Raw genomic sequence first — 144,179 nt, 5'->3', positions numbered from 1 at the left:
ACTCTGTTCTTATGAACTTAATACTCTAGATGCATGCTGGATAGAGGTCGATGTGTGGAGTAATAGTAGTAGATGCAGGCAGGAGTCGGTCTACTTGTCTCGGACGTGATGCCTATATACATGATCATACCTAGATATTCTCATAACTATGCTCAATTCTGTCAATTGCTCAACAGTAATTTGTTCACCCACCGTAATACTTATGCTCTCGAGAGAAGCCACTAGTGAAACCTGTGGCCCCGGGTCAATTTTCCATCATATTAATCTCCCGTCAACAAGCTATTTCTGGCGCCGTTTATTTTGTTTTCTTTACTTTTAGTCTTTATTAGAAAAATACCAAAAATATTATCTTATCATATCTATCAGATCTCACTCTCGTAAGTGACCATGAAGGGATTGACAACCCCTTTATTGAGTTGGTTGCGAGGATTTATTTGTTTGTGTAGGTGCGATGGACTCGTGCGTGGCCTCCTACTGGATTGATACCTTGGTTCTCAAAAACTGAGGGAAATACTTACGCTACTTTGCTGCATCACCCTTTCCTCTTCAAGGGAAAACCAACGCAGTGCTCAAGAGGTAGCAAGAAGGATTTTTGGCGCCGTTGCCGGGGAGTCTACGCAAAAGTCAACATACCAAGTACCCATCACAAACCCTTATCTCCCGCATTACATTATTTGCCATTTGCCTCTCGTTTTCCTCTCCCCCACTTCTCCCTTGCCGTTTTATCCGCCCCTTCTTCCCGTATGCCTTTCTGTTTGTGTTTCCACGTGCCTTCTATTTGCTTGCATCTTTGCTTGCTAAAAATCTATTGATATGGATCCACTTAAAGTGTTCTACTTGGATCATCTTCGATCCTTATGTGCTCATGCCGAAACCCCAACTAGCCTAGTTGATGGGAAATCTTTAGATGAGCATGCTCATTTTGTGCGTCACCGTTTGTCTGAAAAAGGGAAACTCTTATGGAATCAAATAAACAGATTGCTATGTTATGCTTGGAATCTTTGTGAAATTTGTGATTTTACTTGTTCCTCTAAGAACCCTAAAAAACACCTTCCCTACCTATGTGAGTTTAATGACAATGAAATCTTATCTTCTTATGCTAAGGGTGTTTATAGTTACTATGATATCGAACAAATTGAAGAATTTGTTGCTTTTAAGGGTGCTTATGAAGTTGCTTCTTTGATTGAAAAGTATGATATTACTCTCTATGAATCTGAAATTTTTGACATACTTAAATATTGCTATGAAAACTATGCTCATAATGTCTATGTCAAAGAATTTATTGAGAGAATGACCGTTGCTTTGGAAGAAAATAATGATACGTATGAATCTATAGATAATTATGATTCTGATGATTTGATTGAAATATCCCTTGATGAAGATGATGCTTGCTATTCTTGTGGCCATGATGCCAATATTTATGAAGATGAATTTGCTATAGTTCCTTATGTCAAACATGAGATCGTTGCTATTGCACCCATACTTGATAGTTCCTTTGATGAAAAGCATGATTGCAATGATTTTACTATAAATTCTCTTGAGGTCAATTGTGCTAATAATATGAAAAACCCTAAGCTTGGGGATGCTAATTTTGCTATGTCTACTACTTGTTGCAATGATCATGATTGGGGTGATTCTTCTTTTGATCTTGAAAATTTATTTAAGCCCCATGATGAATATGAGATTGATAATAATGTTTGCGATAGTATTGAAAGTGGGTTTGGAAGAGTGTCAACTTTAGATCCCACATATTTGGAGTATGTTCAATCTTATGATATTTGTGATAAAAGTGGGTTTGGAGAGGTCATGACTTTAGTTAATGATATTCCCACTATTTTGGAAGAGTGTCAACTTCGCATGCATGTGGATCATGTAGAAAAAAAATTATGTGATAGATATATTGTTGAATTTGCTTATGATCCCACATATAATTATTATGAGAGAGGAAAATATGGTTGTAGAAATTTTCATGTCACTAAATTTCCTCTCGTTATGTTGAGATTGCTATTGTTTCTTTCCTCTCCCTTGCATATGCTAGTTTTTGCTTGCTATGATAATTTGTTTGCCTATAAGATGCCTATGCATAGGAAGTATGTTAGACTTAGATGTGTTTTTCACATGCTTTGTGATGCTCTCTTTGTGCTTCAATTCTTGTCTTTCATGTGAGCATCATCGAAATTATCAATGCCTAGCTAGGGGCGTTAAACGATAGCCCTTGATGGGAGGCAACCCAATTTTATTTTTTAGTTTTTTGCTTTTTGCTTCTGTTTAGAAATAAATATTTGATCTAGCCTCTGGTTAGATGTGTTTTTATTTTTTAATTAGTGTTTGTGCCAAGTTAAACCTATAGGATCTTCTTGGATGATAGTTATTTGATCTTGCAGAAAATTCCAGAACTTTTCTGTTCACGAAAATAATTGTTAAAAATCACCAGAACGTGATAAAATATTGATTCCAATTTCTGCTGATCAATAAACAAATTATCTAGGTCGTGCTATTTTTGCTGAATTTTTGGAGTTACAGAAGTCTGCGTTAGTTACAGATTACTACAGACTGTTCTGTTTTTGACAGATTCTGTTTTTCGTGTGTTGTTTGCTTATTTTGATGAATCTATGGCTAGTAAAATGGTTTATAAACCATAGAGAAGTTGGAATACAGTAGGTTTAACACCAATATAAATAAAGAATGAGTTCATTACAGTACCTTGAAGTGGTGTTTTGTTTTCTTTCGCTAACGGAGCTCACGAGATTTTCTGTTAAGTTTTGTGTGGTGAAGTTTTCAAGTTTTGGGTAAAAGATTTGATGGATTGTGGAACAAGGAGTGGCAAGAGCCTAAGCTTGGGGACGCCCATGGCACCCCAAGATAATCTAAGGACACCAAAAATCCAAAGCTTGGGGATGCCCCGGAAGGCATCCCCTCTTTCGTCTACTTCCATCGGTAAATTTACTTGGAGCTATATTTTTATTCACCACATGATATGTGTTTTGCTTGGAGCGTCTTGTATGATTTGAGTCTTTGTTTGTTAGTTTACCACAATCATCTTTGCTGTACACACCTTTTTGAGAGAGACACACATGATTCGGAATTTATTAGAATACTCTATGTGCTTCACTTATATCTTTTGAGCTATATAGTTTTTGCTCTAGTGCTTCACTTATATCTTTTAGAGAACGGCGGTGGTTTTGTTTTATAGAAACTATTATTCTCTCATGCTTCACTTAGATTATTTTGAGAGTCTTAAACAGCATGGTAATTTGCTTAAATTGGGAAATTGATCCTAATATGTTAAGTATTCAAGACTAGTAAAAAACTTTCTTATGAGTGTGTTTGAATACTAAGAGAAGTTTGATGCTTGATGATTGTTTTGAGATATGGAGGTAGTGATATTAAAGTTGTGCTAGTTGAGTAGTTGTGAATTTGAGAAATACTTGTGTTGAAGTTTGCAAGTCCCGTAGCATGCACGTATGGTAAACGTTATGTAACAAATTTGAAACATGAGGTGTTCTTTGATTGTCCTCCTTATGAGCGGCGGTCGGGGACGAGCGATGGTATTTTCCTACCAATCTATCCCCCTAGGAGCATGCGCGTAATGCTTGGTTTTTGATGACTTGTAGATTTTTGCAATAAGTATGTGAGTTCTTTATGACTAATGTTGAGTCCATGGATTATACGCACTCTTACCCTTCCATCATTGCTAGCCTCTTCGGTACCGTGCATTGCCCTTTCTCACATTTAGAGTTGGTGCAAACTTCGCCGGTGCATCCAAATCCCGTGATATGATACGCTCTTTCACACATAAACCTCCTTATATCTTCCTCAAAACAGCCACCATACCTACCTATTATGGCATTTCCATAGCCATTCTGAGATATATTGCCATGCAACTTTCCACCGTTCCGTTTATCATGACACGTTCATTATTGTCATATTTCTTTGCATGATCATGTAGTTGACATCGTATTTGTGGCAAAGCCACCGTTCATAATTTTTTCATACATGTCACTCTTGATTCATTGCTATCCCGGTATACCGCCGGAGGCATTCATATAGAGTCATACTTTGTTCTAGTATCGAGTTGTAATCATTGAGTTGTAAATAAATAGAAGTGTGATGATCATCATTCATAGAGCATTGTCCCAAAAAAAAGAGAAAAAGAGAAAGGCCAAATAAAAAAGAAAAGGCCCAAAAAATAAAAAAAAATAAAAAAGGGGACAATGCTACTATCCTTTTTCCACACTTGTGCTTCAAAGTAGCACCATGGTCTTCATGATAGAGAGTCTCTTGTTTTGTCACTTTCATATACTAGTGGGAATTTTTCATTATAGAACTTGGCTTGTATATTCCAACGATGGGCTTCCTCAAATGCCCTAGGTCTTCGTGAGCAAGCAAGTTGGATGCACACCCACTTAGTTTCTTTTGTTGAGCTTTCATACATTTATAGCTCTAGTGCATCCGTTGCATGGCAATCCCTACTCCTTGCATTAACATCAATCAATGGGCATCTCCATAGCTCATTGATTAGCCCCGTTGATGTGAGACTTTCCCCTTTTTTGTCTTCTCCACATAACCCCCATCATTATATTCTATTCCACCCATAGTGCTATATCCATGGCTCACGCTCATGTATTGCGTGAAGGTTGAAATTTTTTGAGATTACTAAAGTATGAAACAATTGCTTGGCTTGTCATCGGGGTTGTGCATGATGAGAGCATTCTTGTATGACGAAAATGGAGCATGACTAAACTATATGATTTTGTAGGGATGAACTTTCTTTGGCCATGTTATTTTGAGAAGACATAATTGCTTAGTTAGTATGCTTGAAGTATTATTACTTTTATGTCAATATTAAACCTTTATCTTGAATCTTTCGGATCTGAATATTCATACCACAATTAAGAGAATTACATTGAAATTATGCCAAGTAGCATTCCACATCAAAAATTCTGTTTTTTATCATTTACCTACTCGAGGACGAGCAGGAATTAAGCTTGGGGATGCTTGATACGTCTCCAACGTGTCTATAATTTTTGATTGCTTCATGCTATATTATATTCTGTTTTGCACATTATTGGGATTTATTATACACTTTTATATTATTTTTGGGACTAACCTATTAACAGGAGGCCCGGCCCAGAATTGCTGTTTTTTTGCCTATTTCAGAGTTACGTAGAAAAAGAATATCAAACGGAGTCCAAACGGAATGAAACCTTCGGGAACGTGATTTTTGGAACGAACGTGATCCAGAGGACTTGGACCCTACGTCAAGACATCAACCAGGAAGGCACGAGGTAGGGGGCGCGCCCTCCACCCTCGTGGGCCCCATGTTGCTCCACCGACGTACTTCTTCCTCCTATATATACCCACGTACCCCCAAACTACCAGATACGGAGCAAAAAACCTAATTCCACCGCCGCAACCTTCTGTACCCGTGAGATCCCATCTTGGGGCCTTTTCCGGAGCTCCGCCGGAGGGGGCATCGATCACGGAGGGCTTCTAAATCAACACCGTAGCCTCTCTGATGATGTGTGAGTAGTTTACCTCAGACCTTCGGGTCCATAGTTATTAGCTAGATGGCTTCTTCTCTCTTTTTGGATCTCAATACAATGTTCTCCCCCTCTCTTGTGGAGATCTATTCGATGTAATCTTCTTTTGCGGTGTGTTTGTTGAGACCGATGAATTGTGGGTTTATGATCAAGTTTATCTATGAACAATATTTGAATCTTCTCTGAATTCTTTTATGTATGATTGCTTATCTTTACAAGTCTCTTCGAATTATCAGTTTGGTTTGGCCTACTAGATTGATCTTTCTTGCAATGGGAGAAGTGATTAGCTTTGGGTTCAATCTTGCGGTGTCCTTTCCCAGTGACAGTAGGGGCAGCAAGGAACGTATTGTATTGTTGTCGTCGAGGATAACAAGATGGGGTTTATATCATATTGCATGAATTTATCCCTCTACATCATGTCATCTTTCTTAAAGCGTTACTCTGTTCTTATGAACTTAATACTGTAGATGCATGCTGGATAGCGGTCGATGTGTGGAGTAATAGTAGTAGATGCAGGCAGGAGTCGGTCTACTTGTCTCGGACGTGATGCCTATATACATGATCATACCAAGATATTCTCATAACTATGCTCAATTCTGTCAATTGCTCAACAGTAATTTGTTCACCCACCGTAATACTTATGCTCTCGAGAGAAGCCACTAGTGAAACCTATGGCCCCCGGGTCAATTTTCCATCATATTAATCTCCCGTCAACAAGCTATTTCTGGCGCCGTTTATTTTGTTTTCTTCACTTTTAGTCTTTATTATTAAAATACCAAAAATATTATCTTATCATATCTATCAGATCTCACTCTCATAAGTGACCGTGAAGGGATTGACAACCCCTTTATTGCGTTGGTTGCGAGGATTTATTTGTTTGTGTAGGTGCGACGGACTCGTGCGTGGCCTCCTACTGGATTGATACCTTGGTTCTCAAAAACTGAGGGAAATACTTACGTTACTTTGCTGCATCACCCTTTCCTCTTCAAGGGAAAACCAACGCAATGCTCAAGAGGTAGCAATATACAGCATACGGTTCACTCGGATGAACTGTTTGTGATTAGGCAACACAAAAGAAATGGTCGGCCAGATCAAGGTATGTGCGATATACGGCATGCGGTTCACTCGGATGAACTGTTTGCATTGAGACAAGAGAACAGAAACGGTTCAATATAACAAGATGTGTGTGATACGCGGCAAACAGGTCTGTAATCTGAAATGTGTGCGAAGACCGATAATAACACAGATGATTGCTGCTAATAAGACGTGTGTGTTGTGCGATGGGATTGCATACAGAACAACAACATATATATACAAACTTATAAGGACATGGTTGCATAACCAAATTAAACATCCAATTACATAGGTGGCTATTATAACCATGGCATTTGCACACACCAAAGTAAACTATTACATTCATAATTACATAGGTGGCTACTACACACATGACATTTCTACAAACCAAAGTAAACTATATATTACATGCATGATTAACTAGGATAAACGATCATCTAATCATCATCTACTTCTTGTGACACTTGCTCTGCTTGTGGCTCGATCCGTCCTCGTCGATTTGGGTAACAAGGCACTTCCTCATGTCAACGATCCGCCTGTGCATCTCGTAGCATGTGTACACGCTCTTGGCTGTGAACCTGAGGTGAGGTTCATCCAGTTGCCGCATCCAGGCCCCGTGCCAGGATACGGGACGTGTTCTGTTGGCATCCTGCTTCATCTTTTCATAGTATGGGTCGATGATGGCCGAGGCGAGTTCAACCAGGGAGTCCTTCATGCTGCCCCAGACCCTGTAGTGCTCACGGATTTCGATAAGGTTCTTGTAGGCCAAGCCCGTAACCCTGAGCGCTTTTACATCGTCGGTGGTTTCCACCGTAGCGAACTTGTAGTCGGTGCTGTTGACAAACCTGGCGAAACGGTTGGAAGGCTCTGTGGCCATGCAGTAGTGGTAGATGAGGACATGATGGCACACGCACAACTGGGTGACGGCAACCTTCTGATTTATGTTGGGACGACCGGCGGTGTACTGGAGGTCGATGTCGACCACCTTGTACTTGTCTCGAGCAAGCAACTGCTCAATGGTGTTGATGTAGTCATCCACCACGGCCGGGTCGATGGTGTACACCACCGAGAGATCCTCTCCCTCGCGTGGGTCTCCACTCTATGCTTGCCAAACTCCATTGGAGCGCCGCTAGACATTCCCTCACTTCAGGAATCAGGAACTTTGCCGTCAGCTGCTTCTTTGCCATCAGTTTTCTTTAACCTGATGGCAAAGACCCTCTTTGCCATCAGCTAGCTGACGGCAAAGTTCCTGATTCCAGTAGTGCCTCTCTATGTGTTGTCGTGGGCGTGCTTGTTGTGTTGTGGGGCGCGATCGAAAGGTTGAAGAGACTAAGGTTATAATGGCCGCGGGGATTAAAGGGGAAGCCGGACGGCCTGGAATATCGGCACGCCCTGATGGCAGTGTAATTTGCAGCGCGTAACTCCATTCTGCCGCATGTAACTTCATCGCGTGGCGACGCGCGCGGCGCAACCGCATGCATATGGGGCCCCGATGTGATCATGCACAGGCCCAACCACTGGCAGAGCGCGCGCGGAGGGACACGAGCAGAGCGCTTTGCGGTCGTCTCAATGGCGAGCAACCATATATATGCATATAGCAGTTGAACACGCAAGGAAAAGCTGTCCACAAGCCGAGCGCGCCGACGAACGCGAGCAGAGCGCGCCGCGGCGCCTGACAGCGAGCAGAGCTTGCTGAGGGATGCGAGTAGAGGCCGGCACAGTGATAAGTGGGAAATAAGACGAACTGTGTGAGCGATGGCGGAGACATCAAGCACGAATCAGATTAGAGTTGCATGTGCGATACGTGGCATACAGTTGATCCATCCGAGCTGTTTGTGATGGAATAAGACGTGTGTGTTGTGGGGAAACGCTTGCTGGTATATAACCTTAAATTTAACCAACAAAATGTTAATGCATGTTACAAAAATTATATAACTGGAAACTATGTTCAAATACGAATCCAATGATATAATCTTTGGCGACATGCATTCGTATTTTATTAGTTAAATCCTACTTATAAACCAGGACGGGGGTATAGTAGGTAATTAAATCGCAAACATTTTTTTATTAACCGTATGTGTACGTGTCCTTTTGTCCTCCTCTCGCATGTCTTGTCACCCCGCTGCCGAAGACGGCTTCGAGCGCAAGCTTGAGCAGCGCGCGGGGGTGTTCTTTTGGCCAAACGGTGGTGAGTCTGTTCCCACGCAACTGCGCATTTTCCCGCGCAAGGTTCCTGCCCGACTCGGTGAAATCCCCCAAAATCCCAATGCTTACCAGCCTACTATATAAACCCTCACGGCCGGCGAGTCCTGCGTCGCATTTTCCCCTCCCTCCCTGTAGCTTATCTTGTCTGCTTCTCCCACGGATCCCACTCCGCCGGCATCAGAGGACAGCTCCAACTCGAAAGCTACACCGCGGCGGTGGTGTAGTCCCCGGCGTAGTGTAGTGCGTGTGGCGTCCCTGTTGGGTGTGCGTGGAACACCCACCACACGCTCCGCCGCCGCTTCCTGTTGGCAGCTGTTGTCGGCCGCCGTTGCCGCCACACCACCATCGAAAGCCAATGCCATCGCCCGCTCCGCCGCCGCGGCCCGAAGGCGGGAGGTCGCCGTCGTGGCCGCCACCCCACTGCTGGCCACCATTGCCATAACCCGCTCCGCCACTGCAGCCCGAAGGCGGGAGGTGGTGGTCATGGCCGCCACCCCATCATCGGCCGCCGTGGCCGCCAGCCCACCGTCGACCGCCGGGATCATCACCCGCTCCGCCACCGCCACCCGAAGGAGGGAGGTGGAGGTGGAGCCCGCACGTGCGTCAGCGACCTTGCGCGCTACATCAAGTTCCTGTGGGAGGAGGAGGACCGCCTGGTCTAGCACGCAAAGAGCCTTACCGCAGCCGTGGCCGTAGCACACGCCGACGCAGAGCCGAGGAATCAGGAGATCTACGAGCAGTCCAGCCGCTTCGAGAGGGGTCGCCTGGAGCGGCAGAGGGCGTTCGAGGTGAGCGTCGCTGATGATGCAGCAGCGGCAGGCACCGCATTGTAGTTGTCCAGCTCGTCGGTAGGCTCCTCCTCCTCTTCCTCTGACTGACACTACAAAAAATACACTTCCGTGATGATACGTGTTTGTCACAGTAGGTCACGTTTTCTATCATGCATGTACATCCATGACAAATTTATGACAGAATTAAGATAGTCATACATGTGCTGTCGTAGAAGTGTTCCATGACATTACCAAAATTATCATCACGGAAGTGTCCACTTCCATGACGATAAATCGAGCGTCACAGAAGTGCTTTTGTCAAGGGTGACCGACACGTGGCATCCACCGTAACGAAACGCCGTTAAGCTATCGGGTCCGGTTTTGGATCCGATAACCCGTTAACAGCCCGGACCAATGGGGATTTTCCACATGTAAAATCATCATTGGCCGGAGGAAACATGTGTTGCCTCACCGTTGGGACAGATGTCATCCACTCATTGGACAGGAGGCGCCTATGATAGGTCGACACGTGGCACGGCCCAACAGTGGCCCATTCCAGTGAAAAAGGCCGGCCCAGTAAAAAATAGAAGGCCGGCCCATATAAGGCCTACTTTTGTCAGGTCCATTTAAGCCCACGGCCCATAGGAGATGTGCCAATTTGGCCCGTCAACGGCCCATTAAAGATTTGACACCATTGCAGCCCATCATCAGTTCGAGCCCGTTAACAGCCCGCTATATATTTGGGCTCAATATCGGCCCGATGAGATTTCGGCCTGTTAATGGCCCATTCAGTGGATGGGCCAATTTTCAAGATGTACATCTTTCGGCCTTTTAGCGACCCATTTAAATATTGGGCTAATTTCCGGCCCGGTGTGTCTTTCAGCCTGTTGACGGCCCATAAATCAGTTTGGCCATTTGTAGTCGGACCTGAGTTTCGGCCTTTTAGTGACCCATTTAAGTGTTGGGCCAATTTCCGGCCCGGTGTGTCTTTCAGCCTGGTGACGGCCCATATATCTGTTGGGACATTTGTAGTCGGACCTGAGTTTTGGCCTTTTAGCGACCCATTTAAGTTTGGGCCAATTCCCGGCCCTATGTGCCTTTCAGCCTGTTAACGGACCATAAATGAATTGGGCCATTTGTAGTCGGACCTGAGTTTTGGCCTTTTAACGGCCCATGCCCTTCATGGTCCAATACCAGCCCAGTTTCTCTTTCGGCCTGCTAAAGGCCCACAACACAGTTGGGCCATTTACAATACGACCTGACTATCGGCCTCTTAGCGGCCCATGCTCTTCATGGTCCAGTAGAAGCCCGCTGTCTCTTTCGGCCTGCTAAAGGCCCACAGTATAGTTGGGCCATATGTAGCCCGAACTTAGTAACGGCCTGTTAATGGCCCATGAAATCAATTGGGCCCACCTATTGCCCGCTTTGATGTCAGCCTGTTAACGACCCGGGAGTTAAGAGGGCCGACCATTAACTTTCGACCTGGTAATGTCCCATTAACTTAATGGGCCCACTAAAGTTCGTACATGTCTTTAGGCCAAATTAGATAATTTGAGCCCATTACGACGAGCAATTATGCACAGGACCAAAACCGATCAAGCAAAGGTACGGCATACAGGGAAAAACGTTGCACATCCAGCATATATTACAGGAAATTACATCCACTGGGCAATCAAAAGATTGATGCCAGTGCAAATAAATGAACAGAACCTAACGATCTACAACGTCACAATCTACAACCTCAGCACGGATGACGCCCATAAGCATGTGGGCAAGTTCTTGCTGCTTTGCTACACTGTCTCTGAAAACATTGACCAGTTGTTGTGTCACACGACTCTGCACTTCTGATTCCTCCACCATTTCCATCATTCCTTCAGCCATTAATTGGTTCACAAACATACATTTTTTCCGTTGCATTCGAGACAGAGGATACTGAACAGATTCAGATGGCGATTTTGGCAGGCTTGTATTATTGATAGTGGAGAGTGTCTCGACCACTGCATCATAACATAAATTAGGAGGGGAACCAAACAGATTAATCATGAGTTATTGGCATATTACCTGGCCTAGATTTATTGGAAAGAAACAATGGGGTTGCCTTGCTGTTTTCAGAGTTTTTCTTCTTATCTTCAGCAGCCTGCACCAAATTAAGACACTAGCATCGCTATCATTGGCCAAGTCAGATAATTGGAAAGCAACATTGGCACAACAAACGTTTGGGCAACTAGCCAACACCAAATTAACACAATATGGCATAGCTATCATCAGCCAGGTAAGGTAATACAAAAGCAACATTGACACAATGAATGAATGGGCAACCAGAGCAGCACTACAATTCAGTAATGTGCATGATAAGAGATAGTACACTCATGCAGCTCAGTATGCAAAACTACCAGGCAGTTTTGTTTACAAAAATCAACATTGGCGCCTTTAACATTTTGCTACAACTAATTTTAGATCAGACAAAGGTTGGATTCACGCCGATTAACAAAATACATGCTGATGTAAAAATATAGTGATATACAACAGGTACTTACATCAGCATTGGAGCACAGAGAATTCCCGCAAGATATTTTCCTCGAATACAATGCCAATGAAGGAAATCTTCTATCATTTAACCTTATTTTCTAAAAGAGAGATGGGTAAGAAACATGTAGAAAATATGATCAGAATGCTATAAAATTTCATGATGCAAGGATATGCACACGCTTCTTAGAATGGAGTTGACATTCTTTTGCTGGACTGGAGCGGACTAGTTCTTTGGCCACTGGAATCTGCTTATTATCAGTGGGAGTTGGGTTTCTCTGTGCTGGAGCAGTATCTATGAAAAATGGAGTTGGTTTATTATCTCCTGGCGTTTGGATCTTTTGCAAAGACCTGGTTTGTAACCCTTCAGATTCTAACATAGCCGTCTTCCCCTTGCATGCCTTATATAGAAGAATGGTGCTTCAGTTATAAAACATGCTACAGTAGAGATGGAATAGGTACTGAAGAATAGAAAGGCATGACATATTGACATGTATTCCCTCCATCCGGAAATAAATGGATGGGTCTAGGCGTATTTCAGTTCTAGATACATCCAGTTTTATCCATTTCTGCGACATGTAATCCAGACGGAGGGAGTATGATGTAAGAGCTAGGGATACGACAGGACAACACAGTAAAAAAAACACTGAAAACCCACTGCAGAACCAAAGTAATCAAACCCACTGATATGAGATAGTACACTCATGCAGCTCAGGATGCAAAACTACCAGGCAGTTTTCCTTACAAAAATCAACATTGTGGCCTTTAATCATACATTTTTCTACAACTAAATTTAGATCAGATAAAGATTGGATTCACGCCAATTAACAAAATACATGCTGATGTAAAAATATAGTGATATACAACAGGTACTTACATCTGCATTGGAGTACAGAGAATTCCTGCAAGAATCTTTCCTCACAGATGATACCAGTGCAGAAATTCTTCTATCTGTTAAGCTTATTGTCTAAAAGAGAGATGGGTAAGAAACATGTAGAAAATATGATCAGCATGCTATAAAATTTCATGATGCAAGGATACGCACACGCTTCTTAGAATGGAGTTGACATATTTTTGCTGGACTAGAGCGGACTAGTTCTTTGGCCACTTGAATCTACTTATTATCAGTAGGAGTTGGGTTTCTCTGTGCTGGAGCAGTATCTATAAAAACTGGAGTTGGTTTATTATCTCCTGGCGTTTGGATCTTTTGCAAAGACCTGGTTTGTAACCCTTCAGATTGTAACATAGTCGTCTTCCCCTTGCATGCCTTGTATAGAAGAATGGTGCTTCAATTATAAAACATGCTACAGCAGAGAGATGGAATAGGTACTGAAGAATAGAAAGGCATGACATATTGACATGTATTCCCTCCATCCGGAAAAAAATGGATGGGTCTAGGCATATTTCAGTTCTAGAGACATCCTTTTTTATCCATTTCGGCAACATGTAATCCGGACGGAGGGAGTATGGTGTAAGAGCTAGGGATACGACAGGACAACACAGTAAAAAAACACTAGTTGAATGTAAAACTGTATGCTAGCGGAATACGTACAGAAAAAACTAAGGCAACATACACGTGTATGATTGGGAAACTAAGATGGCAGTGCAACAGAGCACTAGAACAACACTTCAATGTAAAAAAACATGGTATGGTAGACAGATGAAGTACATACTGATGAATAACAATGCATAAGATATTCAGAAGCATGATGTCCAAATTAAGCAGATGGCATCGTGATAGAGTAGAATGACAGTACTTGAATTTGAAAACATGTTATCATGAATGGAATAGGTACTGAAAAACAGGAAGGCATGACATATTTACATGCATGATCAGCATGCTAAGCACATGGCATTGCAACAGAGTAGATACACTCCAGGACATTATATGCATGTTGTACCCATATCACGGGCCAAGTTAGAGCAAGGACCTTGTGGGGTGAAGAGGATTCAACATCTTTCTGCAAGTCTTCTGAAGAACTTCCTTTACATGTTCCATCATATTGGGTATCATTGACATCAAGTTTATTGGCCTTTACATTGCTCCGTGAGGTTCTTGTGGATATATCAGTGTGTGCAATTATATCTGACATGCATGGAAGACAACTAGTAGTTAGATTTATGTAATGAGTGCCTGTAGGAGACGACATAAACAGTAGGACTGGGGTTAACTAGCAGCAACGGGTCTCAAAAACTAAAGGGAGAACACAGATGAAAGCTACAGAATATGTATCATTTGTACTCGAGATTAACTAGATGGCACACAAAAGTATTAAAGAACAACATAGGTAATACTAGAAGTGGTATAATACTATAATCACCAGCCTGTGGGATAGCATTGGCTGATGGATGATAACTATGGAACAGCGTTACCTAAAGAACAAGCATCTTAGCTGAACTATGGAACAGCGTTAACTCCTGAACAAGACCCGTAAGAGATCAACATGAATATACAGTGAATTAATCTATTTTCCATGCTTAGATGAATAACAAAGCCATAAATGTTGCACACAAGTAAGATGAGGGTACAACCTATCTGGCCGCCATCCATAGGAGTGAGCATCGTGTGCTGACTTGTCGATGGCCCTGCAGTTGTTGTGGCTGTCCATGTCGGGCACGCGTATTCGATGCAGGGAACTGTTGAGTGGGGACTATAGCTCCCTTCTGGTGTATGCTTCCCTTATTGGAGCAGCTGCGGTGAGTCGGAAGACGGTGTGGCTGAAGATGCAGATAAGGCATAATGTTAAGAATGACACATCTCTTTGATCTGAAGAAATACACTAAGAGATCAACAGCAAGGTACGAGAGTGGTCACACGTCTGTTGACTGAGACTAAATTGGGGTAACATGATTTTATTTTATTTTGGTACTGTCCGATCTACGCCGGATGGCTTGATGGCCGTCTTGTGCCTCCCGGCTGACACTGTTAGGAATCTTCCCCGAAGAGCCAGCGACCAACGGCAGAGCAGCTTGCCTCCGCCGTCCGTGGCCCCGGCCAAAACCCCGCTCCCCGCCCCACCGCACTGCCGTGGTTGCGCCGCCCCCGGGCCAATCCACAAAGGCTCCCCGTCATCCAGATCCGGTGGCGGCAGTACCTTGAACCCACGCAGCTCTAAGATAGCCATCTAAGCGCTGCTACCGTGGCGAACTTGCGGCCCCGCACCCTTACGTTAGACGCCAGCCAACCGGCAGCCTAGGAGCTCCGCCGCCTCGAGGGGTGCTGCTTCCCATTGGGAATCGATTGGCCCAGAATAAAAATTCAGCAACTGACACCTAAATAAAGTGATTTGAGATGAGGGTGCGACCTATCTAGCGGCATGGTGAAGTAGGCAGGTCCATCTACCGAGTCGGTGAGGCCGACGCGGTTGCGGTGGCCACCGGCGGCAGGGAAACAACGATGTCGCGACGGTCGATGGCTACGGGGAAGCAGCGCCGAGACTCTGGACGGATCCGAAGTTGGAGCCGCTCTGGCGCCGTGAACAACAACGAGGGTGAATCGGCTCCGGTACGGTTCACGCGGCCGCCGTCAAGGCAGCTCCAGTAGCACGGAGTAAGAGGCACACGGCCTAGTGCACGACGGAAAATGGGCAGCATCTCCGGCATTAGGGAGGAGGGCGGCTGTGAAATTGGTGAGGTGGGGGCGCCATGGAGGAGGGGCTGAGGTTTCGCGGCTCGGGAGAAGGTGATTTGGCGCCCACGAGGTATGAATGGGGGGGGGAATTGGGAGGGGAGTGGAACCATGTTTTACGGACTCATTTGTCTGAAATGTGAGGGGGAGTTACAGTTCTACCCCTGCCTTTAGGCTTCTGGGCTTGGGTCTGTGTACTGAGGGACGGGAATAGTAGAGTAACTTTGCTTCTCCCCAAATAGTGGGCGGGAGCGATTTCGGGCGAGGAGGCCGTGTTTTGAAATATAGTGGGCGTGAGCGATTTCGGGCGAGGAGAGTATGTTTTGAAATAGTGGGCGCGAGCTATTTCGGGCGAGGAGAGCGTGTTTTGCCGACCATGGTTTATGAATTATTCGGCACATGTCATTTCGGCCGAGGAGGAGGCGCGCTTGGATGAAGTTATGAACCTACCCTCGATGCACAATGGGCCAATTAATGTGTCTCCCACATAGGACGGTAATTTCGCGTCTCCCATTTATTTGCTCGGGTGAATTCCACCGAGCAGAGGATATTTAACAGTTCATTCAAAATTTGGGAGAACGAGCATCCATGTCTACCTTACCAAGTCGATTCGAATCAAATTTAGAAATATTAGCTTGCCACTTCTTTTTTAGATGGAGAGATGATGCTCGGGAGTAATGTGTTTTTACATGCTCATTGCTAGCGATTTACTATATGACAAATAGTTGACCCACTCAAAAACGGGAATCAAACCCAAAATAAAATATCTCGATTCAATGAAATAGCTCGTTCACCAGGTCAAAATAGTGAACTAAATCCAAAATTGAACACCTCAATCGAATAGCATGTTGTACAGTATTATAGTACTCCATGAACATGTTCAAAGTCAAATTAATGAACTTGTTTGATATACGCATATATCCATTCATGTGTGGATTGCAGACAACATGTTCTCCAATTTAAATATTTGAATGCAAGTTTATATCGAAACATGGTTTATATCAGTCTTTGATGCATAAAACGCGACCTCCCCCTCTCCCGGACTCCTGCTCTCTCTCGCCGACAATCTTCAATTCTGTCGCACGCATCCAACACACAAACCTTGTTGGTCCTCTCTCTTTCTCTCCATCGCTCTCTCTCTCTCTTTGTGTGTGTGCGTGGGGGGGGGGGGTCTTTCTAGTTCGCATGCCTATATACTCCATCTATAGGTCTCTCTCGCACACTATGTATGATTCTCTAGTCCAAGCTAGATATCTTGGGTGCACTCATCGTACGCACACAAATTCCTTGGCTCGTTGCCCGTAACTCTCTCACACACCACTCTGTCGTCTCGGAGCTCTTCCCCCTCTCTCTCATACTCTCCATCTACCTGGGTCACACATACACATGCATATCTCTTACGGGACGCAGCTTCATTGACTTACTGCACCTGCCTTTGGGTGTATGACACGTGGGCCCAACGGGTGGCTGGCCAACCTATCATACAGCCAAAGGCAGGTGCAGTAGAGGGGCAAGGAGTATATGGCCAACACGCACATGAATCCAACATAGTCTGCACTTCTCATATAAAGGCTCCTGCCAGTCCAATCTACGAAATCCTACTCACCTACGCACCCAAGGGCAAGAGTGATCACTCCAATCGCAAGATCAGTTGACTAGAAGCTAGACCCATGGAGGCGATGAGCGCGAGCATCAGCTGGCTGTGCCAGATGGTCCACGACGCCGGCCTGCGGCCCGGCACCGAGGAACGTCTCAGGTAGTAGTGAGGCCGCCAGGGTGAGGGGCCGCTTGGACGACAGCTTCGTCTCCTTGTTCGACGAGGTCCTCGTCGGCTTCCTCGACAAGTTCACCATCGTCAAGAAGCTCGTGGACGACCTTGACGTACGCCTCCAGCCCACGCGCCCAGGCTCTATGATGCCTGCCACCCTCAACGGCCTCTATGGTGACAACCTCTTCGACGCACTGGTGGCCCTGCGACTGCCCGCCGTCGCGCCGGAGAATGTCCACCTCGAGGTCGCGCTTGCCGCGCAGCACCTGGCGCAGGAAGACACCATCGACATAATCACCCACGTCTACACGCAAATCGTCCACAAGGACTACTACATGCAAGAGGAGGATGATAGGACGCTGGCCTTCTTGGACCGCAGGGCAACCTTGGACGGCATTGTTCAGAAGCACATTGAGCTTGCCGCCAACGCCGCTGCTCCTCACACGTCGGTTGGTGACCCGGTGCACTAGGGCGTGAGGATGTCGTTGATGGATCCGTATGTATCTTTATCTTTCCGTCAAATCCATGTAGTAGTATATGGTACTACTAGTAATTATCTTACCTTTCGCATCAACTCCATAATTTTCCTACGTACTCCATGCATGAACCGCGCCAGAACCAAACTTCTCATTACTCTAGGGAAAATCGTTATTTCTATCTATCGGTCGCGCCATGGAGCAGAACCAAATTTTACAAGTTACAAGTTCAAAAGAAAAGCTTGCCGTGTTCGCATCGCACCCCCACACGGTTGGTCCGGCACGCCGCTCAAGGGGGAATGCGTGTTGTGTTACATTTTCACTTACAAGTGGGACCGCAGTTGAGAAAACCGACTATCGGCAAACCCCCACCCCGCCCACCGCGCGATGGCTGAGAAAACAGGAGGGAGAAGAGATGGCTGTAGCACGGACTCCAAGAAAATTGGTGTCGGATGGGACTCGTGTGGGTGGCGTGTGCCGTACTGCTAGACATGAATGCTAGTTATGGCCCATGCCACCCCACTATATCGAGGTGCTGGTTACGTAGAACAAATTTCCTGGAGTCTGTGCTCAGCCCTCCTCTATCTCTCTTCTCAGCCAGCCAGCAGATGCGCGGAGCCCATCGTCTGTTTGCTCATATGCGGTCCCACATGTCAGTGAAAACACAAGAGGACCCACTGAACCTGCACATCTTTCACCTTGACGTGCTGGTGATGAAAAACAAATCCAATAAAGATCTTCGGTGGCCGCTTTTGGAGTTACTCAAGAGTAGTAAGATTCTATTTACAGTTTAACCCAAGATGCACATCACGTGGCTTCAACTACCACTCTATTTTCTTGCATGACACGACTTGGATGCTGGATGTCCCACGTGTCGGCAAAAGGAGGAAGAACTCGACCAAATCTTCGGTTGTGCTCTCAAATTAGACTAGTTGTGCTAACTTAAAATTTTATTGTGTAGAATGGATGCAAGTTTTGGTATTGGGAAGAAGAGTACAACGATATATTGATAGAGGGCAATTTAGTAGATGTTCTAGCACTTTTAGCTAGCATAGAGGCTAGAGATGAGACAAGTGCACTTGTTGATAGAATAGAGGCTAGACACGTCTACTTCTTTACACTCGAAGAAGAAAGAAGCACTCAGGATCGAGCCTCCGCAGATCAACAATGAATGTATCGAGAAGGCACTAATCCAACTTACAGGAGCAGTTATGGAAGTTGGATATCTTCTAAAATGTATTCTTGTGGTTCTTGTTTTTCTTGTCAAAATTTTGGTGATGTATTTCCATGTACCAAAAAATCAATGATGAAAAAAAGATATGTGTTTGCAAAGAAAAATGTACGCGGCCGGGATGCGTCCACGCGTTCGGCGCACGGCCACCGCAGCCGAGAAATGGCCCGGACACGACCCCATTGTCTTACCCAAACGAACAGAATCCGGGCAAAACGGAGGTCCGTTTGGGGTCGTGCGTTGGAGTTGCCTTACAAGTGGGACCGCAGTTGAGGAAACCGACTATCGGCAAACCCCCACCTCGCCCGCCGCGCGATGGCTGAGTTAGAGAAACGACGAGGTTAAAGAGATTGTTGTAGCATGGACTCCAACAAATATGGTGTCAGATGGAAGTCGTGCTGGTGGCGTGTGCCGTACTCCTGGACGTGAATGCTTGTTCTGGCCCATGCCACCCTACTACTCCTACTACTTATAGTAGTAGTATCGAGGATTCGAGGTGCTGGTTACGTACATCGAACACATTAACATATGGCCCACCTCACACCGTGGCCAAATTTCCTGGAGTCTGTGTTAGGTTAAAAAGTGTTCTTTGTGAGGATGGGTGGCTGGTCTCAAGTTTAAAACTTGTTGTATTACGTACGTAGACATAGAGATAGTGCAGCATGTGAAGCTAGTACAAATAGTGTACTATTGTTGATTGGCCTCATTTGATAACCTGTTGCAATGCACGTACAATTATGTATTCGGACAATATTTTTTTGCCTTGTCGCAGCACCCACTCAGAGAAGCGACTCGAAAGCCATTCATAAATTTAGTAAGTTTATCATAGGCATATCATTTTATTACCTACAACAGGTCATCAACCCACAATGACAACGAGGATACATTATAAATACTAAAGTTTTCATCACACAACAAATAACAAGCAATGAAATGAACTTTAACTCAACCAATCCTCGGCGTTGGAAATGCTTGCTTTGAACCACAAGTGATTCTCTAGGAAGGGCCAGCTACTGTCAATCTCGAGACCAACGCAGGACTGATCATCCAGGCTGAAGCGGCCTACTATATCACGACCAGGGTAGGGAACCACCGCAATGTCCGATGTATAGATACAGTTGTTCTCATAAATGGTAGTAATGTTGTGTCAATAGCAGTTGGATCTCCTTTCACCATCATTGGATAGTTTTGTCCAAGGAAGAACGAGTTTGCTCCAAGACTATCAATACTGTACCAGGGAGATGGTGTTGGCGCTAGCACACTAGTATCCATCCCGAATACCATGCAACGAGTGTTGGAATAGGTCCGGAGAGTGCGACCATGGGAGACAACACCTGCTCCCTCAGTAGTAACATCAGCAGTGGGATGTATACAGACAAGAAGTGGTGATCCATTGGAATTAGTTGCCAGCCGCCAGTAATTCCAAGAGCGGTTGGGAACTTGAGAAATTGCTATCTTCCATAGACGACAGTCACCATGATCATATTTGAACGTACGTAGATCATATGTGTGCTCAACCTCAGGGCACTCGGAGATTTTTGGAAGTGGAATCCGCTGACGAGTGTACACATTCACAAGTTCCCACTCACAATTGTACCCAATATAAACAACCCAATCTCCATTTGCGCCTGCCCAAGCCTTGCCCTCAAGCGATGGCATCTTAACATCATACGTATCATTATCAAGCGGCATCAACTTGCACAAGGCAAGGCTTCCCTCGTCCCCGCGCCAATTAGAAGGGTCACGGCAAAGAAGATAGGGGAGATCAAACCGCTCCTGGACCCTTGGGTTCCTTGTAATGATGTTATTAGTTGAGTCGAGAATGTTCTTGAACGAACCTGCCATGCTAGCCGAGGTGATGACGTCGCACCAATCAATGAGTTCCCCCACCACATCATCTTTCAGATCGGGGCAAGAATAACGAGGTCGTTTCCGGCTTGTTCCCTCCATGGAGAAGACGATCGAACAATGGCAGAAGGAAGGGTGAAGGCAAATGGAGGAGGGAGGAAGAGCGTGCGACAGCAGTTCCAAATCGAGAGGGAAAGGCGAAGAGTCAGTGGACGGTTGTCAGTTTGCCACGGTACACGAAGAGGCGCCCCGGCCTACACGTCCTTTCGGAAATTGTACAAAAGGACTCGCCATCATCTCACTGACATGTTGGAATGGGACCACAAGTCAACGAAACATGGTGTGTAATTTCTCGTGCAAAATGCGATCTGGCCGCGTTGGCCCGAGGTGCCGCATTAGTTATCGACCTTTATTTTTTAACATACAATCTGAGTGGATAGCTCCTCTGGTCATCACACGTGAGCGGATATATAGGTGGGCTAGGTGGGCAGGCGGCAACAATCTAAGTGCTAAAAGAGTTGATCTCAAAAAAAGAGTTGATCCAATGCTTGGTTTTGTTTGGATTTTCCAACTATGACCATTGGATAGAGTGAATCAATGGCTTACGTTCAAAGTTATTCTCATACTATAGAATGGTATAGGAACGTGGAGAGATTTGGTTGATTTTATATCGCTGAATAATATAAAATATTATGAGTGCAGACGCTCCACCCCGAGGTTTGTAGCTCCTTCTCGGTCGTCGGGAATCTATGTTCTTCCACTCTTTCATTTAAGACATGAGCTTTGTTCATCCTGTTGCCGGCACGCGGGACATCTATATGCCTCCATTTTACAAAATCATACTATATGCGTCCATGACACGCAGGACATCTAGCATCAAGGTGGCGTGTCATCCAAGAAAATGGAGATATGCAGTGCGTAAGTGAGCCGTGCACTTCGATGGCACCTAGTACTACGCAATATTTTTTCTCCTCGATGGCGCGTGAATAGTGCACGTACTCAATGACAGAGAACGGGATGGTAGCCCTTTCTGAAGAGAGTACTAATAAATACGTAACTTTGATGTGTCCCGTCAACTTGCAGAACGATGAGAAGCTTGCTTACTACGCCTTCTCCCTCGCCAACGCATGCGCGGTGGCTCGCAGTACGAGGAGAAACTTTTGCTTACAAGCGGTGGACGTGCAGCAGTTCATTTGGTGTCAGATTGCCAGAAGTAGTACCATCATTATTGTTCGACTTCCGGAAGAGGAGAAGAGCCAAGTGCAAGGTCACCTACTAACCTAGTACAGTACTACTATAGCCAAAGCTGGTCCACCTTTTTAGAGCATGGTTAATTAATATAGGCGGCTCTTGCAGTGGCACATCATTTAGAGCAAGTACTCTCTTCGTAGGATCAAAGGAAGTGAAACAAAAGTTGGAGTGGATGCTAGATTGCCAATTTAAAACATGATTACATAGGAAAAAAATCCTATAGCATTCTATCCTATGAATCAAACGACCAATGTAGGAAAATTATGAGGGGGGTCTCTCCAACAGTGTTCCTCGGCTCGCACCTAGCATCACGGTGGTCGAACTTGGAGTCATTCATTTGGTACACGTGGCATCTCAGATCTGGTACTCCAATATTAGGTTGGCTCTATGTGATGTGGCAACTTCATATACTAACCGGATGCTGCCTATACTACTACGATACTCACACTCCAAGAAGTGGCTCGAAAACCATTCATAAATTGAGTCTATGACACGCATTTGCAAATGTACCATTCATTACATACAAAAAGTCATCAACGCACAACGACAACGATGATACATGTTGGATTATAGATTATTTCCAACAAAACATTCTAGTAAATACTGAAGTTTTCATCACACAACAAATAACAAGCAATGAAATGAATTTCAACTCAACCAATCCTTGGCGTTGGAAACGTTGCTTTGAACCATAGGTGCTCTGGGAAGGGCCAGCTATTGTCAATATGGAGAGCAACGCAGGACTGATCATCCAGGCTGAAGCGGCATATATCAGGAGCAGGGTAGGGAACCACCGCAATGTCCGAGGTATAGATACAGTTGCTTCTCATAAATGGTAGTAACGTTGTGTCAACAGCAGCTAGATCGCCTTTAACCATCATTGGATAGTTTGGTCCAAGGAAGAGCGAGTTTGCTCCAAGACTATCAATACTGTACCAGGGAGAAGGTGTTGGCGCTAGCACACCAGTATCCATCCCGAATACCCTGCAACGGGTGTTGGAATAGGTCTAGAGAGGGCGACCATGGGAGACAACACGTGCTCCCTCAGTAGTAACAATCTCAGTGCACTGTATACAGACAAGAAGAGGTGATCCATCGGAATTAGTTGATAGCCGCCACTGAGTATATACGTCCTGCTCATACTCATGATCGTGATCATCTCCCCCTTGGTTATAAAAAATTTCAAGTATAGGTGGTGGAATGTTCACAGGACCTTGGAAACACAAGAAGAAGGTTAATCAGTAAAGGGAAACTTGCTAACCCGCATGCATGTGGATGAAACAATTATAATTACGATGGAAGACAAATGTACCGAAACAACGAGGATCCCATGCAAAAACAATGCCACGAGTGGTGGAAGCAAACACAAGATCCTCGTATTTAATTGCATCTAGTACACATCATCCGTGTACAGAAACTGATTTTTGAGCAATATCCATGGACAAACCGTGGAATCAGTAACGACGGCAACAAGCTTGTCAAATATAGCAACAACTTCATAGTTCTCGTAATTCCAAGAGCGGTTGGGAACTCGACAAATTGCTATCTTCCGTAGACGACAGCCACCATGATCGTATTTGAACGTACGTAGATCATCTGTGTGCTCAACCTCAGGGCACTCTGAGATTTTTGGAAGTGGAATCCGTTGATGAGTGTACACATTCACAAGTTCCCACTCGCAATTGTATCCAATATAAACAACCCAATCTCCATTTGCGCCAGCCCAGGCCTTACCCTTAAGTGATGGCATCTTGACATCACACGTATCATTATCAAGTGGCATCAACTTGCACAAGGCGAGGCCTCCATCGTCCGCGCCCATGCGAACAGGCTTATAGGAAGAAGATAAGGGAGATCAAACCGCTCCTGGACCCTTGGGTTCCTTGTAATGATGTTATTAGTTGAGTCGAGAATGTTCTTGAACGAACCTGACATGCTAGCCGAGGTGATGACGTCGCACCGATCAATGAGTTCCCCCACCATGTCATCTTTCAGATCGGGGCAAGAATAACGGGGTCGTTTCCGGCTTGTTCCCTCCATGGAGAAGACGATCGAACAATGGCAGAAGGAAGGGTGAAGGCAAATGGAGGACGGAGGAAGAGCGTGTGACAGCAGTTCCAAATCAAGAGGGAAAGGCGAAGAGTCGGTGGACGGTTGCCAGTTTGCCACGGTACACGAAGAGGCGCCCCGGCCTACACGTCCTTTCGGAAATTGTACAAAAGGACTCGCCGTCGCCTCACTGACATGTTGGAACGGGACCACATGTCAACGAAACATGGTGTGTAATTTCTCGTGCAAAATGCGATCTGGCCGTGTTGGCCCGAAGTGCCGTATTATTTCTCGACTTTATTTTTTTAATGGCGTGCCGTTCAGTTTTGAAGCACGACTAACTGGTACTGTTTGCAAAGAAAATATAAACTACTCTACCACTACTCCACCTCTAGTGCTAGTAGTATAAAAAAGATATATAGGCTGGAGCTTCAGAGCTTTCTTGCTAAGGGCTGCCCACTTGCTTCTCACACTATCACCCTCTCTCCAGATCTAAAAAGACGGCCTCTCTCTCCCTCCTCACCGGTGGTCACAGATCCGTCGGGGAAGAAAAGGACGTGCAGCGTTGACGCACTCATCGTCGGCGAGCGAGGTCACGCACTGACGACAAGGCCGTCCTCTCAGACCTAGCGCCCGCGCGAGATGGCCTCCGTCCCCAAGCTCGCTGCCGTAGTGCGTGCGGAGGACGACAACCACGAGCGAAGCCACTTCTCGCCGACCCTCAGGTATGCTACCTCTTTTCGAACCATACCCTTGTTCTATTGCCCCATCTGCCACGTCGTTGCATGTGGATCTTTTTCCACTCCACCATCTTCCCAATTTGCTATCCTCTGCTCTGCTGGTCACGCAGACGAAAACCTTAATTTGCACTATTAAAGGAAACCCCACTTCATGCAGACTAATCCATGTTTGGGTTGAATAAGGAAAGGAAGGGAGACTGTATTGTCCAAGAGAGTAGGCATCGAACCCGCATCTAGGTTGAAAAGGGGAAAATCAGTAGCTAAGGAACGATTCTCGTGTCTCTTGGTTGAAGAAGGGTAGAAAGGCATGACAATGCAATAGAGAATGACCAGGTCGATCGGTTTGTTGTCCTCACATAGGAAAAAGGTGGCTAAACATAACAAAAATGGGACGTAATCCACATATGCTGCCTGGATATTTGTTGCTCTGGGCAACCATACCTCCCTCACCACTCTATGCGTCCGTGGAGGTACATCGTACTGGTGCGCCCATTGTCCCAATCGGCCTCCCATGCTTTTATTGTCACTTTTTTTATGTTAGTATAACGCCGGCAGTCAAGTCAAGCAATGCTACTGCTAAAGTGATGCCACATCCTATATACCTAAGAAGTTCACCCCCACTATCTGATTTATCTGAACATGCAAGCTGTCCACGTCAGCAATCAGTTTCCAAACAGCAACCAGTCGGTCTTTTTTTTCGTGCGACATGCATTATTCTTCTGGCATACGAGAAGGCCCATGTGCCAATGGCGTATGTCTTCCAGCCCTTCACGATTCCCATCTTCTCCCCTTCAACGAAACATGTTGGAATGGGACCACAAGTCAACGAAACATGGTGTGTAATTTCTCGTGCAAGTTGAATCCCCTGACTCATCTCCTTCATGGATCACGTGGGTTGGATGAGACAAATCTGGAACCATGGCTGCCACCACCGCGCCACCCGCAGACGCTGCTAGCAAATCTGAATCCCTCTACTGGTACGCCTTCGTCCCTTACGAGCTTCTCACTGTTGTATCCTGAATCAGGTTCCTGATGGTGTGTTTATTAATCCCTAATCCATGGATTTTTGCTTCTTATCCGTTCAGTTTCTTCATGTACCAGATTCAAGGTATTTAGATTTAATTGGGGGAAGTGGTCAGTGTCTTCTCGTCTGCAATTAATTGGCTACACCGGCATATATATGACAGATTATTTATTTTGTGAAACATACTATAAGCTATCGGATGCTTTGCTGCTAATCTTCACTGAGCCTGTCATCTAATCTTGATCTGCAACCTCTTTATTCTCAGTCAGGTTTGTTGTAGATATAGTAGATTAGATGTATGTAAAATTGTACTCTTTGTCATGTGTTTTTTTCTTTTTGTGGGAATGGCATTGCTACAGATGAAACCAAATTAATTTACCATGTATGTTGTCCACATATTCCTCGAATAGTTTATATCGTCTGGGGCTGGAGCATAGCATTGATTTACTTTTGTTCGATCATATATATGCTTATGATGAGGTTAGTTTGTTTGCAAACAGGCATGACTAGCGGACATATAGTTGAATAAAGATACTACTACGCTTTTTAATGGAAATGAACTTGATCTGTAATAGTATATTCCACTTACCTAATCTACATGATGCAAATGGAAATTGAATATAGTCCATATGTTCCTTTATTTATTATTACATGATTTTCTAGATTTTTTTATGTCTAAGCAGTGATGACTTCGCTCAAAATTTCTCACTATCTTTGCCCTTTTTGTGGTCACTCACACATGTAATCTCAAATTACTGGATTGACACCAACACAAGTTTGTTCCATCATATTAGCCTTCTAACGGTTTTCACTACAGAATATATAGTGTAGCATCCCTTTGTTAGATTATATCGGTGCTTGCAGTTGCACACAGAACGTGAGAACCAAACAATTGTGGCACATTTCCTTGCCATTTATTTTGCAAATTAAGTTAGGCTTTTACGTTGTTGATTATTATTCCTGCTGACATCCATGATCATGAGCCATCCATTTCGATACTATATAGCCATGTGTTATTTTTTTAGTGAATACATAGCTATAGTTCCCACAGCAACGCGTCGGGTATCATCTAGTTTAACTAATGCCGCACTCAGTCTAATGCCACCGATAAATTTAAGCAATGTCATTTAATGTCACTGGATTATTTCAGGGTTAGCTGTTGATTGTGGATGTATTAAAGATTTTTCAGCTAAGGCATTCTAATGCTGTTGCACAGCCAGTATACCAACGATGAAACTTGTTACTACCTTCAGATTTTTGCACTGTTAATGCTTATAGATTACATACCTCACTTTCATGAGATAAGTTAATTTTGTTGTACAGTGTCACCAAAATGACAAGGCGCTGATGTCATTTTATTTTGGTTAAACTGCACAAAAAATTATGAAGACAAGAGGAAAGGTCAAGAGTGGGCACCTCCTCCTCCGCCTGTTCTCTTGATTCGTTCGATCAAGTTTTTATGTTTGATCGATTATCAAGATTGGGATAGCAACTTTTAAGGTCCCCCGGAGTTCGAAATGATATTTACCTTGGAGGTACATGGTTTGCAATTTTTTTATACTATCATTAGTTACTAATGCTAGTTACCTTCAGACTTTTGTATTTGGTTTAATGCTCATGCACAGCTAGTATATCAATGCTGAAACGTGTTACCTTTACATTTTGTATTGTTAATTCTTATAGAAATCTTCCAGTGCCAGAGTTTATTGAAATCTGTTCAGTAAAACCATTGTACTGTACCCTGTAATAAAATAACTACTCTACTGTTGCACTAGCCACTGGATTAGTGTATATTTGTAGTATTCGAAATTTCGAATGGTGTTGCATTAGCGTATGAACATAAATAAAGTATGGCAAGCTTTCCCAGATATGTGCTCAAGAAAACTACTACCTGTTTTTCTAAATACTAGACGTTTGGGTACTTTAAACTGAACCACGAAAACGTCTTATATTAAGGAACAGAGGGTGTAGAGTTCACTCAAATTATCCCGGTAAAGCTAGTCAATTAATGTTCATTATGTTATCGGAGGAGGTCTGTAAGTTTGTCTCTAATGCCTGTCGACTACATACCTGCCATCATGATGTAATGTTAAGTCATTTCCTTTTGTACAGTGTCACTGAATTGTCAAGGCGTTGATGGCATTTTATTTTAGTTGAAGTGCACAAAATATGCTTAAAAGAAGAGGAAAGGTCAGGAATCGATCATTCTTTCAGAAAGAACTATATATGCCTTTCTGACATCAGCCGTTGTTGCCTTATTTATTCCTTCAAACAGGTGGTTAGAAACAGTCTTGCTACCTTTTCCCATTAAGAAATTGGAATGCTTATATTTGTGAGTCTATGCTTCAATTAGTGCCACTTTTATAGTAACCACACTTTCAATATCTATGCAAACAGGGATGCTCGATTTTAGTGGAACTGCACAAAAAGTCCAACTGGTTCAACATTAGGAGCATGTTTTCTTCCAAACCTTTATATCCAATTGGTGGCACTATGAGCTGTTCATTAAGAAGGTACATGGTTTGCTACTATCTTGCTACTCTTTTTGTACTGTCATTAGATAATAATACTAGTGGTTTGCATGTGAATTTATTGGCAGGGTGGAATTACATTGGAGGTGCAGGACAGGATTCAATGATTGGATGCTCAATTTCGGTTGTATCGATTTCACCTCTTCCATCATTGTGAACATGGATATCCTTGGTCTGATGAAGAATAGGCTCTATATTTCTGCTCTGAACAAGCAAATCAATTCAGTATGAAATTGTCCAGGGCAAAACATGACTGTATCAAATTGTCCAGTGCAAAACATGACAGATGCTAAGCGGGAGAGACATGTTTAAACCGAAAATACAAGGTGGGGTATATGTTTACTAGCTGCTTGATATTTGTGCAGACAGAGATGTCTGCCCCTTGCTATTTGGCAAACACACAAAGTGACCGCAATTTTGGTTGAACTGCATAAGAGAATAGTATAGTCACTGCATGCAGTGCCATTTGAAAATAGACATAGAAAGATTGGATAGTCACTTCATGGACTGCAGAAAAGTAGTACTGTACTATTTATTGGCCAACACTAGGTGCTTCATTGCTTTGGTCTGATTATACAATGGGCATCATTTTGCCTAAGTTAAAGTTTGTATTCCGAAAATTGTCTCACCGTGTGATCGAGAGAAGACCAAATCATATTGCAGTGGATGTTCCTCCATCATGTGTGGTTCATTCTCATGGTTCCAGCTGTTGGTGAAACCACTTACATTTGCAAGAGGAATTGTAGACTTCACAAACAAATTTGTCTTTCAGTCTGTACGGAATGTTGGCCAAGAGAAGCATCCATGTTAGTAGGAAGAACATATATTTTTTCTAGATCTTTGTTTTTGGAGCTACATATTTGGATATGATCTGTGAATCATTGAGATGCATTAACATGTTGATCTTATGTATGGGAATCGTACTAGTTGGTTTTAGTTGTGGCTGATCTTTGCTTTTGGAGCTACATATTTGTATATGATCTGTGAATCATTGAGATGCATTAAAAGTTCCTTATATCTGTTCGCTCAATGTTTACAAGTTACTGATCGATCACTAGCTCGCCTACTAATGCGCTCCTGGCAGTTTTAGTTGTGACGCAAGATCCGAAGTGACAGTTTTTTGAATAAAAATGCCTACCTCTGAAGAAACCGACAAGCTGCTCTGAAGAAAATGCCATGCGAATCTGAAGAAACTGCCAGCGAAAACGTTCGCAAATGCCTTATCTCCCAGCTAAAGTTCATCAACTAATGCCCTCGGTTGCGACTCATTGCATGCTGCTCCGCGTACTGGCTGCGAGCAATTTTGAGTGCCTGCATGCAGCCAGCCATAATTAAGGCAGCTAACTGATGCGAAAAAAGATGCGCTTTAATTGTTGCGGGTCTTTTAAATCCGTGGAATCATTATTGACAAGGAGGGAGATGATTCGAGTGCACTCGTTTGACCGTCATGCCGGCGTGCGACCTAGCACGGACGGGACGGGACGACACAGTCACAATTTCAGTTTCTCTAGTTTTCCACAGCAAGCTGGCGCACTAAGCCATGCCCTGCTTAATTATGCATTGAATTTCGATGACCGTCGCGCTACCTTCCGCCTATAAGTACTGTTTCCCGGCCTTCTATGGTGGCACCGTGACCCAACTCGCCCTATCCTCATAAGCCCCCACCGGCCCGACGTCGCTCGCCACTTATCCTCGCTCTCGCCACGTCCGCCATGCCCCCGCCCATCCGCGATAGGCGAGGCCGGAGGCGGTCACCGCCGGAACTAGTGTTCGGTTTTTCATCGGAAGGCAGATAGAGGGAGGAGGCATTCTATCGGTCTTTAGATGGCAATGCGGAGATCGAGGACTTGTTGGAGCGCGACCGCCTGCCGGAGGAGCAGGAGTTGTTGGAGCGCGACCGCTTGGCGGAGGAGCAGCGTATCGCCGATTTGCGCCGCCAGCGGGACATGGAGCAGCAGCGCACCGACGCTCTGAGTCACGAGCGGAGCGCCCGCAACTGGGCCGACTACATGGAGGCCGGCGCCCGGCAAATAGCCCTGGAGGCTGTCCGGCACGCACGCGTTCACGACGCCGATTTTTACTACCAGCTCGTCATGTGGGTTTCCCGCTTAGAAGCCGAAGCTTCGGTGGACCACGCCGGCATGGAAACGGCCAACGCGCGCGAGCAACGCACCCTATCGCACCTCTGGCAAGTCTGAGGCGAGGTGGAGGACGCCGGTGCCGGCGTTTAGCGTGGACCGCAGATGGCGGCCGACATCGTCTAGTTAGCTAAGAGTAAGTTAGTACTTGTACGCTACTATGTATTAGTAGGAGTAGATAGTTAACTTGGTTATGATGGTTGTCAACATGGAAGTTCAGTACTCTATATGTGGATTAGACCTGTTACTTTGCTCTGAATGTTGAACTTTCAGTTTGAACGTATGGAATGGGTTGTTATTTTTTTAAATGGGTTGTATTTGTCCTCCACGGGTTTAGAGGCTGACTTGTGGGCCTACCAAGTTGACGCGTACACAATCAGGAGATGATTGTACCTGGAGAGGATGATAGCAGGAACCCGCCAAGGTCATGGCAGTACGCAAGCAAGTGTCTCCTTATTTCAAGCCAATAAAATAATGGCTCCTCCTAATGGATTTCTGACATCTGGGTCCCATGCCATTGTCAACGTAGTCAATAAACGAGAGAATTGCACAACGAGCGGCTGACACCAGGGACCCAGCAGCTCGCCCAGTTATTTTTGTTTTGGGTTAATTTGATAAATGCCACTCCAAATCTGGTGTTTCTGAGAAATGTCACTGCAATTTCCAAACTTTGAAAAATGCCATTTCATGCCATTTCCAGTGGCATTTTTCGAAGTCTGGAGTGGCGTTTTCAAAGTTTGCAAATTGCAGTGGCGTTTTCCAAAGTTTGCAAAAAATGCATTGGCATTTTCCAAAGTTTGGAAATTGCAGTGGCATTTTTAAGAATCTCCATAATTGGAGTGGCATTTCTCTAATTTGTTTTTGAGACGGAAGCAGGGTGTCAACTGGGCTGTGCGGGGAACTCTGGCCTGTCTAGACAGCCTTCTCTTTTATGTTTACCACAGACCAGCCCAATAGTTTTTTTTCTTTCTGAAAATGGCTAGCCTAGTTTTTTTGTGATTTGCCAAGTAAGTCGCTTTGTCAGGCCTGTTGGGCTGCAAATCTTTCAAGACGAGGAGAGCTTCATTCGGCTGGACGAGAAAATGGCCTATTAGTAATGAGAAATGGGCTGTACATTTTTAAAACACATCAAACTGGCAATTAGTTTCAAATTTCTTTTTTTTATTTTGAGATTTTAAATTGCATCAATTTTTATGCGTTGACAATTTGTTGGATTTTATATTGATATACATTTATTTTTATAATTAGTTTGAATGAGACTCAAAATTTCGGGATTAAAAACAGTTCGGACCGCACCGAGATATGCAAAATTTTGTATAATTTTTTAACCGTGGCCACAATATGGGCTCCAAAAAAAACTTAAGAATTAGCAAATGGGCTATAAATTATTAGAAATAATGGCAGATGGCATGTATGCTGTTTTCCACAGATTTGAGGCTTTTCTAAAAAAAAGGTTGACGCACAAGCAGTGACTGTTGGATGTCCATCCAATGGCCGTCGTGCTTCTTCAATCTCTGCTCTTCCTGCTCCAGCCGCTCAAACAAGCGCCGGCGGGACTGCTCCCTCCTCCCCGCGGCAGGCTGTGCTGCCGCACAGGCCTCACCGCCCCACCGTACTCCCATCGCTGGCTTAGCCATCCCTCTACTCACCCACACTTGCTGTTATTCTCCGGCGAACCAGTAAACCCTCGTATAGTTGTACTCCCCTCCGCGTGGGAAACAACTGTCGAGTCATCCCTGCCTCCGTGTCGTTCCCTTCCTAGGCCTGGCCGTCGTCCACCGCCCTGGTGCTCTCGGTGCGGCCTGGTCAACATGGTCAACGACCGACATGCATCTGAAGTGGACTGTACGTGGAGAGGCTGACAGCTGGGTCCACGGCCGGATGCAAGGAAATGCCTCCGTATTATGCGCAAAATAATGATTCCTCCACCTGACATCTGGGACCCACCGAAAGGGCCTCTGTATTTCGCGAAAAAAAATGTTACCGCCGCTGACAACTCGGACCCACCAGCTATATCTTCGCACACAAGGAAGTGCGTCCTTATTACGCACAAAAAAATGAATACTCCCCCTGCTAGCTAGGACCCAGTATAGTGGCAGGCTGACTTGTGGGCCTATTAAGTTGACGGGGACGGAGGGCTTTGTCAACTTAGTCAATATGCACGTTTCTAGCTCCAGTGACCGTACGATGTCCATCCAACGGCCGTACGTAGTGCTTCTTCAACCTCTGGTCTTCTTGCTCCAGCCGCCCAAACCAGTGCCGGTCGTGCCTCGTGCTCCTGCCTCCCGTGGCCGGCTGCGATGCGGCGGAGGCCTCACTGCCCCCTACTACTCCCACCGCTGGCCAGGCCATCCCTCTACTCACCCACACCCCCTGTTATTCTGCGGCGACGGCAGCCTCACACCGCAGCGAACCAGTGAACCCTCATACTCCTCTACGCATGGGCATCCACTGTCGCGTCTTCCCCGGCTCTGCGTCGTCCCCTTCCTAGGCCTCGCCGTCGTCCACCGCCCTGGTGCTCTCGGCACGGCGTAATCAACGTGGTCAAGGAACGACTTCCATCGGAAGAGTACTGTACGTGGAGAGCTGACAGCTGGGTCCACGGCAGCCGCAAGGAAGTGCCTCCTTATTACGCGAAAAATAATTATTCCTCCACCTGACAGCAGGGACCCACCGGACGGGCCACCGTATTTGGCGAAAAACATTTCCCCCTGACTGTTGGGACCCACCAGACGGGCCACCGTATTTCGCGAAAAAAACATTCGCCCCGCTGTCAGCTCGGACCCACCGGAAGTGTCGTCTTATTACGCACAAAAAAATGAACTCCCCCTGCTAGTTGGGACCCACCTTGGTGGGTGGCTGACTTGTGGGCCTACTAAGTTGATGGGGACGGAGTGCTTTCTCAACTTAGTCAATATGAACGATTCTAGCTCCAGTGACCGTACGATGTCCATCCAACGGCCGTAGTGCTTCTTCAACCTCTGGTCTTCTAGCTCCAGCCGCCCAAAGGAGCGCCGGTCGTGCCGCATGCTCCTGCCTCCCGTGGCCGGCTGTGCTGCCATGGAGGCCTCACCCCCCTACTATTCCCACCGCTGGCCAGGCCCTGCGGCGACGGCAGCCTCACACTGCAGCCGAACCAGTGAACCCTCGTACTCCTCTCCGCACGGGCTTCCACTGCCGCGTCTTCCCCTGCTCAGCGTCGTCCCCTTCCTAGGCCTCGCCGTCGTCCACCGCCCTGGTGCTCTCGGCGCGGCGTGGTCAACATGGTCAAGGAACGGCTTCCATCGGAAGAGTACTATACGTGGAGAGGCTGACAGCTGGGTCCACGGCCGCAGCAAGGAAGTGCCTCCTTATTACGCGCAAAATAATTATTCCTCCACCTGACAGCGGGGACCCACCGGATGGGCCACCGTATTTCGCAAAAAAAACGTTTCCCCCTAACTGCTGGACCCACCAGCTACATCTTCGCACGCAAGGAAGTGCGTCCGGCAAAAAAACGATTCGTCCCCCTGACTGCTGGGACCCACCAGCTACATCTTCGCACGCAAGGAAGTGCCTGACAGTTGAGACCCACCTGGTCGAAGCGTACGTAGCGTTGTCATTCTGGTCGCGAACGTGTACGTACATACTGGTCGATGTAGAGGCGCGCACGTGTCGTAGTAGAGGCGCGCACGTAGCATGTACACGTACGTATAGCGGCCAGGGTGCAAGAAAGTAAATACGACCACGTACGTACATACGGGCGGGGTCTTGAACGCCTATCCGCGCGTACGTACGGCCAGGGCTCGTGTACATGGCTGGGTCGGAATGGAGAAACTGCGTCGTCGTCGTGTTCATGGGGAGGCAACGGAATGCGTCGTGTTCATCGGGAGGCAACGGAACGCGTGGGAGCCAACTGGCTTGGACGGAACAGCCGATGGAAACGAGGCCTGGCGTACCGCAGAACGGAGGAAATGGCCTTGTGTTCGACCGGCCACGTTCGAAACGGGATCCTGTTCATCGGGAGGGGTCTGGCGTACCGCAAAATGGAGGAAACTGACCTCCTACGGTCAAAACGGGGGTCCTGCTGATCGGGAGGGGTGTGGCGTACCGCAAAACAGAGGAAACGGACTTGTGTTGGAGCGCTACGGTTGAAACTGGGGTCCTGTTCATTGGGAAGGGTGTGGCGTACCATAAAACGGGACTCCACGGGATACTGTTCATCTCCACCGTCGACCCCCTCCAGCCTCCACGGGCTACTGTTCATCCACCGTCGACCTCCTCCAGCCTCCACCTGCGACTGTTCATCCACGGGCTCCTGTTCATCTAGCCTCCACCGCGCGCTACTCCACCGGCTACTGTTCAACCAGCCCTCTCCACGGGCTCCTGTTCAACCAACCCTCCACGGGCTACTGTTCATCCAGCCCTCCACCGTCTACTGTTCATCCAGCCCTCCACGGGGTGGTCCTGTTCATCCTGCCCTCCACGGGGTCTTGTTCATCCAGCCCCAACCGGCTCGATCGATCGAGGTCCTGTTCATCCAGAGGCAACACCACAGGGTCCTGTTCATCCACCCCCACCAGAAACTGTTCATCCAAACCCCCCCAGCAACGCTCACTGTTCATCCAGAGGCAGCATCGATCGGCTTCAGTTAGCAGCAGTAGCGAAGGAATCGTTCGATCGGGTTCAGTTAACAGCCATCGATCGATCGCTCAGGTTCAGTAACGCGTAGCCTGCAGTGCAATCGCTCGGGTTCAGTTAGAGCCCAACGCCTCGCTCGGGTTCAGTTAGAGCCCAACGCCTCGCACCCACGCGCGTGCGTGTATGAGAGAAACGCGCATCTCTCGGCCCCGACCACCCACCGTAACCGGGAACACCCCGATATTTTCCTCGCCCTTGCTTCTACCACGGTTTTTTCCGTCATGGACGACCCAAAGAATGTCATGCAGCTGCGTCTCCGGCCCGCCCAGGACGAAAAGCCCATTTTCTGTCATGATTTTTTGTCATAGAAGTAGGACCCCACCACATCTATGATGATATCGGGTTTTGTCACAATTATCGTCATAGAAGTGTCATAAGTATGACAGAAAAAAAAATTCGTTCGGCCCAAAATGTCACGGATGTGTCTTTTTTTGTAGTGTGAGCGCGCTCGGCAGAGGAGAGGCTGTCGGAAGTAGTACAAAGCCCCTCCGTAGTAGTAGTATTTAGGGCTATTTTGTTCAGTTCATCTCACTATAGATGTGGTGGAACAGTACAACGTACTTAAAATGAGCTAGTATATATAGTTGAACTAGCTATTTCAGTACGTGGTTGGCAACAATTGAGGAAAAGTTTGGTCGGTTCAGCTGTTGAGTTGAACTTTGTATAAATTAAGAACGACTGCTTAATATATGAATGAAATCTATGCTTAATTACTGAATTTTAGTTGCAAAAATTAGATAGTGCTAGTGATTTTTAGCTGCATATTTTGACAAATCGCAGTGTTACAAGGATTGACAAATGCAATGTTACTAGATCAACAAATGTCAATCTTTCCAGTTTGACAAATGGCAATATACCCAATATGACAGATGCAAATCTTACCAAATTGTCTGTACGTGGTTGCACATGGGTCATCCGAAAAAACCGTTTGGGTTGAAGGGAGGTACAAATCCTGGTTGCCAAATTTTCTCTTCGCTTAGCGCCGAAGTCTCGCTTTGCATACCTTATTCAATCTGAACTATTTGCGTTGAAGAGATGCACAAATCCTGCACGGCGAATTTTCTCTTGGCTTACTGCGGAAGACCATAGCTCTCACTTTCCATACAGGTGTTCTATCTAAAACGTTTGCGATGTAGAGCTGCACAAATCCTGCTCGGCACATTTTCCCTTGGCTTACTGGGGAAGCTGTCAGTTTACATACGGGTGTTCTATCTAAAACGTTTGCGATATTACAATGGCAGCTATTTGTTTCAAAATGCCTTTGTTGGCTGTTATTCGAGTGCGCCTTCTCTCAAAACGGACACGGAAAATACCATAGCATATCAGGTGCCATTCCATGATAGCATGCCAAGTTTCATGAATTTCAGACGAGTTTTGGATTTACTAGAATTAAAAAATATATATATCTCAACATTTTGCCGGCAATCAACACTGCCCTGGTGTTTGAAATTCATTCCCATTTCTTGCATGGGACCTAAGCATGCACCCAAGGACACAGATTTGATTTTTCAACCAATTTATATGCATTGGAGCATGTGCATGTAGTTCAAATTTGAATTATGCACATAAAATACCTAGAAAACCCATTTAATGTATAAAAATGTCCAAACGAACCCCGAAAAATTCCAAAATTTAACGCAACACTCCTGTTGTTCTATGTTGACACTAGAAAAAAATTGAAAGCAATAAGAGGGAACGGATATCGTTTGATCCCCAAAGGTGGCACGTTCCCTACCGAAACCATCAGGCTTCTTGTGAGAAGCTCTGATTTGTGAGAAGCTTGTACCCAAACCTGCCCCAAATGGGATAAAAAATTTACCACAGCATGTTGATGCCGCTCCATGATAGCATGCCCAGTTTCATGAATTTCAGACGAGTTTTGGATTTGCTAAAATTTAAAAACCATGTATATCAATGTTTGCGGCCGAGTGACGGTGGCAGGGTGTTTGACATTCATTCCCATTTCTTGCATGGGACCTAAGCATGCAACCAAGGACACAGATTTGAATTTTCAACCAATTTATATGCATTAGAGCATGTGCATGTAGTTCAAATTTGAATTATGCACATAAATGCATTAAAAACTCAATTAATGTATAGAATGTCCAAACGAACCCCAAAAAATTCCAAAATTTAACACAACACTCCTGTTGTTCAATGTTGACACTAGAGAAAAAATTGAAATCAACAAGAGGCAACGGATATCGTTTCGTCCAGAAAGGTGAAACGTTCCCTACCGTAACCATGAGGCTTGTTGCGAGCTATAGTTTGTGAGAAGCTTATACCCCAACCTACTCCAAATGGGACAATATTTTTACCACTGCATGTTGATGCCGCTCCATGATAGCATGTCAAGTTTCATGAATTTCAGACGAGTTTTCGATTTACTAGAATTTTAAAACCATGTATCTCAATGTTAGCGGGCAAGCGACGGTAGCAAAGGTGTTTAACATTCATTCCCATTTCTTGCATGGGACCTAAGATTGCAACCAAGGACACACATTTGATTTTTCAACCCGTTTATATGCACTGGAGCATGTGCATGTAGTTCAAATTTGAATTATGCACATGAATGCATAGAAAACTCAGTTAATGTATAAAAATGTCCAAGCAAACCCCGAAAAATCCCAAAAATTGACACAAAACTCCTGTTGTTCTATGTTGACACGAGAAAAAATTTGAAAGTTAGAAGAGGCAATAGATATCGTTTCGTCCCCCAAGGTGGCACGTTCCCTACCGAAATCATCAGGCTTGTTGTGAGAGAAGCTCTGGTTTGCGAGAAGCTTATACCCAAACCTGCCACAAATGGGACAATATTTTTACCACGGCATGTCGATGTCGTTCCATGATATCATGTACAGTTTCATGAATTTCAGATGAGTTTTCGATTTACTAGAATTTTAAAACCATGTATCTCAATGTTAGCGGTCGAGCAACAGTGTCAAGGTGTTTGACATTCATTCTCATTTCTTGCATGTGACCTAAGCTTGCAACCAAGGACAAACATTTGATTTTGCAACCCGTTTTTATGGACTGGAGCATGTGCATGTAGTTCAATTTTGAATTATGCACATAAATGCCTAGAAAACTTAGTTAACATATAAAAATGTCCAAACGATCCCCACAATTTAACACGACACTCCTGTTGTTCTATGTTGACACCAGGAAAAAAAATTGAAAGGACGAAGAGGCGACGAATATCGTTTTGTCCACAAAGGTAACACGTTTTCCTAACGGAACCATGAGGCTTCTTGTGAGAAGCTTATACCATAACCTGCCCCAGATGGGACAATATTTTTTACCCCAGCATGTTGATGCCATTCCATGATAGCATGCCAAGGTTCATGAATTTCAGACGGGTTTTGGATTTACTAGAATTACAAAAGCAAATACCTCAACGTTTGTCGGAGAGCCATGGTGCCGTGGTGTGCGAAATTCATCCCCATTTCTTGCATGGGACATAAGCATAAACCCATGGACACATATATGATTTTACAACCCATGTTGGTGCACCGGAGCATGTGCATGTAGTTTCATTTTGAATTGTGCACCTAAAATGGCTAGAAAACCAATTTAATGTATAAAATGTCCAAACGAACCCTGAATAATTCCAATTTTTTTATGACACACATATAGTTGCATGTTCACTACAGATAAAAGTTCTAGCAATTCAAACACCGTCCACTGCCGCTGTGACCCCATTATGTAATTCAAATCAAGGTGAAACCCCAATTTAATGTATAAAATGTCAAAATGAATCCTGAATAATTCCAATTTTTTTACGACACACATAGTTGCATGTTCACTGTAGATAAAAGTTCTAGCAATTCAAACACCGTCCATTGCCGCTGTGACCCCATTATGTAATTCAAATCAAGATGAAAAATCAAGTAGATCCCACACAGTTTATTATCACCAACCATGCGAGATGTAGTACAAAATATCCTCGAGCACCGTCGGTGTAGTATGCCTATGGCTTACGCGAGAAGGTGCGTCGGCTACAGTCCACAGCCGGTGTGTCAAGCACACTAGCTCGCTCCCCAAATATCATTTCACTATTCAATCGTCGTCGGTGAAAGATAGGGACCTGACCCGCGTCGTGAGGGCAACTTCGGCGGCCCACTCCAGTGAGAGCGCGGCCGCAGCCGCCATGCGTGTGCTAACAAGGTGCATGAGCGCGGCCGCAATCTGCGACCGGGCGGCCAAGGCAGCCCAAACGGCCGCTATTGCTTCTCAGGTGGCGGCAGCAACATCTGCCTCGGGGATAGCAACGGGCGAGAGCAGCACAGCAGCTGTCCGTTCCGCAGCGGCGGCCTTAGCCTGATGGAGGCCACCCACGACCATGTCGAGGCCGCCCAGGCCCAGCTCGTGGCGGTCACCGCACAAATCGAACGAAACTTCTCCGACAACGGTCGGCAACCCACGGTCGAAGAGTTGGCAATCGCCCAGAGCGTTCGAGCAGCCGTTCGTTCCTCCGCTGCATACCTTTCCACGAGGGAGCCCGTCCAAGCCCAAATCACGGCCGCCCACGCCCAGCTCGTGGCGGCCTTTTCCAAAGAAAAGGCGGACGCGGCTGGCCAGATGCTTGTCGAGTATGGTGCGATGGATGCCATGGAGCCCCTTCCCCAGGAGACCGTCGGGCACGAGCTGGACATGGAGGGGGCGGCGGAGATCGATGAGCACCAGCCGTAGTAGTACTCTTTGTTTTGTTTGATTAAGAGCGCCAATCTTTAATTTGTTAGAGTAATGTTTAGGTCAGCTAGCTCTGTTTAATTGCTGAACTTGCTCGATTAAGAAGTGTGGGTGTGTTGTAGTCTCCTTTGTGTACCCAAATTACGTAATGACGTGGATGACCATTGTAACCAGGGAAATACGAACCAAAATTTTTTACGTTCAAACTTATCACACGCAGGTTAAGCTATCTGAATCGTTTGTGATGTTCACATATCGTACACAGTTCTGAATAAGGGACCGCGTCTGATGACACTTTGCGCGCCAGTTTTTTCGCTGAACCGATTCAAATTTTTTGGCTTCCGCGGAAATATCTACCTCCCCGCCCCTCCCCCTCCCCCTTACCAAAAGCCACATTTTCCCTGTTTCTGCCTTCCTTTCCAAGTTGAAACCTTCACTCCTTGCTTGCAGCGTCGCCTCCTCGCCGGCGACCCTCCTTCACGCTGCTCGGCCTCGTCTATCAAGGCAGGTAATCCACACCCGACCCCCATCCTCCTCCTCCTTCCACATCCCACATGTCCCGACCGCCGGCGCGACACCTTCCACCCAAATCACCGACCCCTTCACCAAATAAGCGTTGCCCTAAGCCATGGTGCACGATGTATAGCTAGGAGCTCAAGGTGCATTTGGCAGCGGAGAAGCAAATCGCGGCCGCATGCGCGGATGAGGTCGCGATGGCTGCCATTCATGCTGACCCCCAGATCTTGGAGGAGCACCTCGCCGTCGAGGCCACCGTCGACGCCACGCGCGCCGACGCCGCGACGCGGTTGACTGCTTTAAACGACAGTTCGTGGCATTTTCTCGAGGCCACCCTCGGTGCCTTCGACGAAGACTACGAGGTATTTTCTCAGCGTGCACGTGCTTACCTCAACTCGAGAGCCAGCAGGTTGGTGCCCGGAGCGGCTCGGGCAACTCACTACTATGACAAGGGCACCCACGATGCGGAGGCCTCGCCCTCTTCCATGTCCAAGGAGCCAATCGTCATCGATATCTCCGACAATGAGGAGTAGCTTGTCTTATTAGCTCAATATAAGGACCCATGTTCAGTTTGCTAGCTACTGCCTTTCCTTAACAAATTCTAGTGAATTGTGCTATCTACTTTTACCATGCAATATGTTGCTCTAGTGTATATGTTCTATATTTCGTGCAATGTGGTGCTCACTTATTAACTGTTTGGTTAATTCGTTGTTGTGTTCAGTTAACTGTTTGGTTCAACTGCAAATGTGATGTTCAATTCTTCAGGGTGCAATTTTGTATTGTCTTCCATGTGAGAAATAAATCGAATTTTTCTTTACAAAATACATGATAAAGAAATACAATTTCTATATTTCCAAGTTGTCAAGTATGCTTGGTTTGGTTTACTGTCTAATCTTCTAGTATGTTATACATTGTGCAATGTGGTGCTCAGTTAACATTTGGTTCATTTGTTGTGGTCTTTAGTTAACTGTTTGGTTCAATTCTGCAACGCGATGTTCAATTGTTGCGGGTGCATTATGTTATTGTATACTGTTGGGGATATTACCACTGGGCGTAAACCGGCCAGGAGAGGCTGGGTTAACTTCATAAGTAGTTCATCTGTATCTGAAGCCCATGAAGACAGACGGTGACGCTTCATGGAGGCCCAGGGCCCAAAGCCGGTTTAAGGCATGTAGACACAAACCGGCATTGAGATGTAAACTTGTGTTGTAAGATATGCGTAGCAGAGATCGAGCCGGACACGATTATGAGCCGGCCTCGGAGTCTGTAAACCGACGGGCGTTAACCCATGTATATAAGGGGACGACCCGGCGGCGGTTTAGGGACGACAGACAACAACTCGAGACTCAGGCAAAGCGTATTCGCTCCCTGGTCATCGAAACCCCATCAATTCCATCACAACTAGACGTAGGCTTTTACCTTCATCGAAGGGGCCGAACTAGTATAAAACTCTCTTGCGTCCCTTATCCGCTTTAACCCCTTTAAGTTAACCCGTAGCGATGGCTCCACGACTAAGTCCTTTCTCTAGGACATCTGCCGTGACAAAACCACGACAGTTGGCGTCCACCGTGGGGCTATCGCACGATGGTTTCAAGTTCTTGGAGGCCAGCTTCGAAGGACTCAAGGGTTACGCTGTGGGCCGGATGACCAAGAGTCGTCGCGGCAAGCTCTACATCGACGTTGCAGGCTGGGGCCCCGAGGCCAGCTCAATCGAGTACGGGTACCGGGTCCCCTTTGGTGGCATACACGTTTTCATTGGCAAGATCGGTGAACCGGGCCCTGGGCCAGACATCTGCACCGACCTCGTCGAAACGGCTCAGCGTGCGAGATCTGCCCGGGTCAAGCCTGTCATGAAGTGTGCCTTCATGGGAGTTATCCATGGAGGTGAATCTGAGGATAGATCGAAATCTGGTGGTGAGACCGTCGTTTATTCCGGCGATGAGTCATCGACTGGAGAGACCGAGTCGTTATATCAGTTACAAGATGGCCGGATTGGGGGCTGTTCCGATGGCGACAGTATTCCGGACCCCTTCGATCTGCCAAATCGGGTGGCGATCTTCATGGTCGGCACGCAACCAGCGCTCCACTCTTCAACCGCAGCGGCGATGATTTCCGGATCAGCAGCGGCGGCAGCGGCTGGGGCAGGAGGCCCTGTTCGACCGCCAACTCAGGTTCTATCTGATTTGTTTGATGTGTTGGCAACGCTGATGGCGGAGGTTAACCCGGCGGATCAGGATGCACACAATGCGGAAGTCGCGAAAGTGAAAGATCAGATCACCCAGGCAAAAGCCGACTTAGCAGCTGAGGATACCAGGATAGCCGCGGAGCGGGCCGCTTTGGATGCACAAGCTTACCGGATTATGCTGGATCAGGGTGCGTCGAACGAAGTCCTGAAGAGGAGGCACCGATCTCGCCTGCCGCCGGTTTACGACGCTGGAAATCTCTTTAACACCCCAGGGGCAGGAACCAGTAATCCGTCAGTGGTAAACCGGGCAGAGGCACCCAGAGCAGGGGCGCCGGTTCAGCCACGTTTGGTGGATCCGCCTCGTCAGAACAACGTTGTGGTACCTCATGTCCCCACACCACCGGGTCATTATTCTAACCCAATGGACAACATTGTTGCTGCCGCTTCACGGCTGGCGGCCATCCTGATCGAAGGCGATTCTCCAGCAGCAGTCGAGATGCGTCGGGTCAAGGAGCTTCTTCAGACAGCCTTGATTCAACAGGAGGCTTATTCATATAGTCGCGATCGGATTCATTCCACTCCCCGTCCAAGCCGGAGTTACAGCGGGCATATGGATGAACCGGTAGTGTCAAGCAATGCGCGGAACCGTGATCCGCCCCGTGGCCATAACCCAGCGGGTGGTGCCGGTGATGCTCAGGATGTGGTGGACCGGGCTCGGGCATGCAGAGAGGCCGAGTTAGCAGCGCAGCACGAGGCCCGTCAGCTTACTCCGGTTCGTCCAACTACATCGGTGGAACCAGGAGTTACCTCTAGTTCCTTGGGAGTGCCATGTCTTGTCCCGGCGTTGCGCAATGTGCGCCTGCCCAAAGATTTCAAGGGCCCGCGCAAGGTGCCGAATTACACCGCTGATTTATCCCCTGAAACATGGGTTGAAAGCTACGAGATGGCCATGGAGATGCTGGACGTGGATGATGCGGCATGTGCGAAGTACTTCACCATGATGCTAGAAGGAACGGCCCGCACTTGGCTAAAGAGTTTACCGGCTAATTCTATCAGGTCATGGGCTGAGTTGAGAGCCCGGTTTGTTCAGAATTTCAAGGATACATGCAAGCAGCCCATGTCAATTGTGGACTTAGCTGCCTGTGTCCAGGAGGAAGGAGAGTCAACAACCCATTGGGTGCGTCGGGTTTCGGAGATTTTGCATTCATCAGACCGCATCAACGCTGACACCGCAGTTTTAACATTGGAAGGCAATTGCCGGTTTCAACCCTTGAAGTTGAAGTTGGGACGGCTCAAACGTCATTGTAATGACATGGGAACCCTCATGGCTGCACTGGTGAAGTATGCCGACTCTGATAGTACCAAGGATCCCGAGTCTGACGATGACAAGACAGGGAAGGGAAAGAAGAGCGGCAACGCCAAGGGGCAGCACCACAACCCGGCGGGTCATGGAAACGGCGGCAAGCGTAAAGCGGACCACGGTTTAGACTTTGTGGCTAACACTAATACGCACGACAAGGGCCAGCGGCGTAAGGGTAAACCGCCCCGGCGGAATGGAATGCCGAATCCTAATCCGGACCGTTTGTCGTATCTGTTGAACCAGCCCTGTCCAAAGCATGGGACGAAGGAGGAACCATCTACACACCTCTGGAAAGATTGTTATATCATGCAAGAGTTCAAAAATTCTGACTCTTTCCGGTATGATCATGGATCAGGAGGCGGTTCGGGCTCTGGCTCTCATGGGCCGGGTTATGGCGGAGGAAATTCCGGTTCGGGATTCCATGGCAATCAGGGTGGACATAACAATCAAAGTAATCAAGGTAACCAAGGTGGCTATAATCATCAGGGCAATCAGCAGCAGCAGCAGCAGTCGGGTTACCAGAGCAACCCGAAGCAGTTGAATAGCGGACAGTATCATGTCTTCACCACTAGCTTGGACAAGCGCGATCAGAAGCTTCATAAAAGGATGGTGAATGCCGTTGAACCGGCGGTGCCCCGTTATTTGCGCTGGTCCGAGCAGCCCATTGTGTGGAGTAGAGACGATCATCCACCCCGGGTTGACAATCCGGGTCATCTGGCTCTGGTGGTGGCACCTCAGGTGGGAGGTTATAAGTTCACTAAGGTACTCATGGATGGAGGGAGTAGTATCAATATCCTTTATTATGAAACTTTCCGTCGCATGGGGCTAACAGATAAAAATCTTAAACCGTCCAATACGGTGTTCCATGGTGTGGTGCCTGGTAAGTCGGCATATCCTGTTGGTAAGATAGCCCTGGAGGTGGCTTTTGGAGATGAGCATGACTCGAGATCAGAAACCTTGACCTTTGAAGTGGTGAAAATCAGAAGCCCGTATCATGCCCTATTTGGACGGCCAGCTTATGCCAAGTTTATGGCACGGCCTTGTTATGTCTATCTACAGCTCAAGATGCCGGGTCACAAGGGAACTATAACCGTGCATGGAAGCCGCAAGATTGCTCTGGAGTGTGAGGAAGGTGATGCGGCTTATGCTGAGTCGGTTTGTGCAACAGAGGAGTTGAAGTTTTACAAAGACAATGTTGATCCGGCAGATATGACTTCGTTGAAGAAACCAACTACGGAGCATGATCCGGCCCTGAAGTTTAAATCGGCTGATGAGACTAAACTTGTTGACTTCGTGCCTGGCGATTCGTCCAAGCAGTTTAGCATCAGCGCTAACTTGGATCCGAAATAGGAAAGCGCGCTCATCGAGTTCATCCGTGAGAATCGGGACATCTTTGCATGGAAGCCTTCTGACATGCCTGGTGTACCGAGAGAACTCGCTGAGCACACCCTCAATGTTGATCCTAAGTATAAACCGGTCAAGCAGTTTCTCCGCCGGTTCAATGAAGAAAGACGCAAAGCTATTGGAGAAGAAGTAGCCAGGCTCTTGGCGGCTGGATTTATCGTTGAAGTATTCCATCCTGAGTGGTTGGCTAATCCGGTGCTGGTCCTCAAGAAGAATGGCACTTGGCGTATGTGTGTGGACTACACAGATCTCAACAAAGCTTGTCCAGCAGATCCTTTTGCCCTCCCCCGTATTGATCAGATTATTGATGCTACGGCGGGTTGTGAGCGGTTAAGTTTTTTGGATGCATATTCTGGTTATCATCAGATCAAAATGGCAGTTAAGGACCAGGAGAAGACGGCCTTCATAACTCCCTTTGGAGCCTTCTGCTATGTGTCCATGCCCTTTGGGCTCAAGAGTGCACAGGCAACTTATCAACGGTGTGTGCAGAATTGTCTTCATAAACAGATCGGCCGCAATGTTCACGCCTATGTGGATGATATTGTGGTGAAATCAAGGAAAAAGGAGACATTGATTGATGACTTGAAGGAAACCTTTGATAACCTGCGGGTTTATAAAATGATGCTTAATCCGGCCAAGTGCGTCTTTGGTGTACCTGCAGGCAAGCTCTTGGGTTTTTTGGTGTCTAACAGGGGCATTGAAGCTAATCCGGAAAAGATCAAGGCCATCACCTCCTTGGCTAAACCAAAGTGTATCAATGATGTTCAACGCCTGGCAGGCCGGATTGCCGCGTTGAGCCGGTTTGTCAGTCGTCTTGGTGAGAAGGCCATTCCTTTGTATCAGATGCTGAAGAAAACGGATAACTTCGTCTGGAGTGACGCCGCTAATGAAGCATTTGAGGACTTAAAGCGGCAGCTAGCTAATCCGCCGATTCTCGCTGCTCCGGTTGATAAAGAACCGTTGCTGCTATATGTGGCAGCTAACGCTCGGGCTGTTAGTGTGGCTATTGTGGTGGAGCGCAAGGAGGCAGGAAAGGAATATCCGGTTCAGCGGCCGGTTTACTATATTAGTGAGGTACTCATTGAATCCAAGCAGAGGTACCCGCATTGGCAAAAATTGGTGTATGGGGTTTTCATGGCAAGCCGGAAGCTTAAGCAGTATTTCCAAGGTCATCCCATCACGGTGGTCAGCTCTGCTCCTTTGGGGGATATAATCCAGAATAGGGAGGCAACTGGTCGAATTGCTAAGTGGGCTATCGAGCTCGGGCCTCACGGGTTGAAATACATACCCCGAACGGCGATCAAATCTCAGGCACTTGTGGATTTCATCAATGATTGGACAGAATTACAAGCGCCAGAAGAGAAGCCGGATCACACTTATTGGACTATTCATTTTGATGGGTCCAGGCAATTGGAGGGCTCGGGGGCTGGAGTCGTGTTAACTTCCCCACGAGGTGATAAGTTTTGTTATGTTCTCCGTTTAATGTTCCCTTGCACTAATAATGCAGCTGAATATGAGGCCTTACTCCATGGTCTACGGATGGCTAAGGAGATGAATCTCAGCCGAGTTAAATGCTTCGGTGACTCGGATCTGGTGGCTCAACAAGTGTCTGGCACTTGGGATTCCAAGGACCCACTAATGGCAGCATATCGTCGTGAGGTGGATATTGTTGCAGGTCACTTCAAAGGTTATCAGGTGGATCATGTGGACCGGCGGAAGAATGAAGCGGCAGACGCTTTAAGCCGCCTGGGTTCCCAACGTAAACCGGTTCCACCTAATGTTTTCCTGGACGTTTTGCATAATCCGTCCGTCAAGCTCCCTGGTGAAGAGGATTTGGCTGTTCCTGATCCGGAGGCTCAGTTGGTGGCAGCTCTACATGTTATCCCGGATTGGACGGTTCCGTATCTGGCGTATATAAACCGGGGCGAGTTACCAGAGGATGAAACTTTGGCCAGACAGATAACCCGGCGGTCCAAGTCCATGACTATTATCAATGGAGAGTTACATCATTGCAGTGTGACAGGGGTGTTTCAACGCTGTGTATCTCCTGAGGAAGGCCGTGAAATTTTGCGTGAGATCCACGAAGGAGATTGTGGGACACCACGCCGGTTCAAAATCTTTGGTGGCCAAGGCGTTTCGTCACGGTTTTTATTGGTTGACAGCTCATGCTGATGCCGAGGACTTGGTTAAAAGATGTGATGGCTGTCAGAAATTCTCACGGCGTGCTCATGTACCAGCTCAAGAATTGAGGATGATTCCAATCACCTGGCCGTTTGCAACTTGGGGGCTGGATATGGTTGGGCCTTTCAAGAGGTCCAAGGACAAGAAGACCCACCTTTTGGTGGCGGTTGATAAGTTCACAAAATGGGTGGAGGCAGAGCCAGTTAGTAAGTGTGATGCAGCCACGGCAGTTCAATTCATCAAAAAGGTGATCTTCCGGTTTGGCTTTCCACACAGCATTATAACAGACAATGGTACCAATCTGTCAAAGGGTGCCATGAAGGAGTTCTGTCAACGTGAGCACATCCGGCTTGACGTGTCATCAGTGGCTCACCCCCAGTCCAATGGTCAAGCGGAGAGGGCCAATCAAGAGATCTTGAGAGGCATCAAACCCCGGCTTATGGTTCCTTTGCAACGGACGCCGGGTTGTTGGGTTGAGGAGTTACCTTCAGTGTTATGGAGCATCAATACCACACCCAACAGATCGACAGGCTACACGCCGTTCTTCATGGTTTATGGAGCGGAAGCGGTTCTTCCTAGTGACATCCGTCATGACTCGCCTCGTGTAGCGGCATATGTTGAAGCGGATAACGAGAAGGCACGGCAGGAAGCTCTTGACCTGTTAGATGAGGAGCGTGACATGGCGGCAGCCCGTTCGGCGATTTATCAGCAAGATCTGCGTCGTTATCATAGCCGCCGGGTTAGAACCAGAACCTTTCAAGAAGGAGATTTGGTGCTTCGACTCATCCAGGATCAGACGGATATGCACAAGCTATCCCCCCCTTGGGAAGGGCCTTTTGTGGTCAGCAAGGATTTGCACAATGGGTCGTACTACCTAATCGATGTTCGAGAGCGCAAAGACTCACGTAAATCGGAGGAGGAGACCAACCGGCCGTGGAATATTGCTCATCTTCGGCCCTACTATACTTGAGCTACAGGCTCTGCTTATGTACATATTATGACATTGTATATATTATGATCAATATAATAAACCGGAACCTCAGCTAAAGCGGGGTATCTGTTGTTTTCTTACATCACGTGTGGTTACATGGAGCTTACAAAGCGGCGTCCGGTTTACCCCTTGATTTAGCTTCTTAAAGCTTGATATCAGATCACTTGGGGGCTTGGTCGTATCCGAACCATAGCTACACCTCTTGATCGGCGCAATGCCACAGCATCACTTGGGAGCATGGTCGAACCCGAACCATGACTACGCCTCTTGATCGGCGTAAAGCCACAGAATCACTTGGGGGCTTGGTCGTATCCGAACCATAGCCACGCCTCTTGATCGGCGTAATGCCACAGCATCACTTGGGAGCATGGTCGAACCCGAACCATGACTACGCCTCTTGATCGGCGTAAAGCCACAGAATCACTTGGGGGCTTGGTCGAACCCGAACCATAGCAATGCCTTTTGATCGGCGTAATGCCACAGCATCACTTGGGGGCTTGGTCGAACCCGAACCATAGCAACACCTCTTGATCAAATTTGGGGCCTGGCAGCCCGTGAAAAGCCTCGACTACAACGGTTTTATTTGCCTTTTGCTAAGTTTCTTTTTCTTTTGCTAAGATTTGTGATGTTTTCAAACCAGTGTTTATCAACCCGGTTGGGCTGTCAACTACAAGTTGTCAGTACATGACCAAGTTATAATCCGGAGACTATCAGCCCGGTCTGGTTTTGACTCATAGTCACCAGTATGGAATAAGCCGGTGTTTATCACAACCCGGAACGGTTTTGTTGTAAACCGGCATTATATAACAGGAGATACTTTTACTCCGGATTAAGGTTATTACCTTCATTACAAGGTTGGTCAGCCAACACTATGCCTAAAGGTCGCAGGTATCATATATTTCCATACTTGGTTATCTTTTACAACCTTGGTTATAAAACTTGGTCATATATATAGTTGGGTATCATGACCCGCCCGGTGGTAAACCGCCAGGGCGCTTTTAAGCTTTTTATCTGCAGGAACAATTGGAATAAATAGCTATGGATTATGAACATCATATCTCAAAGCATGGCGGATTAACACGCATCAGTTGCAGATAAATATGCACGAAGGCATAACAGACCAAGTGTTTTAACTAGCCTATTACAAGGCGTTTCAGTACCCAAAGGAATAATTGTTTCTCAATAAACATTGCAGTATGGAAGGTTAAACCGGCCACCGGGTTATGATCACTGAGCAGCTTGACCTGACGGCTGCGGGTCATCTTGCACCGGTTCTTCTTCTTCGTCCCTACCCAGCGGCTGGAAGTCAACAGTTGTCCAGTCGATCCCAGTTAAAGCTTGGAACACAGCTTCGTCGCTTATAAGGGTGGACGGTTCAATATCAGGGGCATAAGTGTGCTTACGGATTGGAGGGATCAGGCTTTGAGTTTCAAGAGCTGGTGCAGCAACCCGCTTGTTATTGATATCATAACTCGCCTGATAATGTGAAAGATCAGCTTCTTCAGCAAGTTGACAAGCCAGTGGACGTACTTCCCGGTTTATGGCGCGGAGATCTTCAGTGCAAAATTCTGATCCGTCCTCTTTCAAGCTTGGGTAGCCTTTAGCCACGTCCGTCGGATCAAGATCAGGCACCCATGCTTTTGCCCGGGTTAGCGCGGTCAGAGCGCCAGCCCTTGCAGCAGACCTCTTCAGCTCTTCTATCCGGGCAGGCAGCATAGATAGCCTGTCTAAGGTATCCTTGATCAACGTCGGGGGTGGCTTATTGTGCGAAGCGGTGCAGATAATCCGTTGTGCGCCGGTATAAAGTTGCTCTATCAGCGTGTAGGCAGCTTTCAACTTCTTCTGCACATCTGAGCCCAGATGGCTAATGCGGGTTCCTGTATCATTACAAACATCAGTAAACCGGCAACGCATGAGAGGATATGTTGAAAGCATAAAGGAAGGATGCTTACCAAACACAGCAGAGGTCATAGCATGCACTTGCCGCTTTACACCAGTCAGCTCGTCAACCACCGGTTTAAGAGCGGCTTCTGCGTTTTCAGCCCTTTTTATCAAAGCGGCTTTTTCAGTCTCCCAATCCGCCCGCTCTTTGTTGAAGCCCTCTTTCAGTTTCTCCATAGCGCCTAGAGCGCGGGTCAACTCTTCCTTCGCTTTGGAGGCTTCAGCTTGCTGGGTTTTGATGTTCTCCTGCAGATCAGCGGTTTGGCGTTCCTTCTTGCTCAGCTCCGCCTGTAAAGAGACAGATACATAATGAGTTGACAGTACATATTTGAAGTACCAAGCACATAACAAGTTATGCCCTTAGTACTTGGGGGCTAATGCATATTTGCGTTTACTCAGAAATTTTTACAAGTCCCAAACACAATACAAGTATTAAGCTTGGCACTTGGGGGCTAATGTGTGTTTGCTCAAAAAGCTGTTGATATGGGAATTCTTCTACAGTCCCGGTTCATCTTTATAAAGTTAAACCGGCCCTTGGGGACTATACCGGCGAAAGAGCAGTATGGCAAATTATAAGGAACCGGTTCATCTTAACAAGGTAATCCGGTCCCTGGAGGCTAAATAGGCAAGGTTAAGTTATGACAAAAGTCCCGGTTTAGATTGGTATCATAAACCGTCACTTGGGAGCTACTACGAGTCGATGAACTGCAATTGGACAAAGGAGAAAAACAGTAGTTACCTCATATCGCTCCTTCATCAAGTTTACCAAACTAGCTTCATAGTCACGGCTGGTATACAGACGGTTCAAGAAGCCAGAGTGAATATCTTGAACATTGAGGTTGGCGAAGCTTGATAAATCGGCATTCCATTTGCCTTTGCCGATAGCAGAGAGATCATCCTTGGCAGTATGCTTTGACAAAGCTACAGGGTTGCCTGGAGTGGAGTGGCCAGTGCCAGTAATCATAACATCATCATCTTGTTCATCCGCAGCTCTTGCCGGAGTTGGCGGTTTATCAGTGTCCTTCGTTGGACTGACCGGTTTGTCACCAGTTCGGACAGGGCTGGTTGGCCGGTCTGCATGACTTGTAGTATCAACTTGCACTTGTTCAGCAAGGAAATCATGGTCTTGAAGCGGCGGATCGTGAAGCATGGCGTCAGCATCGGTTTCTTCCAGATCTGGAGTTGTTTCCGGTTCAGCAGCTACATTATCGTCAGCCGGTTTGTTCAACCGAGCTTTCTTGCTGGGTCTTGGCTTGGCGCTGCGAAAAGATAAGACATAAGGATCAGTACAGTATGAAAAGATAACATATCAAGAATAAAGACATGTGCATAACTCACCCAGGAACTGTTTTGAGAGGTGGAAGCTGTGTGGCCGAAGACTCGCCAGAGGATGAGTGAGAAGTACCCTGATAATTTGAATCAGACGGGTTAAGAGGCTGGCGAAAACAACCTGCTTTTGGGCATGAAGTATCAATGGGATAAGAGACCTCTGATCGGCGTTTCCGAACCGGACTGTTCGGTAAACCGGCGGAGGTAACTACCTGGCCGCTGTGCCGGGTTGTACGGCGAGCTTCGTGCTGCTGCGTCTTCAAAAGAAAGTTTGGATCCAAATAAGCAAGAGGGTGAGAAAATTTTACTTTCCGGTTTGCTTGACGGATTTTTGATGTTGGCAGAGGATCTGAATCGGAGGAAAGAATAGTTACCTCTACGTCCTCAGCGTGACTGCCTTCAGCGTCGTCCTGATAATAATCATTGTCAATGAGATGTACGAAAAATAAACCAAGAGAGTCAAGTTCTACCTCTGATTCCGGATTACGCACATTGTCATCAGCTGGTAGATCGGAGGATGCAGTGGTCCTTCTCTTGGCAGGTTTCTTGACAACCTTGGTCTTTGGACGAACTGGCTTGACCGGTTTGTCTTGCGGTTTTGCCGGTTTATCTTGTGATGGTTTCTTGTTCCAGAACGGATCATCACCCTGTCAGAAAAATAATCACACTTTCAGAGAGTATTTGGACAGAAGCAAATTCAGATACAAAGGATTATATGATTCTTACAGCTGGTGGTTTGTTGAAGGTGCAGAAAGGGAGTAGCCCAGTTTGGGCACAGACGGCCTCCGGTTTGTTCAGTATTTTCTTTACAGCCTCAGTGACTTCGTCATATGTAAGCTGAATGTCAATGTGCCGCTGAGTATCCTTCAAACTCCCCGTGTACTCACACATCAAACCGGGGCGCCGGCTTAAGGGCAGAATGCTCGAGCTTATCCAGCAACGAGCAAGATCGACTCCTGTCAAACCGTTCACCATGAAGGCTCTAAGCTTTGAAAGTTGGGGAGCATAGTTGGCCCGTTCTCTTGCTGTCAGCCTCTGAGGAAACGAGTGTGTGTTGCTTAGGCGTTCAGGGCGGTAATCCGGCAGGGGGTTTTCGTCAGATGGAGAGGTATCCATGCAGTAAAGCCAAGTTTGGTTCCACTCTTTGGGGTGACTTTGGAGTTTGGGATGGGGGAAGGTGACTTCTTTTCTCTTCTGAACCGCCATCCCGCCCAGTTCCGTATTGGGTCCATCTGAGAACTCGGTGCGACGGTTTAAATGAAAGAAATCCCTAAACAGTTCGACTGTAGGTTCCTCTTGCAGATAAGCTTCACAGAATACTTGGAAGTGGCAGATATTGGTAACAGAGTTGGGACCGATGTCTTGAGGGCGCAGCTGAAAATTGGCTAGCACATCTCGGAAATTTTTTGAACCGGGAGGGCTAAAACCTCGTCCGAGATGATCAGCAAACATGACTACTTCTCCATCCTTGGGTGTAGGAGGATTTTCCGGGCCAGGGACCCTCCAGTGGATGACATCTTTCTTGGCTAGGGCGCCCGTCTTAACAAGGTTGTTTAATTGCTCCTCGGTTACTCGATAGGGAGCCCAATTGCACTCATAAACTTGTTTAGCCATGACAAGGGAAATCTGAAACATGAGTATTACCGGTTTAAGATTTACAGTGGAAAACTATACAGCGGTATGAGGATACTAGCATATTGGTAAAGCGGAGTCTGGCAATGGAACAGTGTAATGCATTAGCGGTTCAACAGGGGACTAATGGTATCTACCGGGTCATCATTTTTTCTGTGAGGTTAAATCGGCCAATCTGGTATTCAAAGGGTGTAAGAGAAGGAAGAAACAAGTTTCACATCTTGCTATGGTAATTTCAGATCTACCGCGCATGGGAAAAACAAAATATATTCTGACCTAAATTCCAGTGTACTGAAGGTTCACCAAGATGAGATGAGTTGGATATCAAACAGGTGCTGAAACTGCTAAAGCACGAGATCTATGTGGTTTAAACTACTACCGCACGAGATCTATGTGGTTTTTGGATCTAACCCACGGATATAAACAAGGGAAAAGAAGGGTGGCGATGAACACTGATGAACGACGGAAACCCTAAGCGCAGATCTATGGTAAGAGAAAGGGGAGACTTACGTATGCTGTTGAGCAGCGGCGGCGCGCGGAGGAGCTTTGGTACGTTCAGGTCGATGCATGGGCCAAGGGTGGTGCAGCAGTCGAAGGTTGACGGCGGCGGCCGAGGTCGATGGTTCGGGCGTCGCGGGGATGAAGATGAAGCGAAAAGGCACGAGGGGGAAACTGGAAAAAACCCCTGGCCCTATTTATAAGGAGATAAACGACAGATGCGAAAATCGAGGAGCCGGATTTTTGGATATAAGGTAATGCTGTCACCTCGATTGTCGGAGGCTCGTTAATGACAGGTGACGTCACGGCAGTTTACCAAGATCCTAGAAGATGATGTCATGGCGGTTTACAAGATTGTGTGAAGATGTTTGTAACACCCTGCATGTAATTTTCCATATTTTAACTCCGACTCTTGCCATTTTCGGCTATGTGTTATGATATTCCCTCCGTGGTCGGGTTTTGTCTTTCGTTTTGCATTTTTTCCATGTCATGCATTTCATATCATGTCATCATGTGCATTGCATTTGCATACGTGTTCGTCTCATGCATCCGAGCATTTTCCCCGTTGTCCGTTTTGCAATCCGGCGCTCCTATCTCCTCCGGTGCACCCCTCTTGTTTTCTTTCGTGAGCGGGTGTCAGACTTTCTCGGAATGGACCGAGGCTTGTCAAGTGGCCTTGGTATACCACCGGTCAAGTTTCGTTCCATTTGGAGGTCGTTTGGTGCTCCAACGGTTAACCGGGCATCCGCAATGTCCATTTGTGTGTTGCAGCAAAACCCCCCTCAAAACCAGCCCAAAACCCACCAAACTCTCTTCCATGCTGTAGGTCGTTCGATCACGATTGTGTGGGCGAAAACCGCACCTCATTTGGACTCTCCTAGCTCCCTCTACCTATTTATACTCATCCCTCCCGAAAAACGACCGTAGACGAAACCGTAGAAAAATCCCTCCGCGCCGCCGGACGCGTCCGTACCCCGCCGGACATATCGCGCCGCCGCGTCCGCACCAGTGAGGAGCCGCCACGTGGCAGCCGTCCCCGCGCCGCCGCCGCGGCCCGCCAGCCCGTCCGCGGCCCTCCCGGCCCGAGGCGCCTGCCCCGAGCCCGACCGGGCCGTCTCCTCCAGCGCGCGCGCCGCCCGCCGGCCGCCGTGCTCGCCGCTGCCGTCACCGCCGCGCCGCCGCCTCCCTGGCGCGCACGCCCGCCGCCGCCTGCCCGCGTCGCCGCCCCGCGCCTCTCCTTCATCTCCTCCGACCGCCGAGCCTTCCTCTCCTTCCCCGTCGCCGGCCAACGAGCCTCGGGCTCGATCCGATCTGCAAAGCACCGTGGTTGACTTTTTCCCGAACCCTGAAATCTTTCAAGTCTTTCGTTTTTCACAATAAGTGCATTTGTTCATCATTGCATAACTCTCTGCATATAGCTCCGTTTCGCGCGTGTAATATGTCAAATTGTTCGCCTCGTGATGCTCTACATTTTGTTCAATTGCATCATGTTCATTAGAGGCCATCTTGATGCGCAAATCTCTGTTGCAAGAGGGCTAGTTGCTGTTATCTTCGGGTTCTTAGCAGAACTTGGAGATTTGTCATTTTTGTATCATTTAATCTGTGCATCTTTTGGGCATGAGCTCTACATGTGTTTTGTTGTATGCCATGCCATCTTTCCAATCGTGTATGCCATGTATTTTTGTGATCTCTGTGGTGACTAGCACAAGCATGCAAACTAGGCCCCGTAATGTTTCTGATTTCAGGGACTTGGTGATTTCTCTTAAGTTTTTGTCTGCTGTTATTTTGTTGCCATGTAAACTTGATGCTACAGAGAGATCCATGCATATTTTGGAGTTGTTCAGTAAGGATGTTTTGTAGATATTGTTGTAATTGATCCATTCCTGCCCTTGTTTGCAATTATGGAGTGCCATAGCATGACTCAATATTGCTCTACTTTTGCTATAAAATATTTCTGACAGATTCTTAACATGATATTCATTTTTGCCAAGCTTATTGTAGTTGATCCATACATGCTATGCTTTTGTTCTTACCATGGATAGCTTCATAAACTTGCCCTCTTGCTGTAGGTATGCTTGTTTTTTCATGCATTGCTCTGTAGTGAGTGCATCAAGCTCACAAAGAGGCCTTCATATTATTGTTTCTGCCATGCTCTGTTTTCTGCCAAGTCTGAAACCTGATAACGAAACTTGCTATGTTTACATGCTTGCCATGATATCTTCTGGTCCTTTTTGGCTTATGGTCAGTAAGGGACTTTTGTCATATGCATTTAGTAGAATACTTCCATGCCATGTTTTGCCATGTTAATTTCCTGTAGCATGTTTATTTCGTGCTCTGAACATTGCTACCTGATGCTGTTTTCTGCCATGTCCAGTAATTTCACCAAGTCTGTGAACCTGTAATCTTTTGCACTTTTGCCATGCTTGTTTGAGCTTGTTATGTTGTGATCTAGCCATAGCTCAGTGTTCATCTTTTGTCAAGCATCTCCTGTATATCACTGTCATATGCTTTGTTGCTATGTTGGAGTGCTGTAGCATTGTTGCTTGTTGTATTTTAAGTGCTATCATGCTGTTAATCGCAGATTCATGTCATTCTTGTTTTGCTTGCCATTTGCAAACCGTGCATCCGTTTCCGGTGATCTTTATATCGATTTCGACCGAAATCATCTCATCTTTCCAGTGGCATGCTTGGTTTGCCAAGTTACTGCCTTGTTCATCATTTTCCTTCCGGAGCACGCATATGCATCGCATATCATATCTCGCATATCATACATGTTTTGCACCATGTTGCTTGTGCATTTCTCGTGATTGATTGTGGTTCCGTTGCTTGTGTTCTTGTCTTGGGTAGAGCCGGGAAACGAGTTCGTGAACGAGGAACCCGTTGAGTACGCTTACGAGGATCAAGCTTTCGACAACTCTGAGAACCTTGCAGGCAAGATGACCACCCCTCGAAATCACTTCTATCTTTGCTTTGCTAGTTGTTCGCTCTATTACCATGCTGCGCTACCTATCACTTGCTATATCATGCCTCCCATATTGCCATGTCAGCCCCTAACCATCCTTTCCTAGCAAACCGTTGTTTGGTTATGTTACCGCTTTTGCTCAGCCCTTCTTATAGCGTTGCTAGTTGCAGGTGAAGTTGAAGTTTGTTCCATGTTGGAACATGGATATGTTGGGATATCACAATATCTCTTATTATATTAATGCATCTATGTATTTGGTACAGGGTGGAAGGCTCGGCCTTATGCCTGGTGTTTTGTTCCACTCTTGCCGCCCTAGTTTCTGTCTTACCGGGATTATGTTCCTTGAGTTTGCGTTCCTTACGCGGTCGGGTGATTTATGGGACCCCCTTGACAGTTCGCCTTGAATAAAACTCCTCCAGCAAGGCCCAATTTTGGTTTTACCATTTGCCACCTAAGCCTTTTCCCCCGGGTTTTCGCGAGCCCGAGGGTCATCTTTATTTTAACCCCCGGACCAGTGCTCCTTCGAGTGCTGGCCCAAACCGAGCGATGTCCGGCGCCCCCTGGGCAACCAGGGTCTATGCCAACCCGACGTCTGGCTCATCCATTGTGCCCTGAGAACGAGATATGTGCAGCTCCTATCGGGATTTGTCGGCACATTCGGGGGCTTTGCTGGTCTTGTTTTACCATTGTCGAAATGTCTTGTAAACCGGGATTCCGAGACTGATCGGGTCTTTCCGAGAGAAGGTTTATCCTTCGTTGACCGTGAGAGCTTATGATGGGCTAAGTTGGGACACCCCTGCAGGGTATTATCTTTCGAAAGTCGTGCCCGCGGTTATGAGGCAGATGGGAATTTGTTAATGTCCGGTTGTAGAGAACTTGTCACTTGACCCAATTAAAATACATCAACTGTGTGTGTAGCCGTGATGGTCTCTTCTCGGCGGAGTCCGGGAAGTGAACACGGTTTGAGTTATGAATGACGTAAGTAGGAGTTCAGGATCACTTCTTGGTCATTTCTAGATGACGACCGTTCCGTTGCTTCTCTTCTCGCTCTCTTTGCGTATGTTAGCCACCATATATGCTTAGTGCCTGCTGCAGCTTCCACCTCATTACACCATCCTTTCCTATAAGCTTAAATAGTCTTGATCTCGCGGGTGTGAGATTGCTGAGTCCTCGTGACTCACAGATTCTACCAAAACAGTTGCAGGTGCCGACGATGCCAGTGCAGATGATGGGATCGATCTCAAGTGGGAGTTTGATGAGGAACGTGGTCGTTACTATGTGTCTTTTCCTGATGATCAGTAGTGGAGCCCAGTTGGGACGATCGGGGATCTAGCATTTGGGGTTGTCTTATTTTCATTCGGATCTTGACCGTAGTCGGTCTATGTGTGTATTTTGGATGATGTATGGATTATATTTATGTATTGTGTGAAGTGGCGATTGTAAGCCAACTCTTTATCCCATTCTTGTTCATTACATGGGATTGTGTGAAGATGACCCTTCTTGCGACAAAACCACTATGCGGTTATGCCTCTAAGTCGTGCCTCGACACGTGGGAGATATAGCCGCATCGTGGGCGTTACAATGTTGAAGAAGAAATTTTCTCAAGTATTGAGGATTGACATGAACCAGTTCAAATCAATCTGGGGCCTAATGTTGGGGATATTACCACTGGGCGTAAATCGGTCAGGAGAGGCCGGGTTAACTTCATATGTAGTTCATCTGTATCTGAAGCCCATGAAGACAGACGGTGACGCTTCATGGAGGCCCAGGGCCCAAAGCCGGTTTAAGGCATGTAGACACAAACCGGCATTGAGATGTAAACTTGTGTTGTAAGATATGCGTAGTAGAGACCGAGCCGGACACGATTATGAGCCGGCCTCGGAGTCTGTAAACCGAGGGGCGTTAACCCATGTATATAAGGGGACGACCCGGCGGCGGTTCAGGGACGACAGACAACAACTCAAGACTCAGGCAAAGCGTATTCGCTCCCTGGTCATCGAAACCCCATCAATTCCATCACAACTAGAGGCTTTTACCTTCATCGAAGGGGCCGAACTAGTATAAAACTCTTTTGCGTCCCTTGTCCGCTTTAACCCCTTTAAGTTAACCCGTAGCGATGGCTCCACGACTAAGTCCTTTCTCTAGGACATCTGCCGTGACAAGAAATAAATCAAATTTGGTTGTACTAAATACATGAGAAACAAATAGAATTGTTATATTTCCATGTTGTTAAGCATGCTTGGTTTGGTTAATTGTCTGATCCTCTATTAGGAGTATGTTATATTGTGCAATGTGGTGCTCAGTTAATGTTTGGTTCATTTGTTGTGATGTTTAGTTAACTGCTTGGTTCAATTCTGCAATGCGATGTCCAATTGTCGTGGGTAGAATTTTGTATTGTTGTGCATGTGAGGAATAAATCGAATTTGGCTGCACTTAATACATGAGAAACATATACAATTGCTATATTTCCTAGTTCTTAATCATGCTTGGTTTGGATAAATGGGTTTTCTATGTGGCTTAAATTAATCTGATGAATCTGCAATACGCTTATTTTTTATCAACATATTTTACTAATAGCATGCAAACCCTCACTTAACCTGATCACTAACGACCTTATATGTGTTGCCGGAAAATAATGAGAAGCATTGAGGTTTACAATTGAGGTTTGCACATGCATGGTCCTTTGTCTAATAGCACATTATTGTGCAATTGCAGGAACCATTCTAATATTTAGGTTTTTAACAATTTGGTCTTGCACATGTAGGTCCTGCTGTCAGAGGTTTTGACCCACTGTTCGACCCTTTTTGCATATGGGGAAATGAGTTGTCCATGAATATCAGTCAAGTCAAGAAACTCAGAAAAATTGTTAGGATAAAGAAATTAGCGACAAAAAACAATAAGATCTTTGTCTGCACAATGAAGAAGACATCAGTTCACTACAGGATGATACTAACTATTATACCTTGCCTTTTTTATTTCTTTGCCCCATTTCCAATATAGAGAAGATATTTGTGCACATCCTTTTTTTAGGCCTTTCCAAAGCAGTTCACTGATGATTACCTCTCAAACCACCTGTATGGTCAGGAGCCGAGGAAGGTATTCATACAACACCCACGGTTCTATATTGAAGTGTTCCTGAAGAGGACGAAGGATGGACGGTCAATCATCCATAGGCACTGGCCTAAAGTTGCAAAGACCTTCAGCATCAATGAAGGCTCAATATTCGCCTTCTGCTTCAGCAGTTTTCCAGATGAGATCCATCTGTCTATGTACCGTCTATGATGCTAATTTCGAAAGGTTATAGATGTTGCATGTGAAACTTGGTGCCGGTGTAGTTGTGTAATGGGGTAGTTGAGTGCTGAAGCTATACGATGTTGTACTCTGATGTATTTCAATTATGAAATCCTGCTTCCTTAATATGAAAATGAAATATATTGTGTGCTTGATATGAAATGGCAATTGGATTAATAAATGAATTATTAATAATAGGACAATTAGCTTGCTAATTGGGTTTTTCTATTGCAAACGGTTACTGATAAAACACCGTGGGCGATGACCTCACGCAACGCACACAGTTTTTAGGAATAAACCATGTTGGATTAATGAACAATCAAACACGACATCCTCTTGAAAACTGTTTGCGTTAGGCCACCTGGCGCAAACGTTTACCACATAAAAACTGTGTGTGATTGACAGCCTTTGCCACACAGTTTCTTCTACGCACCGTGTGTGATGCATTCAATAACACAACTGATAAAATTGTTAATATCGTGTGCAATGGAAACGCTATCACAATCGATTTAATGGGAAAATTGTGTGTGATGTACCTGCGAACAGAAACGTTTTCCTTGAAGCGACTGTGTGGGATGTATATACGAACGGAAACGTTTAGCGGGGACTGACTGTGTGGGGTGAAATTATGACCGGAAACGATTTCGCCTGTATAATTGAATTTTTTTAGCACTACTGTACGTATAACCGTATTTGATCGCTCGTCGGTCGCACACGACCTCATTTTGCCGAGCGTGTGTGCCAGGAGGGCATATCCCCGATGGTTTCTGGGTCGTGTGGGAAGGACCCCCCTATCGCAGTCACTCACTAGGCGACGGTTCCAAATGCCGTCGCGAAAAGGGGTTAAAAACCGTTTGTATAGCACCTCGCTGAGCTAGTGAGAGGCCGAAACGGCCGGAACTCGAACCCTATCCGGTCTCTGGCCGCGCGTGGATAGGGTACCTAGGAGCACGCCATCTCCAGCTGTTCGGTAGGTGCACGTCCGGCCAGGGCATGAGGATGGCGTGCTCCCAAGTACTGGCACCGGTGGACGGCCACATACACGTGGCCCGACGGTCGCGCGCCGGCGGCGTCGCGATGAAGGTTGCCGTGCGGCACCGCCCTGGGGAGGAACCAACCTCGTGATCGTGCTCCGGGCGTCCACTTCCACGACAATGGTGGGCGGTGGAAATGGCTAGGTTTGACTATCGAGCAACTGGGGACACTGAGCGAATGCGCGGCACGTCCGTTTGTTGTTAGTGTGGACGCAAACCCAGCCCAAATTTAGACGGATTTGCACACACACGGACATGAAACAGACACGAAATGGGTTTGTGTCGTCACGTTGGGCCGTGATTTTTGTCCACGCGGATCCAAACGGACTTTAACGGATGAAATCCATCCCTACATTGAAGTTGTCCTTATCCATCAAAAATCCTATATACGTGGGAGCAACTAACCAACGGTTACCCTTGGGGCTTCCCTAAGGGTCATTTTTGTGGTCTCGGAGTGCGCATGTGGTGCGTCTCGCCGCCGCCATGTGTCGCATGTTAGGTGCTCCCTTTGATTTTTTTTTTTTACGCATTTTCAGGTTTTAGAATTTCTTTCGCCTTTTGTTTTTGCCTAGTTTTTTCCTAGGTTTTGGAGATTTTTGCGAAGCTCATGGAAGCGCAGATTTGCTTCGGCGTGCTTCCACGGGAAGTGCTTCTATGAGAAGAGAAACACATATTTGCTTTAGGAAGCAAAGGTATGCTTCTACTCGAAAAGGGAAAGCACAATGTATGCTTCAGCGTGGACAGCCCGTGTTTCCCAGAAAATAGGAAAAGGTACAACATGGGTTTTCAAAAAATAATTTGAAAACTGCAACAGTGCTTCTCAGGCTCCTTTTTCTTCCGTGTTTTTCAGTTGCAATTTTTCTTATTTTTTCCAGCTATTTTTCCAGTACTGATTTTGTACTGCATGATGATTATTTGGGAATCATTCTTTCATTGAGCCATATGTCCGTTGATTTGTACTGTCAGTACCTAGGATGAACTAACATTTGTTTAGTACATAGGAGTGAAACAATGTTATTTTCATACTGCAGGATGATTATTTGGCATTGTCTATGTAGTGTGATGCATGATAAGATCATCACTAGCGAGAAGAAATGATCATAAGACTGGGCCATAAATGACCAAACACCATGTTTTTGCATCTAGACAACCAAAATCCTCAAGTGCAGCCAACCAAACATCATGTATCAAACGATCTCACGATGCAATGCAGGCAGCCAAACAAAACGAGCAGCTTTAACATGCTCCCTCTTATCCCTTTTTCACATGAAACGTAAGAGTATATAATAGATCTAATCCGTTGATCTCATTAATTAACGGTCAGATGAACTCCTACCTTCTTACTTCATATGTAAAAAGAAGGGGAAGAAGGAGCATGCTAGAAATTACCACAGATGCAAAGAGGTCAAAACGGCTGGAGGCAACCAAACATGTCCATAAAGACCTGGAAAGCAACTCAACTCCTGTCACCGTACAGTGCAATGTAGACAGTCCAGCCATGCTATTCCCCAATTTACGAGTATGTATTGCACACAGTGAAAAAAATTGCGCTATAGCAATGTCTTACTAATAGTTCTGAGCAATGTCTCGGTAACTAAATCAATGTACAATGTCTTACTAATAGCAATGTTGTAACGCGACATAGCACGTTAATAACATATTTTAAGAGCCATGCTATTTTTTTCATTGATTGCACACGATGTTTTGTCGTTGAGAACTGAAACATGCACATAAATTCACACTGGAAATGACTTGAATCCTGGTGTTGAGTTACCAGGTGCATCATATCCCTCGGGAACAAACAGCACTGTTGAGAATGCGACTCATATCCGAAAGTGCTATTGTGAGCTCGAGCTCACAGGCACCCTTTGCTACAGTACAAACAAAAAATATATTTAAAAAGTTCAAAAAAATCTGAATTTTTTTGTCAAGAAACTTTGATTTTTTTTCTACATGTGTGCCATTTTTCATGATAAAATGACATTCATGCAGGTCTCGGCAAAGAAAACAAAATCGATGCTCCAAAATGCTTCCAAAAACAGTTTTTTGGAGCATGATTTTTTTTTTTTTGCCGAGACCTCCACAAATATCATTTCATCATGAAAATTGGCATGCATGTAGAAAAAACATCAAAGTTTCTTGAAAAAAATTCAGATTTTTTTGAATTTTTTTACTTTTTTTTGGATTTTACTGTTTATCCGGGATCACTGGTGCTCGGGATCGCATGCTCCATGTCCACTCATATCCAGCTTCACGTACCGTTGTTCTAAATAAGTGAGTACTGGCACTCTAGCTTTTTCCAGTACATTGCCCCTGTATAAAACCACAAGAAAGTTACTACGCAATTTGTCGAATGGCTGTACGCCTGTACCTTATCTGGACTCAACATCCGGTGCCTGCACCCTCCCTCGTGGCGTGTCACCATCTTCCCCACGCCCCATTACTGATGAAGCGGGGACATTCATATCAGAATGATGAAGCGGGCCGGGGACCGGCGACAATACCATTACCACGAGTCCCTCTCCGGCCACCCCATTTGTTAACGGCGATGAGGTTGCGCCTGTGGTGGCAACCAGCTACCTTTACAACACAAATAAATAAATAATGCAGGAAGTGGTCTCCCCGAGAAGATGAACGATGTCCGTCGGGTGCTGATCCAACGACCCTGTGTGAATGATAAATTTGGTTGAAATGCCGTTTTTCTATTGCTTTCCTCCTCTATTTATATACTAGTAATAATGTACGTGCAATGCACGTTTATATTAGGTAAGATATTAGTTGCACGTTATATTAGGTAAGATATATCAGTTGCACGTTGATATTTGGTAAGATATCAATTACTTTTTTACGGTAATGGTAGGATATTAATTACATGGCAGATTTCAGGGGATAGCGTTGAGTCAAAACGTGTTTATAACCAATGGCAGTGGTGGGTAATTAGAGTGTTAAACGTGTTTGATGCTCAACATTGGAGCGATTTGAACCGCTAGATAACATGATCTGAAGGTTGAGATGGTTTGAATCTGCCCATTTGGATTTTTTTATATTGGTATAGATATAGATGACGTTGTGCCGAGTTGTCATGCTGACGAGCAAGCTTGCCGGGTCAGCTATATACCGGAGACAGATTCAGGTCTTGTCCTTAATTCCGTCGAGAAGTTGAACCTTGAGGCACCATTTTTCTGTGCAAATGGAGGCCGAGCCAGCACGCCAGAATAGCCCAACTGAGATCACAATTGACGGCCCTGAGCCAGATCCTTCTCCTGCCACCAATCTAACAAATGGAAACAGACAGCCCCAGGATCCTCAGCCTCCTGCACAACGGGAACCAGAAGAGATCAAGAGCTACGAGCTCATGCTGGACCTGAGCAAGTACATCCTGCTGCTGGCGACGCTGGTCGCCACGGTGACATATGCCGCGGGGTTCAACCCGCCTGGGGGCGTCTGGCAGGAGACTGTCGACGCCACGGGCCAACTCGCCGGCGACTCCATTATCCGGACCACCAGCTACCACCGGTACCTGGTGTTCTACTACTGCAACGCCACCGCGTTTGCCTCGTCGCTCGTGATCATCGTCGCCATCCTCTTCCTTGCCCTCGTGGAAGAGAAAAAGAAGAACCGCGTCACCCTCCTGCCACTGCGGGCGGTCATGGTTCTGGACCTGCTAAGCATCATGGGAGCCTATGCCGCCGGGACATGCCGCGACAAGCCCACGACCATCTTCTCCTCGGTGCTGGTGGTTGCCGTCGTTGCCTACCTCGCTCTTCAGATGGGGCTAGCCTCGTTGCCAGACGACAAGCACAGCTACATCGACGCAGTGCACGAGAAACGGCTACGAAAGGTCCTGATGCTGCTCGCGACGTTCGCGGTGAGCGTGACATACGTTGCAGGGATGAGCACGCCAGGCGGCTTCTGGGACAACACTGAGAACGGCCACAGCCCTGGCGACGCAATCCTCAAGGACAGCCACGGCAAGCGCCTGACGGTGTTCTTGTGCTTCAATGCCCTGGCGTTCGTGGCGTCGTTGCTCATCGTCGTGGTGCTTCTGGACAGAAAACCTCGTGTGACTGAGGCATACTGGTTCATCGCCGTCGCGCTGATCAGCCTCATCGTCTCATACACCGCAGGCAGCTGCAGGGAGACCGACACCAACTTCTATGTGGGCAGCCTGGTTATTGCCGTCCTGGCATTCATGGCATTGCTCCAAGTTGCACGGGATACCAGGTTCTGGACCAAAATCAAAAGCTTCCATCGCTCCGTGTCAGGGAGCTTGCCAAAAGCAATAACAATAGCTCCTGGTCCGGAGACTAATGACAGCAGGTACTACGGGAGCACATCCCTTTTCTTATTCTTCTTCCTCTGAAAATCATTGGCTTTAAATGACCTCTTTTGCTCCCCAATTACATAGGATGGCAGCGGAGCAGGCTCGCTCCCTTGTACTGTTGCTAGCCACTCTTGCAGCAACCATCACTTACCAAGCCGGGCTGGACCCTCCCGGTGGCGTCTGGCCGGATAATGGGAACGGGCACATGGCTGGTGACCCGATCCTCCTCACAGTGAATGCTAAGCGGTACAAGGCCTTCTTCTACTGTAACTCCGTCGCCTTTGTAGCCTCTTTGGTGGCCATCATCCTGGTACAAAGCAAGGTTATGCTCCAGACCCATGTCCTCCAGGAAGCCATGATACTGGACTTGTTTGGCCTCATCGGAGCATATGCTGCGGGAAGCTCTCGGGACTTGACCACCTCCATTTATGCCATGGCCTTGGCAGGCGCCGTCCTGGTCTATGTAGTGATCCATGTTGTCTTCTTTACACTGAACCACACCGAAGCCACTGCTGAGGAAATTGAGTCCGTGGAGAAGAGGCGCAAGCGGTTGCTCCTTTTCGCAGTATTGGCTGCGACCATCACTTACCAAGCAGGGTTGACACCTCCGGGCAGCTTCCGGCTTCAGGATGATGGATCCAGCGGGCACCGGGCAGGGGACCCGGTCCTCTTGTACAACTTTCCCCGCCGCTACAAAGCCTTCTTCTACTGCAATACGGTGAGCTTTATGCTGTCCATCGCCCTCATTATATTGCTCGTGAACCCCCATTTATATAGGCCAGCCATACGAAGTTATGCACTCGCTGTTTGCACGGCGGCGGGCATGTTTGGTCTGATAGGGGCCTATGCTGCCGGAAGCACCCAGCATCTGAAAACATCCATCTACATCTTTGTCTTGGGGGTTGTGGTCCTCTTTGTCATAGCTGCACTGTTCCTACCGTTCTTGGATAAGAAAGATACGGTCAGTGAACTGAAGCAAGAGAATGCTGACAAAAAAGGAAAGACAGAGCATGCCAAGCGAAAATATCTGATGCTGCTAGGAATCCTTGTGGCAAGTGTCACCTACCAGGCTGGTCTAGATCCGCCTGGGGGAGCTTGGCAGCACGACAGCAGTTGGTATGATGCAGGCAACCCGATCATGCATGACAACAGGAGGCCCCGGTACCTCGCCTTCTTCTACAGCAACTCCACCTCCTTTGTGGCGTCCATTGTTGTCATCGTCATGTTGCTGCCGCAGTGGCTGGATAAGAATAAAGAATGGTCGCTTAAGGTCATGAACACGACAATTGTGCTGGATTTGCTTGCCCTGCTAGTGGCATATGCGGCTGGATCCAGCAGGGGGTGGAAGACATCTGTGTATGTCATCGCGCTGATCATCGCCGTCCTGGCCTACGTTGCAATCCATATAATGCTGGCATTGTTATGTTCTCGTTCTCATAGCGCTGTCATTCCTCGGCAAAGGACTCCAGGCGCCCAAGCAAATTCTCAATCACAGGAGCACGCGAGGAATCAGGCACAATTTGCTGCAATGTCAACACCTTGATTATCAGTGTGTTTGTGGCTCTGTTCATGCGAGGAGTGGATGCGATCTGCCTGTATATCAATTTCCCTATTGTCCCCTGATTTGATTTATTGTTTTTATGTAATACAAATAGAAAGGAGGGGATGGTGTGTGGCTTCTCTTTTATTTTTAGTTTCTCCCTATTCTTAGTTTTGGTCGTAGCTTGTCATCTCTGTTATGCCCTATCCCTCCCCATTTCTAGATTTGTAGTCTACTTGATGTTTGATGTACTGGATTATTCTAAATCACTCAAACTTAGCTAGTATGTTCGAGCATATTGGGAAAAATATATACATTTTTGCCTCGGACATATTTGAACCCGGGTTGGCTGTAAACCTGAATCCAGTGGATGTGTCAGGTTCACAGGGCTCGGAGCTACGTATGGTTGTTCTACAGTTACATGATTCGAAGACTAAGAGCAGTCTTAATCATTGTTAAGTGTTAAACACATAAAAAAGAGCACTTGCACAAACATCACAAGACAGTTTGGCAAGCAAGGATGTAAACACCTGACCGATTTGTGCTCATGTGACCTGGGTAGATGCATTAGAAATTATGCAGGCACCAGGAACCAGATCATGCAAGATGAAATGCTAAATGGAACTCAGGCTCCATGGAGCCTGAATTTTGACAATTCAAAAATCATACTTCTATGTTTCAAAAAATTCCTAAAAAAATCGAGAGATGTTTCAAAAAATTATGACTTGATGAATGACCCTTTGTAAAGGCCAGAAGCGATTATCCATAACCCTGCCGTTCCACTCACGCCAAATGCTCCAAATAATATGGTGGACCAAAGAGTTCAGAGATTTCCTCTTAGTGTCTTGAGTTCTCGATCTAGCGTCGAGCCACCGTCACGTAGAAGTAAGTTATCCTGAGGAACGACATTGGTCAAATTGGCCCAAAGAAACACCGAACTACAGATAATCCGAACGACCGTGCACCCAATGAACAGATGATGAACTGATTCTTGTGCACTATGACAGAAACAGCAAGAGTCCTGACGAGGCAAGATGCACTTGGCAAGGCGATCCACCGTCCAGACTCACCCTCTGATGACCAACCAAAGAAAAAGCTTTGTTTTTAGAGGTGCCGATGTCCGGAGCAAATTCCGCAACATCAGCGCCCTGCACCCAACAACCAGCTGTATGGCACTGACGACATCCGGAGCAAATTCCGCAACAGCAGCGCCCTGCACCCAACAATCTGTCCAGACGAAGCATCGTCGCCCATTGCCCAGTTCGACCCGAGCCGCCACATTGAATAGCTGTCTTTCATGATGCTCCAGGGGGGCTAAGCAATAATGCTCCAAGATCGGCCCCCTGCAGTATGCGCCTTCCATGCCCAGCATAACTTGAGAGGGGAGTTCATAATCTCTAGGTCCAGAATACCCAGACCCCCACACTCCTTTGGCGTGATTAGGAGGCCCAAACAGGTGGAAGATCCCCAGGTGGAACGGAAACCGACATAGAATATGATCCTAGTGCAGTTTGCATTTTCACAGAGTTTACTAAAATTTAGGAACAGACACATGAAGTTCAAGCAACACACCCAATCTGGCATCATAAGGTTCGTGGCATAACATAATATGAAGTGGGGGTCATAGAAGAGGAGGCACACCTGGAATTACGTCCGGGCATTGCAGAGAACTTCAGAGAAAGCATAGCCCCAGCTGCAGCGCCTGGCAACCTGGGTGGGAGAAAGACACGGGATGCCCCTTTCTCAGGATGGTTTCTTTCACGCATTTCGTCGAGCACCAGTCCTGCACCCGCAGGGGGTCATTTAGTCGAGCACCACCACCCGGGCATTCCGACGGGGCCATTTCGTCAAGCACCATCGGCGCGCTCTTAGAGCGGAGCTCGGCCTGCTTCACTCACCTCCCGCGGCTTCTCGCAGTCCGGCCTGCCGCCGGTTGTCTCCAATATGGTGCGTCAGCTCCGGCAGCCTTGGCGCTGCGATATGGCAAGGAACTCCGATCTTGATTCGGGCAGTAAATTAAGCCATGAGAGCGAGCAGGTCGAACGCAGGAGTCCATTTCTCACGATCGCAAGCTGCATGCAGCAGATTGGGTTCGCGATCGCGATTGCTGCGGCAACAGAAACTGTACTAGACTCTGCAAGCGGACAAGACATATGACGACACCCCTGCTCCGGTGGCCTAGTAGGGAAATACCTTTTTTTTTAGCAATATAGTAGGGAAATACCTATTTGCCGCGCGTTGCGGCATCGCACAACAGCCGCACTAGCAAAGCGACTGAGCCGGCCCATTTAACCAGTTCGTTCGCTCATGTTTACGAACGTTCTTTTACTCCAGTTTATATTTTTGTTTTTTATGTTTTCCTGTTTCTTTTTTCTTTTCTTTTCCAACTTCAAGTTTATTTTACTTTTACAAAAAATGTTTGGACATTTCAAATATTGTTTGGAATTCACAAAGTTATTTCTATTTTTTTCAATTATTGTCACAATTTTAAAAATGTTCGCTAATTTGAAAAACTAGAGAATACCACGCGCGTTGCTGCGAGAATCAATTGCAATATATTTCAGTGATTTGATTTGTATGGAGCTTCTGTTGTTGAATTAATAATATATAAAATAAAGCTAAAAATAAATACTATGTATTGTAATTGATTATTGTGTAGTTAGAAAATATTTTGAATATAATAGGCATAACGTAATGGAAAACTTTTTTTCATGCATGTTGAGTGGACCTCTTTTTGATGAGGTGGCATGTATGATGAGGTGAAAAGTGTTCATGAGATCAACTAATAATGGAAAACTTTTCCTCATGCATATAGTGGTCGGCCTTTGATGAGGTGGCATGTGTGCATGTTGAGATAAATAGGATAGTGGGGATCAACTTCTTATGTATATAGGATGCCTGCAATTCAAAAATTCTTCGTAGTTTTCGAATATTGTTCGGGTTTCACAAGAAATGTTTGAAATTTTAAAAAATGTTCCCGATTTTGAAAATATGTTCAAATTCAAAAAGTGTTCACATTTTCAAAAACTTGTTGGGGATTTAAAAAATTGTTTGGAATTTTGAAAAAAGTTCCATTTTTCATGATTTGTTCACAAATACAAAAATGGTTCCTGTTTTTAAAATTTTGTTTACAAATTCAAAAATTGTTCACATTTTTTCCCGTTTTTGATTGTCAATTTTTTTTGGTGTTTTAAAAACTGTTCCCATTTTTCAAGATTTTTTCACAAATGTTTTTAAAAATTAATTTTTTATTTTTGTTCACAAATTTATAAAAAAATCACAATTCTTAAAAACTTGTTCGTTTTTTATCAAAATTTGTCGGATTTTTTTTTAAATCTCACTTTCCAAAATTTGTTTCGGTTTTGGAATTTTGGTTACAAATTCGAAAATGGTTCACAATTTTTCACAACTCATGTGTGTTTGTCAAAAACGTTTGGAATTTTTTAAAAAGATCTTCCGGATTTTTAAGAAATGATTACAAAAAAACCGATGTGCCCATGTAGCTAGTTCTAAAGAGTTTCCGTCGCCTATTTACCAGGAACACTAATCGGACGCAGTGGTATTATAGCTGGATCATGAGTTCGAATCCTAGCTTTCGCTTCACATTTTTCTTATCACCGCTCGTCGCTCCTACGTGGGCCGGCCCAGTGGGATGATTGATTGTGCGAAGCCCCGACATTCTATCGCAGAATGCGGTAGATAGGAGGTCTCTCCTAGTAGAGTATAATAACAAAATGCTACCCATCAATAGAAAAAAATAGAAAGTAAAGCCTGTGCTTGGTTGTTGGGCATACCTGGCCACATGGGCCTTGCTTTTAAGGCCGGTCCACGGGCACGGATTTTCGGCCCGGCACGTGTCCGACACAGCACGTGAATAGAAGGGTACATGAGTGGGTAAGTACAGTACTCACATCAATAAACCATGCTCTATATTGGGGTTGAAGAGGATGACATGCATATTTTCTTCTCTTGCCCCTATGCTAAAGCAGTTGGGTTCTCTAATAGTCTAATCCCTGGTTTATTAGATCATAGTTGTTGTTACAACATCACACGTATGTGCCAGAAATTATTTAGGTCACCCGCAAAAAAAAAGAAATTATTCAGGTCATTCTAAACTCGGGGCACTCCCAAGCCTCTATGTGCACTGTCTGACTCGAGGGCTCCCTTGAGTAAGTTCGACCCGCTTATAGGGCGGGTAGCATCTAGGGGGAAACCTTAGTGCGGTCGTTTTACAACAAAGGGGAGTACGACCGTCCTTATATATAGATTTCAACCTTTCTAGTCTCCCTATGTTATGATGGGGTTATATATCTTACTGGAAGGGTTCCATAGCTTCTTTGATAAAGACCTTTCCTGATTCTTTTGGCAAGCAATGGATGGCCGATAGAAATACCATATGGTAAAGTGGGTTGACATTTGCATGCAAAAGGACTTGAGATGGTTAGGGATTCAGGCTTCCCGTCGCATGAACATGGTCCTTATGCTACAATGGGTCCGGTGGATAATTCGCAGAGATGGAGGTTTATGGTTCTAACTTATTTAAGTAAAATACCCGAGGGGCCAACCCATGTTTGCATGTGGATGTAGGGAGGGATCCCCATTTTAGAGGTCCATCTAGCAGATCAAGCATATGAGATCCGTCTGGGGTTGTCCTTCTCCAATGGCAATGGTGAGGAGACCCTATTTTGGCTTGACCCGAGGGGTGGACGAGATCTTGCTATGTATGGGGTCAAACTTGTTTGTCATCTGCACGGATCCGATGGTGTTTCTCCATGGCTGCCCACAATGGTTGGAACATCTTGTTCCCGGACATTTGGAGATCGTAGAGTGGGCAAGCTTGCGGGCAGCCCTCCCGCCATTGCTCACGGATTATCCGGACAGCGTATCCTGGCAGCTAGCCCCTTCAGGGGACTTCTCTCTCGGCTCGGCATATCATTCCTTGTGCTGACGACCGCCTATTGCCTGGCTCCTCCGCTCTAGAAAGAGCTCTTACCCCTGAAGATCAAAATCTTTGTATTGGCAATTGTTGCAGGATCACCTCTCATATGGGATGGAGGTGATCAAGCGGCACGACTCTAGGAATGGATTGTGCCCTCTTTGAGGCGTCCGAGAGCCTGGGACCCACATCCTCTTCTCTTGAATGGCGGCAAGAGTTTTTCGAAGTTTTGTCCATGAGGCTCTGGGGCCTGACTGGGAGGCCCTGGACCTAGCTCGGTCCCTTCAAACCCATGCCAACCAGACCAGAAGGAGGAGACACATCTTCTGGCTTGTATTTGCGGTGCTAGTTTGACCCCTGTGGATGATGCGTAATAAGATGGTAATTAAGTGGGTCTTTCTTAGACGGGCCTCTGACTCAATCTTCAAATTCCTTGCATTTTTGCAGCATTGGCATGCGTTGTCTAGACAGCATGATCGTGATCGGCTTGGCCTTATGATGGACACGATCACTGATGCCGCTCGCCGATTTGCCTAGTTACGGGCCTCCAGAGACTCCGTCCAGTTCGTGGTCTTTTTTCTTATTTCTTTTATGCTTTTCTGGACGTGTTTGTGTTGATGCCCTACTAGACTATTTTATTCCTATTATGCATGTAAACTTGTTGTATGGAAGTCATGGTTGCTTTATTTATAAAACAGGGTGAAAGCCTATTTTGAAGAGTCTCTATGTGCAACTTATTGTCATTTCTTTAGTGTTTATGAAAATCTAGAAATGACAAGCGCTTTGAAAGAAAACAGGAAACCCCTCGTATGTATATTTTGCTGCACAAGCACTCGTACAGGGACAAATGGCTGAAGATCACGACATGACCAACTACATGACGAGGGATAACAGATGCACCTACCGACACTTGACAATGCGCATGCGCTCCGTACTGGGAGCACCATGAGAACTGATTTACAACTAACAAGTTTCAAAGTCTTCCCTGATGCTGCCTGGAATACAAAGGCACACAAGCATGCTACATGAATTAGCGTATACATTTGCAAGAGCAACTAAATCAGAGAACAAATGTTATGATTACGGCATGATGCAAAGCTGTTAATTCTCTTCAAAAGCCAGGATTCAGCTTTTAGGTTCCCAACTTGCTTCAGCTGCTCAACTCAACCAGGACATGCTACAATCACGTACTTTTTTTTTAGAACGAAGACTCAAGTCGAGTCCGGCTTTGAATTAACAAAGCCATCAATCGGCAAAGATTACAACAACCATCGACTTACATAATCAAAACAAAGAAACAACTAAAAAAGGTACAGGGTGTTGTGCAAGCAGCTATCAGGCTTCCTACCATCTACAAGCAAGGATGAAGAATCTAAGGTACAAAAACAGCTTGAAGACGATGAAGCCCTCCACTGAGTGCAAGCCACCCCGCAAACACACCAGCAGGCCTTGAGGAGACACAACTAGCAGGTGAGAGTAACTCTGACAGCTCCATGGGCTTCGGCCGAATCGGAGACGACCTCCTACATCTCCGAAAGGGGCTCCCTGCTCCCTTGCCTGGCACAAGGCGCCAATCCATCGGACGATGCACACGCTCTCCCAAGAGCAAATGTGTACAACCAACGTCATAGCCACCCGGAAAACCATACCATTTAACCATCAACACGCATCGCCGAGCTCAACAAAGGGATACATGGGCACTGGGAGGGAACCTGGACGCGAGGAGAAGCAAATGCGCGGCGGGACTGCTGATGACAGAGCAGCAATGGAGGGAAGACACATGACATAACTTGGAGGCGGTGCCTTGACCATAGAACAGACTCCGAGCTCACACGACCCATATATGGCCGTGGCTACCGCAGAGAGGAACCCAATCCCCTGCCCAAAAGCCACATAGGAATGCTGGCCACCGACAAGGAAGTGCCCACAAGCTACCACAAAATAGGCGAACAAGGCACCACCAAGGCACCGCGAACTCCAACCACACCGCCGCCGAACGCCTACCAACTAGACCGGACTCACGACGACCCCATGCTCACCGAAGGCGGCACCTCCATGAAGGTGGCGACGCCGTGAGCATCGCTGCCGCCCAATCCAGAGGGATTTGGGTTTTCACCTCGGTACACGAGCAGGGGGGAGAGGCAAAGGGGGAAGGGATAACCTTGAAGGCGCCTACAACTCTACAAGTAGGGGACAACGCTCGCATGGATCGCCGTCGTCGTGGTCGACAGAGTCGGCCTTAGATTTCTCCGAGCTCCACGTCTTCTCCAACCCCTACCTCAGACACGGCGCCGACGACCTGGGGCAGCTTGAGACCAGATTTGACAGGGGGCGAGAGGGTTGGAGGCGGAGGCGTCAGATCTGGGACGGGCGCCCCCGAGGCCACCGCGCCCCACTGCCACCACCTGTCGCTGCCTTGCCGCCCGTGCGGCCAAGGGGGGTGCCCAGCACCAGCGACGGCCGCGGGTCGAGGTTGACGTCGCTCCATCGCCCGAGGTCGCCGCCTTGGCTCCAAACCCCCCTGCGCGCGACAGACAGACAAATCCTCACCACCACCTTCCCTGGTGGTCGCGTGGCGTTTCGGCGACCTTCTCCGGTGGTGGCGAGGGAGAGGAGAAGGGGGAGGGGTGGCCGGCGGCTAGGGTTAGCGCCGCCTGAGTTGCCCCTGCGGGAGCGACACGAGGGCCAAGCGGGCTTTCCCCGAGAAGAAGATTTTTCATGACATAAATTTCTAGCTCACAATCATGTACTCACTAGAGTCATAGCTGTTGAGGATGCTCACTCCCATCCAGGCCATTGGGAGACAAGATCTCATGTTCCAAATGTCTCCAACCTCTAGAAAGCTCACTCTCTGAATATTTACCACATCAAGAGAGACTTGAATGGTTTGGCTCACACATGTGCTAAGGAAACGTTGAAGAAACTTTTTTTTGCATGGTAATACGTGTCTCATTTATATCAAAAGGATTATAGTATAAGCCACGTACATATCGATCTGGTAAAACTGAATAAATAGCAGAACGCTAGCCTTTGCACAAAGGAACAACGCCCAAGAAGTAAAATTACAAACAAGACCGAAGAAACCTCTGAACTTGACACCAACATCCGTCACCTGCCTCTGGCACCACCACAACAGCCACAAAAGGAAAAAAAGATGACGTGTCACCTTCATACCCGAGCTCAACGCGGCTCCATCACTGATATGCAGCTTTGCGGACCTCCAAGGTGGTTCACCAAAGGCGAAACCATTACCGTTGAACGAATCAGATCGAGGCAAAATCTCGGACACGCCATCGAACTCCAGATCTGGCACCTCCACATGACTAAGACGTCGGAGGAGGAAACCATATCTGCCATCCACGTATCACGAACCCAGCACACGATCCACCATCTTCCAGATGCCGCTCATGGACTACCTCCCAAGCTCCGCGCCGGCGCTGGAGCAAACACCGTCGCAATGGCGGAGCACAAGGAGACAGGTCCACCACGAGGATGCCGCCGTCGTCACATCATCCTTGCTTGAACAGACTGGATTCCAAATCCATCCCCAACCATAGGACCAATCGCCTCATCGGAGTAAGATTTGAAGAAATTTTATTCAGCCTCGTCATCGCTGCCTTCAAAACAAAGGCGATGAACAGCCTAAAACTAAGCAACTTTGGCCTAAAACTATCCACACACACGTGGATCTGGCGACCCTCCTCACCACCGACGACTGAGGTCGTCGGCGGAGGGGAGCCATCGGAGGAACTCCCTGGCGGCGCAGGCGAGATCGCCTCTTTCTTCGATAGGAAGAAAAGAACGATAGGCAGGCGAGCCTAGTCTAACACGATCAATTGATTTGGCAGCTCGTCGAAACGTTGAAGAAACTGAATATGCTATCCCCTTCTTCCTTTTGTACAAATACTTTCCATAGGGGAATGCAATGCCCAATGTTGCTTCTTTTAAGCAACTTTTTTCTGCAAGGTTTCACGATCCTTGATGTAAAATGTGTGTGAATCCAATGTATGGCTCCTTTTTCAGATAAAACAATAGTCTCACTGTATATGCCAGTCTATACACCAATATCTTGTTTTTTTTTTGAGTCTATACACCAATATCTTGTAAACCCGTATGTCTGCTCATAAAATTATTGGCACAAATATTTGTAGCCATTGCAACGGCCCATATAACAAGCTCATTTGCATCCAAGAGTCAAAACGCCACTCCCGAACTTATTGTGGATATGTTAAGGGGCATAAGTGTGCACTGCTTACTGTACTACCTTAAGATGTTTTGTTGTGCTGCTTTATTGGGATGCTTTACCTATTGCTAGGAAATTTGATATTATGACTTAACTATGAGTTATGTCTCATGTTAATTCTTGGAATTAAAATATTTTCCCCATTTTCCGACAATCTGGAATCTTTATTCAACTTGTTGCAACTGAAATAATGGCTGGATTCCCTCAAAAAAAAAAAAGGCTGGTGCATCCGATACCATGAGACCTAAGAGTTTTGATGGAAAGAGTTTCCGTAGGTGACAAGCACGAAGGCAAAAAACAGGAATGTAAAATAGTAAGATAGTACAGATTTCAGAATATCGAAAAACTTGTTCTATTGCAAAGAGTAGCCTTACGCCAGGCCCATCTCCGCCGCATCTCCTCCCTCTCGTCCCGTCCTATTGTGAAGAAGACAAAGGAGATATTTTAAAGGTTGTCTAAAAAAAGAGATATTTTAAAACCAGTGTGGCAAATTGATTAGGACCAGAACTACACATAAACCCAAGTTTGGCTAAGTTAGAAAATTGATGTGAGTACCTCCCAAGCAGCACCCATTGCTGATGCTCGAATAAGCTCATCCGAATCTTTGCGAGGCATGTTCAGCCTCTTACCAACAAACATACCCATGGAAAATGATGGTTGCAAGTGCTCAGGGACTAAGCTAGGCCAGACGACAACTGGGTCGTCCACCGTAAATAAAACAATAGGAGACACTAATCTAGTGAAGGATTTTCCTAATTTTCAATGAACTCACACCTCAACACTATGCACAATAGCCAGCTCCTCCCTTGCAGGTGCCAGCAATAAGATGGTTTGCTGAGGCTGCTGCTGCCTGCTGGTGGCAATCCTAAGCTCGGTCAAGGAATCTTAACACCCGCATCATCCAGGAGTTGCACATACAACAACTCATGGGGAATAGTCAATGCTCGACAGCGTTGTCTAACAAACATGCACAATGCGGCTGGCTCAACTTGCAATTGCTTAGTTTACGTGACCCGCATTTTATATCATCCACTACCACTAGCTTCTGGTCACAACAAGGTTGAGTATGCGAGAAACCATCCCGAGTGGAGCTCCACGACGCGGAGTCATGCCTCACGCGTTGTCTTTTTTATTTCATCCCGCCGGAGTCACAGCGCAGTTTCCCTGCAAAGAAAGGGTCACAGTGTATACTTAGTTTTCGGTTTGTTTTGATAGGTGAGAACTGAGAGCAATAGCGTTTGATCTGAAGGCATAATTAGGCATGAGACTATAGAACATATGCCCGGTGGTACTGTACAAAAACTTGCACTCCTACCTACTATCACCAAATTTGTACTTTTTTGCGCATTTCTACAGGAATATCACATATAATTTCTACGTCATGTATGTCCCATAAGAACGGATTGCTTCTTCCGTGGACAGAGACCGTTTATCTCGAGGCAACTTCCTCAATCTTCAAATTCCGTTATCCAAGACATCGTGTAAGTGTGCGTGTCAATGTTGCGGTGTATTCTAAAAAGAAGGATTCAGGAGTAAATTCAAGTAGTATGTGGACCGAAACAACCGTCGGTTGTGACTTGTGCCACCCTTACCGGCTTTGCCTCTGCCTCTCAAGCGTTGTCGTCCACCTCTTCTACATCACTAGAGAACAACAACTAACTATAACTAGAAAAATGTACGTGCGCAGAATAAAGTACTAGTGCTCCCGCTCTGCCCAGGCAGTTTCTTCTCCATTGTCTCCCTCGTTCCGCCCACTCCGCTGTTTCGGCTACATTGCACTGCCCCTTCCGCTTGATGAACTTTGATGGCATTCTCCGGCGAGATTCCGACATGGCATCCAGTGAATAACAGTCATGATTGAGACCTTTGGCGCGTCAGCATAAACTAGAAGGTCAATCTGCCGGCACTGCCGTTTCTTCCCGGCATTTTCTCTTTTCAAATTTACGCCGTTATGCCAGGTAGTCATGCTGACGACCAAGCGTGGCTATATATATTTGAGAGAGAGAGAGAGAGATCTTCAGCAGGGAAGTCTCGGCACAACTCCCTCCGGCAGTTGGACCTTGAGACACCATTTTGCTATGGAAATGGAGACCGTGCCACCACGCGACATCAGCCAAGATGAGATCGTGGTGGACGTCCCCACGGTGGATCCTACTCCGGGTCCTGAGATCAAGAGTGCTCCGCCTCCTCCGGGTCCTGAGCCCACGGTGGATCCTCCTCGGGGTCCTGAGATCAAGAGTGCCGAGCTCATGCGGGACCTGAGCAAGTACATCCTGCTGCTCGCGACGCTGGTGGCCACGGTGACGTACGCCGCGGGGTTCAACCCGCCGGGAGGCGTCTGGCAGGACACTGATGACGCCATCGGCCGCCTCGCTGGCGACTCCATCATCCGGACTACCAGCTACCGCCGGTACCTGGTGTTCTACTACTGCAACGCCACCGCGTTCGCCTCGTCGCTGGTGGTCATCGTCCTCGTCCTCTTCCTCGCCCTCCTGCGAGACAGGAATAAGTGGATCAGCATGCGGCCGCTGCTGGCAGCCATGGTGTTGGACCTGGTGAGCGTCATGGGGGCCTACGCCGCCGGCACCTGCCGCGACAAGCTCACCACCATCTACTCCTTGGTGCTGGTGGGCCTCGTCGTCCTCTACCTTGTCGGTCAGATGGCGGTGGCCTCCTTCTGCTCAGGTCACTACTTCTACTCCCACAACGACCCCACCGCTGATAAACGGCTCCGCAAGGTCCTGATGCTACTCGCGACGTTTGCGGTGAGCGTCACCTACATAGCCGGGATGAGCACGCCAGGTGGCTTTTGGGACGACCCCGAGAGCGGCCACCGCCCCGGCGACGCGATCCTCAAGGACAGCCACGGCAAGCGCCTGACGACCTTCTTGTGCTTCAACGCCATGGCGTTCGTGGCATCGCTGCTCATCATCGTGGTGCTTCTGGACAGGAAGCCCCGCTTGAAAGAGGCCTACGGGTGTATCACCATTGCGCTGATCAGCCTCGTCGGCGCGTACACCGCCGGCAGCTGCAGGGAGACCGACACCACCATCTATGTCATCAGCCTGGTTGGTGCTGTCCTCGCCTTCATTATATTCCTCCAAGCTGTCATTTATTTCAAAGAAAAAGTGCCCGTTGTTGGGAGGTTCATAGACGACATAAGGGCTGCCTGCTTCTGGGCCAAAATCAAAGACCTCCATAAATCCGTGTCAGGAAGGTTGCAAGTACCAAGGACTCCAAGTCTGCGCACTATTAATAGCAGGTACCACGCCAGCACATACCTTCTTCTTGTTCTTCTTCCTCCTCTGCACATTCCAGCTTACAACTGACCTCTGTTTCTCTGCAACTTCTAGGAAGGCAGCGGACAAGGCTAGCTCCCTTGTGCTGCTGCTCGCCACTCTTGCAGCGGCCATCACGTACCAAGCGGGGTTGGACCCGCCGGGTGGAGTCTGGCAGGAGAACGGCCAAGGGCACATGGCCGGCGACCCGATCCTCCTGACGAGGAATCCTGGGCGGTACAAGGCCTTCTTCTACTGCAACTCCGTCGCCTTTGTGGCATCCTTGGTCGCCATCATCCTGGTCCAGAACAAGCTTCTGCTCAAGACCCACGTGCTGGAGGCAGCCATGGTATTGGACTTGTTTGGCCTCATCGGTGCATACGCCGCCGGGAGCTGCCGGGATGTAAGCACCTCCATTTACGCCATGGCCTTGGCAGGGGGCGTCCTGGTCTACGTGGTGATCCATGTCGTCTTCTTCACGCTGGACCACACCGACACCATAACCCCGCAGGAAATTGAGATGGTGGAGAAGAGGCGCAAGCGGCTGCTCCTCTTCGCGGTCTTGGCCGCAACCGTCACTTACCAAGCCGGGTTGACTCCTCCAGGCGGTTTCCGGCTCCATGACGATGAGTCTGGTGGGTTTCAAGCAGGTGACCCGGTCCTCTTAAACAACTTCCCCCGCCGCTACACCGCCTATTTCTACTGCAACTCGGTGAGCTTCATGCTGTCCATTGCCCTCATCATACTGCTGGTGAACCCACATCTATACAGGCCAGCCATACGAAGCTATGCGCTCGCTATTTGCACGGCGGTGGGCATGTTTGGCCTGATGGGGGCCTATGCTGCCGGAAGCACACAGCATCTGAAAACATCCATCTACATCTTCGCGCTGGTGGTTGTGGTCCTCTTCGTTATAGCTGCACTGTTCCTATTGTTCTTGAATAAGAACAGAAACACCAGCAGTCAACCGAAGCCAGAGAACGGTGAGGACGATAAGAAGACAACATATGCCAAGCAAAAATACCTGATGCTGCTAGGAATCCTTGTGGCAAGTGTCACCTACCAAGCCGGCCTAGATCCGCCCGGGGGAGCTTGGCAGCACAGCAGTGAATGGTACGACGCAGGCAACCCGGTCATGCATGACAACAGGAGGCCCCGGTACCTCGCCTTCTTCTACAGCAACTCTACGTCCTTCGTGGCGTCCATTGTTGTTATCATCATTTTGCTACTGGAGTGGAAGGACAAGACGAAAAGGTCCCTCACACTCAGGGTGTTGAGCACGACGATTGTGCTGGATTTGCTCGCTCTCTTGGTGGCCTACGCAGCAGGCTCCAGCAGGGGGTGGAAGACGTCTGTGTATGTCGTTGCACTGATCATTGCCGTGCTGGCCTACATTGCAATTCATGTAATCCTGGCATTCCTGTGTTCACATCCTGATGACAGTTCTCAGCACCCGGAAAATCCTCCTCCGATACAGGAGGAGGCGAACGGTGGGAATCAGGCATAGTTAGCTGCAGTATCGCCCCCTTTATTATCAGTGTGCTGTGCAGTTCTGTTCATGTGAGATAGAGAGAGTACTCGATGTGAGTACGACACACTTGCCAAAATTCAAGGTAGTTTCTCTTTTTTGTATTTTCATTTCTCACCATTTTGTGCCCCAATTTGATCTATTGCTTAACATTATGTAAGATATAGTACAACAGGGGGGGAATCTGATTAGATTCTTTTTGGGAGTGTCTATATAGCACTCTTGACTGATTTCCAATTGGCCAACTGCCTCACCCCCGCCCGTTGCCACGGCATCCGTGTAATTGCTGGCTCCAGCTCGGGCTCAACAGAATTGAAGATGGAAGAGGATATTTCTTTTTGCAAGAAAATTCTGGTCGTTGTCGAAGCGGAAGTGAATATCCGTTTTTCTCTACACCTGTTCTTAGATATCTGGTGCTCAGCTTTGTCGGGTTTCTTCTATCCTCTTCTCCCGGTACATCTGCAGTTTACTTTACTTATTAACTGGATTATTCAAAATCACTAATGCTAGTATGTTGGAGTTGACCAAAAAGGGCAACTCCTTTGCCTCATGAATATTCCGACTCGGGTGCAGACCTGAATCCAGTGGTTGTGGTAGGTTCACACGCAGTGTATTAATCCATGGTAAGTGGCCGAGCCAGGATTGGAGTAAACACCGGTCCAAAAAAAATTGGCGAGACGGATTCTTTTACCGCCTATAACTATCCCTGAAGTACCTCATAGCCACTAAAAATATACCACATGCAAAAGCAAACAATATGGCTCAATTGCACAATTAAACTAGAATTTAAACTCAATGCTTATGGATCCTTAAATCTGCGAAGCTACATGCTACATGGTATGAATTATTTTTTTGTATTAAGACAAAAAAACACCTTTTCTGTCAAGAGAAAACACACTTCACTTGAGACATAACATATTAGTAATGCTTTACCTCAAAGAAGTAGTAGGTCAGAAGTTCTGCTCGAGTGTGTTTATTTTCTTGGACGAAATGTGTTGCTGCAGCTGTTTGGCACCGTGCACAAGGTCTAGCAAACAGCTCCTGCTAAAAAAAATGAACGTGCTGAACACATCAAATCTGCTTCAATTTAAAGCGGCAGAACTAAGCACATAGTTGTGGGCACACCAGCAAATAAATCTAAATGTATGAAGAATAAATCTTCAGAAAGGCGTGGTCAATAGAACAGTTTGCTGGAACACTCTGTCGGGAGGGCGACGGGGCGGCGGGCCGTCGGGCCGGCGGCACAAGATAGGCGGCTGCTGGGGCCGGCAAGGCGCCGGCTAGGGAACACTGCCGCCATGCCACGAGTTAGGGATCGGGGTGTGGACGCAGGGGATTACGGGGGAGCGAGGAGCAGGGAGGCGGGAGGGAAGCGCCGGCCGGTGCAGGGGGAAGGTGCGGCTGTCCAGTGTCCGGGGCGCTGCCGAGCCAGTTCGCATCGCTGGTCGCACGGGCTAGGACCGGTCGCTCCTCGCGCGTGGAGACGGGAATGCTAGCTGAAGGGGAGGGCAAATTGGGCCGGCCCAGCCGCGAGAGAGGCCACAACCTCGTTTTCCTCTTCTTCTTTTACGTTTTCTTATTTAATTTTTTTGCTTTATTTTTGTACTTTTGTTTATACTTTAAAATGTTGAACAAGTATTTGAAAAATGTTGAAAAAGTATTTGGAAAATGTTGAACAAGTACTTAAAAAATTCTTAACAAGTATTTGGAAAATGTTGAACAAGTACTTGGGAAAATGTTAATCATGTATATAAAAATTTTAATCAAGCATTCGAAATAAAAATGTTGAAAAATTATTTGAAAAATGTTGAACAAGCATTTCAGAGAAAATGGTGAAGAAGTATTTGAAAAATGTTAAATGTGTATTTAAAAAATGTTGACCATATAGTAATAAAATGGTGAATTTTATAGACCTTGTATATAAAAATGTTAACCAAACATTTAAAAAAAGTTGAACAAGTATTTTAAAATGTTAATCAAGCATTTTAAAAATATTAAATGTGTATAGAAAGAATGTTGACCCTGTATTTAGGAAATGATGAATATTTTTTTATCATGTTTATACATTTTTAATGAAGCATTTTAAAAAGATATTGAACGATTATAAAAAAATGTTAAGTAAGTATTAAAACAATGTTGAACGAGTATTTGTAAAATGTTGAACAAGTATTCTAAAAAATGTTGAATAAGTATTAAAATGTTGAACAAATATTTGCAAAATGTTGAACAAATATTTGCAAAATGTTTAATCAATGTTGAACGTGTATACAAAAAATGTTGATCACTTACTAAAAATATGTTTTTGAAATATACGAAAAATTTAGAGTGAAAACGAAAACAAATATAAGAAAAAACACAAAATGTAAAAGAAAAAACAAAACCAAACAAAAAATAGAGAAGAACAAGAAAAGCAAACAAAAAATGGAGAAGAAGAAAAGAAAACCAAACAAAAAACGAAGGAAAAAGGAAGAAAACCCTGTAAAAACAAAAAGAAAAAACCCGATGAAAACGACTGCTATCGCCTCAAGTAGATCGCGCCCCGTGTTCTTACCATGAAGGGAACTTGGGTGTAATGGTTAGCGCGTCCCCCGAGTTCCCCCCTGGAGACCCCGTTTCGATCCCTGCTTCTCACGCATTTCCTTGCTCTTTCTACCCTGCACGCGCATGAATGGGCCGGCCCAATATGAGGTGAGGGAGGAAAAAGCTTCAGCGATAGAATCTACTTGTATCACTTATAAGATGATAAATAGTCGTCGAGGGAGGAGACGGAAAACCCTATATGACGTATTTTGCATCAAGAAGTCGACCTTTCGCACAGGAGGTTGCGATCGAGAGTTTAACTGGGCCAGCCCGTTAATGTGTTCCTCCTTCCTGGTTTCGCGAGGCTTCTAGGAAGTTCCAACCGGTCTTTTCCGGTTTTGGGAAGCTTCCTAAACAGAGTTCTTTAATTTTTCTTCTTGTTCTATGTTTTTCTGTCATTTTATTTTCTTTTTCCTTCTTCCTATTTCATTTTTAAATAGAATTTCATTATTTTGTTTCTTTTTTCTTTTTCTTTTTTATTATTTCTTTTTCAAGTTGAAATTTCTTTTTAATATTTTTCGAAAACTACAACTTTTGTTTAGATTTCCAAAAAAAATTCCTCTTTTCAAAATTTGTTCGCAAATTAAAAAGATGTTTGAGTTTCAAATATGTACAGGAATTTAAAAAAAATTACTTTTAATATTTAGTCAGAATTTAGAAATATGTCCAGGAATTCGAGAAAATGTTCTTCTATAAAAAATAGTTCTCAAATTGGAAAAGTGTTGCAGGTTTAAAAAATGTTCAGGATTTTGAAAAAGTTCGCGGTTTCAAAATTTGGTCAGAAATTCAAAAAATGTTCAAGAATTTCATAAAATGTTCGCGCTTTCAATTTTTTGTTCATAATTTCATGAAATACTCCAATTAAATTTTTTATTCAGCATTCAAAAAATGTCGCGGTTTCAAATTTTTGTTTGGAATATCATGAAATGTTCCATTTTTAAAATATTTTTTCACAAATTCAAAATATGTTCACGCATCCAAATTTGTTTGGAATTTCATAATTTGTTCAAAAATTCCAAAAAATTTCAAGAATTTCAAAAGGTGTTCATGCTTTCAATTTTTTTTCATAATTTCATGAAATATTCCATTTTAAGTTTTTTATTCAGAAATTAAAAAAAAATGTTCGTGGTTTCAAATTTGTGTTTGGAATATCATGAAATGTTCCATTTTTCAAATATTTGTTCACAAATTCAAAAATTGTGCACGCTTTCAAATTTGTTTAGAATTTTATAATTTGTTCACAAATTCAAAAAATGTTCGCGGTTTAAATGTTTTCCCAATTTGTTCCAAAATTCAAAAAATGGTTCATGTTTCTCAGAAACAATTTCTGCCTTTTTCAATTTTTTTTGTTCACATACTCGAAATATGTTCTGGGCTCTAATTTTTTTCATTAATTCAAAGAATGTGCGCACTTTTTAAAATATACACAATAAAAGAAATTACACTTTAAAAAATCAATGTAGCAACTAATTTCGGGTTCACTATAGTAATTGGTTTCTATTCGCTACAGTACACAAGTCAGGTTTTAGTACTTTAAGTTGTGCGTTGCTGCTCAGCCAACTAAACTAGTCTAGCATAGTGGCTACGTGTGCGCGGCCGCAAGCAGTTGGTCGCCAGTTTGAATCCCCTCCGCGCCTGCCACTTCTTTTTGCCATCTTTTTCGACCCGCGGTGCGGCTTCATGGGCGGGCCCAGTCGAGCTGCCCCTGTGCATGGTGCCGCCAATTTGACGCAGGGCTCCCGGAGGAGACGACAGCCTCGTTCGTCCATGCGTAGTGCCTGCCACAGTGCTTTATGCTCTTTTTACACTACATGCGCATGAACATGAGTGTTTTATGCTCTTTTTACACTACACGCGCATGAATGGGCTGGCCCGATATGAGGTGAGGGAGGAAAAAGCTTCAGCAATAGAAGCTGCTTGTATCGCTTAAGGCGATAAATAGTCACCGCGGGAGGAGACAGCCTCGTTGGTCCATGTGTGGCTGCCTGCTGTAGTGCTTTAGTGGGCCAGACCCTGGGCCCAACTTAAAATCCAGTCTTTTTTTAGCAAATTAAAATTTAGCTTTTTTTAGAAACAGTGTAATTTTATTCATACTTGTAACAGTTACATGTACATTGATTTGAAACTATAATCTAAGAAAATACAAAGTAACTCTTATGACTAAGAATTACAACAAAATTTCTTGGTAAGACCTTTGCGATATCAATCTTTGCCACAGTGCTTTATGCTCTTTTTACACTACACGCGCATGAACAGGAGTGCTTTATGCTCTTTTTACACTACACGCGCATGAATGGGCTGGCCCGATATGAGGTGAGGGAGGAAAAAGCTTCAGTAATAGAAGCTGCTTGTATCGCTTAAGGCGATAAATAGTCACCGCGGGAGGAGACAGCCTCGTTGGTCCATGTGTGGCTGCCTGCTGTAGTGCTTTAGTGGGCTAGACCCTGGGCCCAACTTAAAATCCAGTCTTTTTTAGCAAATTAAAATTTAGCTTTTTTTAGAAACAGTGTAATTTTATTCATACTTGTAACAGTTACATGTACATTGATTTAAAACTATAATCTAAGAAAATACAAAGTAACTCTTATGACTAAGAATTACAACAAAATTTCTTGGTAAGACCTTTGCGATATCAATCTTTGCTCGAAATTTTTTCCAAAGACTTCGGTAAAGAGACTGCAAATAGATTGGAACAACGATGTTGGCTACCGGAGTGGCTACGTGTGCGCGGCCGCATGCAGTTGGTCGCCAGTTCGAATCCCCTCCGCGCCTGCCACTTCTTTTTGCCATCTTTTTCGACCCGCGGTGCAGCTTCATGGGCCGGCCCAGTCGAGCTGCCCCCGTGCGTGGCGCCGAGCGTCAAATTGGGGCTCCCGGGGGAGCCAACCTCGTTCGTCCATGCGTAGCTGCCTGCTGCAGTGCTTTATGCTCTTTTTACACTACACGCGCATGAATGGGAGTGCTTTATGCTCTTTTTACACTACACGCGCATGAATGGGCTGGCCCAATATGAGGTGATGGAGGAAAAAGCTTCAGCAATAGAAGTTGCTTGTATCGCTTAAGGCGATAAATAGTCGCCGCGGGAGGAGATAGCCTGTCGGTCCATGTGTGGCTGCCTGCTGTAGTGCTTTAGTGGGCTAGACCCTGGGCCCAACTTAAAATCCAGTCTTTTTTCAGCAAATTAAAATTTAGCTTTTTTAGAAACAGTGTAATTTTATTCATACTCGTAACAGTTACATGTACATTGATTTGAAACTATAATTCAAGAAAATACAAAGTAACTCTTATGACTAAGAATTACAACAAAATTTCTTGGTAAGACCTTTGCGATATCAATCTTTGTTTGAATTTTTTTCGAAAGACTTCAGTAAAGAGACAGCAAATAGATTGGAACAACGATTATGTCACTCTTTCACCCACGCTGTCGGTGTATAAAACATGGGCATTTTATACCCTGGCCTATGCACGGACAAGAGGCAGTGCCCCCCTCCCCCCGCCAAATAAAGTTATAAATAAGACTCTCAAGCCAAGGGAGCCACTCCTTGAGAGATCAAGGAGTGCATCAAGAAGACCAAGATTCAAGGAACAAGACAAGCATCAAGGGCAACTCTAGAAGCAGCCCTTGCCGGCAAGGCCGAGCTGGCAAGACGAAGGCCCAACAAGCTCCTTGGCCGGCAACCTCCCGCCAGCTGCCAGCGCTACACCTCATCGAGCAGCAAGTCGCTAATCAGTGAGGTGTCGAGCCCGCAGGCAGTTAGGTGAGGCTTGTCGGACACGTGTCAGCTCGCCGGAAGGATTTTTACCTTTATTGACACCCGTCCAAATGGCGTGTCAAGCTAATAGGAGTTAGCTGAGCAAGCGGTGCAGCAACCTTGCTGAGGCTCCTCCTCCTCACGACACCTAACGGTGCATTTAATGCTTTTTGTGCTAACTACCAGAGTTTGGTATGATAGCATTGTTGCTATCTAATCATCATGTAATTATCTTTTTGCCACTGTGGTTACCCCTTTAGCTATAAAAGGAGGGACATGGCAGCGTTTACGAGAATCGATCCTCTGCACAACTACATGCGTAGCTGCCACCCTCTCGCATCCTTGTTGGGGTAGCCCTCCTTGTACTTGTGTTCCAACACATATACCCAATATAGCAAGCAGGAGTAGGACTTTACACCTCTCGGTGGCCCGAACCTGGGTAAAGATCCCTGCGTCTTCTGTTGATTTTGCTCTTTGCGTCTTGTGCATCCCCCCAGCCGAACCACAAGGGGACTTGATGACCCCATAGATGGCCGTCCACACCGACACACACGAACATTACTGATAATAGTTTTTGAAAGCGCCTTGAGTCGCCCATCCAAAAAGATGGGAAGTCTTAATCTATGAATGTACTTGGGCCGAAGATGATCCCCTAGAAGTCCACGCCGTCGAATCAGTATATCTTCATCATGGTGTCATTGAAAGATTTCACCTCCATAAAGAATAGAGCCAACAAAAAAAAGCTTGACACACGAACATAAACTCATCATATCTTAATAATCGGATCTGCGAGGACAAAAGACTCTCTAACCTCATGGCACCGTCAAAGAAACGAGAGTAATTTTATTCTTTAAACGTTGACCACACGAGGAAGGATCGAGTCCGGAATGATGATATACGAGATAGAGTGGGTAGTACCAATTGAAGAGAAGCTTATCCAACATCGTCTGAGATGGTTTGGGCATATTAAACGCAGGCCCCAGAAGCTCTAGTGCATAGCGGACGGCTAAAGCGTGCGGAGAATGTCAAGAGAGGACGGGGTAGACCGAATTTGACATGGGAGGAGTCCGTTAAGAGAGACCTGAAGGATTGGAGTATCACCAAAGAACTAGCTATGGACAGGGGTGCGTGGAAGCTTGCTATCCATGTGCCAGGGCCATGAGTTGGTCGTGAGATCTTATAGGTTTCACCTCTAGCCTACCCCAACTTGTTTGGGACTAAAGGCTTTGTTGTTGTTGTTGTTGTTGTTGTTGTTGTTGTTGTTGTTGTAAACGTTGACGAAGAACATAGAACTCTTGAAGATGCAAGGTCCTCCCACCTCTCAGCGTCATGATGGCAGCCAGAGGTGAGGGGGCCAAAAGTTCCATGGTGATGGCGACGGCAGCGGCTACAGCAGAAAACCCTCACGCGTAATTAAAATCCAGTAGTTGGGCGTATAAAAAATTTCCCACGCCCTTGGCCTGGGCCCTGGGTCCTGGGGCGTGGCTCCACCCGATGGTTGCATGATTCTAAGACTAAGATCATTCTTAGTCATTGTTTTTCTTTTGCGTGAAAAAGACCTTTAGTCATTGTTAACACTTGAAAGAACCACTTGCACAAACATCCGAGGACAATAAACCAAGGAAGGATAGAAACATCTCGCCCACCCATACTCTTGACATGAGCTGCTGCATTAGAAATTCAGGATGCACCTTTCATAGGGCTCTGCAAGATTCCTATTTTGTCCTCTACAGCATTTATTTTCTTAGTTTCTACCTTGAGAACATAATATATGACGGATTGAAAACGTGCTTCTCTGTTAATTTTGCAAAGTGCTATTTAAAGACTGAGATATCTGTACTATATCTAGTTAGTCAATCTTCAATCTTTTGACTGGCGTGTGAAAATGTGGCCAGCACTAAATAGGTTTGCCAGTTTTTTGTTGATCTGTGTTTGCTATGATCTTATGTTTGTGTTCAGCCTTATCTTGATGCAATGAGTTTTGAAGCAGCATGCTTCAACCGAGGGCCGGGTCATGGAGGGCATCAAACATGACTTACTGCTGCAGAATGCTAGGCTTTCCTGGAACATTTTCTTGGTCGATGAGGAGCCGGGTGAAGCGTCCATTATTCCTGAGGACATTTAGTCGCTTTCCATGACAAATGAAGGATGTCCAAGTTCAGCCAAGCTAGAGAACTGGTGTCGTCCCATCTCAATACCTCTCTCCAAGTAGTACACAATGCTGATGCTCGAAAATACTCATCCGAATCTTTGCGATGCATGTTCAGCCACTTACCAACAAACATGCCCATGGAAAACGATGGTTGGCAAGCAATCAAGCAAGTGCTCAGGGACTAAGCTAAGGCCGGATGACAGCTGGGTCATGTTTCATCAACCATAAATAACCAATGGGAAACACTAATCTAGTGAAGGATTTGCTTGTTTTTAATGGGCTCACTTGAACACAATGCACAGGCGGCCATCTCCGCCACTGAGGTGCCAGCAAAGATGGTTGTTGAGGCTGCTGCTGGTGGCATCCTAGCTCGGTCAAAGGATCTTAACACCTGCATCATCAAGGTGTGTGCACGATGGGGAATAGTCAATCCTCGTCTAACCCACCTGCATAATGCGGCTTTCTGAACTCGAAATTGCTTTGTTTACGTGACCCCAAGACAAGAGACTTCCACATCTTATATCATCCACTTGTGGTCACAACAAGGGCGAGCATGCGAGAGACCATCCTGAGTGGAGCTCAACGGCACAGTGTCATGCCTTACGTGTTGTTGTCTTTCTTATTCCATCTCGCCGAAGTCACAATGCACCTTCCCTGCAAAGAGAAAGGTACCATGTACAAGTACTTCATTTTCGGTTTGTTTTGGTGGGTGAGAACAAAGCCATGCATGGAATTTGAATATACATCATTTGATATGACTACAACACCCAGTGGTAACCATAATAAATTTCCAGTGGTAACCATATTAAATTTTGATACTTGCACAGCCTGTGCAGCACCTAGTTAATTGAGCAAAGGAACAAATCAAATGTACCTTCCAAAGACGGAGGAACCGAGGAAGCATGGATGCATGTTCACGGACACCAGTTGTGAACTTCTCTTCTTTTCCCATGGTTGTCGTCCAATGGAGGCCGAAGAATATAGAACGTGGAAGCCACTCGGGTCCCGTACAGTGCGCAGGTGTCCGTCCAGCCAGGCTATTCCACGATGTAGCTTCCGTCTTTCAAATATACATTGCACACCTTTGTTGTCGTTGAGAACTGAATATGCACAGGAATTCAAACTGGAGATGTCTTGAACCTTGGTGTTGAGGTGTCCGTCCATATTCCTGGGGAGCTAACATTGTTATGAGAAATATGACTCATATCCTAGTTCCCGTACAGTTGTTCAAGATACATGACTAGCATCTCTTCCAGTTTTATCCAGTAAACTGCCTACCAAACCACAAGAAAGTTACAGTGCAATTTGTCGAATGGGTGTATTTTATTTGGATTCAGCATTTGTGGCTGCACCAACGCTCTCCTTCGTGGTGTGTCGCTGTCTTCCCTATCTTGAAGGAATTTTCGCCACGCCCCATCGTATGCATTGACGGCTGACATATCAAGTAGTTCTACCTCGATACTAATGGTGAAGCGGGGACACACGATAATATCACTATGAGCCCCCATTCGACCTCCCCATCTGTTAACAACGATGAGTTTGCGCATCTGGTGGCAACCAGCCTCGGCTCCAGCTACCAGCAGTTCTCTACCTTAATACATACACGAATAAATACAGCACGAAGTGGTCTCCTTGAGAAGATGAAAGATGTCCGTCGGATGCTAATCCAACAGCGCTATCTATAATGATAAATTTGACTGCAATACTGTCTTTCTTTTGCTTTGCTCCTTTATATTACGATACGATTACGTTATGCCATGTTGTCATGCTGACGAGCAAGCTTGCCAAGTGAGCTATATATTGGGGAGAGATTCATGTTTTGTCTTAATTCCATCAAGAAATTGAACCCTGACTCCCTGAGGCACCATTTTGCTATGCAAATGGGGGCCCAACCAACACGCCACAGTAGCCTAGATGAGATCGAAGACCTGTCACAACTTCAGCCTAATGCAAATGGAAATAGCCAAGGCGAGGATCCTCAGCCTCCCGAGACGGAGAGCTATGAGCTCATGCGGGACCTCAGCAAGTACATCCTGCTGCTGGCAACGCTGGTGGCCACGGTGACATACGCCGCGGGGTTCAACCCGCCGGGGGGCGTCTGGCAGGAGACCGTCGCCGCCTCGGACCAACTCGCCGGCGACTCCATTATCCGGACCACCAGCTACGGCCGGTACCTGGTCTTCTTCTACTGCAACGCCACCGCGTTTGCCTCGTCGCTCGTGATCATCGTCCTCGTCCTCTTCCTCACGCTCCTAAAGAAGCAGCTGCTCCAACTCAAGCCGCTGCAGGCAGTCATGGTGGTGGACCTGCTGAGCGTCATGGGGGCCTACGCCGCCGGGACCTGCCGGGACAAGACCACCACCATCTACTCCTCGGTGCTGGTGGTTGTCGTCATCGCCTACCTCACTTACCAGATGGTGATGGCCTGGCGGTTGCCAGATAATGAGAACAGGAACAACGACGCACGGGCAGCAGTGGACAAGAAACGGCTCCGAAAGGTCCTGATGCTGCTCGCGACGTTCGCGGTGAGCGTGACGTACGTCGCCGGGATGAGCACGCCGGGCGGCTTCTGGGACAACACCGAGAACGGTCACCGGCCAGGCGACGCCATCCTCAAGGACAGCCACGACAAGCGCCTGACGGTGTTCTTGTGCTTCAACACCATGGCATTCGTCGCATCGCTGCTCATCATCGTGGTGCTTCTGGACAGGAAGCCCCGGGAGAATGAGGCCTACGGGTGCATCGCCGTTGCGCTGATCAGCCTCGTCGGGGCATACACCGCCGGCAGCTGCAGGGAGACCGACACCACCATCTATGTCTCCAGCCTGGTTGGTGCCGTCCTGATATTCATGGCATTGCTCCAGGGTGTTGTTTATTTGAAAGGAGATGTGGCTGCTGCTGCTGGAGGTGCCGAACAAGACAGAAGAACATCCTGCTTCAGGACCACGCTGACAAATGTCCAGGCTAAGATTGCAGGATGGTTGCAAAGTCCGGCGGAGACTGGTCAGGGCAGGTACGTACGACCATAGCACATTAATTATACCCTCTTCAGTTGTTATCTTTCCTCTGCAAATCACTGCCTTCTATTATTTCTGCTTGAAGTTGATCTCTGTTTATCTCTCTGCAATTACCTTAGGGACGCAGCGCAGCAGGCTCGCTCCCTTGTTCTATTGCTAGCCACTCTTGCTGCAACCATCACCTACCAAGCCGGCCTGGACCCTCCCGGCGGCGTCTGGCCGGATAACAAGAACGGCCACATGGCCGGTGACCCGATCCTCCTCACTGTGAATGCTGGGCGGTACAAGGCCTTCTACTACTGCAACTCCGTCGCCTTTGTAGCCTCCTTGGTGGCCATCATCCTGGTCCAAAGCAAGGTTATGCTCGAGACCCACGTGCTCGAGGCAGCCATGGTACTGGACTTGTTTGGCCTCATCGGAGCATATGCCGCAGGAAGTTCTCGGGACTTGAGCACCTCCATTTACGCCATGGCCTTGGCGGGCGCTGTCCTAGTCTATGTAGTGATCCATGTTGTCTTCTTCACACTGAACCACGGCGACCCCACCCCAGAGGAAATTAAGTCTGTGGACAAGAGGCGCAAGCGGTTGCTCCTTTTTGCAGTATTGGCAGCGACCATCACTTACCAGGCTGGGCTGACACCTCCGGGCGGCGTCCGGCTCCAGGATGATGGGTCTAGCGGGCACCAGGCAGGGGACCCGGTCCTCTTCTACAACTTTCCCCGCCGCTACACAGCCTTTTTCTACTGCAATTCGGTGAGCTTCATGCTGTCCATTGCCCTCATCATATTGCTCGTGAACCCCCATTTATACAGGCCAGCCATACGAAGCTATGCACTTGCTGTTTGCACGGGGGCAGGCATGTTTGGTCTGATGGGGGCATATGCTGCCGGAAGCACCCAGCATCTGAAAACATCCATCTACATCTTTGTCTTGGGGGCTGTGGTCCTCTTCGTCATAGCTGTACTGCTACTAGTGTTCTTGGATAACAGAAATGCAAACGTGACCAGTCAACCGAGGCCAGAGAATGATGATGACGAAGAACGAAAGACAAAACAAGCCAAGCGCAAATACCTGATGCTGCTAGGAATCCTTGTGGCGAGTGTCACCTACCAGGCCGGCCTAGATCCGCCTGGCGGAGCTTGGCAGCACAGTGGGAGTGGGTACGATGCAGGCAACCCGATCATGCATGACAACCAGAGGCACCGTTACCTCGCCTTCTTCTACAGCAACTCCACGTCCTTCGTCGCATCCATTGTTGTTATCATCATTTTGCTACTGGAGTGGAAGGACGGGAAGAGATGGTCGCTCAAGGTCATGAACACGACCATTGTGCTGGATTTGCTCGCTCTCCTAGTGGCCTACGCAGCAGGCTCCAGCAGGGGGTGGAAGACGTCTGTGTATGTCGTCGCACTAGTTATCGCCGTGCTGGCATATGTTGCAGTCCATATAGTGCTGGCAATCTCATGTTGTCATAGCCCGCGGGAAGAGAACAGTGTGGATCCTGCACGGGTAGCTCCAGCGGCACCCATTGTTTGATTATTAGTGTGCTCTGCAGCTCTGTTCATACAAGACAGTAGCAGTAAAGCCTACAATTCCTATACACCTATCAAAATGTCAAGACAGGTGATCTTTTGGTATATCTATTTGCCTTGTATCCTGATTTAATTTATTGTTTTATGTAATACAAATAGAAAGGGGGAAACCCGCATTTTTTGTGGTGTGTGGCTTCTCTTTTATTTATAGTTTATTTCTATTCTTAGTTTCTGGCGGTGGCTTGTCCAGTCTCTGCTATTGCCTATTCCTCCCCCTTTCTAGAATTGCAGTGTACTTGATGTTTGATGTAACTGGACATTTTAAATCCCTCAAACTAGCTACTCTCTCCGACCCATATTAATTGTCGGTGGTTTACATACTAAACCAGCGACAATTAATATGGATCGGAGGGAGTAGTATTGTCACGGCCCCGGCTGATTGCCGCGCAGGTTATAGTCGTGGTTGGTAGGAGGACGAGGGCGAGGCCCTCGCTTGCCTATGGTTGGAGAAGGGGGTGAGGAGGGGCGCCGTGGCGCAGGAGCAAGGAGGAGAGGTTGTAGGATATTCTCTGCTTCCGTTTATTGATCCAAGGGCTGGCTATATATAGCCAATTACAAGACCAGACTAAGACTCCTATTAGAATTGGGTGTTGGCAGGGTAACCTTCTTCGGGACTAAACCTTTCCAACTAATACCCAGACTACTAATCTAAAAAGACTATAATTAAACTAGGACATATATTTAGGCAGGTGCAGGGCCGGCCCGCGCAGGTCCCTTGCGCCTATAGGGCTGGCCCCACATGACATCTCCCCCTCCATTCTGAAACAACTCGTCCTCGAGCTGGAAGCTTGGATAACGTTCGCGGAAGGTTGTAACATCCTCCCATGAAGCAGCAGACGCCGGCTGGCCCTCCCAGTGAATGAGCACCTGCTGGATACCGCGGGCAATACGAGCACGCAATGCTTGGACAGGGGTTGGATGTACTCGACCCTGAAACAGAGGTGGAAGCATCGGCGGAACTTCCGGCGGTGGACCATGGTACTTCTTCAGGACCCCGACATGGAAAACATTGTGAATGCGGGCGCGTGGGGGCAGCTCCAAACGGTAATCAACTGTATCGATTTTAGCGAGGACTTTGAAAGGCCCATAATATTTGGGAGCCAATTTCCCTTTGGCGCCTACTCCAAGGAATGCCGCCGGCCGATGCTGAAGACGGAGCCAAACCCACTCTCCAATATCAAAAGAAAGGGTCCGATGCTTATCATCATAGTAATGCTTGTACTGTTGTGCTGCCTGAAGGAGACGCTCACGGATGTCGTGTAAGAACTGATCGCGGTCGACGATCTGCCGTTCCACCGCCTGATTGCGAATCTCGCCCGGCGTATAGTCCCGGAATGAGGGGGGATCCCGTCCATAAACCACCCTAAAAGGCGTGTCCTTCAACGCTGAGTGGTACGAAGTGTTTTAGCAGTACTCCGCCCAAGGCAACCATTGGAGCCACTGCCATGGGCGATCCCCAGTTATGCAACGAAGGTACATGGTGATGACGCGATTGACGGCCTCAGATTGCCCATCAGACTGCGGATGGAAGGCCGAACTCATGTGCAAGCGTGTCCCCGCGGCGGCAAACGGAGCCTTCCAAAAGCCCGAAGTGAAAACCACATCCCTGTCTGAAACGATGGATGTGGGAAACCCATGAAGTCGGACAATGTTGGAGAAGAAGGCTTTAGCAATAGACTCCGCAGTGTACGGATGCGCCAAGGGGATGAAATGTGCATACTTGGAGAAACGGTCCACAACAGTCAGTATCACACTTTTGCCGCCCACCTTCGGAAGTGCCTCAATGAAATCCATGGAGATGTCTTCCGAGACACAGGAGGGCACTGTCAAGGGCTGCAATAAGCTGGCTGGATGAAGCTGCTCCGTCTTGTTGCGTTGACAAACCTGACAAGCACGAATATACTGCTGAAGTGCGGCCCTTGCTTGCGGCAGATGGAAATCCCGGCGAAGACGATGAAGTGACTTCTGGATACCTTCATGGCCCGCATCATGAGCTGCAGCCAGGACCTCCCCGAGCAGCGGCGACGCGGGTGGCACATAAGCCCGCTGTTGGAAGGTAACAACACCATCAACGAGAGCCCAAGGCTGTCCTAACTCACCAGATTCTAGTTGTTCCCGAAAAGTGACAAGCGCCGGGTCCGTGTGTGCAGCCTGACGGAGAGCTTCAAACAGATCAAAAGAAGGCCCGGATATGGCGAGTGCCTAGCCGACAGGAGCATCACGGCAAGAAAGAGCATCGGCGACGATGTTTTGGCAACCCGGTTTATATTCCACCGTGAAGTCGAACCCCAACAGTTTGTCCACCCAATGATGCTATGGAATGGTAGCGAGGCGTTGGTCCAGCAAAAACTTCAGGCTGTAGTGGTCAGTTTTGACGACGAACGCACGTCCCCAAAGATAGGGCCGCCAGTGGCGCACGGCATGCACCAGACCAATGAGCTCCCGCTCATAAGCGGCGAGAGAAGCATGACGCGGAGCAATGGTTTTGCTGAAATAGGCAATGGGGCCGCCACCTTGATGCAGGACTGCCCCGAAACCAGATCCAGATGCATCACACTCCACAATGAATGAAATAGCAAAATCTGGCAGCTGAAGCACAGGGGCTGTGGTAAGAGCTTTCTTGAGGGCTTCAAAGGCAATAGTCGCTGCAGGCGTCCAAAGAAATCCGTCTTTCGTGAGGAGTGCCGTGAGGGGAGTTGCAATGGTGCCAAAATCCCGGATGAACTTGCGGTAGTATCCTGCCAGTCCTAAGAAACCACACACAGCGCGGACGGTGCGCAGAACCGGCCAGTCTACCACGGCAAGAACCTTGTCGCTGTCCATGGCAACTCCTGCAGTGGAGATGACGTGTCCCAGATAAGCCATGGTTTCCTCCCCAAAGGAACACTTGGAGCGCTTGAGAAACAGTTGATGTGTGCGCATAGCCTCCAAAACGAGCTTGACATGACGTAGGTGATCCGACCAGGACGAGCTGTAGATCAAGATATCATCGAAGAACACAAGCACAAACCAACGAAGGTAGGGACGAAGGACATCGTTCATGGGTGCTTGGAACGTCGTTGGGGCATTTGTCAAACCAAAGGCCATCACTACAAACTCAAAGAGGCCCTCATGTGTGCGGAATGTCGTCTTGTGGATATCCTCAAGGGCCATCCGAACCTGGTGGTAACCCAGTTTGGTGAAAAAGCAGGCGCCCTTGAGTTCATCCAGAAGTTCATCGACAACGGGAATTGGAAACTTGTCCTTGATGGTGACAAGGTTGAGACCACGGTAGTCGATACAGAAACGCAAGTCCCGTCGGCCTTTCTGACGAGTAGAACGGGGGATGAAAATGCAGAAGAACTAGGACGGATCAGACTGCGAGCCAGCATCTCTGAACATTGGCGCTCCAGTTCATCTTTTTGAATCGTTGGGCAGCGGTAGGGACGGACAGCAACCGGCAGTGTCCCAGGAATAAGATGAATATGATGTCATGTGCGCGCTGCGGCGGCAAGCCCTATGGGTCGGCGAAAACATCGGTGAAAGTGGCCAGCAGGCTGTCCAGAAGTTCCTTGCCTTCGCACGCGTGTAGGTGGGCAGGACGCCCGAGGGAGCCGAGGCGTGACCACTCCACATGGTGATCCGAGTGCCAAAACGACATCCACTGCGTAGTGAAATCCCAAAGAATTGGCCCAAGAGTTTTGAGGAATCGTGTACCGAGGACGATGTCGAACCCGCCCAATGAAATGGCATGCAGATCAACAACGAAACGCTCCTTGTCAATGGTGATCGCAGCCTGCTGAAGGAGTCCCCGACAGGTCACCTTATCGCCATTAGCGACCGTGACTCCCAAACAACGATTGGAGGAGAAAGGCAGCCCAACGATGGTGGCCAGCTCTTCGCGGATGAAGTTATGAGTGCTGCCTGAATCAAGCAAGGCGACCAAGTCACGGTCCCCGATGCAAAGAGTGACCTGCATTGTGTCGCTGGTGGGAATTCCGGTAACAGCCAAGAGTGAGATTTGTGCTTCCTGGAAATCCTCAAACTGCTCCTCTTCGGCGTCGGCGGATTGAATGTAGAACAGTTGTTTGCAGCGATGGCCCCGCGCGAACTTCTCGTCACAATTGAAGCAGAGACCCTTAGCGCGCCGTTCATCCATCTCGGCGGGCGTGAGTCTTTTAGAGACGAGCGCGGGCGTGGGGTTGGAGGAGTCCGGCAAGGCCGGAATAGGTGCAGCCATGGGGCGGAGTGGACGGCTGGGCCGACCCGGAGTGGTCGCGGTGCTGGTGACAGTATTGAGGTGCTCAAAGGAGATTGCTAAGTCCATAGCTGTGTCCAAAGTCGCCGGTTTCAGCATCTCGACCTGAGTTTTCATAGGCTCGCCCAAGTTGTTGGTGAAGATATCCCGCTCATCGTCGTCAGCAATGGGGCACACCCGAGAGAGATTCTCTAGAAAGCGCTTGGAGTATTCTGCCATGGTGCCGGAGCGGCGGGTGGAGATCAGCTCGCCAAAGGGGTTCTGCCAGTTCTGCCAGTTCTCATGCTCTTGATGCCTCCTCTTCTGCGTCCTTCCAACAGTGGCATCATTGACTTGGTCATATCTATGGCTCCCGCTTGTCATCGTTAGTGCGTCAGGGCCTCTTAGGGTCTGTCTCTGGAGATGTTTCTTTACATTGTGATGGTTGTAGACTTGGCAAACAGATCCAGTTACCTTATCCTACCATTGAGTCGGTATCTCAGCGTCCTTTTGACTTAGTTCACTTTGATGTTTGGGGTCATGCTCCCTTTGATTCAAAGGTGGTCATCGCTACTATGTTCTGTTTATTGATGACTTCTCTTGTTACACTTGGCTCTACTTTATGAAATCTCGTAGCGAGGTTCCCTCTATATACAAGCGATTTGCTGGCATGGTTCACACCCAGTTTTCCACGCCCATTCGTACTTTTCATGCTAACTCTGCTGGAGAGTATATCTCTAAGATGTTGTGTGGTTTTCTTGGGGAACAGGGTACTCTTGCCCAGTTCTCATGTCCTGGTGCCCATGGTCAGAATGACGTTGCGGAACGTAAGCATTGTCATCTGCTTGAGACGGCTCGTGCGCTGATGATCGCCGCCTCTCTTCCACCACACTTTTGGGTTGAGGCCGTCCGCATCCACCTATTTCATCAACATTCAGCCATGGGCTGCCTTGGAGGGTGGTATTCCTATGGAGTGTCTCACTGGTCGTTCTCCTGACTACTAAGCTCTTCGTAGTTTGAATGTGTATGCTATGTTCTTCTTGCCACGCGAGAACGCACCAAATTGACTCCAGTCGGTTGAGAGTGTTTTTCTTGGCTACAGTGATGAGCACAAGGGCTATAGATGTTGGGATCTTGTTGGTCGTCGTCTACGCATTTCACGTGATGTGACTTTCGATGAGTCTCGTTCTTACTACCCGCGCCCTTCCTCCTCGACCTTTTCTATGGACGATGTTTCTTTCCTTCTCCTTCCCGATACACCCTCCTCTATGCCTCATGTCTCCCCCCTTCCTCCAGCACGTCTCACTCTTCCTCATCCACCACCAACAGCACCTTCCCCTCCATCCTCCTCCCCACCCTCATCATCCACCTCTCCACCATCCTCTCCGGTATGTCGGCCTCTCTCTCCTCTTCCTATCCACTACACCCGCCGCCCTCGTGTTGAGGATGATTCTACTGACGCACCTTCCACTTCCGGAGCGCCTCCTTTCACGCCTCCATCGGTTCATAACCTCCGTGCTCGGCTTCGCCCCCACCTGATCGTTATTCTCCTGACCGGTACAGTCTCTCTGTTGTTGCTGAGCCCACTTCCTATCGGACTGCCATGACTCAGCCTGAATGGCAGCTTGCGATGGCCGAGGAGATTGCTTCCCTTGAGCGCTCTGGCACGTGGGATCTGGTTTCCCTTCCTTTCGATGTTCGTCCCATCACGTGCAAGTGGGTCTATAAGATTAAGACTCGCTCAGATGGTTCTCTTGAGCGTTACAAAGCTCGTCTTGTGGCTCGTGGCTTTCAGCAGGAGCAGGGTCGCGATTATGATGAAACATTCGCTCCTGTGGCCCACATGACCACTGTCCGCACTCTCCTTGTTGTGGCTTCTGTTCGTCATTAATCTGTGTCTCAGCTTGACGTTCAGAACGCCTTTCTCAATGGTGAGTTGCGTGAGGAGGTTTATATGCAGCCACCACCGGGTACTATGTTCCTGATGGTATGGTCTGCTGACATCGACGCTCCCTCTATGGTCTTAAACAGGCCCCTCGCGCCTGGTTCGAGCGGTTCGCCTCTGTGGTGATTGTCGCTGGTTTCTCGCCCAGTGATCATGATTCCGCTTTGTTTGTTCACACGTCTCCTCGTGGTCGGACTCTTCTCCTTCTATATGTCGATGACATGATCATCACCGGCGACGACTCTGCCTACATTGCCTTCGTTAAGGCCTGCCTTCGCGACCAGTTCCTCATGCCTGATCTTGGTCCACTTCGTTATTTTCTTGGGATTAAGGTTTCTTCGACCTCTTATGGCTTCTTCATCTCACAGGAAAAATATATTCAGGATTTTCTTGCTCGAGCCGCTCTTAGTGATGAGCGCACCGTTGTGACTCCTATGGAGCTCAACATTCAGCTTCATGCCTCTGACGGTGATCCTCGTCCTAATTCCACTCGATGTCGCCACCTCGTTGGGAGCCTTGTCTATCTAGCTGTTACTCGTCCTGACATATCCTATCCTGTCCACATTCTCAGACAGTTCGTTTCGGCCCCCACCTCTGCCCACTATAGCCACCTCCTCCGTGTTCTACGATATCTTCGTGGCACGATCTCTCACCACCTTTTCTTTTCCCGCTCCAGCTCTCTCCAGCTCCATGCCTACTCTGATGCTATGTGGGCTAGTGATCCCTCTGATCGACGCTCGCTGTCTGCTTACTGTGTATTTCTTGGCGGCTCTCTCATTGCCTAGAAGACAAAGAAATTGACTGCAGTTTCTCGCTCGAGTACAGAAGCTGAGTTGCGAGCGAGCTATGTTGACGGCTGAGGTGATCTGGTTACGATGGTTACTTGATGATTTTGGTGTGTCTGCTACTACACCGACTCCCTTATTGTCAGACAGTACAGGTGCTATCGGTATTGTGCATGACCCGGTGAAGCATGAGCTCACCAAGCATATCGGTGTGGATGCCTCCTTTGTGCGTGCTGCTGTGCAGGATCAAATTCTCGCTCTTCACTATGTGCCCTCTGAGTTATAGTTGGCCGACCTCTTCACGAAGGCACAGACTCGAGCGCAGCATGGGTTCTTTCTCTCCAAACTCAATGTTGTTGATCCACCATGAGTTTGAGGGGGGTGTTAGATGTGTATAGTCCCCTTTTCTGTATATCCCCATTGTATAAGGGGCTTCCTGCACTTTACCACACATGTACATGTATTGGCCCTTGGCCCCCTGTGAAAGTTAGTTGCTCATTATCCAACAAATCTCACTTGTTGAATTAAAAAATGCAGAATGTAGCCTTCAAGGTGCTCTGCAAGATACCTACACTGTCCTATACGCAATTTCATTTCTTCGTTTCTACCTCGAGGACATAAACTATAACGACTTTACGAAGTGCTTCTCTCTTGTAAAGTTATCTCCAAAGACTGCAACATTTCAACTTTAGCTAATACTTCACTTTTCAATCTTATAACGGGCATGTGAAAAATCTGGCCATGACTTACAGGTCTGCCCATTTTTTGTTGACCTAGCTTTGTTATGATCTCTTTATGTTCAGCCATATCTTTATGCAAGAAATGATCATACCAAATTTTCCTGGTACAATCACATGCAATCTGGTAATATCGAGAACCATTTGCCACTAGTTACTATATAAATTCTAACTGATCAAACTAGAACATGGAAACTGGAAAACTGTACTCTTACGTTAAATAGCAGTTTTCAAATTAGAAGTGGTTCTCAAGTCTGAACCCATTCTGTATTTATCTCTCTACATAATTTGGGTCAGCGCACTGTTAGTCTAATATTGCCACATTTGTTTTCCTCACAGAAAATGTATCTTTTTAACCACTTGTTTTAAGAAGCCATATAGAGCGGGTTTGCCATCTTATTTCAAGTACCACAAATATGTTAACACAGAGTTCACTTCTGTATCCTGATGTATCCAAGTTGCATTATTGCACGATAGAGCTGGAGGTACTACTGGGACAAAGACCGCTCATCCTTTGGACAATGGAAATTTCCACCACACACAACTTGCATTATTTTGTGCTCCAATTTTGTCCCTTGACATGACAAGTGATGAGGACCTTTAGTTTGCTCAAATTTTCTTGGCAGAATTTAAGAACAACTCCCAACGATAGAATAAAAAGAAGGCAGAGAAGCTTGTACAAGCAGCCTCATGAACCATGATGGACAGAATGACATGAGATAATTGTAAAGCCAGACAAGTACTCCCTCCGTCCTAAAATAAGTGCCTTTGATTTAGTACAACCTTAGTACAAAGTTGTACTAAATCAAAGACACTTATTTCAGGGAGGAGGGAGTACCAGGCATCGTAGTATGTGTTAGGAAATATGCAACTTATATTCCCATGAGGCCATAGGCCGATATATATACATGTACAGGTGTGGAACATATGCAGGAAACCCCTTATACAATGGGATAAATACAAAGGGGTACATGACTTATATTATAACTCTAACCCCCCCCCCCCCCCCTCAAACTCATGGTGGATGAACAATACTGAGTTTGGAGAGATAAAAGCCATGTTGTGCTCTAGTCTAGGCCTTCGTCAGGAAATCCGCCAACTGTAACTCGGAAGGCACATACTGAAGAGCAATAACCTGATCCTGCACACCAGCGCGCACATAGAAAGCATCAACACCAATATGCTTGGTGAGCTCATGCTTCACAGGATCGCGCGCAATGCTAATAGCACCTGTACTGTCAGATAAGAGCAGAGTCGGTGTAGTGACAGAAACACCAAAATCCTGAAGTAACCACCGTAACCAAGTCACCTCTGCCGTCAAAAGAGCCATGGCTCGCAACTCAGCCTCAGCACTCGAACGGGAAACTGCAATCTGTTTCTTCGTCTTCCAGGCAATGAGAGAACCGCCAAGAAAAAACAGTAAGCAGAAAGTGAACGGCGATCAGAAGGATCACTAGCCCACGTAGCATCCGAATAGGCCTGAAGCTGTAAAGAACTGGAGCTAGGAAAGAATAGACGGTGAGAGATCGTGCCCCGAAGATATCGGAGAACACGAAGGAGATGACTATAGTGAACCGATGTGGGAGCAGAGACAAACTGACTCAGAATATGAACCGGATAAGAGATGTCCGGACGAGTGACAGCTAGATAGACAAGACTGCCAATGAGATGACGATAACGCGTCGGGTCAGGGAGAGGATCACCATCAGTAGCACGGAGGTGAACATTGAGCTCCATAGGAGTCTCAACAATGCGCTCGTCAGTAAGAGCAGCACGAGCAAGAAGATCCTGGATATACTTTTCCTGGGATATAAAAAAGCCATCAGAGGTAGAAGAGACTTCAATCCCAAGAAAGTAGCGAAGAGGTCCAAGATCAGACATAAGAAACTGCTCACTAAGACGGGCCTTTACAAAGGCAATATACTCGGGGTCATCCCCAGTGATGATCATGTCATCAACATAGAGAAGAAGAAGAGTCCGACCACGAGGAGAAAGGTGAATAAACAATGCTGGATCATGAGCACTTGCTGAAAAACCAGCAGTAGTGACCACAGAGGCAAAACGCTCAAACCAGGCGCGAGGGGCTTGCTTAAGGCCATAGAGAGAGCGACGAAGACGGCATACCATGCCATCAGGAACAGAATACCCAGGTGGTGGCTGCATGTACACCTCCTCACGCAGCTCACCATTAAGAAAGGCATTCTTAACATCAAGCTGAGATATAGACCAGTGGCGTGCAGAGGCAACAACAAGAAGTGTACGAACAGTGGTCATATGGGCCAGAGGAGCAAAAGTCTCGTCATAATCACGACCATGCTCCTGCTGAAAACCACGAGCCACAAGACGAGCTTTGTGACGCTCAAGAGAACCATCGGAGCGAGTCTTAACCTTGTAGACCCACTTACAAGTGATGGGACGGACTCCGGGAGGAAGAGAAACAAGATCCCAGGTACCAGTGCGTTCAAGAGCAGCAATCTCCTCTGCCATCGCAAACTGCCATTCAGGATGAACAACAGCCTGACGATAAGAAGTCGGCTCAAGAACAGCAGCACCAGCGGTGGGAAATCCAAAGCGATCAACAGGCGGACGAGGACGAGAACGCAAGCCATAAGTAGGCTGAGAGGAAGAGGACGACTCATCCAATGAGGCATCCACAGGTCGTGAACGACGAGTGTAATGCTGAGGAAAAGATGGAACAATAGAAGGAGGAATCGCCAAGGTAGAATCGGGGGGTGGCGACGAAGAAGTCACCGGAGATGAAGGTGTAGAATCTGGTGACATGCTAGGCGAGGAGACCGGAGAAGATGGTGGCTGCAAATCGACTAGAGGTGGAGAAGCAGAGGGAGTGGAACGAATAGGCACAGGCGCGACGGGGGTGATAGGTGAGTGAGGAAAAGTGAGGAAAGAGATATCCTCCACTGAAAAATCGAGGAAGATGGGCGGGGGTAGAAGGGACGAGACTCATCAAAAGTCACGTCTCGAGAGATACGCATCCGACGACCGATAGAATCCCAACAACGATAGCCCTTATGCTCATCACTGTAGCCTAAGAAGACACACTCAACAGACTGAGCGGTCAGTTTGGTGCGTTCGCGAGGGGCAAGAAGAACATAGCAAACACAACCAAACAAGCGAAGCATCGAATAATCGGGAGAACGATCAAAAAGACGCTCAAAAGGAACGGCACCCTGCAAAGCAGCGGACGGCTGAAGGTTGATGAGATAGGCGGAAGTGGAGATAGCCTCGGCCCAAAAATGAGGCGGAAGAGAGGCGGCGATCATCATCGCACGAGCCGTCTCAAGAAGGTGACGATGCTTGCGCTCAGACACGCCATTCTGAGCATGAGCACCAGGACAAGAGAACTGGGCAAGAGTACCCTGCTCAGCAAGGACTCCACGCAACATCTTGGAGATATACTGTCCAGCAGAGTCAGCACGGAAAACACGAATAGGAGTAGAGAACTGAGTGTGAACCATGGTAGCAAAACGCTTATAGATAGATAACACCTCACTACGAGAAGACATAAAATATATCCAGGTGTATCGAGAGAAATCATCTATAAAAATAATATAGTAGCGATGACCTCCTTTCGAGGCAAATGGAGCTGGACCCCAGACATCGGAGTGAACAAGGTCAAAAGGTAACTGGACCTGTTTACCAAGCCGACAACCCTGACAGTCTAAAGACACACCACCGGAGACAGATCCAAGAAGACCACGTCGAACTAAGGATGAGATACGAGAGCCACACAAGTGACCAAGGTGATGATGCCACTGCTGAAAAGAGCTGGTAGACAAGGCAACAGAGGGGGAAAGACTGGCGGCGGTGGCAGCGGAGGGAAGGTGAAGCCAGTCAAGCTCCCAGAGACCCTGAGAGTCACGGTGTCGGGGGCCAGCACCAAGGAGAGCACCAGTGTGACGGTCCAGAACAGAACAAGAGTCAAAGTCTAGAATCACCCGACAACCGGAGTCAACAATCTGACCACCAGAAAGGAGCTGCATGGTAAGTCGAGGAACATGAGCAACATCAGGAACATGAAAAGATGAGGTGCTAAGAATTCCTCGACCATTAACCGGGAGGGAGGTACCATCAGCAGTAAGAACATGAATAGGAGAATCAGGAGCACGAATAGAAGACAAGGTGGATGAATCATGAGTCATATGAAAAGATGCTCCAGTATCAAGAATCCATGGAGATGTACCTGACTGTGTTGAAGGTGGTGTCACAATGCCAGAGGAGTCAGTAGCAGAACTAGCAGAACCCGCCGGTGAAGAACCAGAGCATGCAGCGAGCAAGCACCGAAGGCGCGTAATCTCCTGCTCAGCCAGGAGCTCAACTGAAGAGGTCGACGTAGATGCACCCGGCAATGAAGAGCCGGAGGCGGTCAGCAGACCACGAAGTCCCACAATCTCCTGCTCGGTGAAGTACATAACTGAAGTAGACGACGCAGTAGCACTGGGAGAGGAGCGGCCACCAGGCCCACTGAAAGAACATGCGGTGCCCCCATGTTTGGTTTTGGTAATTGATGACAATCTCTATGGACTAATGGTTGCCTTGAGTTATATTTGAAGGATTTGTCCATAGGCATTTCTTGAAGTTCATGTGTTGGTTTCAAGGAGTTTATGTGGTGACCAAGGTGTTATTAAGGAATTATCCAAAGGTTGGTCATGTGAGAGTTGAGCTTATTACAAGCATGTCTTGGAGAAGAAGATTGTGTGATCATTCATGTATATCTTCAAGACATCATCCAAATGAAGAGAGTTGAAAAGATTCATGGTTGATCAAGACTAAGTCAAGAGTGAATCAACTTGATCAACTCACAAAGCGTAGAAGATGTACCGAGAGGGATCAAGCGATCCCATGGTGTGGTGAGCATTGTCAATTACGCTTTGTGTACTAACCCATGATCTTCGTGAGAGTTCTTTGTGGGGTTAGGTTGCGGTGTGCAAGTTCAAGTGAAGCATCATGAAGAGATCAAATGCTTGAAGCTTGCCGTCCATTGTGGTGACAATGGACTTGTGAAGATGTTGCGGTGTGCAAGTTCAAGTGAAGCATCATGAAGAGATCAAATGCTTGAAGCTTGCCGTCCATTGTGGTGACAATGGACTTGTGAAGATGTGCGGAAGAGTGGCTCACCCATAGTGGAGCATGGGGGAGCAATCAACTAGTCTTCATCGAGCCAACGCAACCAAGAAAGGTGGTCCAACTTGAGGGAGTCAAGATCGTCATCATCTAGCTCAAGTGGACCATGTGCAAGGCAAAGGTTTGCTCTTGATAGGTTTTCTATTTTACCGGTCTCATGATGGTAGGTGGGAGACCGGGTTATAGGATCGATTGCCGTACTATCAAGGGGGGCTCTCGATGAGTAGCTTGATCGTATCGTTCATAGAGAGCTCAAACCATTGCATCCTTGCATCATCTTTATTGGTTCTTGTTTGGTTCTTCTCTTTGTGAGTTTTGGAGCTTATGGTCATCTTGATGACAAGCTCGAGTTCATCGAAAACGGAGTTCACTCGCATCTTCTATGATGTTTTCGATGTTGGAGGTTATGCCGGTTCTTCTCGGTTGGAGGTTTCACTCCTCTATTTGTTGGCATACCTCCCCTGCCTCTTCTTACTATAACCAGTCGCTGTTTTGATGCTACTCGTCTTCCTCTATCTAACAAGCTTGAGTTTGCTCAATTCGGAGCTCATATGCAGAAGTTATGGCAGTTTTGGTTTCCTAGCGGTAGTACCGCGGGCCGGAGCGGTAGTACCGCTTGGGTGCTACAAGCGGTAGTACCGCTCTAGAGCGGTAGTACCGCTCCTGAGCGGTAGTACCGCTGGTAGCCCCCAGCCGTAGTACCGCTGCGGTCTCGTGCTAGTACCGCCTCGATTCGAGGGGTCTTTTTCGTGTCGGGTTCTACGGTACTAGCCGCGGCAGTGGGGGCCGTAGTACCGCTCGTTTGCGGTAGTACCGCCCGGCCACTGCGGTAGTACCGCTCTGGGCCCAGCGGCAGTACCGCGAGGGGGAGCGGTAGTACCGCTTATAGGGGCAAGCGGTAGTACCGCTGGCCAAGCGGTAGTACCGCTCTCTGCGGGGCTGAAGTGGGGGTAACGGTTGGATTGTTCCCCCCACTATATAAGGAGGTCTTCTTCCCCAATGAAACTTATCCTTTGAGCTCGTGTTCTTCCCCCATTGTTGACCTTCTTCGAGCTTGCTAACTCTCAATCCCTCCATGGATTCTTGCTAGTTTTTGAGGGAAAAGAGAGAGGAGATCTAGATCCACATTTCCACCAATCACTTTCTCCTCTATGTGAGGGGAACCCATTGGATCTAGATCTTGGAGTTCTTGGTGTTCTCCTTCTTGTTCTTCCTCTCATTTTCCTCCCTAGCATTAGTTGCTTCGGTGGGATTTGAGAGAGAAGGACTTGGGCACTCCGTGTGCCCTTGCCATTGCATTTGGTGCATCGGTTTGAGTTCTCCACGGTGATACGTGGAAGTTACAAGTTGAGAAGCTTATTACTCTTGGGTGCTTGGTGCCCTTGAGCTTGTTCCTCTTGGGTGCTTGGGCGCCCTAGACGGTTGGTGGTGTTCGGAGCTCAATCATTGTGGTGTAAAGCTCCGGGCAAGCGTCGGGGTCTCCAATTAGGTTGTGGAGATCGCCCCGAGCAATTTGACGGGTACCGGTGACCGCCCCCAAGGGTTGCCAAAGTGTACGGGTTCGGTGACCGCCCCCAAGGGTTGCCATTTGTACGGGTTCGATGACCGCCCTCAAGGGTCCCTTAGTGGAATCACGGCATCTTGCATTGTGCGAGGGCGTGAGGAGATTACGGTGGCCCTAGTGGCTTCTTGGGGAGCATTGTGCCTCCACACCGCTCCAAACGGAGATTAGCATCCGCAAGGGTGTGAACTTCGGGATACATCGTCGTCTCCGCGTGCCTCGGTTATCTCTTACCCGAACCCTTTACTTATGCACTTTACTTTGTGATAGCCATATTGTTTCTTGTCATATAGCTTGCTATCACTTAGTTGTTTATCTTGCTTAGCATAAGTTGTTGGTGCACATAGGTGAGCCTAGTTGTTGTAGGTTTTGTGCTTGTCAAATTAACCGCTAGTTTTATTCCGCATTTGTTCAAGCCTAAACCGTAATTATTTTAAAGCGCCTATTCACCCCCCCTCTAGGCGACATCCACGATCTTTCACCCACTACCACCCGTGGAAGCCGCTAGAGGAGGCGACATAGCATAACCAACATCATCCGTAGAGGCCGGTGAAGGAGACGAGGGCACATGCAGACAAGCCCCAAGCGCCAAAGGAAGACGCGGGTCAATAGAGTCATATGCATCAACACATCCGATGGGGGCCGTGAGAGGAGCCGGTGTAGAACGATAATCACCGATGAAAGTCGCAGGAGGAGTCGATGTAGAGCGACAATCACCACGTGCGAGAGTCGCCACAGGGGACGATAGCACAGACGGACGAGCACCAAGCACTGAAGAAAGGCACATGTGCGAGACGGGGTCAGTATAGCAAACACTGAAAACACCGTCAGGAATCACCTCAGAGCAGGCGGGAGACACCATGTTCTTTTTTTTACAGATCAACAGGCCGCAGCTACGAAAAGAATCCTGATGTAGCCCGTGGAGCGAATCAGGCGGCAGGAATTCGGTAGCTGACGGGAGTGCTCGAAACGGGAAACTCCTGACAGGAGCAGCACGGCTTGGGACGAGCTATCGACGCAACCAGCAGGGCTGGCAGTCGGCAGCGGATGACTGGATCCAACCCGGGCAGGAAGTGGCGGCTGGATCCGATAGGCAGCAGCATCGACGAGAAGAAGAAGCGGCCAAAGGGGACGAGACAAGCCCGACTCAGACCACCGGGCAGTCGTGGACGGCTGGCAGCAGCAGTGGAGGAGCAGCAGACTTGCAAGAGGCACGTGGGTGGGGAAGACAGCGACGGCCGATCGGTGAGAGAAAGCAGCGGCGTGCGAGATGAGATTGGATCGGAAAGCACGAGTTGCGCGTGCGAAAAAAACCCTAAGGCTCTGATACCATGTTAGAAAATATGCAACTTGTATTCCCATGAGGCCATAGGCCGATATATATACATGTACAGGTGTGGAACATATGCAGGAAACCCCTTATACAACGAGATAAATACAAAGGGGTACATGACTTATATTATAACTCTAACAGTATGTACCTCAGATATTCTACTGAAACACAAACATGCATGTTCCGTGGTGAGATAGATCAGCATGCCATGGGTATGCCTTCCAGAATGATTGATCTTGCACAAGACTCCATAAACTGTAGCCACCAAAAGGCTCTTCACCGAGAACCACATGTGCAGTCCATCTGTGGCAGTTCATTAAACACAAATCAAGTCATTCCCCAGATGCGTTCCATCTCAAATGCCAGCTTATGCCAAGCCTTAGACCAACAGCCTCCTCTAAAATATATTTCATCCATCAGAATCATGATATGGTGCACTGTCCTCAGGCAATGCAACTAAATCATTATAAAAAGAACTAGCTTAGTCTCCTTATGTAATTATGGAATACCATACAGCGGTTGGTATGAACAATTGAAGCTCGCTAGGCAGACAGATGATAAATGTTCCTACATTTCAAACTCCAACATGGGTGTGGGTGATGTTTACTAATTTGGGTCCACACACTAATATTTGCCACACATATTATTTGTTTTCCTCACAGAAAATGTATCTTTTTAACCACTTATTTCTAGAAGCCATATATACCGGGTTTGACATCTTATTTAAGTAGCACAAATATGCAAGCACAGAATTCATTTTATGTATCCTGATGAATACAAGTTGCATTGTAGCATAACAGAACTGGAAGTTCTAATGGGCCAAAGACCAGCTCATCCTTTGCTACGACAATAGAAATTTCAACCACACGCATGTTGCATTATTTTGTGCTCCAGTTTTGTCCCTTGCCATTTCAAATAATGAGGACCTTCAACTATGTTTCGTTGGAATTTTCTTGGTAAATATTTAAGAAAACCCAACGTCACAATAAATATAACATGTTCAAGCAGCATGATGAACCATGATGGACAGAATGACTTGAGAACCCTCTAAGGCCAGACAAGTACCAGGCGTCGCAACATGTACCTCGGGTATTCTACTGAAATGCAGCTGTGCACAATCCACCATAGGATAGACCAGCAAGCCATGGGATTACGATCTGCAGATCCAGAATGATTGATCTTGCACAAGACTCCATAAAGCATATAGCCTCCAAGAGGCACTTCACGGAGAACCACATGTGCAGTCCATCCGGGCAGTTCGTTAAACACAAACCAAGTCAGTCCCCAGATGCGTTCTGTCTCAAATGCCAGCCTATGCCAAGCTTTACGCCAACAGCCTCCTATACAATATATTTCAGTCGTCAGCATCATGACATGTTGCACTGTCCTCTGGCAAGGCAACTAAATCACTATACAAAGAACTAGCTTAGTCTCCTTATGTAATTATGGAATCATATACGGCAGTTGATATGAATGATTGAAGCTCGTTAGTCATAGAGAAGATAAGCATGCCTACATTTCTAACTCCAACTTGGGTATAGGTGATGTTTATGTATTGGCATACAGCTAATGCAAGGAAGCTGCATGGAATGAGCATCTCCCACTCCCAGAGCTCAACGAAATGTAGGCAAGTCTTGTCTTGGTCACATAAACAAAGCATTGACCTGTACACGCAACCGCACTCTGCATATGGCATGACAAGACTAATGACTATTGACTATTCATCATCAGTTCGGTGATTAGGCTAATGGTGATACAAAGTAATATTTTAAGGCAGTTTTACATTTGCTCCAATAAACTCTCTCAGAATGAAACAAGTATGCGAGTATATGCAGGAAAGAAAAGTTACCTGGATGTAAATAAACTGCAGCATGGTCAGCTGAAACCTGGCGTGTGAAAATTCACTACTTCCAGTCCACAACTGACAAATGCTTGTTCGGTTGCATACAAGCCTGGGAGAGATAATGGGATAAACCTCTAAACAAAACTAATTGATGGATTCATGCCACAGTTAACAGATAGTGAAGCAGTGCAATTTGCTTATTCCAAGCTATCGAGCTTCTTCATTGGTCTCTATGATACCGCACGGTGCTTCATGGCCTTATGTGGCAGTTGCAGCCATTCTGCTCCAAGGGTGTGGGAGGGAGTTTCTGCAGGTGGGTTCACACCAGTGACCTTATTTACGGCAGAGATGGAACTGCAGTGTCATCCTGGCAGCATCGCTTCCAAACATGGTGAGTTTTCCCTCACAGTCGCTCCCGAAATGCCAGCCTGTGCCAAGCATTACGCCAACAGCCTCCTGCATAACATATTTCATTCATCAGCATCCTGACATGTTGCACTGGCCTCATGCAACGCAAGTTATAATAGAAAGAATATAGTCTCCTTATGTAACCATGGAATATCATACTGCAGTTGATTTGAATGATTGAAGCTTGCCTGGTCAGAGAGAAGACTATGAAGGTTCCTACCAAGTCTAATTTGTTCACACAAAACAAACTAAGCATTGTACTGTTCATTCATCGCACCATTCAGCATGAGTATACCCGTGTAGTCTAACTATCCCCCATAAACTCTGGGACAATTTGATGATACATAGTCATATTTCAAGGCGTTTTTACACCTGTTCAGATAAAACTTTGCAGAAAAAATTTATAAATCACAGTATATGCAGGGGAAGAAGTTACTGGAATGGGAATAAGCTGTAGGATGATCAATTAAGATGCTGAATGTGAATACTGACTTCTTCAAGTCCTCAAGACCTCAACTGATGAAGAGTGCCAAAAAGTATGTAGATCCCATGTGTGCACAGCTGAAAAGATTGTTCACTGATGCCCGTTAAGTTGTCATACAAGAATGGGAAGACAAGGGAACAACTATTTAAACAAGACGACTCGATGTAGTCATGGCATGATTAGCAGACAGGCAGATTCCGGGGAAACATCATGCCAAGCCAAAGCATGGGGATGCCATACAGACCCACATGGCTATATAACTAAGAGCTTTACAGACCACAACTTCACATCGCCACCTCAAGGCGTCTTCTTCGTGTTCCAGTTCCACCACCAATTAGCCAAATGGCGTCCAACAACCAAGTAGCATCCCACAATCCAAAGCAGCCAGAGAAGCAAAGTCCGGACAACCCGTCCGGCAGCAACAAGCCTTCAACAGAGTACCAGCTGAAGACACAGCTTCTACTGCTGGCCACTCTGGTTGCGACTGTGACGTATGCAGCCGGGCTCAACCTGCCAGGGGGGGTCTGGCAGAACACACAGGATGGACACTTCGCAGGCGACCCGATCCTTCCGGACACGCACTACCACCGGTACCTTGCGTTCTACTACTGCAACGCGACTGCATTCGCGGCGTCACTTGTGGCCTGCCTCCTTCTCCTTGTTCTTGATGAGGCGAAGGACAACAGTGTCTGGGCAACTGTGCTGCGGGCGGTCATGGTGCTCGATTTACTTGGCCTCATGGGGGCCTATGCTGCTGGAAGCTGCCGGGATGATTTTACAACCATCTACTCCTCAGTGCTAGTGTCTTGCGTCTTCGCCTACATCATATATGTCTTTGTAACCTATGCCTTCCGGTGGGCGTTCCCCGAGAGTACAGAAGGCAAGGCTTCTGAGAAGCAAGACAAGGATCCTGAGAAGCAAGATAAGGACCCTGAGAAGCAAGACAAGGATCCTGATGTAAACAAGCGCGAAGAGGAGCACGAGGTATTGATGCTACTAGCAACCTTTGCAGTTACCATCACATACGTGGCTGGACTGGGCCCACCTGGTGGATTCTGGGGCAACAGCCAGGACGGCCACCGTGTGAGCAACCCAATTATGCAGGACCACAACTCCAGCCGGTATCAGGCATTCTTCGTGTGCAATAGCACTGCATTTGTTGCGTCCTTGCTCATCATTGTGCTGCTCCTGGACAAGAAGCTGAGCCAGAGAATCTCTAAAAGGTTTGTTGCACTGTATGGGTTCATCGCGGTGGCGCTCATTGGCCTTGTGGGGGCCTATGCTGCAGGAAGCTGCAGGGAAGCTGATAATACCATCTATGTCGTTTTTCTGGCTGGTGCGGTTCTTGCATACATATTTCTACAGATGGCCATCACTGAAGCCATGAACAAGACGAACAAGAAGGATCGTGTCCCAGACACTGTGGCTCGGGCTCTCATGGACAAGAAGGATAGTTGGGACCATAAAGTACTCACATCCATACGTGATTGTACTTCAGAATGGCTGAAGCAAATAAAAGACTGGTTTCATACAGCTTTTAGCACTAGCAGGTATGCAATCACGTATTATTCTTCCTTTGAAATTACCATTGGTCCATATAATCCAATACCAGGATGAAATTTTAACTCTGTATATCTATGCAACTACCAGGGACAGAGGATCTGACAAAGTATTGGAAAAGAATCGCTCTCTTGTCATGTTGCTTGCTACTCTTGTGGTGAGCATCACTTACCAGGCAGGACTAGATCCACCGGGCGGCCTATGGCCAGATGACCAGGAAGAGCATAAGGGTGGTGACCCAGTACTCCTCACAACTCATCCTACTCGGTACAAGGTGTTCTTCTATAGCAACTCAGCCGCCTTTGTGACATCCCTAGTCGTCATCATAATGGTTCAAAGTAGATTTCTACTTCAGCGCCATACATTGCACGCAGCCATGCTACTGGATTTGTTTGGCCTCATAATTGCATACGCTGCAGGGAGCAATAGGGATTCAAGCACCTCCATCTATGTTGTCGCCTTGGCAGGTGTTGTCCTTGTGTATGTGGTGATTCACATAGTATTCTTCACATTAGAAGAGCACATGGACAAAAACCAAGATCCCGATAAGTTGGATAATAGGCGCGAGATGTTGCTGCTGCTTGCAATCTTGGCTGCAACACTCACTTACCAAGCTGGGCTGACCCCACCAGGTGGCTTCTGGTCGGCAGATGACAAGTTTGGTCATCATGCTGGATTTCCAGTCCTCCTTGATAACTATCCTCGTCGTTACAATGCATTCTTCTACTGCAATGCAGCAAGCTTCATGGCATCTGTAACTCTCATAGTTCTTCTTGTGAACCCCACCCTATACAAGCCGGGCATACGGTGTTATGCACTCTATGTGTGCATGGTGATGGGCATGTTTGGCCTCATGGGTGCATATGCTGCTGGAAGCTCCCGACATGTACGAACCTCCATCTATGTGTTAACTTTAGTGGCTGCGGTGTTCGCCTTCGTCACCTTTCAGGTGCTCATTTTCTGGATACGAAACTGGAGGAAAGGGCAGCCTAAAGAGGAAGACTCGCCTAAAGAGGAAGACTTGGACTTAAATGTCATGGGGGTGCCAACCCCTGCTGCAGCTACTAGTCAAGTTTCACCATTCCATGTTAGTGGTGCGAAGCCTACCCCCCCTGATCCAGTAGATGGGTCATCTGGGCAAGAAGGAATCATCAGTGAGTCTTCTGAACCAGTTGCTGGTGACATGGGGACGGAAGAAAAGGGAACAGAAGATAAGGGAACAGAAGAAAAGGACCTTCGTGAATACTTGATGCTGCTAGGAGTCCTGGCTGCGAGTGTAACATACCAGTCTGGTTTGAAACCACCAGGTGGCCTCTGGCAGGACAACAACAATGGACATATTGCAGGCGACTCAATCCTCCGTGACATCGCCAAAGGCCGGTACCGTGCGTTCTTCTATAGCAACTCCACTTCGTTTATGGCTTCTATTGTCGTCATTGTCTTGCTACTTCCCGTGAACAAGCACAAGTTCCCACTGTGGCCAATGCATACTGCCATTTTGCTAGACATGCTAGGCCTCCTTGGAGCCTACGCAGCAGGCAGTACCAGGGAGTGGGAGATGTCCAGGAATGTCATTGCTCTGGTCGTTCCTGTGCTGGCCTATATTGCAGCCTACGCGGCAGTGTCATTCTTCAGCAAGAAGGGCAGTGTGCCAAAGGAAATTCTGCATGAACAATCGCAATGATGAAGAAAGCTTAGGTGTGACGTGATCCTTTATCTGGTTTGTAATTTATTGAACTGCAAGTGCTATGTGTATTTCAACATATTCAGTTTATTGTCCACGTGTACTTTTCATATGATATACAACACAGATATCTATAAATTATTGAGTATTTTGTATTTTTGTATAATCAAGGTAAAATGGTATACTTTCTAGTCTTAGAATTGCCAGCCATTTGTGTATGACTATGTAGTATTGAGATATTGTCAAATAACAAATTTGACAAATAAAATTTGCTAGTGTGGAGCTTTGGTTTCGAGCTTTTATGGCCTTCTGTGGCAATTGCTAGCATTCAGCTCACTGGCAGGCAGCATTACTTGCCTATCTTCGTCTGTTTCATTGGTGTAAATAAACTATTGTTTCTTTGTTCAATATAACTCAGCGTGGCCCTCCTGTCCCCTACAGCTTGATAAAAATTAAAGTTCATCTCTTAGTTGGCCAACATAATCACTCATCAAACATCATATCTTGAATTCAGAGGACTTCACCTAATTCGATGGAAAGGAATTGACAAATATGGTATAAAGGGATCCTTGAAGAAGGAAATTAAGAACTGGCACTTAGAGCCTGTTCGGCAGGCCTCCACTCCCCACTTTTCAACTCCCTGCTCCATCCAGATGCGGAGCGCGCGGAGCAGCACTTTTGCTACTCCGAAACATTGGCCTACAAGCCGCTCCGCTCCGCTCCACTCCGGGAGAGCATGGAGCCAACGTGTTCGGTGTCACTCCGCAGCTACTCCAGCCGCTCCAGGAGCGGAGCTGCGGAGTGGAGGTCTGCCGAACAGGCTCTTAGTTGAACTGGCCTGATGAAATATAATTACAGAAGGCAGTTTCTAGTGACTCTGCACTCTATAATTTGCAAACATATTATATTTTTCTAGTACTGACTGTAGTGTTAATTTTACCAGAGATATAATGCGCAGACCTGTTTAATCATTCTACCCTTCTTTTAACTGATCTGGCCTTGATTTAGTCATGTCCATTTGCAGTTGAGATACGCTTGTAGTCTTCATATGAATCATATGTTATATAATAAACCAATAATGATGGTGTAATTGATCTTTATGAGAAATCTAAAGGCTAAACCGCCACCTATCATGACTAGTTCTTAACCTCTATCCATTCTACAATGATGGCACACAGTAAGTGATAAGAACTGCTGAACTCAGCCAGTTTAAATTTTATTGTAGCTTCTGTCATTTCACAAATATTTAAATGTGCTTAGCTTCTACATAAAACACCCAGAATGCGCGTGCTCAAGCACTTTGAAGATGGGGAATATTAACAAGACAGTACAAACAATAAGCACTAACACGGAACATACCTGAAACGCAAGTAGATGTTTGTCAGGCATCGCACTGAACACGGGTCGCAGCCCTCAGTTATCCATGACTGACACCCAAACCACAGGGTCCCATCTGACCGTCATCGACGCAGACCAGGGGGGAATTTGCGGCATGCGGAACATGCTGTCCCGTTTGGCCAATCTGTCGAACACCTCCCGTGCGCCCGGCCCGCGCAGGCATTTCGGGACGTCAGGCAGACGCCACAAAAGCCGTGCGTCCTTAACATGGACCCGTGCCCTAGCCTCGGAGGACGCAGGTCGTACCATCCTGGTGAGAATCCTTGGAGCGTGAGGCCGTTATGGTCGCATCAGCGCGCATTGCCGTAGAAGCCGATGGTCGGATCCGGTGGATGCATGGCGTTAATGTGGTGGACACGCCGAGATTCGGCGAAATGATTCGGAAATGGCGCGAGGGGGATACGGGGACTGCTTCGGAAAGAGTGTGGCTAGGATCTAGGATCAGCACTCCACGCCTCCACAGTAGACCACAGCAACGAGAAAGAGGGACAAGGAGGAAGATGGTGGCAGGCGTAACAGAGGAGGTGGGAATCCGACGGCGAGCGCTAAGGGAATACTTTACGTTTTTTTTTACCTTTTCACTTTTTCGTTTTTCTATAACACATCAACATTTTCTAAAAATACAAAAACATTTTTAACAGCGTTAACATTTTTTAACACAGTATAGAGCAAGCGCTCATATACACGAGCACCTCACTTCTTTTTGCATAAAAATATTTAATATCACTAAAGAAATGTTTTATTTAAAATATTATTTTCTTTTCAGAAAAGAAATGGAAATTATTTCGAAATCTAATGATTAGAATAGTCAATGGGGATGACTCCTCCCACTGAATGCGCATCGCCGAAAATCCTGAAATAAATTCAAGAATAAATGCGAGACCAGGACTTGAATCCTGGTGGGTTGAGGATACCACAGTCCCTCTAACCATCCAACCACAGTTTGGTTCGCCACTGTTAACATTTTTATAGAAGTTAAAATAACATCAATAGTACTTTTTAATGCATGGATTTCTTTATATACAAATTTATTTTAAATACGTGAAAATTTTGTTTAACACTTTTAAATGAGAAATGTTTTTTAATGTGAACATTTTACTCCTTAGGTTTATATGAAAAATCTTAACTTTGTTAAATAAAAAGTAACTAAACATACGTATAGTGGCCATTGAGGCGATGTGCGCAGAGGCGTCCTGATAACGCTCTATGCAACAAAATGACGGGATGACACACAGAGTGTCTGCTATATAGGTTGGCCGAGTTCTATCGCTCGCGCTACTAGTTTTGGCGTACTATGTAGCGGTATTCTAGCGCTTTTTTATTTTTCAAAAGTAAATATCTTTTATAAAATAAGACATTTCTTAAAATGTGGAAATTTAGAAGATATGAACAAATGTTCATTTTGTGTGAACATTAAAAAAATTGACCAATCTGTAAGATTTCATGAATAGTTTTCAAATTTTATGAACATTTTAAAGTTATAATGTTTTCAAACATTTTTCAAATAAGAAAAAGAAAGACCACATTATAACCTACATAGCCATAAATATAGCGTAATGCCGCCTGCCCCGTGAGGATTGATTTCAAAGTTAATATCAATACCACCTGATTACTCAACATATTTGATAAAACCGACAAGATTAATCTATACCTGCATTTATTTTATTAACTAGCAAATGTGCCCGCGCGTTGTAACGGAAGGAAAAAATCTGGCAGTTAAAAAACTAATTTCATCACCTCCTCTATTTCAAACATGGAACCTCACCCATCGCTTATTATTATTCACACATTCGCTGACAGTAGTTGTGTTCACCTGATCACAACATGTCCGATCGTGGTCAATGCCACGACGATCTGGTCACACCTACTATTGAATTCCGCCGGTGCAATAAATGAAATGTAAAACTTAAAAGATAGAGAAGCCCATTTAGCTTCATTGGGAGTTGGGGAAAGGCAGACTACTTCATGATGCCTGGTCGGAACAACTTATGAAGAATTAATTGAAAATTGTGTACTCCTTATGTCTCAATATAGATAAATTTTTTGAGATTGTACGCAACCTTCAACAAGCAACTTTGACTGCAAATCTTTGTATGAATACAAAGTAGATAATTATATTTTATTTTTGAGATTTTTCATTTCAAATCTATTGGCATGATTTTCTAACAAATTCAAATGCTTTTTCGTAATGAACTATTGTTTTGCCTAGGGCCTAATTTGCCTCACATTAATATCGTATGTAGATTATTTATAATCAGTATAGGTAATGTAGATTATTTATAATCAGTATAGGTAATATATTCTCAGTGGTTTGATTTGAAGACCACAATTTTGTCATCGGAGCTCCAATCCATCCAGATCGATCCATCGCTCCAGGAGCGAGCTAGCCAGCTCCGATTGCAGCAGCAAACACGACACAAGGATAACAATCCTTGGAGATGGAGATGAGCTTCACCACCGTCTGCTGATCCGGCGTCGGCGGCCACCGCACCGCCGTGTGCCACTCGGGTACGGCGTCCACCCACAAGCCTACAACTAGCTAGGAGGCGTGAGCTCCATTGCCGTCTGCTACTCCAGCGTTGGCGGACACCACAACGCCGTGCGCCACTCGGGCACGGCGTCCACCCACAAACCGAGCTCCGTCGTGCCGCTAGAGGTTTTAGGTCAGATCTCAACAGCATCTCTTCGTCCTCGGCTCTCCGCTGGAGTTCAGGTCAGTCTCTTTGTAGTGCTAGTTTTGAGCTGCAACCCAACCCTTGATGCATGTCTGCTGCTCCGGCGTCCTCTGTTGCTCTCCTCGCGGTTTAGTCGTAGGATCCTTCTGGTTCGGTTCTGGCTTGATCAATGAATGGTTCTTGTTTTGAGGATGCCATGCTGGCCAAGTACTGCGGCACAGTTGCGGCGGTGGCTGGTCGCTGCCGGCCGGAGTGCTCGTCGTGGTTCTCAACGAAGGCGTCACGTTCTCGCCCACTGCTTTCGCTGCCCTCCTGGTCAACTGGTTCGGGGTCAGTGCCAACGGCTACCGTGTCCAGCCTTGTTAGGGGGGTTCCTTTCTTTTTTAGGTGGCTCATAAGTGCATTGCAAAGGAGATCGTGCTCCGCCATCCATGGAGATCTGGATTTATCTCTATTGGCATGTCTCTTTCTGACCTGGACTTTTCCACACGTCGTGAGGCGAGGTTGGCTCGTGCATGCCCCCATGCACGTAGGAGAACGTGGGTTGCTAACTGCCTCCTGCCGTCTCTCCTCGGACCTCGACCCCCGTGCGTTCCGTCCCTGCCACAGGATGGCAATCACTTGATTGCCACAGCGCCGCGTGCCCTGGATTCCGGGGATACCGTCGCTCGTCTGCATGGGGGGCGATCTGCCACATGCAGGATCGCGCCAGATTGTCATCAATTAGTCGCGTGCTTATCGCCCCCAGCCCCTTGCATTACGCTGATGTAGGCTGCCGCTGACCAACCATTAGCCGTTCCACGCGCGGACGAGAGGGGAGAGTGTGTCCACGTATCCTCGTAGACCGAAAGCGGAAGCGTTAGCACAACGCGGTTGATGTAGTCGTACGTCTTCACGATCCGACCGATCCAAGTACCGAACGTACGGCACCTCCCACTAAAAAAAATACACTTCCGTGATTATACGTGTTTGCCACAGTAGGTTGCGTTTTTTGTCATGCATGTACATCCATGACAAATTTATGACAGAATCAAGATAGTCATACCTGTACTGTCGTAGAAGTGTTCCATGACATTACCAAAATTATCATCACGGAAGTGTCCACTTCCATGACGATAAATCGCGTGTCATAGAAGTGCTTTCGTCAAGGGTGACCGACACGTGGCATCCACCGTAACGGAACGCCGTTAAGCTATCGGGTCAGGTTTTGGATCCGATAACCCGTTAACAGCCCCGACCAATGGGGATTTTCCACGTGTAAAATCATCATTGGCTGGAGGAAACACGTGTCGGCTCATCGTTGGGACAGATGTCGTCCACTCATTGGACGAAAGGCGCCTATGATACGTCGACACGTGGCATGGCCCAACAGAGGCCCATTCCTGTGAAAAGGCTAGCCCGTTTGACTTGGTCAAAGGCTGGTGGGCCGGCCCATGGAAAGCCTGTTAATAGCCTGTTCGCATATAGCCCATTTATAGCCCGCTAACCCAAGGCCCGTTACGCCCTATCCGAATTAGGCCCAGTAGCGTCATCTGGGCCATCCAATATGATTCCAGCCCGTTTTCACTTCTGGCGCATGTATGGCCCATGACGTCTTTCGGCCCATATGAGGCCCTATGTAACTCTTGGCCTATTAACGGCCCGTGGTGAAACTGGCCCGTAATGAACAGTGTATTACTTTACACCCATTAACGGCCCGTGGTGAAACTGGCCCGTAATGAACAGTGTATCACTTTATACCCATTAACGGCCCGTTATTCCGTTGGGCCGTTTCCAGCCCATGTTATCTTTCGGCCTTCTCAGAGCCCATTTATTCTTGGGTTCATTTCCAGCATTTGGTTACTTACGGCCCGTTACTGTCATTTTCTGCTTGTTTGGCCCATGTTTGGCCAATCGATCATACGGCCCGTATAAGGCCCATTGATGATACAGTCCGCAGAAGGCCCATTGTTTCTACGGCCCATAGAAGGCCCATTGTTTCTACGGCCCGTAGAAGGCCCACTGTTTCTACGGCCAGTAGGAGGCCCAGTGTCACTACAGTAAATATTAGCCCATGGTTATTGTGGCCTAGTTTTAAAAAATAGGTTATTGCAGCCACTAGCTAACCGCGGAAAAAGAACTGCAATGACTACAAGCAAACAAATAAACAAGACAACAAGGAAATAAATAAGCAAGCAACTAACGCTAGGCTATCATGGCTATTACACATATTACATCCACTGGGCATCAAAGTTCGCCACCAGTGCAAATATAGGGAACAAAGCAGCATATCATATACACTGGTTGTCAAAGTTGGCGACCAGCGCAAATAAACGCCGCAGCAAAACAAATCCAGAACTGAAACCACTTCAGAAGATCTCAAGAAACAATATCCTGGGTACCCATAATGCTGGCAAGATGCTTAGCAAGCTTATTAACTTTCTCTTGTTTGGCGCTTAAATCCTCCAGCGCTTGCTGTTGCACCAGAAAATATGCATCTGAATTCTGCAGGGACTTCCTCAGTCCTTCAGCTTCCTGTCGCAGCACATCTGATCGATGTCTTTCAACTTGAAGTTGAGACTCAAGAAGACGAACTGATTCAGGCAGCGAGTTCGAAGAGCTTGTGCCAGCAGTAGTGGCCAGTAACTCGAACACTACATCAAGACAGGACTTTTGGGTTCCCTCACTGTCGTCAAGATAGTTTTTATCAGCTTTCTTGGAGACCAACAGGGATGTCTCACTATCTTGAACCTTATCTGCATTACTTCCTTTACCATTGGATAACGCGGTACTGTTCTCCAATATTTTGTCCGCATTCTAAAAGAGAAACAAGCAGACACATCACATGTTTACCATGTTGTATATGAAACTCATTTTGGTAAATGAGTTCAGTAGTAAAGTGGACAGGATAACAGCATGAAACAAACATATATCTATGTACCATGGTCACTTTATGGTCTATATCATTCTAGTTTTTGTTGCCAAATCAAGATAGAGACACAGTTCAAATAATATTTGTTCAAGACAAAGCAGAATAGACAGAATATAAGTGTGGGTAACTATAGAGCAATAACAACACTTGTAATGTGCATGACATGAGAACATAACTGTTTATTCAATTGAAACTGAAATCAACATAGAGCAGGTTACAACAGCAAACCAGTTAAAGAAACAGGTTTAAAACATACCTGTTGCGCCATTGGAGTTTCAATTCCATCCTTCAAATTTGAAAATAGTTGGTATGAGTAAATACAGTAATGCAAGAGCAAAGGAGTATGAACCATAGCTACAGAACCTGACCTGAGAACAAATCTTCTTCTCCTTTAAGCGTTGAGTTGGGATTCGGAGTGGTGGTCCTCGTGCTTTGGGCACTGCAGTTCCCTTACTAACTGCTCGTGTTTGGGTGCTCTGTGGTGGAGACGGTGCTGTGTCAACTGGAACTGGGTTACTATCTGCCGGGGTTGGGGTTAGAAGGGGTGTAGCTGGTTCTCTGTCCAACTGGGTAGGGGTACAATCTGCGAGAGTCTGGGTTATGTGTGGTGGATCTGGTCCTTGGGCAAGTACAACCGTGGTTCTATCTGCATCAACTGGTAGCACTATCTTTTCTGAAGACCGTGTTGTTACTCCCTTAGATACTGCCATCACGCTCTCCAATTCAAATGGCTGATAAACAAGAAAAGTAATTGAAAGTATAGACATTGTATGATAGACAGGTGCAATGGATAGTGGGGAATAAAAGAGGGCATGAAATAATTCATATTTATGTTGTCTAACCAAACAGGATAGCATGACACAATTTCACATATATGATGGCTAACTAAACAGGATAGCATGACACAATTTCACATTATGATGGCTAACTAAAAAAGATGGAAAGACATAGTTCAAAATATGAGACTATGTAAACAGGATGACATGACATAACTATATAATGTGTTTATTAAATAGGTTGGCATGCCATAATTCACATACATTCACGGATAGAATGCCATAATTCAAAATATGATGACTGTAAACACTAAACAGGATGAGATGATATAACTATATGATGTCTTTATTAAATGGGTTGCCATGCCATAATTCAGATAGATGATGTGTATGTACTATGTAAACATGATGGCATGATATAATTCAAATATATGATTTATATAGTAAGCAAGTAAGCAGATGGCAATCCATATATGATGTAAAAACTAAGCAATGCAAGACAACATGCATGACATGGGTAATATAACCCTGCCAAGTTTGAGCATAGACCTCAGGGGGGAAATAGGACTGGTCATCAGTCTCTGAATCCTCCTCTGAGGAGCTCTCTGTAACCAGCAAGATGTCTGCTTCAGCAGGTAGCATTGTCTGCTCTGAATACCTTGTTTTCACTCCAGATACTTCCATCACCGCTTCAAATGGCTGATGCACAGGAAGAGTAGTTGAATATACAAACGTTGTCGACAAATGGAACACGTAATACAAAAAAATGATAGCATGATATAATTCACATACATGATGATTGGCTAAACAGCATGGCATTGCATAATTCACATATATAATGCCTTTGCAACAAGATAGCATTGTATAATTCACATATATAATGTCTTGCAACAAGATGGCAATGCATAATTCACATATATGGTAATTAGACACTGAACAGGTGGCATTCACACAAAGCATGTCTAAACTAATCAAATGACATAGCAATGCGAGACACCATACGCACGATATGAGCAACATAACCCTGCCAAGTTAGAGCATACACCTCGGGGGGGGGGAATAGGACTGGTCATCTGTCTCTGAATCCTCCTCTGAGGAGCTATCCGTAACCAGCGAGATATGCGCTTCGTCAGATAGCATAGTCTGCTCTGAAGACCTTGTTTTCACTCCAGAATTTGCCATCACCGTGTCAAATGGCTGATGCACACGAAGAGCAGTTGAATGTACTAACATTGTTGACAAATGTAATATGTAACGAAAAAAAGGATGGCCTGATATAATTTACATATAAGATGACTGGCTAAGCAGGATGGCATTGCAAAATTCACATATATGATGCCTGGCTAAACAAGATGGCGTTGCATAATTCACATAAACGATGAATAAACTAAACAGATGGCATTCGCACAAAGGATGTCTAAACTAAGCAGATGACATATTTGATGTATAAAGTAAGCAATGCAAGACACCATATGCATGATATAACCAACATCAGCATGCCAAGTTAGAGCGAAGACCTCAGGGGGTAAATAGGAGTTGTCTTCTCCTTCTGAATCCCCCTCAGAACAGATATCTTCCTCTCGATTACAATCCGAAATGCGTGGAGGGGGGCTGCCTTTGCGCCTACCATGGAGCGACGTCTGCATGAAATTTTATTGCCACGCAAGGCTCGTCTCTTTTGCTCTACATGTTCAGTTCCATTGTTTACAATAACTGTCATGCATAGGAATAAAACATAGTGAGATTATGTAAGGAGTGCATGCAGAAATCCAGAGTGATGGTAGCAACCTGTGGATAGACCCAAAACCAATAATAGCAGGCAGATAATGGCTTCAGTTAAAAAATACAGATAATGGCTTCTTTACTGTTTGTTTCCCACCCAACATGAAACTCATAGTAGACACCGGAGATTAACCAGATAGTAGATAGATACTATTGATAGCGGCCCCGATATGTACCCCACAACCATTTAAAAACTCAAGTTTGACCATTAGTTTGGAGCTGACTCAGAGTCTAATCGGTGAACAGGACGATAAAGTAGCATGTAATATTAAGCGATGCATAACGTAAGCAGACACGAAAGAGTGCGACCTCTCTTGCGGACCCGTGTAGTCCTCGAGGTCATCTGCTCGGTTGATGATGGTAATGCAGTTTTCATGGCTGCCAGCGGCGGGGAAGAAGATCTGAGGCGGCGAAAGACAGTCTGGAGGCCGGATCCCTGCTGTGCTGGACCCTTCTGTCGTTGGAGCAGCTGAGCTGGGGTGGACGACGGCGCAGCAGGAGCGGGACAAACCACGCAAGGTTTTCTTTGACAACTATCTGTAAGAGAAGTAATTCTGTAAGGGCTCGTTTGAATTGGAGGATTCCAACAATGCAGGGATAGGAAATAGACAGGAATAGGATAGGAATGCACGTGCAAAACAGAGAATTTAAAAACACAGGATTTCTGCCAATCTGGGTGTTTGATTCACAACAATTGGAAGATCACAGGATGCAAAGAAGCATGGTGAGATTAAGTCAAACCACAAGAAAATGTACGGTTATAATGCTATTATGCTACTATCTCTTAGTCTTGTGCTTCATGAATAGGAATTTGAAAAGGAGGACAAGTGAAAATTAAAATTCCTACGTTTTTTCTTTCAAGGAGACACTAAAGGAACAAATCCGTGTGCTCAGTGGACAATATATATAACATGTAGAGTAAAAAAGAGATGCAACAAGTGTACAACCTCTTTGGCGAAGCCATGTCGATCTCAGCGTGATTGGGTTGGCCGGTGAGGATGCTCCGGCTGACTTTGCTGTCGGAGGAGGGGAAGAAGATCTTAGGCGTCTGGAGATGGAGCCCGAGGTACTGCTCCGCTGTGATGGAGGGTTTCGTCGTTGGAGCAGCTCCGGTGAGTTGTACGACGCCGAGGCTGAAGCAGGACAAGAGAGACAACGAACAACGTTAACCTGAGTGGAATTCTAATAGCATCTCCAATACATGACGTAAAATACATAACCACAAAGTGCTAGATGTAAAATACATCAGCCGCTCATCTCTGAACTTAACTGTCGAAACTGAACTTAACTGTCGAAACTGAATTTTGCTGTCGAAACTGAATTTTGCTGTCGAAACTGAACGCACTAGCAAGGTGAGGCTACACGTCGGTCGACTGACTTTTTCATCTCTGGTCAGTCGATTTTGCAGCCGTTGGATACGAAATCAAGGGCCTGCGGTTCATCTTCAACCTCCACCCCCCTGAGCCGCCAGCCACCACCGGCCAAACAGCAGCCCCCCGCCGCCCGCGGCCGGCGGTGCGCCGCCCCGCCCGCCCCGAAAACACTCCCCACCGCCGGTCCGCCGCCGCCCCGGCCATCCCTCTAGGCCCCCCGTGCCGAGCTTTTTCTCCGGCGATCCCCACGCCACCGCCCCGCCAACGCCCCGCCACCGCCGGCGACCACCGCCCCCATCCTGAACCCTAAGATAGATAGTGGGGTACCTCTCCGGCGAGCCCCCCTCCCCGCTGCGGCTGGTTCTTCCTTCACCCTGGCGAGCCCCCCCCCCCTGAAAATCGACTGACCCAAAAGTCGATTCAGTCGACTGAAGTGTAGCTAAATCGGAGCAGCATCGCAAGCAAGAGCAAGAGCGAGAGCAGCAGCGCGAGCAAGAGCAATAGCAAGAGCAGACCAGGCAGGGGACCGAGAGCAAGAGCAGAGCAGCAGCGCGAGCGAGAGCTAAAGCAGCAGCAGCTCCTACTGATGTGGACGTTGCCGCCGAGGGAGCGACGCCGTGGAGGAAGTGGCCGGCGATGCCGCCGTGGATGGAGCCGCGCCGTGTCGGCTCGGGACCGAGCGCCGGCAGCACCGTGAGATCGAATCAAGAAGAAAATGCGGCGATTAGTGTACAACCTCTTTGGTGGCGCCGATTAGGCCGCAGCTTCATCCGAGGAAACGGTGATGATGATGCTCTTCCGGTGGTGCAGGTGAAGACGGCGGTGTGGGAATGGAGGTGGCGCGAAAGACGAGGGGAACGTCGGGGCAGCTCCTTGGAGGTGGAGGACGGGGTGGCTGAACCGGCGGGACGATGAGATCGACGACGGATCCTCATCCGGTACGGTGGATGAGGGACGTCGAGGTGTTGCTGTGGACGACGTCGTCGGGGAAGAGGCTCCGGCTGGGTGGCGGACGGAGCAGGGTGTGGGGTTTCGTCGCGGGTTTTCGCGGCCTCGGTGTACGAATGGGTGGGCGGATGGGATGGCAGTGGGGAACCATGGCTTAGAGACGCGCTTGTCCGAAATGTGGGGTAAGTTACGAAAGTACCCCCACCGATTTGAGGCGGTTCTTTCGGTTCAGGGGTACCACGGGCATTTCGCGTGTCGGGATTTCACAGGAGGTGGGAGTTTTCGCGCGCGTTGTAATTTCGGAATAGCAAGGCGCGGGTTGAGATGGAGGGAGTTGTCGGAGCACAACGAGACAAAGATATATCTTAAATATTTCGGGCTAACAAGGCGCGGGTTGAAATTTCCGGACAAGCCTAACGTGTACTGTACCAAATCAATGCGCACTACAAATGTCATTCAAAACTTTGAATTCATGTTATGTTCAATTAAAATATTTCGCTACGTGTATAATGCATGCAACCTACTACTCAAATGAACGTTTTAGTGCATTCCAAACGTATATACTACCGCTTCAATATGAACTAAATTTGAATTCGTTTCTCTATTTGAATAAGATCTACAGTAATGATTGTTGTGAAGTCAAAGCATTTGAATTCGTTTCTCTGTTTTAATAAGATCTACAATCATCATTATTGTCAAGTTAAACCATCGTTTGTGTATTATCTTCACAGCACACCACATGATTAGTCTCGAGTTACATATGAACTATGTGTACTATATGAACTCGAACTAGATTTTTTGAATCCACTTTATTTTGATTTCAAATCACATTACATTTCTAGCTCTAGCTAGATCTTCATAATCTAAACCATGTCTCATATGTATAATGTGTTTATCACATTATGTATGGTGCCCCGCCCCCTACGCCTACAAGTATTTAGATGTGAGTTGCAAACACCACACATTACCACAAATTCAAATAAAATGTGAGAATGTTCGATATATAGTATTGTTTAGATTGTTCGATATTTAGTTGTAAGCTGCAAACGCCACACATTATCACAAATTCAAATAAAATGTGAGATTGTTTGATGTATAGTATGGTTTAGATTGTTCGGCATTTAGCTGTGAGTTGCAAACGCCATGCATTATCACATTATGGTATAACATGTGCACAACACGTGTATCACCGCTATATTCATGCATGCAATGTTTAAAACACTATGATCTCCTATTCAAATATATGAATCCGCTTTCATATCAAATTATGATCTTTGTTAGTCTCTTACACCCACACAATCCTCTAACCTTTGTAGCTACCACTAACTTTCTCTCGTGCATGCACACGCCCTCCTCGCCCTCCCCCTCCCTCGGCATTCTATCCACCGGGCACATTCATTTTTTTCTTTAGGTCGTTCTCCCAGAGTCTCCACAACTCCTTTCCGACACACACCGATCGATAAACCTCTCCAGCGATGCCTGCCTACAACATACACACACACCTTCAATCTCCTCCTTTATGTGTCCTTGCCTCGTGTCTCTCATACGGTCAGACACACGTGTAAACTCTCGCCCCTCTTTTCATCGATCTCACAACCGCACACTCCTCCCCCTATCTAGCTAGTAGTTGGGCCTCTCGCACCACCTCCTAGCTCCATTCTCTCTGTCTATCCGTCTCGCTGGGCCTTATTTGCCTCTAACAAATGGACGTACACCGACCGATCTCTCGCTATACATATAGCTAGCTAGGTCCTTATAACTCGTTTTTACCCACACGTCAATCGATCTACCTCATTAGTTGTGTCTCTCCCTTCCTCCGACAAACAACAATTGATCTACCGATCTAGTTAGGTTTGCTTACCAAACACATGGTTCCCCTTCATCATCCATGGATGCGTCCCGACAGATCTATCACGCACAGGCACACACAGAAACACATCCCCACTCTTATTGATAACATTGCAGTTCCACCCTCAGTTTGTCTAGTAGGCCTCTCCCACCATCTTCGAGAAGCAACTCCATCACCCATCCAGCACTCTACCCCTCTCCCTCCCTCTCCCTCCCTCTCTCTCTCCTCTCTCTCTGTCCCATCATATTTCCCGTCCTTCAGTTATGTATGGATGTCGACCGATCTCCCTCAAGACATAGCTGGGTCTCTCCTTCTCAACACATATACGAGTCGTTCTACCTCTATAGTTAGGCCTCTGCCTACCCCTCCCCCACCCCCTCCCCCCACACACACCGATACATCGAGCGCTCTAGTCATGTCTCCCTGCCACACACAAACTTGACATGTGCCCTCTAACGTTCCGGTAGGCCAGTCGCCCTATATCTTTGACTTGCACACACACACAATTTCGATGGCTCTCTTCATCGATCTCGCACCCACCCACTTGATCCTCTCTTCGACTCTATCGATAGCTATGACCCCTCCCTCTCTTCTCGTGGATTGCCCGACCCTCTATGTATGATATGGATAGGCCTCCATTTCACACACATTGCATGCAAAATTTTGTTTGAGATGTCATCGACACATATTCCCACAAATAATTCACGAAATCAACCCCCACCCACCCCACCCAAAACAAAAAACACTCACGAACGCGGTTTGTATCTCTCACACACACCCACGTAGGTGGGGGACGTGCACGAAGAGAAGAGGTGCATGCACGGCGCACGTACTCCCGTCTCTTTCCCAACCACACCCGCGCGGGTACACGGTGGAGCTCATTTCTGTACGAAAAAGGCAGCCCACGTGGTAATTTGGCACGTGTACTGGTTGTCCACTTGGTGGAGGGAGGATCGTCTACCACGGGTGAACAAACAAATTGCGACTTGACGTGTTATGTTAAAAAAAGAGGCAAACCATGTGGGGCCTACCTTAGAGGCAAGGCTCTATACACTGGAGTACTTTTGATGTGTCCCGTCAACTCGCAGAACGAGGAGAAGCTTGCTTAGTACGCCGTCTCCCCCGCCCACGGGCGCGGTGGCTCGCAGGATGAGGTGAAGCTTGCTCCGCCTTACGCCCGCTCCCTCGCCCATGCGCGCGGTGGCTCGCAGGACGAGGAGAAAAATTTACTACTCCCTCCGTTTACTCCTCGTCCCTACTACCTTGGTTATAGAGATTATATCATATTGTTTGGAATATATATGTCCTTTAGTAGATTTCAATATGAACTACTAGTACATACTCCAAACACTGATGTATATAGACGTATTTTAGAGTGTAGATTCACTCATTTTGCTCCGTATGTAGCACTCTCCCTCGCCCCTCGACCCTCGCCCACGTGGTGGACGTGCAGCAATTCATTCGGTCTCATATAGCCAGAACGATATATACTGCACTACCATTATTGCTCGACTTCCCGAAGAGGCGAAGAGCCAATCGCAAGGTTAATATTTTGGAGATGCCAAGCGCAAGGTTATAGGAGAACGAGTAGTAGGTGCCGCGTCATTTATAAATAAAGTTTTTTTTCTTCAGTGGCACGTACGCAATATGATAGGTTCATATGGAGAGAAAAGGAAACCGCTCCACTATATACATAGTCAGGACGGGCCAGCCTACACGGTTGCTTGCTGGGGTTGCTCTCTTCACACTCTCTCGCACAAAACGACTGTGGCCACATCTCTAACATCCCGGCGGATCACGTCCGCTTGGGGAAGGGGTGGATGCTTAGTGTAGATGCGGTGGCCGTCGCCGACGGCGAAAACCCACTGTCGGCACGTCCCGATCAGGGGTCCCCGCCGTTCTCTCTCACAAAGCCGGTGAGGTTGCCTTCGTCCCTTGCTCACTGCCGCGACGTGGGCAGTTGCCGCCTCCCGCCGCCCTCCTCAAGGTTGAGCTACGTCCCTCAGGTACAACTCCCTTTACAGCCGGCTTGCACCACTGCTCCAGCTGCCCACATCACTCCCTGTGGATATTTCTCTACTTCTTTGCCCCGCACATACCTCTACTGGCTTCTACGTACTGTATTTGTGATGAGTTTATGTCTCATCAACTAGTCCCAGTAATCTTATTCTAATCACGCTTCTTCAATTTCTTTGCCACAGGGATGCTCATCTCGATTTTGGTGAAACTGCACAAAATGATCCGATGGTCAAAAGGTTGCAAACTTCATTTATTAGGAAGCTCGAACGTTGCCAGCAAATTGAAGCCTGGTCAGGGTTCACGGTTCAAGGGCTAGGGACTGCATGGATCGTTTTTTTCTTTAGCTGCCTCTGTTCCAAAATAAGTGTCAACTTTAGTAGTAGTACAACTTTGTACTAAAGTTTGCACAAAGTTGAGACACTTATTTTGGAACGGAGGGAGTACATATTTGCTATGATCTGTCAATCATTGAGATGCAATAGCATGCATGTTAGTCTCCTTTGTATTTGATGAAATGTTGCAACGGGCAACCTTGGACGCAAGATACATGTAACAGAAGCTGGAAGCTTCATAGCATTGTACAAATTTATCTCGCTGATAAATTACAGTACGTACTATACTAGTACTTCCTCCGTTCCTAAATATAAGTCTTTGTAGAGATTTCACCATGAACCACATGCGGATGTATATAGATGCATTTTAAGTGTAGATTCATTCATTTTGTTCCGTATGTAGTGGAATCTCTACAAAGACTTATCTACTAGTAATAGCTAGCCCCCACTACTAGGAATTCTCTATCCTCTCCTTGAGCCACATCATCAAAATTGATGTAGCCGTTAGATGAAGTAAATCAGTCCATAATAGCCGTCTGATCTAGACGTTGAGAGGCTCCGCACTAAGCCACATGCAAGCATGCAGAAATACCGTGGCACATGCATGTGAGTGGGTTTTAAATCACATCAACATGTCTGCATGCAAGCATGCACCGGTAGCATGCATGTAAGTGAGCTTTTAAGTCCCATTAACATGTCAAAAAGAAAAATATAATCCCATTATGCAGTAGGAGTTGGCTGATCTTTTTTCCTTACGTGGGATGATCTAAATGATGATGGGAGTTTATTTAGTTTGGCTACCACATTTGTCATGCGGTTATAGAGTTTTTTTTAGTTCTATGAAATCGATAATTTTGCGCAGAGAGATATACCGCTGTTCCGCGGCAACGCGCGGGGACTCATCTAGTAATATTTAGGAACGGAGGGAGTACTATGTAAAGAGTTAGGTGTCGCACGGTGATAGTGTGAGGTGGGCCATGTAATCACTGAGCCTGTGTGTTTTCACTGCTCTTGCACGCCTCCGCTGTAAGAATGGAGAAAATTGTAATCTAGTAGTAGTACCTCCTTTCGCCGAAAGCGTGGGACATCCAGCAGTCCTACCACCTCAGTAATAAAGACCAATGAGCCGTCAAATCACATAGACCCAGCAGTAAGTTGGACGGACGAAGCAACCATCACTCTTGCGCCAGTGAGAGGTCGCGTCCGCTCTGCCCGGGCATGAATGCGGCACCGATTCTTTGGAGCGGCGCTGACCGTTTCGGGCGGGAAGCGCGCGCGGGCGATGGAGGGGCTTTGGGTGGGCCAGGCTGGTCAGGAGCGGGCGTGGCAGCTGTCCACATGTCCCTACCGGACACGCCCGGAAACGAGAGGATGCACCGACTCTCGCGGCTAAAATCGTACTACACTACACAACATCTCTCTGTAGGAGTAGGTCGATCTGTCGCTCTCTCTAACACACACATGCTGTTAAACACACACACACACACACGCACACGCACGCACCTTGGTCCCGTTGCACCTTCTAACGTGACTTATTACACCTAGACGGAGGGAGTAGTAAGTATACGAGATACGGTGGCACACTGACTTAAGTCGAATACAAGTGCCCAAAATTTGTGTGCATGTTATAATAAGGATTCACTTAAAATAGTACGTGAGCGAACAGAGGGATCAATTGGACAGTGTTCCCGAGCAGTAGCGAGATGTGTGAGGTAAGATACACCGCTGGCGCTTTTAATTTTTCTTATTAATTTGTTTGTTTCACCCTCTGACTGGTGGGACCCAACGTACTACGTGGAGAGAGGTAAGGTGACTAAGGCTGCATTATTTCTGCACCACTGTGGATAGTCTTACCACCAAAGCCACATGACACGATTATGATTGAAATCCCAATGACTCCCACACACAAAAAAACACGGCATGCTTGTCACACGAATGCAGGAATGTATAAAAGGTTATTTCCCTCTCGTTGAACATAACGGGAGGGTTGTGTAGCTGGTTAGCCTGTTCGCTCATCAAACTTGAGGTCTCGGGTGGATTCTTTGACTGGTCAAAATGTTTTCTAGGGTTTGCACGCTTCACACTCTCTCTCCAGTATATATATACACGCTGGAGCCTCAGCGCTTGTAGTTGCTCTCTTCACACTCTCTCGCCCTCTCCCGCTGGAGCCTCAGCGCTTGTAGTTGCTCTCTTCACACTCTCTCGCCCTCTCCAGATCTAAACAAGACTTCGTTGGCCTCTCTCTCCCCTCACTGCTGCTCAAAGAGCCGGCAGGATCCGTCCGCCGGGAAGGGAAGGAGGCTTAACGCTGTCGCCGTCGGCGAGGGACTACCGGCGCAGCTGTTCACTTTCCACCCAGCGGCGGCGCGGGAGGGCCTCCAACCCCTTCTTCTTCGCCGCCGTCCCGTCGCCCACCGAACCACGCCCCAAGAACCTTAAGGTATAATTTACTTACTCCACATGCATTGTTCTAGCTGCATGTATACCATGAATCTAGGACGTGGTTCAAAGAGGAAAGGAGTGGGGGAAAGTAGTGGGAAAAGTTGTATATAGCATGAATCTAGGACGTGGTTCAAAGAGGAAATGAAGGGGGAAAGTTGTATAGCATGAATCTAGGACGTGGTTCAAAGAGGAAAGGAATGGGGTAAAGTAGTGGGGAAAGTTGTATCGCATAAATCTAGGACGTGGTTCAAAGAGGAAAGGAAGGGGCGAAAGTACTAGTTCAAAAAGGAAAGGAAGGGACAAGGCTGTAGAGTTTGAGCAGGACTAGATTTGCTGCGCTCACATAGGGAAAGGTGTCTAAAGAAAACAAAACTAGGACCAACACAAATATGCTCCTTGGTTGTTTGTTCTTTGTTGCAACAGACTGTGCATGACCACAGTACATCGGTAGATGCACATGGTGCTGGTGCGTCCACTGTCCCGTGCAAATCATTAGCTGTTGTTAATCTAAGGCCCTGTTTGGTAAAAAAACTCCCTAGTCCCTACCTGCTTGGTTCCAGGGACTAAACATGGACTAGAGGTTATTAAATGACATGCTAAAAGACCATGTTACCCCTAGTAATGAACTAATCGAGACAAGGTGCGATGCGTGGCAGGGGCAACTGTTGGAAAAAGTCCCAAAAAGACTCCCTCGGGGTCTTCTTTCTTTAGTCCCAAATGCCCACTTTTAGTCCCTAAAAGTCCCTCCTGTTTGGTTTAGATGGGCCTGACACGGAGTTTTTTTAGTCCCTACACCAAAATGTCCCTGTAAACAAACACCCTCTAATAATGCCGCTGGAAAATTGATGCAATGCCACAGTTAAAAGCAAATTACATGTTTAACGAATTTTATTATTAATATAATCTCTATGTTAATATTAATCAATGCCACCGTTTGAGAAATGCTACTGTCTTGCTTTCTTTCCCATTTAGATAAGGTAGATGCTTCTTTTTGTTGGCTTCTGTGTCATCCACCATTATTGACCACTAATTGTTTCCTTTGCACCTCTGTGTAAACAGGGTTATCTACTTCACCTCGTCGCCATTGTGACCTTTTTGTTGCACTTCACAAAACACTTTTGTTTTAAGAGTGTTTTGTGCAGTTCAACCAAAATGTCACACCGACAACGTTGCTTGATTGCTTGATCTTAGTGGAACTGCACAAGAGGAGATCTTACTTCCTATCTGTTAAGGCGAATTTGGTTCAGATCTTCTTCTTGTGAGTTGTTTGAATTCCGCATTATGAGAGGTCAGTACTAGCCTTCTTTCACATGATTCTGCAGTGTGCTTTCATATGTTGTGCTACTTGTATGATAATGTTGCTTGATTTTAGTGAACTGCACAAATGGAGACAAGACTTCCAATCTGTATGTGCACCGTAATATCCCATTGAGGTAAGATAAGGATATTTCACAACTGCTGGCCTGTATTTTGCCACTTTCATCAGAAAATTAAGTTTAGTACTATACTTGTGCTCCCTAATTGACATGCCAAATCTTACATTGAAGGCGAAGCTTGTCTGTTATTGAACCAAGTGATGAAGGGGAAGAACAAGCGAAAGAAAAACAAAAATCAACTCCCTGTGCTGTAATGAAGCACTGGAACTATGATGACACAAGTAATGATATAGTTTTGCACCATAATTTATTGCTATGGCTGGAACGAGCAATTGTTTTGCCACTGATTTGATGCCACTCTTAATGTAATATGTAATTATCTCTACTTGTGCAAACAGGGATCTTCTTTGAAGATACCATATATTTTAGTGGAACTGCACAAGAAGATGTTGGAAACATTAAACTAATCGAGGAGTATATAGTAAGCATGGCCACCACCGTAGATAGCACCAGATGGTTCCGGAGAAGTGCTTCATCTATATGCTCTACACAATAAGCCTCCTGACAAAGGTTGGTACTCGCCCACTGATTTCATCCATATGATTGAGCTTTGTCATCTCTAGTGGTGTTGTGCTACTGTTTAGATACTGTCATGAAAAAGTGGTATTGTCCTTGAGAAGTGCTTCATCTGTGCTGTTTTAATTATTTCCTTTCCTTTTTTTCGAGCAAACAGGGATGCTAGCATTTAGTAGTCCTCTTGTCTTTGCACAACAGGATCATCTTCCTCTGAAGAAGAATATGGAGTACGTGAAGTGACTAGTTCCGATTATGCCAGGATGAAGAAGCCCTGTCTATCTTCTCATCAGAAGGAGCAGTTGAAGGATGGTTACATTACTCCCCACAAGACCAAACTAACTTCAGCTCAGAAGGACTAGAAAATCTCCATTTTTTGCTGTGATGCGCGAGTACAATGTTGTTCTAGGATTCTTTCTGGTGAGTTCCATTTTTCTAAAAGTGTGCTCTACATGGACCATGTATGTGCCTATTGAAACTGTTAATTCATAGTACAGTTTGCTTTATACTAATCACTTTTTTGTATTTGTGCAAACAAGGGTGCTCAGCTTGATTTCAATGGGAACTGCACAAAATGTTCATGAATACATCGAATCGTTCATTTCCACCACAAGAAAGGAGGTGCCGATAAGTTCAAGGCGTTGCAACATATAAGGGCGAAATCATACAAGCTACGCGCGAATTTGGTTGTTTTTGGTTGAACTGCACAAAAAGAACAGCTGGTTTATTTAGCACGAGGTGCCATGTCAATGTCCGAACTGATGACAAACCCTGCCCATTCCACAATCGTAGGCATTTGATATTTGGAATGGGACAACCTTGGCAAATTTTGCTCATTGATTTTAGCAAGACATGAGTTTGATATTTTCGAATGGGACGCCCTTTGCTGTCAGCAGCGTCGATCAATTTTTTCTTTTTTCTTTAGTTGTGAAGTAAATATTGCCTCTGACATGTGAGTCGCTGAGATCCATAATCATCGATTGTTTTGAATGTTCTCTATGAATTGTCAGGCCTGTGTGTTTGATTGCAATGTACAGAAACGCTAAAAAGCTGCTCAAACTCTTTGTACTCCTTCTGCTCCTTTTTACTTCGCACATTGTGAAAGTGCATACTTTTTTGTATAAGATTGGTCAAAGTAGAGATACTTTGACTGCAGACAAAACTTGTATGTAGACTAGAAAGGACCGGAGGGAGTACATGTGAAACTGCTGCAAACGAGGTGATCACCCTGGGAATAATGCTAGTACGTGTTGTTTTGCATGTTCATCTAATGCCAGTGATACAGGAATTTGAACTAATCGAAATAAATTCATTCATACACGGTCGGATTTCATATAAACATGCCGGATTTCATTACATTTCATACATTCTTGAACTAAAAAGGGGTGCGCTGGAGGTATAATTAATTAACCGAAGCTACCCACCTGTGTCCCGCTGAGCCGAACAGAAGCTTCAGTGACTTAACTGCAGGTGCAGTTGCGTAACTGACATGTGGCCTGTTGGGCCCACGTGTCAGTCAGCCAACTGCACCAGCAGTTAAGTAGAAGCAGCGTTCTTCTCCAATGCAGCTCTCCGACTCCACGTCGCCGCCAAGAAGCTAACCGGCCGTCAATGGTCAACCCGCCTAGATTGGCTTCAACCGGAGGGTAGCAGCGGTGGCCTTACTTGGACCCGAGCGGCGGCGACCTACCGTGTTCTACTCTTCCTCGTTTTCTGTGTGGCGCGGCCTCGTTGGCAGCGGGGCGGGGCCTCATCGGAGCCGGCGATGTCCTCTGTCTCGTTGCCGGCGGGCGGCGCCTCAGCGGAGCGGTGGAAATCCTCCCCCACGTTGCCGACGGGGTGGGGCCTCGGCTGAGCCGGCGATGTCCTCTGCCTCGTTGTTGGCGGGGCGGGGCCTCAGCGGAGCCGGCGGTGTCCTCTGCCTCGTTGTTGGCACCGCGGGGCCTTGGCGGAGCAGGGCCTCGTCGACGCCACCGGAGCGGGGACTCGTCGGAGCCGGCATTGTCCTCTGCCTCGTCCTCGGTCTCGCCAAACAGCGCCTCGCCCGCTTTATCGCCCTCTTTGCTAGCCTCTTTGTAGGCGGCCGCAGCCTCCGCCACCCGCATGCGGTACCGCCAGCGCTCGTGGCGGCCCTTGCGGGCGGAGCGGTACGAGTCGAGCAGCGCCTCCTGCTCCGCCCGCTCCACGGCGATCTGCTCCTCCGCCTGCAGGTGCTCCTGGAGGAGATGGTGGTTGTAGGCGGCGTCGGCCTGCGCCTCCCGGAACTGCTCCTCACGCATCTGCCTCACCCTGTCCATATATTGGGCACGGGCCTCGCCGATGGTCATGGTGCAATGCACCGGCGAGGATGGCGCGGAGGAGGGGGTTGGCGCCGGATCATCGACTACCATGTTCTCCATTGGGACGTCGTCGTCCTCCGGCTGCCTGCCGGCCAGCCGGTCGGCAGCTATGGCTGCCATCTCCTTGTGGTCCGTCGTCCGCCTGTCCCAAAGAGCGCTGGAGCGTGAGGAAGCCATGGTGGGCAGTAGTGGTGTGGACAGGAGAAAGGGAACGGATGCGGATGACTGCGGCTATGGCCGGCGCAACAGTTTATATAGCAATGGTGGGCGGGCGGAGGGACGGACATGTGGCGCCAGAGTAGCCGCCTCGGCAACCGCGTATCATTAATGTGGGCGGCAGATGGACGGACGGACGACACTTGTGTCGTTTGAAGGCGGAGCAGTCGCCTGCACCGGGAAGCGGGGCGGGCGGCACTGACTGTTTCGGGCGGAAAGCGTGCGCGGGCGAGGAGATGACTTTACTTGGAGAGGATGACAATGGGGACCCACCAGGTCCATAGCCTCATGTACGCAAGTGCCTCCTTATTTTTTATATATATATAACTATAATTTATTTTGCTTCCTCCTGGTTTCCTGACATCACGGTCCCACACCATTGTCAACATATGTAGTAGTCAATAAACGAGAGAATTGCACAAGAAGCGGCCGACAGCTGGGACGAAGCAGCTTGAGCAGTATTTGTGTTTTTGAGATGTGAGCATTGCAGAGTTTTTCGATGTTTAGCCCAGATATTAATTTTTCTCCTCTGAACAACAACGAAAACATCGCTGCAGGTATTAACTGGGCGGGCTGTGGCCCGTCTAGCCCAGGCCAGATATCCAGCCTAGATATTAATTTTTTAAGCTGAAAATGGCTAGCCCAACTATACTTTTTTTAGGAATACCTAGGCAAGGTCAAGTTGTTATTCTCCGCCCCGCTGGGCTGCAAATCTTTCCTAGGAGGGATGCATTAGGCTTAACAAGAAAATGGGCTTTAAGAAATAATAAATGGGATGTAATTATAAAAACTGGGCAGTAACTATAAAAAATTCACCAAACACGTGATTACTTTATAAAATATTATTTTTGGATATTGAAAATTTTAATTTCATTAATTGTTGCGAGCTCAATGTTTCATTGGATTTTTACGTAATATAAATTTATATTAAAATTGTATTTAATCCGACTAGAAATTTTGGGATAAAAATATTTCGGATCCCATCAAAATGTGGGAAATTTTATTGAATTCTGTTTTGAACGGTTGGTTGAAATGGGCTGTACTTTTAACAAACTGTAAATGGGCTGTAGTAAATTCCATTAGAATTCAAAAATGGGCTACACATTCTTACAAATCTCAAATGGGCTATAAGTTCTCTGCCACACACTTCTGGCCTTACTAAGTTGACGCGTCCCCTAAAAAAACAGAGTTGACGCGTATGCAAGGCTTTGTCAACTTATAGTCAACACACGGTTCTAGCAGCAGTGGCCGTTGGATGTCCATCCAACGGATGCCGTGCTTATTCTTCAATCTCGGATATGCTAGCTTCAGCCGCCCAAAAAATGATTCATCCCCCTGACATCTGGGGCGCATCGTTTTGGAAGCTGAACTGTGGGCCTACTAAGTTGACGTACCAAGGGCTTTGTAAACTTAGTCAATATAAATGATTCTAGCTGCAGTGACCGTACGATGTCCATCCAACGGCCGTCGTGCTTCTTCAACCTCTGGTCTTCTTGCTCCAGCCGCCCAAAGCAGCGCCGGTCGTGCCGCCTGCTCCTGCCTCCCGTGGCCGGCTGTGCTGCCGCGGAGGCCTCACCGCCCCCTACTACTCCCACCACTGGCCAGGTCATCCCTCCACTCACCCACACCCCCTGTTATTCTGCGGCGACGGCAGCCTAACACCGCAGCCGAACCAGTGAACCCTCGTACTCCTCTCCGCGTGGGCTTCCACTGCTGCGTCTTCCCTGGCTCCACGTCGTCCCCTTCCTAGGCCTCGCCGTCATCCAGACCACCGCCCTGGTTCTCTCGTCACGGCGTGGTCAACGACCGACTTCCATCGGAAGAGTACTGTACGTGGAGAGGCTGACAGCTGGGTCCAGGCGGCCGCAAGGAAGTGCCTCCTTATTACGCGCAAAATAATTATTCCTCCACCTAACAGCAGGGACCCACCGGACGGGCCACCTTATTTCGCGAAAAAACGTTCCCCCCTAACTGCTGGGACCCACCGGACGGGCCAGCGTATTTCGCGAAAAAAACGTCCCCCCCGCTGTCAGCTCGGACCCACCGGAAGTGCCTCCTTATTACGCACAAAAAAATGAATACTCCCCCTGCTAGCTGGGACCCACCATGGTGGGAGGCTGACTTGTGGGCCTACTAAGTTGACTGGGACGGGGGCCTTTGTCAACTTTAGTCAATATGAACGATTCTAGCTCCAGTGACCGTACGATGTCCATCCAACGGCCGTAGTGCTTCTTCAACCTCTGGTCTTCTTGCTCCAGCCGCCCAAAGCAGCGCCGGTCGTACCGCATGCTCCTGCCTCCCATGGCCGGCTGTGGTGCCGTAGAGGCCTCACCGCTCCCTACTATTCCCACCGCTGGCCAGGCTCTGCGGCGACGGCAGCCTCACACCGCAGCTGAACCAGTGAACCCTCGTACTCCTCTCCGCGCGGGCTTCCACTGCCGCGTCTTCCCCGGCTCCCCGTCGTCCCCTTCCTAGGCCTCGCCGTCATCCATCGCCCTGGTGCTCTCGGCGCGGCGTGGTCAACGTGGTCAAGGAACGACTTCCATCGGACGTGGACTGTACGTGGAGAGGCTGACAGCTGGGTCCACGGCCGCAGCAAGGAAGTGCTTCCTTATTACGCGGAAAATAATGATTCCTCCACCTGACAGCTGGGACCCACCGGACGGGCCACTGTATTTCACGAAAAAACGTTTCCCCCTGACTGCTGGGACCCACCAGCTACATATTCGCACGCAAGGAAGTGCGTCCGGGCAAAAAAAAAAATGATTCGCCCCCCTGACTGCTGGGACCCACCAGCTACATCTTCGCAGGCAAGGAAGTGCCTGACAGTCGGGACCCACCTGGTCGAAGCGTACGTAGCGTTGTCATTCTGGTCGCGAACGTGTACGTACATATATACTGGTGGATGTAGAGGCGTGCACGTGTCGTAGTAGAGGCGCGTACGTGTCGTAGTAGAGGCGCGCACGTAGCATGTACACGTACGTACAGCGGCCAGGGTGCAAGAAAGAAAATACGGCCACGTATGTGTACATACGGGCGGGGTCTCGAACGCCTACTCGCGCATACGTACGGCCAGGGCTCGTGTACATGGCTGGGTCGGAACGGAGAAACAGCATCGTCGTCGTGTTCATGGGGAGGCAACGAAATGCGTCGTGTTCATCGGGAGGCAACGGAACACGTGGGAGCCAACCGGCTGGGTCGGAACGGAATGCGTGGTCGTGTTCATCGGGAGGGCTTGGACGGAATAGGCGATGGAAACGAGGCCTGGCGTACCGCACAACGGAGGAAACGGACCTCCTACGTTCGGAACGGGGTCCTGTTGATCGGGAGGGGTCTGGCGTACCGCAAAACGGAGGAAACGGACCTCCTACGGTCGAAACGGGAGTCCTGTTGATCGGGAGGGGTGTGGCGTACCGCAAAACGGAGGAAACGGACCTCCTACGGTCGAAATGGGGGTCCTGTTGATCGGGAGGGGTGTGGCGTACCGCAAAAAGGACGAAACGGACCTCCTACGGTCGAAACGGGGGTCCTGTTCATCGGGAGGGGTGTGGCGTACCTCAAAACGGGACTCCACGTGATACTGTTCATCTCCACCGTCGACCTCCTCCAGCCTCCACGGGCTACCGTCGACCTCCTCCAGCCTCCACCGCGTGCTACTCCACCAGCTACTGTTCAACCACCCCTCCACGGGCACCCCTCCACCGTCTACTGTTCATCCAGCCCTCCACCACACCACGGGGTCCTGTTCATCTAGAGGCAACGCCACCGCTCACTGTTCATCCAACCCCCCCGCAACACTCACTATTCATCCAATCGATCGGCTTCAGTTAGCAGCAGTAGCGAAGGAATCGCTCGATCGGGTTCTGTTGAGGATATAAACCTTAGAGTCACCCGCCAGAAAGGGCCGGGTTACTCATAAGGGTCATCACTTGAAGCCCGGCGCCAAGCTTAAAGACGGTGGGCCAAAGATGGGCTTAAGACCCGGAGATGGCTTAAGGCCCGTAGTGATAAACTGACGTATGGCGAGACTTGTAGTGTAAAACAAGAATAGTTGAGAGTCCGAGCCGGACACTTTTATGAGCCGGCCGGGACTCTGAGAGCTGCTGGGCGTCAACCTCTCTATATAAAGGGACGACCCGGCAGTAGTTTAAGGACAAGAAAGATCTCATCGAGAGCCAGGCATAGCAGTTAAGCTCCCTGGTCATCGAAACCCTAATCAATACCACCTCAACTGGACGTAGGCTTTTACCTTCACCGTAAGGGGCCGAACCAGTATAAACCCTCGCGTTCCTTGTCCCGTTAACCCCTTCAAGCTTCCTAGCGGCGATGGCTCCACGACTAAGTCCTAGCTTGAGGACATCTGCCGTGACAATTCCACGACAGTTGGCGCCCACCGTGGGGCCAGCGCACGATGGATTTGAGTTCTTGAAGGGCAGCTTCGAAGGGCTCAAGGGATATGGTGTGGGCCGGATGACCAAGAGTCGTCGCGGCAAGCTCTACATCGACGATGCAAGCTGGGGCCCCAACGCTGGCTCAATCGAGTATGGATACCGGGTCCCCTTTGGCGGAATTCATGTTTTCATTGGCAAGATTGGTGAGCCGGGCCCAGAGCCGGATCTCTGCGCCGATCTCATCGAGACGGCTCAGCGCGCACGACCCGCCCGGGCCCTGCCTGCCTTGAGGCATGTTTTTGTGGGATGTGTCCATGGAGGGCACTCTGACAGATCTGGATCTGGTGATGAGACGGCCGCCGGCTCTGACGGCGAGTCGTCCACAGATGAGTCAAACTCGTTGTATCAACTTCAAGATGGTAGGCTCATGGGTTGTTCCGATGGTGGCAGTATTCCGGACCCGTTTGAGCCGCCGAGCCGGGTCGGAATCTTCATGGCCGGTGCGCAGCCTGTTCAGAACCCTGCTGCTGGGGCAGGAAACCCGGTGCCCTCGCCGGCTCACGTGCTGATGGATCTCATGGACAAGATGACGGCCCTGTTGACCGCCGCGGTTGACCCGGCGGATCAAGCTCAGCATGACG

The 144,179-nt window shown here is 47.2% G+C and overlaps 4 protein-coding genes and 2 long non-coding RNA genes across 6 annotated transcripts; 4 read left to right on the top strand and 2 right to left on the bottom strand.

The window, feature by feature from the left end:
- The first annotated feature begins 64,657 nt into the window (after positions 1–64,657).
- Positions 64,658–67,365, top strand: LOC123169438 (uncharacterized). The gene is made up of 2 exons (XM_044587313.1): positions 64,658–65,818; positions 65,907–67,365. The coding sequence occupies exons 1-2, from the start codon at positions 64,689–64,691 to the stop codon at positions 67,363–67,365; spliced, it is 2,589 nt and encodes an 862-aa protein (XP_044443248.1). The 5' UTR covers positions 64,658–64,688.
- Positions 66,562–69,494, bottom strand: LOC123169439 (uncharacterized). Its single transcript, XR_006484807.1, has 3 exons — positions 69,004–69,494; positions 66,889–67,062; positions 66,562–66,764 (listed from the first exon to the last, which is right to left on the bottom strand). It is a non-coding gene; the product is annotated as an uncharacterized lncRNA (long non-coding RNA).
- A 9,083-nt stretch (positions 69,495–78,577) lies between these two features.
- On the top strand, positions 78,578–81,507 carry LOC123168733 (uncharacterized). The gene is made up of 2 exons (XM_044586604.1): positions 78,578–79,803; positions 79,895–81,507. Exons 1-2 carry the CDS (start codon positions 78,620–78,622, stop codon positions 81,324–81,326), a joined length of 2,616 nt encoding a protein of 871 aa, XP_044442539.1. The 5' UTR covers positions 78,578–78,619; the 3' UTR covers positions 81,327–81,507.
- Positions 81,508–91,711: 10,204 nt separating this feature from the next.
- LOC123171023 (uncharacterized) lies at positions 91,712–94,899 on the top strand. Its single transcript, XM_044588698.1, has 3 exons — positions 91,712–92,844; positions 92,968–94,297; positions 94,831–94,899. The coding sequence occupies exons 1-3, from the start codon at positions 91,712–91,714 to the stop codon at positions 94,897–94,899; spliced, it is 2,532 nt and encodes an 843-aa protein (XP_044444633.1).
- Positions 94,900–110,188: 15,289 nt separating this feature from the next.
- On the bottom strand, positions 110,189–117,975 carry LOC123170491 (uncharacterized). The gene is made up of 3 exons (XR_006485224.1): positions 117,498–117,975; positions 112,009–112,458; positions 110,189–111,499 (listed from the first exon to the last, which is right to left on the bottom strand). It is a non-coding gene; the product is annotated as an uncharacterized lncRNA (long non-coding RNA).
- LOC123170490 (uncharacterized) lies at positions 113,200–116,301 on the top strand. Its single transcript, XM_044588354.1, has 2 exons — positions 113,200–114,444; positions 114,545–116,301. The coding sequence occupies exons 1-2, from the start codon at positions 113,237–113,239 to the stop codon at positions 116,136–116,138; spliced, it is 2,802 nt and encodes a 933-aa protein (XP_044444289.1). The 5' UTR covers positions 113,200–113,236; the 3' UTR covers positions 116,139–116,301.
- Positions 117,976–144,179: the final 26,204 nt, after the last annotated feature.

The sequence above is a fragment of the Triticum aestivum genome, chromosome 7D, assembly GCF_018294505.1.
Source record: "Triticum aestivum cultivar Chinese Spring chromosome 7D, IWGSC CS RefSeq v2.1, whole genome shotgun sequence".
Lineage (NCBI taxonomy): Eukaryota > Viridiplantae > Streptophyta > Magnoliopsida > Poales > Poaceae > Triticum > Triticum aestivum.
The sequence above is the reverse complement of the archived record's forward strand: the minus strand, read 5'-3'. Positions and strand labels throughout refer to the sequence as shown.

Bases quoted from the DNA above. Each gene is read 5' to 3' on its own strand.
- LOC123169438 (XM_044587313.1), top strand. From the start codon at position 64,689: ATGGAGGCCGAGCCAGCACGCCAGAATAGCCCAACTGAGATCACAATT. The intron at 65,819-65,906 runs GTACTACGGGAG...CCAATTACATAG, and splicing joins CCGGAGACTAATGACAGCAG to GATGGCAGCGGAGCAGGCTC.
- LOC123168733 (XM_044586604.1), top strand. From the start codon at position 78,620: ATGGAAATGGAGACCGTGCCACCACGCGACATCAGCCAAGATGAGATC. The intron at 79,804-79,894 runs GTACCACGCCAG...TGCAACTTCTAG, and splicing joins CTGCGCACTATTAATAGCAG to GAAGGCAGCGGACAAGGCTA.
- LOC123171023 (XM_044588698.1), top strand. From the start codon at position 91,712: ATGGGGGCCCAACCAACACGCCACAGTAGCCTAGATGAGATCGAAGAC. The intron at 92,845-92,967 runs GTACGTACGACC...CAATTACCTTAG, and splicing joins GCGGAGACTGGTCAGGGCAG to GGACGCAGCGCAGCAGGCTC. The intron at 94,298-94,830 runs GTGCTGGCAATC...ATTGCCGCGCAG, and splicing joins CATATGTTGCAGTCCATATA to GTTATAGTCGTGGTTGGTAG.
- LOC123170490 (XM_044588354.1), top strand. From the start codon at position 113,237: ATGGCGTCCAACAACCAAGTAGCATCCCACAATCCAAAGCAGCCAGAG. The intron at 114,445-114,544 runs GTATGCAATCAC...TGCAACTACCAG, and splicing joins ACAGCTTTTAGCACTAGCAG to GGACAGAGGATCTGACAAAG.